Genomic DNA, 143,009 nt, shown 5'->3' on the forward strand with positions numbered 1-143,009 from the left:
CAACATATTTTATTCCTATTCGGTGGGATTCTACATATTGCATCAAACTCATGTTTCTTGCACAGGTATCCTAATAATGTCTCCCAACAATAGAATTCAGACTGATGCAAATAATGTACATGTACTTTATTTATTAATTAAACGAACTTTCATAGAGGAAGTAACAGATGCAATCAATGAAATAGGATTCAGAGTTTATATGCGGAGAAAGATCACAGAATAAATAAATATAATAAAGTTTGCTTATAGTGGATGAATAACAAAAGTCACTATGTTGATTTTGAAAAGTTTACAAAAATTCATGGGTTAACTAAAGTAATCTTAACTTTTCTTAAAACATCTAGTTTTTTTTTTCTATATTATAAACTTAAGTATTAAAATTGTAATACATTCATGGTTTGAATATAAAGGTATGATACATTCTTCAATATAACTACTTTTTCATGTATTATTTATTAATATTTTTTGTAATAATTATTAACTCATCTAAAATGACTTTTATATGGTTAACCATGTGAAAATACCTACTACACCAATAATATATATCAAAATTAAACTGTTAAAAAATAAAAGAAATAAAGTAACTGTCGATGTCTAGGGATTTCTTTAAGGTAATGCAAGAATATATCGTGACACTTTTAACTACAGTGAAAAGGACTCAAAATTTCTTAAATATGAAACTTTTAACATAATTAAGAGATTTAGTCATGTAAGAAAATGTTATAAAATTTTACATTTGCCTTTGGTATAGATGATACCTGAAGAACACAGAATAATGTGATTTCAGTGAAAACGAAGGTTGGTAAATAAACTTGCCAACGAAAAAGGGTTCACAAGCTAAGAGAAAATGAGCATAATTACGTGAGAAAGAGAAAGATGTGAAAATATTAAAGAATGAAAAAAGGTTAAATTAAAGTGGATATGAATAAGAAAGTTAGAATTTGTTCGAAATTTTTAACGTAAAATAGTATATAGAAAGATAACTAATGATCACACTTTTTAAAAAGAATAAAATTTAACTCACTATCATGTGTGTGTCTCCATTGTTTGAAGTAATAATGGACGACCTAGCCAGCTAGATCGAATAAACATCAATAGAGCTATCCTAATGCATTATGGCTTTTTCACTTGCCGCATGTATATACACCATTTTCCAATTTTGTTATACAATTGTATGTATTAATTTTTTTTTTAAATTGTTTAGACTGTTATTTTTAATTTTAATTATAAGCTTAAAATTACATTTTTTTTCATTCTTTCGTTCGTTTTTTCCTTGTCGAATTAATAAAATTTTAATGATTTTATACATTTATCATAAAATTAAGAGAGATGAAGAATAATAAATAACCGTGAAAATTGACTATAAAGTATAAAAGTTATATAATAAGAAATTAGATAATATATTAAAAAAATAGTAGTACATTAATTATATATAAATATGGTAAGCTATCCAAATAGTTATATTGTTGTATTGTGATTTTCTTTAAAAAAATATTATCATAATAAATCAGTTAGTAGTAAACCTTATTATGTTTTTTATTTCACTGGTGTGTTATACAGATAATACAGATCAAATTAAACTGGTATAACTTTTTTTTACATAATTAATAAACTTATATAAAAGTGAATTCCGATGATTTATTCGTTAAAAATTTTATGTTATTATTATGCATTTGTTTAAAATGACAACAGTCAGGTGATCAAACAATTATATATTTAAAAAATATACAATATATCAATTTTATATAAATTAGACAGTAATAGTTTTATAGTAATACAAAATTTATATCTATGATTTATGGTACAAAAATTCATTCTCTCAATTAGGTTAGAAAGAAAATACAATATGTGTGTGTGTGTGAGAGAGAAACTAAAAGATACAACATGGTCATCCCATTTTATATATCCACTAACTATGAAATATGATTTTTTATAGAAAAAAAAAGAAAAAAGGCCTCAAGGTTTTTTTTTTTTTTTATGGTTATGCCCAGAAATAATTTGAATTTTTCATGATACTTCTTTAGATTTTAAATATAAGAAAAAAATTCTCATACAGTAATTTTTAATTATTTTTGTCACATTTAGTGAATTAGCTAAAAGATTTTGTTTTCATGTTTTACTTCTACTTTTCGTATGAAAGTAATTCAATTAAATGTTAGTAAGACTGTTTAATAAGTGGATTGAATTGTTTATAGTCCGAAAGAGTTATGAAGGAATCTACATTAAAAAAAGAAGAAGAGTCTTGAATGAATCTATATTTTATTGATAACAATTGTAATAAATATTGAAATTAAAATGTGGCTTAAATTTGCAATAGAATAATTTGAATTAATTTAATACATAAAAAAACCGAAACACTGTTGCATTGCATATAAAATTTCTGCATTTCTTTCCTTATTTACATTGGGCAGAAGCACCAGGTTGACTAAGGTGATTCGTTGGGTCCAACAAATCTTTAGGTGGAGCCCACCACTTGCTTTATTACCCCACCAAGCTACTCAGCGGAGCATTCCGCATCTGCCAAGTGTATAGCCTCACACACATGCCACGTGCCATTACAACACCACATTCCAACCACTACTTATGTTCCCGCTTCAGCTACTCCATCTTCATTCACTCCACCCTTCACTTCCAAAATGAACCATTCCGAAAAGTTCCAACAACGGTGCGTGGCTTCCCTCAAAACCCTAACACCCCACATCACCTGTCTCGCGGTCCACCGTAACCTCCTCTACGCCGCCTCCCTAAATCTCATCAACGTCTTCGACCTCTCGCATTACACCCACATCGACGCCTTCAACCAAAGCCCTGCCTCAGGCTTTGTCAAGTCCATCGCCTTCACCAACTCAAGGGTTTTCACCGCTCACCAAGACCGCAAGATTCGCGTCTGGCTCATCACTCCCTCCAAACGACATCGTCTCCTCTCCTCCCTCCCCACCGTCACCGACCGTCTCCGTCGCTGCATCGTTCCGCGAAACTACGTCAGCGTGCGCCGCCACAAGTCCAGGCTCTGGATCCAGCATTGCGACACCGTCTCCGGTTTAGCCGTGAACCAGAGGCTCATGTATTCGGTTTCGTGGGATAAGAGCTTTAAGGTCTGGGACTTGTTCAGTTTCCGATGTTTGGAGTCCGTCAAAGCGCATGAGGACGCGATCAACGCTCTGGTTGTTAACCGAGATGGCACCGTATATACGGCATCCACGGATGGGAGCATCAAGGTTTGGAGAAGGGACTGCGAGGCGAAACGGCACGTGTTGGTGAGCACCATTGGGAGGCAGAAGTCGACGGTGAATGCGCTTGCGTTGGACGGCGGGGGCGCGGGCTTGTTTTCCGGCGGTTGCGACGGCGAAATATGCCGGTGGGAGTGGGGGTGTGAGGAAAACGGCGCGGTGAAGATGGAGACGTTGAGGGGTCACAGTGGAGCCATACTGTGTCTTATCCACGTGGCTGGTTTGTTGGCGAGTGCGTCCGCGGATCTAACGGTTAGGATCTGGCAACGGGAGAGAGGGAGGAGTGGGTATAGTTGCAGGGCGGTGTTGGAAGGGCACGAGAAACCGGTGAAGTCGTTGGTGGCCTTTCCGGGAGGTGACGATGACTCAAACGGCGTCGTTAGGCTATTCAGCGGAAGCCTAGACGGGGAGATTAAGGTGTGGGAGTTGTTTGGTTCGGCCCGATTCTGCGTGCCTAATTAACCGTTTGAGCACGCTCTTAGTTGGGTAGGTTAAAACCCTGAAACTAATTGTGAGTGTGCAATTACTACATATGTAGTTAAATCCAGAACTTAACCAGATTCTAAAGTCCATTTCGTGCTACATAAGGAAAGTCTCTGATAATATAGTTTACCTTTCAAACCCCTTTAAGTAAATTACATCAAAATAATTAGGAAAATTTGCAATTAGGTCGTCTGATATGATATGATGTTGTGCATGCTTATATTTCTTTCTAATTTCAAGTAGATATAGAACTTGTTGTAAAAGTTATATTCACATCGACAATGAACACGTTACATAAATAATCTGCAAATATTGTTACAAGATGGAATAAGAGGATTGGTTGCAGGGATCTAAAAGATAAAACAAAAATTGAAGAAAATGATCTGTGCAGCATAAAAAACATGCATGCAACAAACGTGATGTGGTGGTGGTTGTGGTTTCATAAACAATTGAAATCATGATATGACTATTTAAAACCATAAAACAATATTACAGTCTTAAAATTAAGCCACAGATTCTTGAATACTAACATTTTCTATTGTCCGAAAAAGATACGACCAAATATAGATAGCCTTTACCAATGCGATAAGAATTGTTTCTTAATATTTATTATGCATGTAATTAAATTTAAATAGTGATTAGATAGAAATAATAAAAAAAGCGGTTGGGTTTGTTGAAAGCATATCACTGTGTACAATCTCCCGCACCATAGATCACTACGTATCCCGAGGTCATGAGGAACAGCGTGCAATTCATGCTTCCATGGTAATCTTCCCATTTTCTTGGGAATCAGAAGCTTTTGATTCCTTTGCTGTCTTGCGCCACTGTACTGAATTCAGGACCTCTTGCACCAGACCATTTTCTCCAAATATTCTTCCAAAGATGATAGACTGTTTTGAATTTTAATTCAAAAAGTTCTTTTTTTTAAAGTTGTATGAGAAGATTAGTTTAAAAAGTTCGGTACGGATATGATATTAAGAGCAGTTCTGTAGACTACGTGAGTTACAGTTGAATAGAGACGGGAAAAGAAGAAAAAAAATTCATAACTTTCTATTTTTTCCTATAATTCTCTAGGCAGTGATTTAGTTCTTTAACATGTTACTTTGATTTATTTTAGTTGTCTTGTTATTTGTTTTTAAATTTAACTCTTCAATGTGTTAAAAATGTTCAATTTAACTTCTAATTAATTTTGATTCAATTTAATCATTTAAAAAAAATCTTTTTTATTCTTTTGTTTAAGGCCAAATTAATAATTAAGTTCAATTATAATTTGTATATACATATTAAAACATTTTTTTATAATTTATATATTAAATCACTTCATCTAAATACTCAAATTATTTAATTCTTTATCTCTCGTCTAAATACTCAAATTTGTTTACATTTAAATAGAGTGATTTGATGTATAAATTTTAAGAAATTATTTTAACACGTACGTATAAGTTGATATTAAACTTAATTATTAATTTAATCTCAAATTGAAAAAGACAAAATTAAATGTTTTAGTAAAACGGAAGACTAAATTGAATCTTTTTAAAAGATTAGAAGTGGAGATGGCAAATAAACTCGTCCCCGTGGATATTGCCCGAATCCGTCCTCGTTTTGACGGGAAATCCCCGCATTGACTGGGTATGGGTATGGGTATGGGGAATCCCCGACTTTTTACAACTGGGTATGAGGATAGTTATGGGGATATACATATCCTCGCCATAATACTTGTCCCCGCCATATCTCTCTCATCGTTTAAATTATTAAAATATTCACAATTAATTAAGTAATTATATATATATATATATATATATATATATATATATATATATATTCAATTTTTTATTTCTTCTAATTATTTGGTTTGTCATGAAACTCATTTGCATCTCCAAAATATTTTTCATCTTATCATTAACATTTATGTAATTATGTTAAAATGATATATGTCAATTAAATTTTTTTATGTCTCATATTTTAATATTTTTATTTATTCTATATTTTCCTTTCACATGAGTATGTTTATTACTCTTAATTTAAGTGTTTAATAGCATAAACCTTTCATTTACTAGGTAATATAAAAAAAATCTTTACTTATTTTTATTAACTTTTGTTTCATTTAAAGAACTCTTTTGTTTTGGTAAAATAATTATTTCTCTCAACCATTGAGTATATATATTGATATTTGAAAAGTGTTATTAGATGTTTAAGGTATTTTTCATTTTATCATAACCCTTAATTATACATTTATTTTCCTTTGTGCGGTCTCTTTCAATAGTTTCTCATTTTGTTTCTAAGGCACACATTTGTTAATTTTTTAATATTTTTATTTGTTGTTTATTTTCATCATGTAGAATATTATTTCAATATATTTTATCTAATTATTTTTTATTTTTTAACTCATTATATCAATCATACTGTAATTTTTTCACTATAATTGTATAAATAACTTTTATTTACTACAATATCAAAATTTAATGTAATTGTCATGAATATTTTTTTATCACCATCCAACATATATTAGAATTCAAAAGATACAATATCTATGTTAAAATTTTATTATTATGTTTATTATTTTTTATTTGCGTCATTTTGATTAAGTGATGTATTATCATTTTTATTACTGTATAAAAAAAGAGATACATTAGAATTTAAAAAATTGAAGTAAACAAACATTTAAAATATATTTTAATTTGAATATTTGTTTTCTTTTAAATTTAAAAAAAAAATAAAAATATATTCATTAATGTTTGCAATTTGCAAATTTAATAAATGTTTTGATTCTCATGAAATTTGTAAACAATTATGATTTATTTAAAAGTATTTGATATCGAAGAAACAACTATCCTCCTAATATTGAATATTTGATAATATTAAGTTTTTTTTACCGTAATTTTTTTTTATTTTATAAAAATTAATTAAAAGTTATATTGAAGTAATAGAAAAACGGGTACGGGTATGGGTACGAGATTATACCCGTTACTCAGTGGGGATGGGAATGAAATAAAAGTTTGATACCCGTTGAATTTAGGTATGGGGATGTGGATGAATTTTTTTTACGGAAATGGATATGAGATAGCAAAATCCGTCCCCGCCCCGCCTCGTTGTCATCCCTAATCAGAAGTTTAAATTGAATTCAAAAACAAGACTAAGTCAATAATTAAGTCTAAAAGAAATAATACTATTTATATGCCTTCCTTCCCTCTTTATTTATTTTGTTTCCTCTCGTCTACTGTGTTTGGTAAATATTGAATGAATTATTTGGTGGGGTGAAGCAGTTCAGAGTTGTAAGCAATTATTTTCCTATGGATCGACTTGACAAGGAAGAAATAAATAAATAAAGTAAGTAAAAAGAAAGACAAAAAAAAAGAAAAAAGATAGACAATTTAAAAAAAAATGTAAAAGTAACTACTAATTTTAAAAAATTTAATAAATAATTAAAAGATAAAATTAAAATTTTGAAATAGGAATAGAAAAGAAAACATTTCTTTATATATAGTTATAGGTATTTCATATTTTCTAATTATTAAAATTTTGTAAAAAATCTGGTTTATTGCAAATTTAAGTAGAAAATTTAAACAAAATATAAAAAAACTTTTAGCAGTTATGATAATTTATTTTTCATTAATGATTTTTTTTTCATTTTAATATTATTTTGTAATTATTTATTATTAAGTACAAATCATTATATAACCTATAATTATCATAGAGCTATATAATCAATTATCAATTATGAGTGGACAACAATTTTTGGAAGTCACGTATAAGGTTAAGTTAATATATATATATATATATATGGACAACAATTTTTGGAAGTCACGTATAAGGTTAAGTTAATATATATATATATATATATATATATATATATATATATATATAAAAGGCGGATGCAAACCTAATTTTAAAAGTCGATTTTGTAAGATCGAATTAAGCTTAAAATTCACTTGTTAATAATAATTATAAATATGTATAATTGATTATGTTTATATATTTGTGTGGGGGTGCTTCGATACCTTTTAAAAGAAAAAAGTTTTGATATTCAATGAAAACATTATATGTGATATCATTTTAACTCACATTATTTAATCATAGAAATCGAAGAGACTAGGTGTTATCACCTACCACCACCACTATCCAACAACTACGGTGTGTACCTCGCCATTCAACCCATCTCTCACGGCCACCCAGTCCTTACTAGTGGTGGTGCCTCACCTCCTCTCTACATGTCAAAAAAACTATTACTTGCGGGTATCCTCGTATGAAATATGTAATCGGTAGAAAATAGATATTGTAATGAATATTTGTGGGTAACGGGAACGAGTTTATACTCGCATGTTAATAGGATGGGTATTGATAGTATATGTACTCGTGGATAGTTGTATCTGCTACACTCTAATTTAAATTAAAAAAAAAAGAACATGATTAGAATATTAACACATTGATTTTGAATGAGTTACTTTTTATGAATTGGTTTTAAAAAAATTTCATTTCTTTATAAATTGTCATTCAACACTCTTTAAATGAATTATTTGGACTTTGTTTAAAATTTATAAATGTTATATATTATATTTTATTTGAATTTACAATTAAAATATGTTGTTAAATATTTTTTTTGGTTAATACCCGCGGGTACCTATCAATATTCGTGAATACTAAAATAATATGCAAATACTCATATAACGAATATTCGCACAAATATGGGGACTAATACGGAACAAATATTTATCCAATGGGTAGGGTATAAGAAGCTACTACTTGTACCTACTCGGCCTACCCCATTGACATCCCTACCCTTGTGCATCCCTTTCGCATTTTAACTTGAGAGTTAAACAATATTTAATTATAGAAGGGATAATGATATTTTGACTTAAGTGTTAACATCTCCACCACTATCCAACAACTAAAGTGTGTGGCCCTCCATTCAACCCACCTTGCATGGCCACCCAACCTTTTTGCTAACCATTCCTTGCCGAGGGTGGTGCCTCACCTCCACCACACCTCCACCATGCATCTTGCCTTTGCATGTCTTTGTGGCGCACATGTTTCTTTGGCGTACCTCTGTGCAGAGGCGGACCAACGAAGGGACAGGGGGGAGCCGTGCCCCCCCAACATTTTTTATTTATTTTTATTTATGTTATATGAATTTTTTTTTGTTTTTAATTTTTTAAATTATGTATAAGAAATTTAATGTTTTGGAATTTTTTAAATAATAAAAGTATATATTGGGAATTGATAAGAATTAAAATAGGTATCTTTTTTTATTTTATAAAATATAACATTTAATGCTAATAAATAATAAAGCATAAAATTAAATTTAATAAAAAATAAATAAATTTATTAAGATATTTTTTATTTTCTCTCTCACTGTTTTTTGAGTTTCTCACATATTGTATCCACTTTAGACTTTTACTTGTTTTGTTTTCTTTTGCTTATGAAGAAAAAAAGAAAGTTGAACACAAATTCATTATTTTGTGCTCTCATTTTTGAATGCTTTCTTCTATTATTGAAGAGAAAAGTAATTCTTTTTTTCTCAATTGATAGTGAAATATTAGTTTAATAATTAATATTATTTTTTATCTCACGAGCATTTGGTATATTCATTTTTATAAATATCGAAGAAAAAGCAATGCACTAAGTGTTTTTTAATAACTGATTTTTAATTGTGACTTGATTATCATATATTTTTCTTTTATTAATTACGTATCACAAATTTTATTTAGATTATGATAAATTATCTTTTAGTATTTTTTTTTAAAACATAAGTATATTGATGAAGAAATAAAAGAATAAGTTAATTATTTAAAAGTGATAAAATGGAAGCTATTGTGAGGAAGAAAATAGAAAAAATCAATCTTTGACAAAAATAGGAAGTCAATTATATCTACTTGATTGATTTTTTAAGCTGTCTCGTCTTATTTTAACTCTTCTTGTTTCTACAACTATATCATAAAGATAATTTTCTACAATGAAAATTATCAAAATAAGATTGCAAAATAAAACGGAAGATGAATTTTTTTGCTGACGATATGATTATTTACATTAAAAACAAAATATAACTAAAACTTTTAGTATTGATTCAATTATTATTAAGTTAAATAATCTTACGGATCCATAATTAAATATATAAATTTTAAGTATATTTTGGCAGCCCCATAAAAATGGAGCAAGTTCCGCCACTGCCTCTGTGCATCTGTGCTGCATCGAACAAAGCAAAGAATCATAAGTACTAGAGACAACTTAGAAGATCATAAAATAAAGTTTGGTTAGTATGTATAAACCATGAGAGAAGGAAGCTTGCGCACAAAAACACGTACAAAAATGTATAAGAAGTTTTTGGTGAAAAATCACTCAAAGAGAACTTGTTTAGTGATTTATTAGAACCTTTGTTCACTGTATAGATTATAATGTATCATCATATAAAGAAAAAAGTAAAACTTAATAAAACGGAATATTTAATAATAATAAAAGAGATAAAAGAATAATATATATATATATATATATATATATATATATATATATATATATATATATATATATCGATATAAATAAAAGGAGAAAATATACTGTGAAATGCATTTTGATTGGAACGAAGAAAACTTAGTGTTGTACACTAACGGTGCATCCAAAGAAAAAAAATAAATGATCAATTGAGTTTTAAAAATCACCCCAACTTTAAAGAGGGTGAAGCTAACGCCGACCTCCTAGGTCAAAATCCAGGAATGTCATATATCATATTTTCATTAAATTCATGTGAAAAACATTAAAATCCATTTTTTTTTCGAAAGAACACCAAAGCCAAATAACACTTAAAAAAAAATACCCATTTGATTGAAGATGTTGTATCTTCATCACAACGCAACTCGACTTTGCCTTCATTTGTCGTAGAATAAGGATTAGTTTGTGGGTCTCACTAAAACTTCCATTCAGATCACAGGGATTCAAGTGATGCAAACGCGAAGAATTAGTGTTTTGCGTTGTCGACAACAGTAAAACATTTGATGCAAAGTGATGCTGAAAAAAAGTACTAGTGATAGTGTCACCTCCTCAAGAGTATAGTAATGAGAATGAGCCACCTCCAAAGCAACATTAAGTAGCATGTGTTGAAGCAACATGGCTCCGAATAATGTGCTGATAGTGCAGATAACAACTTCAAACTGGTTGGATATATATTTTTTTTCTCTTAAGAAGAACTACCAATCCCATGAAATTCACTTTTTAGCGTACACATTCTTTAGATTGCATATCATTTTCACTTCCAGGTGATGACTACAATTCTTGCAATCTTTCATGTTGGGTTGAAAATAAGTTTATTGGCAAAATTGATGGGATAGGAAGGTCAAATGTAACATTAAATAAAAATTAAAATGTTGGTCTATGTTTACAAAAATAATGTGATTTAATATATATTTAATAGAAATAATTAAATTTATTACCAACTTATACTAATTATAAAATTTCACACATTTAAATTTATAGAAATAAACAAATAAGATAACAACAAAATAACAACATCACTTAATTAAGAGAACAAATAAACAACAAAAAATTAATTAAAAAAATATAATTTTTTTTAATATTTAATAAATTTTAAGAAAATTTAATAAAAACTTAATTAAAAATATTTAAATTTATCATAAATTTTAAACCTTAATTAAGTAGGAGTGAGCAATCGGTAAATAAGATCACATTCAGATTCAACCGAATCAATTTAGCATAACTCAAATTTATTATTTTAAAATTCATATTCGATTATTTAGTTTATGGGATAAGTTGGATTCAAATTGTTCAAGTTGCGGGTTAAAATGGTCAAGTTTTTCGGATTATGAATTTATATTTAATTAAAAAATTTTGATAAAAAGAATTGTTTGACATAAATACCGAGAACTTTTAAGTAAAAGTTGGGATGTATAATTTTAATAATGATTATTATTGTGGATTATAATTTTATATAATTTATTATTGATTTTTAATAAAATGCTATCATATTAAAAATTAGAATTAAAATATATTTACAAATTTAAAAATATTAGTGAAAAGAAAAATTATACATTATTTTTACATGGTATAGTGTAAATTATTGATTTTTGTTGTTAGTGTAAATTATTGATTTTTTTCAAACGAAAAGATAATATTATTTTAATTAATGATTCACGTTAAAACACGTAAAAAAAAAAGAATGAAAATAAAATTAAACTTAATAAGATTTAAACCCGTATCTGATTGAAATTATTAATTTTATTTATTCAATATGATCTGGTGATCAAACCCAATCTCAATCTCACTACTGCATCTTCAAATTTGTTTTTAATATTTTGGATTGGGTGGGATATAGTATTTCTTTCTATTTTTTTTATAATTAAGCGCTGTTCTTTTATTTTCTCATACACATCTCTTATTTATTTTGTCTCTATTTCTCCGCGGCGGCAAATTATGCGAAATGAAAAGGAGATTCCCATCCAAACAAACATGTGGCGAAAATAAGCGCACAGTAGCTAGTTTTCTGACTCTTGTGTGAGGAAAATTTGTTGAACTTTCCTACTCTAATTTTATTTCCCTCCAAATCCAAAGGCGTGTTTGGTGAAGGCTGTGGCTGTGCGATGGAGGAAGTCAGCTTGGAGTGTGTACAGCCCTAAAACCCTTTCCTTCCCTCTCTCTTTACAACGCAATTAATGTATTCATTTTCTGTATATCTCACTTCCTCCTTCAAATTGGTTAACAGGATCTCATTCATTCCATTTTGAAGCGCTTTTGGACACTGCGAGCCCTTGGTCCCACACTTCTTCTCTCTTACCCTGCTTTCCTTCCCACTTTATCCCCAATCACTAACTTCTTTTTCTTCTCTTCCCATTTTCAGAGCGGGAAAATGTTGAAGCTAACGACGCTCCGGATTCCGAGGTTCTCTGCAATTTCCTCACATTTCATTTCTAATTTTTTTCTATTCCTCGTAATCCTTTTGTTTGTGTTTGTATCTTCACAATGATATAATTTCTGAATTTCCCTTCTTATGCTGTGTGACTTCCAAAATTTGGGATTGTTTTTGCGCTGTTGTTTCCAATAATTACTTCGCTAACCTACCCGATTGTTACGATTACAAAAAAGTAGATCTGCTCATATATTAGGATTCTGTTAAGTTTACTGCGTTGGATTTTACTTTTGATACTACGTTTCTATAGCTTTTTAGAAACCTTGCCAATCACATTTATGTCCGTATTATTACAGTAGTGTGAAGTGACGTGAGGTCATTTTTTTGTTAGTGGTTTAGGTTTGGTCTCTTCTATTGTACCTATTAACATATGGTACAGTCCCATCATTTATTTTTCGTTCACGAGTGATCCACTTATTGTCAATGCAAACTTACCATTAGTTTCTTTCCTTCTGTCTTATCTCGTGCTTTGTTCATTTGTGTTTTGTAAGTCTTGTTCGTGAGGTCTTTCAATTTCAACCGCTTTATTAGCTACATGGTGCCTATATATCATATTTCAGAGTCTGGTGATTTGGTGCATACGAATACGCTTGTCACAAAATCTTATTCAATCTTTACTTTTGGTCGCATCCTTCAAGAAAATTATATTTGAAACTCTGATCATATAACCCTGAATGACAATGAACCCAAAAGTTTAATATAACCCTGATCATATAACCCTGAATGCTCTCTGGCTAAGAAATTAAGGCCCTTTTCTTTTATCAGCAAGAAATTTTGGCAGTTGATAAGCGTTTGAAGTTAGTTGTGAAGCTATTTATGTATGCAAGGAAACTTTTTGTTGGATTTTGTAATAGATGAGAGATCTATCAGAAGCCTGAAATACAAGGAGAGTGCGTAATTTTTTTAACATATCACATTGTAAAATACAACCTTCCCCAAATTTTTGGTAAGGGAATTGGCCCTGGTTGTTTCCCTTCCAATTTCTTGTATTCACTGTTTAGGTTTTGCTACATTTGTTTTGAGTTTAAGATGTCTATATATCTATTTGAACAAATACCTTGTTTTTCATAGTATATTTTGTAATTTAGCTGACTGGGTGCCATCAACAGCAATAACATCCTAACCTAAGTAGAATCTACATTCTCTAATATTTTAGTTATTCTCTTGAACTACATGATATCCCCTGCTTCACTGTTGCATTCGGTTTACTGCTACAGGTAGGAGTTGGAACATCCAAGAAGAATCGCACAACTTCTGGTATTTATTCCATGTCTCCATTTTTCATTCTATTGATGGATTTATTCTCTGGGGGTGTTCTGTGATCAGGTCACGCCATGGTTCTGTTTTTGCAAATTGAACATTTGCTTGTTTTACTCATTCCTTCATCGTTTCTGATCCAGCAAATGGCAATGCTCTGAAGCTTACCTGTGAACTTCTCCGGCTTTTTATCACAGGTTTATTCATGTTATAAGAGAAACGCGTTGTGCCTGCTTGGTCTTGACTATAAGTTTGCTCATAATCTTTTTAACTTTGACATAAACCTTTCTCTTGATGCAGAGGCTGTTCAACGTGCTGCTGCTGTTGCAGAAGCGGAGGGTGCTAATCAGATAGAACCAACTCATCTTGAGATTATTCTTCCTCAGTTACTATTAGATTTCTAATGCATTTAAATTACTTATATGTAACTTCTACTTCCCCGCATCGTCAATTTAGTAGAAAGGACATTTAGATTTGTTGGTTCGAAGATATGTCATATACAACTAATTCTTTCCAGGGACATTGAAAGGGATGAAAACTGTCTATTGAAGTTGTTCCTTCACTAATTTTATCTTAACTATTTTGAAGTTGAAGTCTACATTTTCATTTAGTTCATGTAAGAAGTGTAATTTCTTTTTGCTATACAGAAGAAAAAAGAGTAAAAACATTAATGAAAAATGATTAAAATAGCAAACAAGACAATAAAATTTTTAAAAATCAATTGGGAGAAAAGCTTTAGTCCAAGATATAAAGTTAGCTTTAGTTCTCAGGGTGTATCAGTGATTCAAGGATATGTATTTCCTCTTACAAAAAAAAAAATTGTTCGTTATTAACAAGCGTAAGAATCAACCATTAGAGAACCCTATACAGAGATCCACTACTAGTGAACTGCAGACAACTAAAAATTAAGACTAAAAGAATTGTAATTTTATTATTCTAATTGATTTTAAATTACCCTGGTAATTTGAGACATGACTCTTTTGCATAACTAAATTGCATTTTTACAAAGACATCTCTATTGCAAGAAATATAAATTTAAGACTTGAATCTTATAAAATTTTTCTTTTGAAATGTGACATAAAATTTAAGACTTAAAATATATATCTTGTAAATATTTTTTTTTGTCAATTACCAAATAAATCATTAAATTAAGTAGAGTGCCAGTCATGTAAAATTCTTCTATTTAAGTAAAAAAAATTTACTTAAATAATAAAAAAGCAACTGTTAATAAAATAAGAGGATACAAAAATTACATCTCAACTATTTTATAATAGTCTTAAAAGAGTGGTCGAAACACAATAAAAACAAAATATTTTCGAGTGATGTCCAATGACAATAAAACCTAAAATTAAATATTATAATTAATTCATAGTGCTTCAGAAGTGTTGCCTATTTCAAAAGAAGATGCAGAGATTTCTTGCTTTTTATTTCCTTCCCCCGTTTAATTCCAATGGGTCCTCATTTTACTTGAAGTTTGAGATTTCTCCTTCCTACATAAAAATAAACCAAAGAGTAGTATTATGAATTAGAGAAAGAAATAATGTAAATCGCTAAAAACAAATACATAAGTGCACTATGAATGGATAAAAAGTAAAAAATTATGACTAAATTGAGATGTATGAAAACCGAGAGCAACCAACACGGTTCATCATCGGCAGTTTCTTCCTGCAAATCCATAATTTTCTTACTGCACTTTCCTAATTTTTTTTGTCCATTTTATCCTTCTAGGTTAGCTAAAAATGATTTTCAAAATTATGTAACGGAAAACCATTTTTTCTCTCAAAAAATAATTCCAAATTATATAATTCAAAAGCTCAAAAGTAAATTATGTAATCTAAAAGCCAAGTGACTAATGTATTATATAATTCAAAAGTCAAATAACTTCTGAATTATATAATTTCAAAGTTAATTTTTTGAAAAAAAAAATTTAATTGCATAATTAAATTTTCTTTTTAAATTTTAAATTATATAATCCAAAAATCAAAATATAACTTGCATATTATACAATCCAAAAAACATAAAATGTTAAAAGAATATACAGAGGTCTAGGATGAAAGGAAAAAAAATATGAAGACGGAAGAAAAAATTCCTTCATCATCAAACAAGAGAAGTTAAACCCAACTTATGAAAATTAGGTTGCTTCTTTTTACACCTCCTTTCTTTCTTCCCGCAACCTATAATACTTGCAAACACCGACTTAATCCTCATTAGAATCATAATAAAGAAACAAAAATCCTTCTCCACCTCTTCTTTCTTTAATACATTTGGAATTATATAATTCGAAATATATTTTCAAATCTGAAAACATTGAACAGAAGTAAAGGGTTACTTAGAGAAACTCAAGCAAGACCATAGATGAGATGGTGTTTGAATTCTATGGGGTCTTTAAATGTGAAGGCAGACACCAATGGCTTTTCAATTTCTCTCTCCCTTCGCTTTATAAGGTTTGTGCATCCGGGACACAGAAAGAATAAGAGGAACCATTGGAGAAGAAGAGAATATTACAAAACACTTAATCTAAAATATATCTTTTTAAATGTATATGGATTGTCCAATCTAAAACATATTTAAAAGAAATATTTACAATTCAAAATACATTTCTAAATTCAAAAATATTTTTTAAATTGTATAATAGAAATATATTTTTTAAAATATATTCCGAGAAATTATTTCTAAATTTAAAAATACTTTCAGAATATTTAATATGAAATACATTAAAAAACAAAGAGATGTAAAGATATTTTTATCTTTTTATTATAATTTTAATGAAAAATAATTTGGGATTTATAAATGTTAAGTGGTGCAGGAAGAAATAAAAAGGAGGTGCTGCAGAAAGCAGCCCGAAAAATAAATTAAAAAAAGCCCACGTGCCCTTGGTGAAGAGGAATCGAACTGAACAACGACACGGAACTGCAGCACTACAACTGAACAAGACACCGAAAAATACCGACGTTGTTTAAACGCAAAGCAATAATCTAACCTTGTTCCATTTACTGCAGCAGTGTCGCTCTGTAACAGTAAATCCTTACTGATCCCTGAACCCTAATTTCGCTCCGGGGAACGCTATTTTCTATACGATGGAGGTAACCCCTTTCTCTTTCTTCCTCGTTTATCACTGCGATCGATCGTCGAACATAGTTCTTCTTCGACGGAAACAATTCCCTACCTCTTCTCTCATTTACATCGAATCCTTGTATTGTTCTCAACTTTTATTAAAACTTAGCTACTGAATTCATAACTTATGAATTTGTTCCATCGTTCAACTGCATTACTAGAGGAGCGGCTCCTTGAGTGGTGTGTAAACTTATTCTGTTTGAATTTTGTACATGCTCATGAATGGAATTTTATGGTAATTCTCGTGTAGAGTTTAACATCGTCTTCCGTATCTATAACTTACAGTGGCTATTGCGCTTCCTTTTAGTGTTGTTGATCAATGTTATGCATGCCCAATTACATTGTATTTGTATGAACTGTTTCTTTCATTTAGGGGCCGATGATGATTCTAGGTCCCTTCTGCTTTTATACCGTAAATTTGGCTTTTGATTCTCTCTGATTGCTCACCCCAGGGGTGCAGTTCAGATAAAAGGAATAACGGGACGCTACATGCTTGTGTTTCATTAGTTTATCATCTTATTTTCTGTAATATTTAAAACTAGAAGTAATCTAAAGTAAACATATTTTTCAAAAAAATACAGCAATACTGGTCTGGAAGTGCCCTCAACGAGAACAAAGGAATGGTAGATAATTTGCAGCGTTATGGAATTATTACTTCCAGAAAGGTGGGTGAAGTAATGGAAACCATTGATAGAGCTTTGTTTGTGCCTGGTGGACTTCAACCTTATGTTGACAGTCCTATGCCGATTGGCTACAATGCTACTATATCTGCACCACATATGCATGCAACGTGCCTTCAGTTGCTGGAGAAGAATTTGCAGCCTGGGATGCGTGCTCTGGACGTTGGCTCTGGTATAGTCTATGAACTATTTTCTTGATGATTATATTTTTTTCTAATTTATTAAAGAGAAATGAAAAAAAAATCTTATTATGAATAAATTTTTTCCACTACTATTCGTGTGGTGGATTTGTTGTTTACAAGTCATGGATAGACTACATAAAATGTTGATGGCGGCTGTACTGGCAAAGGTGTGCAGAAAATAGTGTATGCTTTATTTCCTTCTCTTAATGAGGTTATAGAAGGTAGATGTGGAGATTTTATATGTAAAGTCCTTGATTCTTCTTATTGATAACACCATTACTCTGAGATTTGCATAATCCCAATTCAATGTGAAAATGTTGTTCGTTCCTTATGTGCAATACAGAATTAAATGTTCTACATAACAGGAACGAACTTCTAGTGCCTTCGTTCTCTTTATTCTCTGCATTTGATGCAAACTATTCATACTTTGGACCCTTTGCAGGAACGGGATACCTCACTGGATGCTTTGCCTTGATGGTAGGACCTCAAGGCCGTGCTGTTGGCGTGGAACATATTCCTGAATTGGTTTCTTTTTCAATTGAGAATATTAAAAAAAGTGCTGCAGCTCTACCACTGAAAGATGGTTCCCTTTCTGTGCATTGTTGTGGTACGGTTTCTATGATTTCCTTTGATATAAAACTTTGAAACTCTTTTCCACAACAAAAATACAACTTTACTTGATGTAATCGACTATGACAATTTAATCTAGTTCATTTGTTAGATATGGCTGTCGAAGGCTTAAAGTGAGGTAAAGGATTGAATGTCTTTAACGAGTCGTTCAGTTAAACAGAAATCCATAACCTCATGACTGGATTTGACATTTGTTTGAAGTGATTGAAGTGATTGAATAAACTCAAGTAACCTGATTGTCAGTATTTGGGATTTGTTTAATGTGATTGAGTAAACTTCATCTGAAGGTAGAGTTTATTCATAAGCATTCATGTTATGACACTCCTAGATATTGTGGATTCTGAATGTCCATATTCACTCTCTTCAACTCTTTCCTCTGTTCTTCGGTGTTAACTGCATGGTTATTGATGCTTTTGAGCAGTTAAATAGTTTGCTATGTCAAATTGGCGGATCAATTATTTAAAATATTTTAGTGATTGTTGTGTTGACAGATGGGAGGCAAGGTTGGCCTGATTTTGCTCCTTATGAAGCCATTCATGTGGGAGCAGCGGCACCAGAAATTCCTCAACCACTTATTGATCAGTTGAAGCCGGGTGGTAGAATGGTTATTCCTGTTGGAAACATATTTCAAGATTTAAAGGTCGTGGATAAGAACTCTGATGGTTCTATCAGTATCCGGACTGAGACTTCTGTTCGGTATGTGCCTCTCACTAGCAGAGAAGCTCAGTTGCGTGGTTAGTGAAATGGATGTCTGTACCACGTGCTGTAAGAATTTGTATAGTTGAAGCTGCTGTTCTTTTCTTGCCCTAAAACAAATGATTCATGTTGATCCTTCAGAACAGTAGTAATAATAATTACACTAAACATGCTCATTCTTTGTCTGAAATCGAATCTATTTTCTGGCTTTGAATAATATATAAAACAATAATTTCTATGTAAGTAGTTGAGTCGAAAACTTGAACAATTGTCTTGTATTATGCACTTTCTGAGTAAAAGATTTCGAACAATTGACAGTATACAAAGTTTTTATAATGTCTTCCAATAAAAAAACTGTTATATATGGTAAGTTTGTTGTATCTTAAAAGTTATTACCACAATATTTCTGATTGCCTGACGTACAATTTAAACTTTAACTTACTGTGTTCATGTACTAGCATAGGTTAAAATCATATTTATTATTCATATTCACACATTTTCTGCCACATCGGTTGAGTTTGAATGATAACTTATCACTTGAGTAAATATATGGAACATGTTTAATGTTTATTAGTAGAAGGGTTTAAGATGCTTTTTGTGATTGTTAAAATTGGTAGGGATGTGGATGTATTGTAATGACACATCTCGTGTTATTCTTTACGCATTGATAATAATCAGTTGGCTTATAAAAAATCTAGACTTAATTATGAAGTAAGATATTGATCAGTCGCAAATTGTAGATATTACTAATGAATCTAATTATTGAAGTTATCAATTATTAATAGTTGATGTTAGTCTTAATCAATTTGATAATTAAATTTAGTGTTGTCATGGATCTATTTTAACAATTTTCTTCATAAATACTTCAAGAAAAGAAAAGAGTGTTTCTTCCTATATTGTCCAAAAACTAGAAATAAAAATTTAGAACAATAAAAATGAACTTTTACAAATTATTTTATACATGAACTAATTCTAATTTATGAAAAAATAATTTTAATTTGTGAAAAAACTAATTTTATTTTTCTTCTTCATGTTTTTCTTGTACAGAAGTTGTAAATAAGTTTGTTCTAAATTTCGAAACTTAAAACTTCTTTAATTGAAGGTTTAAAATGAATAAGGTAGAACTGATATTTGTGAGCTTATTGGCTAGAGAAACCATTTTAAAGGCTATAGTTTTGAGTTTCTTTTGTTTCTTTTAGAAAATTATGCACTTAGCAATGTTGTCAGATATCAGAATACTTTTGGCACCGGAGGCTCTATTAGTCAACCATACTTATCTTGTAATTTCAAAGATTAAATCATCATACCAGTGTAAATTCTTAGTGACTTCCGTTGATAAATCATGCACGTGTCCAGAATTTTTGTGCCAAGTTTGTACTCACGATCCTCCTTCATGAAAGCTAACACTGTAGGCCCCGGTACAGAATTTCATGATTTTTCTTACTTTCAGAAGTGGTGCTTAGAAATTAGACTAACCTTACGTAGTATTGACAAATAGATTTAAACACGTATTTAATCACTTCTAGTGTTGATTACTGTTACTAAATATCCATTCAAGACAAATAACTATGCACAAGTTCGAAAGGAGAGTCTTTTACACTATACACCATTGGTTAGTTATTATGCTGCAATGGAAGAAGAACCAGGTCCTTCAAATGAGAATTCCCTATGAAAGGGAAGTGAGAAGCCGATTTATCTGTGCTTGTAGTTTCTTTTACTCTATAGAAGGTGACATAACAGATGATACTCAACCATTTGAATAAGGAATCCAACAGTTGACATGACAGATGATCACGCCTTAAGCTTCTATTTACCAGAAGATTTAAAGGATCACTATATTTTCGAGCATCAATAGCAAACAAAATGGTTGAGAAAAAGAAAATGAGGAGGTTTTCCACCAAAATCCCTAGAGTTTGAATTGTAACTTTTAATCAATTTTCATCTAGACATCAAATTAATAACATTAAGATATGCAAATTCAATCTGAAACCAGCTGCCAAAGACGGTAAAAATTGACACTGTATACTAAACCATTGAAAGGGAACTCAATCAGTCGGACATGGAAGATTACTCTCATGTTACCACTCAATAGGAGCTGCGTCTAGGCCTTTCCTCTGCAACATTCACTCTGATTGGTCTCCCATCCAATTCCTGCAATAATTAATATCAGAACCACCATATCAGAAGTTTACTCCCAACAAAGAAACACACAAGCAGTCCTTGTAATGCTACCACCAATGATCAAGTAATAAAGTACTTGTGTTTTTACCTGACCATCAAGAGCAGCAATTGCATCATTCACATCAGCCTCACTGGCCATTGTGACAAAGCCAAAACCACGTGATCGACCAGTCTCCCTGTCAGAGACCACCCTAGCCTCCTCAACCTTACCATGTTCACTAAAAACTTGCTCTAGCCGTGCATTGTCAACAGTCCATGGCAAGTTCCCAACGTAGATTCTTGTAGCAGAACTAAAGGTTCGTGGTGGCCGTGATGAGCGGTCAGGCTGTGCTCCTTTTGGAGCAGCCTTATTAACGGTCAACACTCTTCCATTTAGTTCCTGTCACAGAAAAGATGGATAAGATCCAAAACAACTCAAGAAACCACAATAAAAGTAGATAGATAAGAAAATCAATAGGCATATGCTTATTCCAGCACCAAAAGACACATTTCAACATTTCAACATGGAAGAACCGCTTAATTGAAAGGCAGAAAAGTGTCCATACTCATACAAAATTTAATGAGAACAAAATTAAAATACTATTTTGAAGCAATAAGACAATAATATTTCAAATACTATTTCAAAAAACACAAGCATGGAGCTCCCAGTTTTACTATGTACGCAGACACTGAAGCAATAAGATATTCAGATGAAATAGGGTAAAATCTATTTATTACAGGTTTAGGTCTAAACATTTGTACCAATTCCTCGCCACAATTTAAATCTAGAAGACATTTATTACAATGAGAGCAAAGCATCATTGGAACAAGGCCAAACCTCATGGTGTCACAGGTTAACTATTTTGAAGACAATAAAAGAGAAGCAATGATACTAATAATACTTTCTACTTCTTGTCTACACAAGTTAATCACCACAGTTTCTCTCATCACCCCAAATTTTATTTCATTTGGGGGAAATAAAGGGGGAAGGAGGGAGATAGTAATGTACAACTATCATACAATTCAGGATATATGAGTAGCCAACCCTGGACACATTTGTTTACAATTTTACACTGGGATCTTAACATTGAGAATCAGAATAGTATCAACATGTCACATTTGAATGGAGTGGACTGATACTAGCCTCCTGTGCTCCATTGTTTGGATTGTTTAAAACTAGATGGAATGAAGTATAACACGTTGACACACACACATCCCATCCCATTCTATCCAATACCACTCTTTCTTCTTCTTCAATTGATTTTTGGTGAACCTAGATTATTTTCGGGCCAAGAGTCAGAAACTAATTACTAAAAGCACCGGGACTAGCATCTCTCAAAAGGTGTTTTTTTCATAGACATGGACCAAGAAATCAAACTTCTGACTACATAATTGGGCGTGACAATCTGGGAATATACCTACCACACAATGTTGATGCCCAATCTTTTTACTTTTCCATCACAAAATTACCCAAACAATAGAATACTTTGTTAAATTCCATAATTCTACACATCCACCATTAAACATCCAAATCCTAACACAGTTTTCCACTTGAACATTGGACCACAATTACAACCCTTCTAACTCAAAAACAAAATATAAAGCAACACAACAACTTACGTAACCACTGAACTTCTGGACAGCCTTCTCAACCTCTTCAAGCGTACTCATGGTGACAAATCCAAAGCCACGACTCCGGTCAGTGACCCTATTATAAATAACCTGAAACCACCGACACCCACATTGAAATCAAAAATTTGAAACTTCAAATTGAAGAAAACACCAACACAACCAAAGACTCACTCACCTCAGCAACCTCAACGGTGCCAGCCTCCTTAAAAAGCAAAGCCAATTGCTCGCTATCAACATCATAAGGCAAGTTCCCAACAAAGATCTTAACTTCCTCGGGTGGTTGAGCGAAACCCCCTCCGGTCACTTCCTCCACGCCGTCATCGCCACCTTCTTCAGTTCCCCACGCGGCGTCGACTTCGTTCTCCCATACGGCGTTCCCTTCCTCTTCTTGGGCCCAATCGGATGTCTGGGCGACGAATGTGAGGAGAGAGGGGAAGCGGGTGGTGTTGGTGGTGAGGGGAAAGAACGAAGAATTGGAGGATGGAAAGTGGAGGTTGAGGCGCTTGGAGGGAAGTGAAAGAGAAAGGGTTTTGTTATTGACGCGGAAGAGAGAAGGGAGAGAGAGAATGCAGGATTCCGCCATTGTGAGAGAGTTGAAGGAAGGCGTGGTTGTGAGAGAGAAAGGCATAGACATGGATAGAGTTTATGACATCACAGAAGAACCGAAGCGCCACACCGAGATTGAGGAGAACAGAGGATAAGGGGTATAATTGAACATGAGAAGTGGAGGGTTTTGGTTGCTCCTAGGAAGTAGAACAAAAAATAGCCCAATTTCTTTTTTTTTCTTTTTTTTTTTGTCTATCGGAGAAAGCTTACTTCGAATAACTTTTTTTAAGTAAATATTAAAATTGGTCCTTAAATATTATTGTCCAGGTTAATGAGTTTGTCAATAAATAATAAAAATTTCATGTGAATGAATCTTGGTGTTGAGTATTCCAAGTAAACATTAGTCTTTTAATTAACTAGGTATTATTGATTTACTCATAGAATGAGTTCATTTTTGTAGTATTTAAAATACAAATGATTCGTAGTATTTTGTCATGCTTTGTTGTGAATACCGATATATATAAAAACACAAATGTTACAAATCTTAACATTTTTAACACTCTTAACTCCTTCACTAAATTACTTATTTCAACCAAAAGTGTGTTACTTCATAAACCATTTATAGTAACAACAATATTTTTCTTAATCATTATCTTAATTATCTTAGTAATTATAATTAAGAATATAACTCATCAATAACAGCAGTAATTATAGTTATAATTTAGTTATTAGTTTATTAACAGTGTATTTTAAAATAGAGTTAAAATAACTCATAAGTACTCCAATATTTAAAAACTAAACGTTTAATACAGTTTTTAAAAAAAAATTAACACATATTCTCTAACTCATTTTATATTATTTCATTAATAGATAGTTTCAGCTTCATTACTAGTATGTCATTATTTCGTATATACACAATATACGATTATCGCAAGAATAAGAGAAACAAAAGATACAAAATACAAATGTGAGCTAAATATCACCAGAATAATATATAATTGAAAGATATTAAAAATTTTCATAAATATTAAAATAAAGTCAGTTAACTAAAGTCCAAGTATCAAACTACAGAGAAATTTCTAAATTCTAGACTCTACCTCCGGAAAACCAGTATATTGAATGGACTCATGTGACTCTGCACCTCTCATACTCACCCTCTTTTCTTCCTTCTATGCAACAATGTGAAATATCATATATCTTATTCAATCCTAACAGGGTTAACTTCACTAGTTTCTTAAGTATGATTCTCTTGCATATCATATTGTTTGCTATGTGAAGCCTCCTTCCACTCAGTGTCGGATCTTGACCAAGAGTTTTGGAGGGGTCAGAGTAATATAATTCTTTGATAATTTGATTGAATTATTAATATAACACTTTAATGACTTTTCTATGAAATAATTAGATCGTTAGATTGGATCATTAGTATAATATTTTAAATGCTTTAAAAGATGTGAAGAAATATAATTTATCTTGTTTTCATTTTCAAGCAAGTATAGCTTTCCCTTTATCACTTTTACAAATGAATATATTATTTTATTTGTCATCGATATATATTTTTTTTTAAATATATTAAAAAATAATTTATCATAATCTAATAAAAGATTGAGAGACATAATTATTAGAAGAAAAATATATTATAATCAAGTAACAATTAAAATTGGTTATAAAAAAACACATAATACATTATTTTTTTCTTCTATAATCATACAAAATGAGTATACAAAAGGCTCATGAGATAAAAAATAAAAAATAATGTTAATAACTATTAAACTAATACTTCATCATCAAGTGAGACAAGAAAGAGTTACATTTTTTTTTCTTCGAGAAATAAAGAAAACAAATGAGAGCAAAAATAATAAGTATGTGTCTAACTTCACTTTTTCTTAAAAAAAAACATATGAGAATGAGAGATGAGTACAATTTTGTAAAAAAATTAAAAAGGCAATAGTAGAAGAAAATAAAAAAATATCTTAATAAATGTTTGATTTAATTACTCTTTTGGTTACCGTTTCCAAAAATGTGAAGTTGGTTCTCAAATTCTTTTAGTCCTAATTTTTTAGTCGTAATTTGATATTTTTAGATGAAAACAGCGATCAAAAGAGTAATTAAGCCTGAATATTTTTATTTTTTATTATATTTGACTTTATGTTTTATTTTTTATTAACATTAAATGTTGTATTTTATAAAAGAAATAAAAAGATACAATTTAATTTCCATCAATTTTTAAAATATACTATCTATAATTTTAAAAATTTAAAACTTTTAAAATTTCAAAATATATATATATATATATATATATATATATATAATTTTGAAAAAAATAAAAAATAATTGGATGGGCCATGGCCCTTCCCCTCTCTAATGATGTTCCATAGTCCCACATCACAAGTTTCATTCAATACTAGTAGCATTTTCCCTCGAAAATAACTAATGTGACAATCATAGCACAATAAAATTTCCCAATCAATCTTGATATAGCTAAATTTTGTAATATAACTCTACAATAGATACTCTACCTATAATATAGTTGATGTGAAAGGAACCAATATAAAAATCATATGTAATATTGATTCTAGCCATAACTAATGTAGTATCTCTCACCGGGAGGGCATACTACATCGATTATATATAGAACCGATGTTACATGTGCAATGATGGATCTTTGACCATTAATATTGGAGGAGTCAAAATAATATACTTAAATTTTATATATTTTCTCATTATCACTTAAAAAAAGTTTTGCATGTATACCTTCCAGAACTTTTACTAGGTATGAGCTATGTACACTAGAGTGGGTTGCCCTATTTTTGGATGAAAAATCAAGAAACTATAGTACTTTTTGTATGGAGAAAGTGTTTTATGTTTTCATTACCTATTTTCACCAACACAACAAAAATATTATTTTACTTTCACTTTAATTATTGTTAGAGTATTTATATGTACATGAAATGGTGAAAATAATATCATGGCTTCACTGTTTGTCACACAAATCTCTGAAAAAGAAATCAAAGGACATTTTTTAAGTAAAAGAACCTTGCAGAGTTTAATTTTGTATTTATATATAGAACTATGTGTTTCACCAAGTGATAGTAACATGGTTTGAAGGGAGTTTGAAAATGGTGAAATTTTGAAACATGTTCTTGACCCTAGAGATGCTAATTGGTTGCACATTTTGTATCAGGTTGGCAATCTTTTCCTTCCTTGAATGTAATTATTTTTTTCGTTATAAATTAATAGTTATATTTTAATCCAATAGTTATGTTTTAATCTAAGACTATATGTGGTGTTTGTAGTTGTATTTTTTTGATATATTAAGAAGTGATTCCATTTTTTAAACCTTGTTATATCTCATAACAAGGATTAAATATGTTTTTGTCCCTCAAGTTTCAGTGAATTTTGGAATTAGTCCCTCTTCGAAACTTTATACCAATTTAGTCCTTCATCTTTAGAAATGCATGGATTTAGTCCTTCTTACGAAATTTTATTAAGTTTATTTGACATTTTAAACGCATTTTATGATAACATTTGAGTTGATATTGAAGCAAAAATGTGTCAAACCGTGTAAATAAGTCAAATACTATCATGAAATGTGTTTGAAACGTCAGATAAACTTAACAAAATTTGGTTAAAAGGACTAAATTCACACATTGTTAAAGATGAAGGATTAAATTGGTCAAAAGTTTTGATAAGGGACTAATTCCAAATTTCGTTGAAACTTGAGGGACCAAAAATATATTTAACCCCTCATAACAATAATGGAATGCAAATTAATGGAATACTACTTGTTGGTGTGAAACTGTTGGATCCCATGCGGCGCCATGCTTTAAACGAAAGGCTTGACAATTAGGAATTTATGCACTTACCTCTACCATCTCATAAAAACTCAAAAGTGATAATGATAAAATATTGAACAAAACCTAATAGTGTAATTTAAAAAGGTTAAAAAATTTTGAGGGACCAAGGCCCTCCTAGAGATCAACCAAGGTTCGCCACTATACATATGATATAGGTGAGTCTATAACATTTGTTACTTAGAAAATTGATATAATATATTCTCCTGATGAGGAATACTACATCACTTATGTTTAGAACTGATGTTTTATATCCTACCATACCACATATAACATCGATTCTAAATATAATTGATTTAGTTTTTTTCACTTAGAGGACATATTACATCAATTTCCTAAAAAAGTCGATATAATATGTGACTAATTTATATGTAAATTATTGTGATTTGACATCGATTTATAGTGTTAATTGATGCAATAAAGATATATTTTACTGTGTTATTGTTTTTTTATTAACTCTTAGGGTCTGTTCTTTTCAATGGTTTGTACTGTTTGCACCAATTCAAGCAGACGTATATGAGAGTTATAAAGTGTTCTCACTTAGGGTCTGTTCTTTTCAACGGTTTGTACTGTTTGTACTGATTCAAACAGACGGATATGAGAGTTATAATGCATTCTCATTTAAAGATTTGAAAAGAAACATGGGAGTTTATTTGCGACATCAACTCCATTGTGGTGAATCTCTTTATAGATGAGCAGATTTGTGAATATTTGAAACCTATTTACTAAATTGTCCTTGATAGTATTTTTGTATTTGATTATTAAGTGGACATGACAGGTTCCTTATTCAAAGTTTTGGGTTTGAGTATAATATATATATATATATATATATATATATATATATATATATATATATATTATAATAATTATAATAATGATAATATATTGTATAAAATATTAATAACAATATATTATATATAGTTATAATAATAATAATAATAATAAATATTATATATATATATATATATATATATATATATTAATAACAAATAATAATAATATATTAATTTTTACAAAAAGGGTAAAATAGTAATTTTATGTTTTAATTTATTAAAAAAATTATCTATCTTATCAATCAAATCACTTACAAACTCTTACAAATTTTATTTCTAAATCCACTAACTTTCACTTGTGATTCTCTTCAAAGGAACACAAAAAATTATTCACTCAAATTCACTCATATCTATTCAAATTTATCTTCACACTCTCTTCCAAATCCATCTCTACAAAAAATCATACCCTTAAAGATTTGAAAATTGCGAGAGCTGATTTGCGAGATGAACTCATTGTGAATCTCTTTATAGATAAGCAAATTTGTGAACATTTGGAACCCATTTACTAAACTATCCTTAACAGTATTTTTGTATTTGATTATTAAGTGGATATGACAGGTTCCTTATTTAAAGTTCTCTCTGCATTGAATATTAGGTTTGGGTATATAATATATATATATATATATATATATATATATATATATATATTAATAACAAATAATAATAATAATATATTAATTTTTACAATAAGGGTAAAATAGTAATTTTATGTTTTAATTTATTAAAAAAGAAAAATTTATCTATCCTATCAATCAAATCACTCACAAACTCTCACAAATTTCATCTCCAAATTCACTCACTTTCACTTCTAATTCTCTTTAAAGAAACAAAAAAAAAGAAATATTCACTCAAATTCACTCATATCCATTCAAATCAATCTTCACACTCTCTTCCAAATTCATCTCTACAAAGAAACACACCCTTAGGGTGTGTTCCTTTGGGGGTGTGGATGTGGGGGGAATGTGAAGATGAATTTGTATTGATTTGGGTGGATGAATTTGTGTGTTATTTTTTAGTGGATTTAGAAGGTAAAATGAGTGAATTTGAAGATAAGTTTTATGAAAGTTAGTGAAAGGTTTGATTGATGTAATAAATAAAATAAATTGTAAAAATAGATAAAATTAGAAAGTTACCAAAATACCCTTGATGAAAAAAGATAATGATTTTGTAATTTGATGTTATAAAAATAATTATAATTAATTAATACGAATTAAAAAATATTAAAATTTTAAAATAAAAATAAATAAATTTTTATGAATGTAAAAAAAAATGTATACAATTAAATTTTAAAAAAAAGTTATACAATTAAATTTTAAACAAAAGTTATACAAATAAAGTTAAAAAAAAAGTTTAAAAAAAAAGTTAAAAAAGCAAAACAACACACACGACACCGGTGTCAAACCTCTTTATGCCAAGGCACCGATTACATAACCGGTGTCATACACACACACTTGCACCGCACCGATGCACATATCCTATCCACCACGACTTCATCTCCACCACCACACACCACCACCTCCTTCACCTAAGTCCGCCACCACAATCCACCACCTCCATCCTCTTCCTCCCCCACCACATCCAAGCACCTCATTCTTCCCCATCCATGGATGCACTCAACATTCACACCACTGTTATGAATTCTCACACACCCACGCTATGTCCCAAAGTAACACCATCACTCACCTTACAAGGAATCTATGCATGCAACCTCAGGAATCTGGCAGGCATAGGGGAATCACGATATGACAGATTTTTTGCATGGGAAACGAGAAAAGAGAAAGGTATTTTCGCAATGTCCCTCATATAATACAAGTATCACCCCACTTTTGCGGGGATTGATTATACCATCCATCCCCAAATCCGCACTCTCATTTCACTTGAAATCATACCAAAGAACGGGTTCAACCAACGAAATCCGCTCTCCCAAATTACTTCGTAGAGTTTCAACCACTCAAAGGAATATAGGCTTAATCTCCTCCCAAAGTCTTTTTTTTTTTCAAATCACATGAAGAGTTCTATTAACAATCCAATATTTCTTATGATATCCTTCCATTCTCCTTTTATGCAACCTTCCCCAACAAGGATTGTGTCACATCAAAAACATCATTACCCCATAAGCACAATAGTCCTCCTACCAAGCTTTGTGATAAGGCTAATTTTCAAGTGACATCTTTATCCCGATAAGTCTTAGTATAGCTTTATATCATCTTTCTCTTTTTTTACTCTTGAATACAAAGTATCTGTGTTTTCTCTTATTGAATCACTTATGTAATGAATTTCTTTCTCGCTTACCTTAACCATCTAACATTGTATGACATCATTCTCATGGTTCTCTTTTCTCTTTATATTAACCTTTCCTTATTATTGTTAGTTTCTAATATCCTTATCTCTATGAAAGAAAGACGTGTGCAAGTTATACAAAGATATATTAATACGATTAGTTAAAAAAAGAAACTCAATTAATTTAACATAAACCAATCTATTTATAATCGATTGTTTGACAATAAAAGTACAAAAATGAATGCAACTTGTTTAGTTTTAATTGATTAAATAATAAAATGAACATTTATTATTAAAAAAAAAAAGAGAATGTCTGTAACCTTTTAATAATAAAAAAATACAGAAATTGATTTTTTTTTTCTAATCAGAGTATTATTTTTTACTTTTGAATTGTGTATTCGGTGTGTCCATCTTTAAAATACTTAGAGCTAATAAGTAATATATATATATATATATATATATATATATATATATATATATATATATATATATATATATATATATATATATATATATATATGTGGTAATAGACAATTAATGCGCTATTTATATTACTTTTCACCATAAAAAAATAAGGAATTTTCTTTAAAAAAAGTAAAAACAAGTTATATATTAGCAATAAATGATGAAGAAATATAAATACGACTATTTTCCTTTTAAGAATCATCGTATTATTGTAGTTTTGGAACGACTACGAAAAATAATAAACAGAATGTAGTAAAATGTCAATTTTTCTTTTTCTTTCCAATCCTTGCCATCAGGTCCAAATGTATCTATATATCTATATATCTATATATATATATATATATATATATATATATATATGAATGATCAAAAAATATATTATGCGACTGCAAATTTATTTTAATTTATAAGTATGGACAGATATAAAAGACAATAAGACGTGACAGAAAATCCATAGATAATAAGGATATTTGTTTTTTAGTTGAATAATTTAGTTTACTCATAATATTAATTTGTTAATAGTACCTGGTGGTTTAAGCGTGCAAAGGTTTTCCTAAAAAAAAGTGAGCCAAGGATTACGCCATAAAAAATCGTGCTAAGAATATTGACTGTTCAATAAGATTTCGAGTACATGAAAAAAATAAAAAACTATTAGTGTGTTGTTAAGATTTCAATCATCTAATAAATAATAATAGTCATAATAATAAAATTTATATGAAATAAAAAAATACAAAAAAATATTTCAAGCAAGATAAATAATAATAATAATAATAAAGTTAATACATACACAATTACTTACATACAAATTTACCTCTAGGAAATACTACAAACAAATCAAAATCTGGGTAATTAACATTTTCATAAGAGTAAATTGTTTAAATCAAGTAATTTTAGAACACCATCGAGATTCAGATACCCAGTCAAACTCTATAAAGAATAAAATCACTTTTGTTAAACTTCAATGTTTCCATACCACACTCTATTGAGTAGAGTACCTTTTACTATTAGTTGGATTTATCGGAAATGAAAAATTTGTAAGTATGTAAAAGAATGTGTTTCTAATAAAGTGTTTACTAAAATCAAACTTTTGAGTTTTGTGGATATAAAAGTTAAATTTTAAAATCTTATGATTCCCAAAATATATTTTAGTAAGTGAAGGAGGTTGAGTGAATCTACAGTATAAAATAAAATATTTTGACTACATTAGAAGTTTAAAATAATAATTTACATTTATTTAGATAATAGCGTCTACCCAACGGAAGTAGATAGTTAATTGAAATACAATTGACTTGGGTGTGCAATAATTGTGGCATTGCCCAATCTTTCAAACTTTTTCTACGACACCTTCTAGATTCTTAATGATGTTTAGTCTCCATGAAAACGGTTCTGATCCATTTAGGTTTAGATAGTCAAAGTTGAACTCAGCTCAGCTCTCTCACATTATCTCATCATATTCATTTCTAATATTTTCTTCTTCGCACTCTTTTATCTATTAAGTTAAATAAAAATAGTTTTAATGCGGAGACATGATCATCTAAAAAGAAATAGGGTATTTCATAAAAAACGATGTTGTCATTTAATCTTAAATTAATCATAAGCTCACAATATATAACAATTACCTTGAACACGTACTAAAACTGATTTTTTGTTAAAAAAGTGTCAAAATAATATATGTCCAGTCAACCATTTATAAAAGTAAACAAAAGCAAAGCTTAATATATACTTTAATTTCGAAAAATTCATGGTTTTTTATTTAAATATTTGCAAACACTTTTTTTTTTTTTTTACTTTCGATGATTCAAAATGTTAGAACCAGCGTCGTTTGCCATGGTTGTTAAGACACTTTGCTAACCGTTATATATATCAAAAGGTAAATAAATAAGCATGGTAGGTTAGATTTAGGATGTAAAAAAAAAAGATTGTAATTGTAAATATATACAAATAAAACCTAGAAAATAAATATTTACATGTGATGGATATGTGTATTTTGTATACCGCATGTTAATGGGATGAGTACTGATATTATATTATTTGTACATGTGATATCGTACCTGTTATACTCTAATTTAAATTAAAAAAAATGATTAAAATATTAACACATTAATTTTGTATGAGTTATTTTTTATCCATTAGTTTACAAAAAAAAACATTTATTTATAATACTATTTAAATGTGTTATTTGAACTTTTTTGAAATTTATGAATATTATGTATTGCATTTTATTTGAATTTATAGTTAAAATATATTGTTAAATATTTAAAAAAATTGTAAATACTCACACATATCTGTGAATATTAAAAAGTATGCAAATATCCACATAATGGATATATACAAATATGAAAACAAATACGAGACAAATATTTATCTAATAAGTAGAATAGAGTACGAAGAAAGTAATACCTATACTCTACTGTCTCATCCCTAGTTGCACTTACTCGTTAGTAATCATATTAGTATTTAATATTTTACCTTTTCTATAAATAATCAAAAGAAACATTGTTTATTTGCATTAAAAAAATAGATGAATTAATTGTAACTTTAATTGTATTTGTTCTACATTTTTAAAGATAATTTAATTTAGATTAATTTTGTTAATAAATGAATTATCGAGTTATAATATAAATATTAACTAGTGCCAAAATATATGCTATATAATAAAAATTGAACTAAACTCTAACAAAACTCTATAAGGCAAAAGGGATTAAAATCAATTTAATTACAAAAAACAGAATTAATTTACCAAATATATAAATATAATATATAGAAAAGGCTTCTTTTTCCAAGAAGGGATCTTCCTTACCATTCATAAAAAAAAAAAAAAAAATTGTTCGGCTGTTTGCTAATAGAATAATTCCATTCCATTGAAAGAAATGTCAAAACGGTCAATTTATAGAAGAAAAAAAAGTATTTCATTCCACTTCTATAAATTTTAATACCAAGTTGTAATCTTTTAACGAGCTAAATCTTCTTTCCTTTTCAGAATCAAGAAGTGGCCATGGATGTAGAAGGAAGGGGCACTCTGAACATGGAACAAGGTCAAGAAAAGGGTACCCAGAAGGATGATTCTGGGCTCGCAACTGCTCATACTATTGATAGCGGTAATTATATCTAGTGAATTAATTAACTTCTTCTTGGGGCGTTTTAACTTTCTGAAACTATATCCAGTGCCTACATGAGACTGTGTTTTGTTTTGTTTGCAGATTCGTGGAAACAAGTGGGGTTGATGCTGGTATCAGCCTTCAACTGTGGGTGGATATTGAGTTTTTCCAATCTCATCATGTGGCCACTGGGTTGGACTTGGGGTATCATATGCCTTCTTCTTGTCGGTATCTACACCGCCTATGCAAACTGGCTCTTGGCAGCATTTCATTTCGTTGATAATCGCAGATTCATTAGATACAGAGACCTTATGGGATACGTTTACGGTATAATCTTTTTTTCATTTTCTCTGCATCATATATTTACACTCTAACTCAACCATTCCTTCTTTTCTCAAGGTAAGGGTATGTACCACATCACCTGGGTTTTCCAGTTTTTAACCCTTCTTCTTGGAAATATGGGTTTCATCCTCCTTGGCGGCAAGGCACTTAAGGTACCCAAATTGTTTGACTTTTACTCTTACTAAAATCTCTTCTTTTTGTTTTCTAGGTTGAAGTTTTGATTTTTTTTTTTTTTTGTTTGGTTTCTATTGAAAGCTGTCCTTGTTATAGGTAAAGATATTTTTTGTAGTGTCATTATCAAATATTTTTCGGAGAAACTAATTCAAGATATTAAAATTAAAAAAAAAAAAAAAAACTGTTATTGTGTGCAGGAAATAAACTCGGAATTTAGCGATTCTCCCTTGAGGCTGCAATACTACATAGTGATAACAGGAGCAGCTTACTTCTTTTATTCCTTCTCCATCCCAACAATGTCTGCCATGAAAAACTGGTTGGGAATTTCTGCGGTGCTCACCTTCACATATATAATATTTCTTCTCTTTGTTTTGGTAAAAGATGGTACGGTAACTAATAAGCATCATGACTTTCGCATTTAAAATGTATTGTTCTCTTCAAAAACCATACGTTAAATTGTGCTCGCCCCACCAATCTTTTTGGTTGGTAGGGAAATCAAATTCGGACAGGGATTTCGATATCAGTGGAAGTCAAGTGAGTAAGGTGTTTAATTCCTTTGGTGCCATTTCTGCCATCGTTGTCTCCAACACCAGTGGCTTGCTCCCAGAGATACAGGTCATATTCATCTTAATCATTTATTGCCATTTCTACTTCAAAATATTATTCCCTATTTTTTATATACCTTTTATGATTTATTTAATAATTAAGAAATATACTAAGTTTTCTTTGTTCTAAATACTCTTTTACTAGATTAGATGTTTTGTGAATATATAATTAATAACCATTTATATTTTCAATAACATATTCAGTTTTCTATTTTAATCTTTGTTAAATGCACGTCAGCCCGCTAACTCCACGGAGAATGTGGAATAACGTGAACTTACTAATAAAGTTATCTAGAATTTTTTACGGCGAGTTTCACGGATTGCAGGTTGTTGGGAGTTTCACAAGCAAACTTCTATTATGTCTGCACACTTCTATTAACATGTGATCTTACGAAATATATATATTTTATTGTACTACTTGTTTTGACTGTAAGAAGAAAATAAGATTTGAGTTCCGTAAGATGATGGATCAACACATTAGATTTAGTAATGAAACAATTTCATATACATTCATTCAATCATTGTTAGTATTGCTTTTAGAAAACAACAAAGCCCATGACATGTATCATCTAGAATATGAGTAATTGTTAAAAAATTATAAATTTTTTTAACTACCATAAATTCTGTTGTGAATAGAAAAATGGGGTTTGGTATTTGTAAGTGTGATATTATAAAGGACAGGATCCTATGATTTTCATTTTGGCAATAATATTTTCACTACTAAATTTTGAATTTTATTATAATATGATGTGTATTTTTTAAGTGATTTTAAAATATTAAAAGTAAGAAAAATGGAAAATCATTTAGAAAATAACACCTATGATTGTAAAAGAAAGTTGTCAAAATTTAATAATAAAAAAATCATTTTTCTTTCATTTGTTAACTTTCATCTTCTATTCTCTCACGTAGTTTAGTGTGAATTATTAATCGTAGGGAGTAAAAAATGACAGTCGAAATCGAAGTATAATTTTTCTATTATAAATTAGTAGTTTGGTTAGAAGTTGTTTTTATTTTTCCACAATGTGTATGCAGTCGACTCTACGTAAGCCAGCAGTGAAGAACATGAGGAAGGCCCTGTATTTACAATATACAGTGGGAGTGGTGTTCTATTATGGTGTTACCGTAATGGGATATTGGGCTTATGGATCAGCGGTGTCGGCATACCTTCCAGAAAACCTAAGTGGTCCCAGATGGATTAATGTTCTCATCAATGCCATCGTATTTTTGCAGTCCATCGTCTCCCAACATGTACGTGTACATGTTTTAGCATATGTGGTTTTAGATGGTTGCTTAATCGAGTTTGAGTAGTTTAAGAAAAGTCAAATACGTGACAAATGGAAGGATGTCATGTTTTAAAAAAATGCAGATGTTTGTGGCTCCAATTCTGGAGGCGTTGGACACAAAGTTCCTAGAAATCGACAAGGCCATGCATTCAGGGGAGAACTTAAAGCGCTTATTTCTCCTACGTGCGTTTTTCTTTACTGGGAACACCTTCGTTGCTGCAGCATTTCCTTTTATGGGTGACTTTGTAAACTTTCTTGGCTCATTTTCTCTCATTCCTCTCACATTCATGTTCCCCAGCATGGTCTTCATCAAGGTTATTTATTACATATACAATGCACATAACTTTTATCTATCCGAATAGAGTTATAGTCAAACTTTGCTTCACTCTTATGGGGCTTAACTTTGCTTCAATTTTAGGTGAAGGGAAGAACAGCTAGCATACAGAAGAAGGCGTGGCACTGGTTCAACGTTGTTTTTTCTTTTCTGCTCACAATAGCAACCACCATTTCAGCAATTCGGTTGATAGTTGACAACATCCAAAAGTATCATTTCTTTGCCGATGCATGATGATGCCTCATCTCAATCTCACCTATGCCTTCATTTCACGTCAAATTAGCTCTGCGAGAAATAAATATAAAATATCGGTGACCTTCAGTAGTTAAAAAAAAAAAATCAAGGAATAAAATAATTATATCATTATTTCCCAACCAACCCTCGGTTTCCTCACTTGTAGAAAGTGCTATATATACTCAATGATTCAAGAGAGCGAGAAATGGGTTAATGACCCTCATTGGGCTCAAAATTGAGGGAACAAAACCTTTTGTTTTGAACAATGTCTAAAGAAATATAGTGATGAAAATACCAGACAGAAACATATACAAAAACGTGGTAAAAGAGGTTAATTAGTTTTTTATTTTTTTTTAAATAGAATGAAATAATATTTTAAGATGGTTTCATTTAGAAAAAAAAAAAAAGAGAAAGAGAAATTAGATCGTATGTATAGATACTATTTTAGCCTCATGTTAACATTTGAGTCATTATTTAATCTATTGGAATCTCTCAAATCCGTTTAGTTTCCAAAGATAACAATGCACACACTACAGATTTTGTTGAGGCTATGATCAATTATATTGGACATATCTATTTGACTTTCCGGCACAATAATGATTATAGAAGTAATTACGTCAAGTAATTGTTCACCTTATTAGTTTCACACATTTCTCATCTCTATTTTCTAATGTCAACAAAACCATTTTTTTTCCTCTGTCCAATTTCTAGCCTACTAAACTGCCAAATAATGATTAATGATGGTCATTAGTGCGGTTCCTATTAAAGAGTTTATGTTCTTAAAGTAAAACACGTTTATTGGTTTATGTTAAATATGTTAAGTTTCCTGTTAACTGATTGGATGACAGTGATTCTCTATGGTATTAGGTATGTTATGTTAGACTTTTTATTTTTATTTTAATTTAATATCAATAGTTCCAGACTTTGCTAGATTCCATTTGAGAGTGAACTTACAGCAAAATACAAACCAAATCTTCATCAATTGTTCATCGGATCTGCTTGGAATCTGGACCAACTCAACACCCAAATGGTATGTTCATATTCTCAGGAGAGATGATAACAAATCAAGATAATTACGGTAGCATCTATCTTCAATGAATCCACCATTATCTACCAAATAAACGTTTAAAAATTATTTAATAATTATTTTAAGTGTCTGGGTATGTTCATGGATATTTATTATCGTTTTCTGAAATTTATGTAAAACTTTTCAAAATATAAACTTAAACAAATATTTTATTTTAAAATATAATCTAAATACTTTAAAATATTTAAATAAATTACATTCAAACTATAGATTTAAATAAAAAAAATCTGAAAAATACTTTAACTTTATAAATCTAAATAGAAAATATAAATTTATTTAAAAATATTTGAAAAAAATCTATGTTTATTGATATTTTCTTCATCGAACAACTTACTTTCACTGCATTAAAAATTGTGTACTACCAACAAACACAATTCATAAGTAATAGCTAAAACTTTTCAGTAATTTTAGTTTATCTATACATTATTGATAGTAAAAAAAATTCGTCTCCAATAGTTATTGGTGAACTTTATTGACAAATCACAAAATCCGTCAATTAATACGATAAATATAAATTTTATCAACATAACAAAAATTTCGTTGGTAATTACCGACAAAAAAATTTGTCAATAAAATTCATTTCTTCTGTAAATTCATCGATAATTATCAAAGGAAAAATTTATCCGTAAATAGCACAAACTAGTTCATCTTATTCATTCTTCTTCCTTGTTTTTTCTCTTTTTTTTTCTTCTTTTAAAACCTCCTCCACCACACTTCTAGCTTCATCATTGTTGTCACCGCCACCATTCTCCTTCCCTTCCTCTTTCTCTCTGTCTTTCTTTTTCCTTCCTACATTTCTCTTTCCCTTCAACCATTTCCGTTGAGTCACCACCGTGTCTCTGTTGTACCATCGTCGCGTCTTTGTCATGAAAACTATCATAGCATCGCCTTGTCACTGCTAAGCCTCTGGCATCTCCTCCTCCTCCTTCTATTTCGCTTCCTCTTCTCCTCCTCCTACTTGTTTTTCTTCTTCTTCTCTTCTAATTTTGAAGCACCCTATTAATTTTTGAGACACTAAATACAAGATTTTTTTAGGAATTTTTTTGCTCTTTTTACCGACGACAATAATAAAAATTTTAAGTTACCAATATATTTTAAGTTATATAATTATTGACAGATTTTACTGATAAATTTTTTCATCAGTAATTAAAATTTGTATTAATGACGAATTTTATTGGTGTTTTTTCTTAGTAATTAAAATTTCTATTATCAAGGATTACCGACAAAAATAAATTTATTGGTAATTGAAATATTAAAATCTATCGATAGTTCAAATTTATCGAATGAATAAATTTGTCGACAAATTTCTATTGATAATTTCAAAAACTTTTGTAATGTTCTTCCTTCCATTTCTCTTCTTTTTCATTTTTTTTCTTTCTCATTTTCCTTCTCTTCTGTTCTCCTCGTCCTCTCCTTCCACCATCATTTACATGTTTATCATTATCGATTTTGGTTCCTTCTCCTCTTTGCCTCTTTTTTCTTATTTTTGGTTTCCTGTTCCTCCTCTTTTTGTAACTTAATTAAAACTAAATGAAAATTAGTGATAATTATATTGGTGTAAATATAAAATTGTTGTAAATAAATTATATATAACCATATTATATTTTATTAACAACGAAGGAATATTACTGGTTTTATACTAATTACAATTTTTACTCGTAAATATTTGACAATAGGATTTTTATAATTTCTTACAGGGTCATATTTTTGTTAATTATTTACATTGTATTTAATATTCAAAATAAATTTTTAAACTATTTTCTTGTTTTGCCTTTCTAACTAATTTTCTATATATATTAGTTATTTTATTGGTCTTGGAAAGGTCAATATCGAAGTTTGGTTTAAAGCGAGGGAATTATGGTGTCCCTTTAATTTTTATTTTCACATATATAAAATAATATATGAATAAACGTTTTTTTTTTTAATAAATTTATATATATAGTTGTTTCAAATTTTTTGTAAATCTGTTTTGACACTCACATCTTTTTTCTCAAAATCCACCACTGAACACAAACAAAAAAATATATAGTAACATGCAGATTAAATTATAAATTAATAATAATAATAATATTAAACTTTAGTATATAAAATAATAAAAAAAACATTGATAAGATTAAATTTTATAATTAATAATAATAATATATTAAATAATATGCACATGAATTAATTTTCTTACAAATTTTTATAAATTTTCTTTTTATATTTCTTTTATTTTTCTTCTTCATCTAAACAACTTTATTTCCATCTATTTTTTTCTTTAAATTCATTCATTTCCATTCTTCAAATTCATCCTCAAATCAATACACACCCTTAATGATTTTCTTTCTTTTCCCTCTACTTGACTTTTTGTTTTCTAACTTCAACTTCAAATTAGCACTTGCCTGCTTTCCTTCTCTGAAACAAACAAGGGCTAAAATGGAAAGTAACAAAAGAATTTTCTTTTATAGTAGAGATTTGGTTTACATAATTGGAGTCTTACTCGAATAATTAAGGGTAACAACGTAGAGTTGATCAGGTGGACCAGTTGCAAGTTTGGTTTACATCTTTATTAATTTGGTAATCAATTCACGAAAAGATGAAATAGGAGTAACTTTAAATAGTAAAATTAGCCAAATTATAAATGTAAGTAAGTTATATAAAATTATAAACATTTAGTAAAAATAATATGTAACTAAAATATTTCATCTTACAAGTATAAAGTTAGCCTAAATTTATGTTAGAATGAGACAGCATAATTTTTTTTTTAATTTAAAATATAATGTGACAAAATATACATTGTTTAGGTAAAAAAAATTAAAAAAAATGAAATTATAAATTTTATTAGAATAATTAGATTACTTAAAATCAAATAATTTTAAATTATATTCTAAAAAAAGTAAAAATTTAAAATTTTTCTTACTCTTAAATTTCCTAGTAGCTAAGTCGCTTCAATGTATGAATATATATATATATATATATATATATATATATATATATATATATATATATATATATATATATATAAAGTTTATCTATCGAAACATATCCACAACACTCATTTTAACAAATATACACTTAAAAAGTTTTATTTGATTGAAAATATGAAGTTGAAGATAGAAAATATATGTTTAGATATCTTTGAAGTAATACTTGCATAAAAAATTACTTTTAGGAAATATATTTTAGTCAACTTTTACGTAAAAAATATTCTTGTGAAAGTGTAAGAAATTGTTTTTTTATAAATTAAAAAAGAAAAATTACGCCAAAAAATATGAAATTAAAATTATCAAATAAATCAATATGTAATGAATTTGTAATTTTAGTAAAAAATAATATACTACTCTTTAGCCTTTGAAAAGCTTATGTTAATATTTCTATCAATAAATTTGATCTACAAAACAAAATTTATTCAATTTTATATTCATATTGTATCTTTAGTTATATTTTAAAATTGAAAAAATGGAAAGAAAATTATCCAAATATTAAAAAGTAATTGGAGACATTTCATCACCAACAGAGTACAAAATTACTCACATTTTTCGATAAGCATAAACCACCATGTACTTTTTATTAATTTTTTTTAATGAAACTATGAGTTTCTAATTTTATATTATAAGCTTTATAGTTAATTTGGCTAATAGGTCATAGGTCAGTTCTAGTTTGTTCTTTACTAAGTTTCTCTTTGAGAGAGTTCTAAGGAAACAAAATTAAGACAAATATAAAAAAGAACTGATTTAAGATTTTTTTATAAAGATGGAACTAGTAGAATGATTTAATTTTAAAAAATAATATACTTTTGTATGTTTAGAAAAGAAACTTATGGATCGATTTGATCCACAGAACTTTTGTGAATTTTTTTAATTGAGAGTTTTTATCTTGTACGTCCTTTTTATTTTTGAATATATTTTTAGTGTGTGTTTTATTGTAGAGATGAATTTGAATGAGAGTATGAAGATGGATTTGAATGGATATAAGTGAATTTGAGTGTATAATTTTTTGTATTTTTTTGAAGAAAATTAGAAGTCAAAGTGAGTGGATTTGAAGATAAGATTTGTGAAAGTTTGTAAGTAATTTGATTGATATGATAGATATTTTTTTTAATAAATTAAAACATAAAATTATTATTTTACCCTTATTGTAGAAACTAATATATTATTATTATTTGTTATTTATATATATATATATATATATATAAAATACACTTATTAATATTATTATTTATTATTATTATAACTATATATAGATAATGTATTGTTATTAATATTTTATACAATATATTATTGTTATTATAATTATTATAATATATATATATATATATATATATATATATATATTATACTCAAACCTAATATTCTCCCAACTCAATATTCAATAAAGAGAGAACTTTAATCAAATACAAAAATACAATGAAGGATATTTTAGTAAATAGGTTTCAAAAATTTATAAATCTGCTCATCTACCAAAAGATTCATAATGGAGTTGATGTTCCAAATCAACTTCTGCATTTCTTTTCACATCTTTAAATGAGAACGCATTATCATTCAAAAGAATAAACCCTCAGCGAAACAAATTGTCAGTTTTAAAGTGAGTTATTCTTACTGTTGTGTTGTCCACGTAAGCAACAACACGAAAAAAATGGCATATAACTCATCTACCCCAAGAGAAAACGATAGTTATCATTTATAGAATTATTTTTACATAGTTATCATTTATAGAATTATTTTTACATAGTTGCATTTGTGCCCGTATTACATCACTATTATTTATTTTTGTTATCTTTGTTCGTTGCAGAAATAGCCATGGGAGAGAGTAACAGAAATATAAATTTTCCTATACCATGAAAACTAAAATTCTTAGAGGATTGTCCTGGGTGATGGTTGAAGGACATGAGCCATGTAAGGTTTCTTACCGCAATCGAAAGGAGCAAGATTTCCCTGCATCAGCAACAAATTTCCTCCAAACAGATCATTCATGTGACTCTGTCCATTCCTCAATCTCTTCAAGGCCTTGCGCCACGAAACCCTGAATTTGGACAGAAACTTGGTTCTTTTTCTAAGAAATCTTCTCAGTGCTGCAACACGAAGCCTTGGCCTTCTTCTACCCGCTAGAGCCCGAAACTTAAGCCACGCCCTTGCCTTTTTCACTTCTCTCTTTACTATCTCTTCTTCCAATTCTTCTTCATTTTTCAGTCTTATGTAAGATTGCTTGCCTACTGAAGCCATTGCGGAGCTACCATGGTTCAGATTGCCTTTATTGGTTGTTAATAATCACGGAAATAGATATGTTTCTTGGATAATTTTGGCCACTAAAAGCAATTGCATGTGCAAATTAGTTGGAGGCAATTAATGGGACTAATGGTGCTGGAATTTATTGGTAAAACCCATTTAATGGAATCATTGCACCCATCTCACCTCCTCTTAATCAAATTATCAGCCAGAAGACCGATTTACTTTTTCAAAAGGTTCAATTTTTGTTTTCAACTTTTCCAGTTTGTTCTTTCTTCACATTTGCATGGCAATCACATCTCAACCACTTCCCTTAAATGACCACTTTTCCTTTTCTATAATTGGTATTAAAGAAAGGTGCACTTAACACTTTTGCTCTGCACCTTTTGGCATCATCTATTCACTTTCCCATACCAATTATGAGGGCATTATTGTTTTTCAAATATCATGTATAACCTACACAACATTATTGTATAACCAACCAAAACTTGGTCAGATCATAAGAACGATGAAAATCAAATTCAGCCTCAACTAACCATAAATCTCTGTACTAGACAGAAGCTGTTTTAACACACATATGTTTACACCAGTATGATCAAGAGAGACACATTGAAATTATAAGATGAACATGAAACCATTTTGAAAGCTGAAATTTGAAACAAAAAGAAGAAAAGCGCTACTGGTGAAAGGGGGTGGCTCTCAGCCAAAGATGGTCTCTCTTGTGCATGGTTATGCCAATTGCTTCTTCCATGTTCAAGTCTTGTATTCCAAGTCCAAGAGGCAGTTCCCAGTTAAAACGAAGCAGAAGATTTGCAAGTACTAACTCAACAAGAGGCATGGCAAAGTTCACTCCAGGGCAACTCCTTCGCCCTACCCCAAATGGCAACATCTCAAAGTGTTGTCCTTTATAATCTATGGAGCTGTTCAAGAACCTCTCTGGTAAGAACTCATTTGGATTCTCCCAACAAGTTGGATCCATTGCTATTGATTTTGCATTCACAAGCACCCTCGTTTTGGCAGGGATTTGAAACCCTCTGATCATGCAAGCCTCTGTTGTCTCTCTTGGCACAAGCAATGGCGCAGGTGGATGGAGTCTCAGTGCCTCCTTCACAACTAACTTAAGGTACAAGAGGTTTGGGAGGTCAATCTCTTGTACCATTTCCTTTCCCTTCATGATTTCTCTTACTTCTTCTTGTGCTTTTTTCATTGCTTTCGGGTTCCTAATCAACTCAGACATTATCCATATCATTGTTGCTGCAGCAGTATCAGTTCCTGCTACAAAGATGTCCTACATACATTTCCAATCACAACAATTATCATTTACATCAGATTACTGACTAATAAGCATTGTATCAAAACATTCTGTTAAACGTTGTATCAAAACATTTGTATCAACAGGAGTTGTTGTTTTTTTGTTAATTCTAATGAAATTTAAGTCAACTTAACTTTGTGGCTGGAATGTAAGGGCGCACTTAGTGGTTGAAATTGTTTTATAGAAAAAGTGTCCACGGTACGGAATTGAAAATGGATGAACCACAAAAGAGTGGAATCAAATCCTTCTACAGCGTCCTTTTGAAAGATAAGGAACACAGAAATCAACGCCGACACTTTGTATTTTTCTTTCAGATGAGGCAAATATGTTATCAGAAAATAAATAAGTAAAATAAAAACATATAAATCATAAAATCAGAAGTGTGATAGACTGAAGAAATAAATAAATAATACAATGATGCTATTTTTTTTTAATTATTTCCCTCTTACCTCTCTTCCATGGATTACATTATTGATTCTATCTCCCCCGGTACAGATGGAGAAAATAAAGTTGATGCTGTACTATGAAATAAAGATTTAATGTACTTTAATTCTATTTTTAGAAACTTTGTTAAGTTTGTTAAAATAGTTTTTGTCAAAAGATAAATATTTTACATATATATGATATCATTTTTATTTGTTTTTATTAATATTTTACATATATATTATATCATTTTTGCAGTACAAAGAAAATATATTTTATTTTTGCATCATTCCATAACACTTCATTTGATTTCTATTTTTTATTTCTTTGTTTAATCAAACATCCCATTTGTTCCACGTGCTTTGTGGTACCCACCAATAATTTCAGAAATGACAAGTGAAGATAAACTATTTATTTCGCACCTAATAACAAAATAAAGTGATAAAAAATATATAAGTGGATCGTTAATTTTAGTCCAAGAGTTTTAAGTTTAATAATTAAATTTTAAGAAATTATTGATATCAGATAATTTTAAATAAAATATAGAATATAAAAATAAAAAATTGCTTTTATTTTCTAAAAATTCATATTATATTGAAGTATGAGTGAAAACTATAAAAGTACAAGTCTTGTAAGTTTTATACATTGAAACAAAACTAGAAAGAAAGTCTTAGAAAATTATAATAAATTAAAATAAGGCCTCTTAACTTCAGATACAGAAGTCATCAAGTTTTTTACTCTTTAAATAAGACTTTGGGTTATAAAAATAATATATATAAGTAATCTAATTAAAAACTAATTAAAATATTAATATAATAGTGACTAACTTGCTGCTTTTCAAGTCATGATGGAGAAGATTGATTAATAAACGTACCACTAGAACACCCTTAATTTGGTGGTGACTGATGGCAATGGGTTGACTCGGATCCTTCTGAACTTGAAGCAGCACATCCACAACATCTTCATGCTCTGTTTCTGCGCTCTCACGAGACTTATCAACATGCTCCTTGATCACTTCGTCGTAAAACCGATCCATGTCTCTGAAATTCTTCTCTAGTCTGCTTTCAAGGCCACTGAACTTGTTCAGCCACCCCAACTGTGGAAAGAAGTCATCCACAAAGAACCCTCCCAACATTTCCTGTGTTTCTTTAAGCATTCTGTAAACCTTATTTGCATCACCCGTACCCCTGTCCCTTTTGCCGAGAGCAACCCGACAAACAACGTTGTTGGTGAGCGAGAGAGTGAGTTCACTCAGGTCGACAGGACCAGGAGACAGAGAAACAGCCTGAAGCATGCGTTTGACCTCGTCAAATCTCACAGCTTCAAACGATTGAACCCTCTTCGGACTCAGTAACTCTGAGACCATGATTTTCCTCATCTCCCTCCAGTACTCACCGTACGGTGCAAAACTCACGCTTGAACCGTATCCTAAGCGGTTTGCGGCGTGCAGTAGAGGCTTCCCAGAGAAAACTGAGTCATAGTTTTTGAAGATCTCTTTGGCCATGTCAGCAGAAGAGACAACCAAGGTTGGTATCGAACCCAGCTGCAAGAACATGAGAGGTCCATGCTTACGTGAAAGGTGTTGAAGGGATCGATGGGGCAACGTTCCAAGCTGGTGGAGGTTGCCAATGAAGGGTAGTTTCTTTGGCCCTGGAGGTAGCCTTCTCTTTTCTGCAGAAGCCTTTCTCCACTGTGTGAGCAATGAGAAGGTGAAAAGGACCGTGAGGAACCCAAACACCACGAAAGAGATCATTGCTTTTGGTATTGCTGCGTTACCAGAAAAGCTTCATTATATAATATCATAAGCCAAGACTCACTGTAGGGACATTAATTTATTAGAAAAATTATGGATGTGCAGAAAAACAAGTTTTTCAACGTTTTATATAGACATTAAAGAATAAAAATGATACATTTATAAATTATATGATGCAAACTTTACATTAGATACACGTAAAATGTATAGACGGCTACCATGTAAACTTGACACATCCCAGCACAAAAGTACGACCCGTTCATTTTTCTTAAGAAAATAGTCTGCCCCTCCTGTTCAGTTCTTAACATTGGAACTGGATTATTTTAATCCAAACGATATTTGTTTTCTTCAACAACGTACAACTCAGTGATGTTTACATGGAATCATAAAAGTCGAGAAATATATAATATGGTGATGTACTTTGAATAGGGACGAGACGAGGCAAGTTGATCTGTATAATCCATATACAATATTTTATATTATATTTTAGTTTATAAATTTCACAAAACACTTTTATTTTAATTTATTTTGTTACTTTTATAAAGTTTGAATTTCTAAAACGAATATTTTTATTTGTATTTAGTATTGATTAATTATTATAGTCTTTTCTACTTTAAACGGTAACTTATTTTTATGTATCCTTGTTATTTAAACATTTAACTTTGACGTGTGATGTATTTATTTGGAGCAGATCTTGATCTTATATTTATTTAATTTATTTTAATATTATTATAAACAATAAATTAATGGGTACAACAAAAACTTAGTTTGACTTTCTTGGGTGTTTTTCTTTTTTGTAAATTTGGAGTTTTTTTATTGTCACTGATGTCCACGTGTCATTACATTATGATGGGATTGATTAGCCCTCCAAAATGCGTCCAAGCTTTGCATCTTCTTTCATCTCCAAAATGCTTTCACACTCAAAGGTTCCTATTATTTTTTTTTTATCATTTACTTATGATTTTATGCTTCGATTTTCTAGAATTAGGCCTAAGATTGAAGTTTATGACCCGGTTGATAATTCAAGTAAAAAAATCACCTCTTTTTACCTACCTAGATATGACTTAGTTGTTGAATCGATGTATAATAGACAAAACAATTAATATCAAAACCTTTTTATGTATTAGTAGATGTGAAACATTAAAACAAGATAATTGTTACAACATTTGCATAATTTTTCTTTTTAAATTTTGTTTATGTGAGTCGACTCACAAACTTGTAGACTAATTGTTATCCTAGATTAAACATATTTCTATAATAGTTTTTAAATATTTTTTTCAAAAGTTGACTTTATCTCTTCACATGTATTTATTAGTTTTAAACCATATTTGTAAAAGTCAAAATTTTGTATTTAAAGACAATGAGTTGAAGTAAATAAAAGTGAAAATGCTAAAATATATTTAATTATGTAAAATTTAATATGAACTATTTAATTATTCATTTTATAAATTTCATAATTTCGGAATAAAAGTTTCTCTACATTCTTTTTATCTGCTTAGCTCTCAAAACTTATTATAATGTATTTTCTTGATAAGATCCTAATAGTTAGACAATAGTTGAATGAAGATCATGATCGATTAAAATTTCTTTTAAAATAATAATATTTTTCTTTTTATTATATGTGAATAATTTAAGGTTTTCACATGTTAAAGCAAATAAGAAAGATAATTTTTTTAAGTAGTTTTACTTTTTATTGTCATCTTTTGGTGATTTAGATGATTTTTTCTTTCTTTTAAGTTATCGATCTCTATACGTGTGTTTCAATTCCTTTAATATCATTCAATTGTTTTTGTTTAGCGAATAATAAACTTTCAAGTAAGAAAATTATGTTTTAAACATAAAAAATTGTGTGTGTCTATGTTTTAAAATGTTATTTTTATTTACTAAAGTGTTGGATGAACGTATATTAAGTAAATATGTAAATTTGTGAAATTTGGTCTAAAATTACGAGTTACATCACATAGCATTATCTACTGTTTTTTTTTTTTCATAAGTAATTTACTTATGAACATTACATACTTATTAATTTGTATGTGACTTACTTACAGATGATTCTGTATTTAACTTACTCAACATTACATATAAAATAATCCTATGTAATTTTTTACAAATAATTACGTATATAATATTGTCTACGAATTTTTTATATGTAAAATTACTTATACCTGGTTTATCTACAATTTTTTTATGTCATATGTAGCTAATATTCAATTACCTACAAATTTTATGCATTACATAAATATTTTGTCGTAAAAAAAAATCAATTTTTTTTTAGTGTTAGTTGAATGTTTAAATATAATAGGATAATATTATGATGTATTATTGGCATCTTGATGATGAGGTTAAGACTCTCATTAATGAATGAAATTGTATTTGAACTATTCAATTTGTTAGGATTCATAATTCAATTTGAAAATTTTACTTTTGGTTAATTATGTAATATTCTATTTTTACATAATTCTTTAACCAACCTTTTAATTTAGAGCATCATATATTATTGTGTAACAAGTACAATTCACGCATACACACATTAAAAGCTAATTCTTAGAATAATATATATATATATATATATATATATATATATATATATATATATATATATATATATATATATATATATATATATATATTATTCACACTATACTCCTAAAATATCATACACAATAAATTATAATTTTCAAATCCATCTCAATAATATAATCTAATTTTTTACATTTCAAAAAAATACTTAATAAACATGTCTCAAAATAACTCAAATTGAAATAATTACTTACATCTCGTATAGAAAATCTTAATAAAAAAATCTCATTTAATTTCTCGCTATCCAAAATCTTCATTATATCATTAGATTCATAAATAAAGTGTAAACTATTTTTTAAACAAATTTTATGCTTAATGCTTCAATTTTTTAAACCAAAATATCTTTTAAATACACGCATTTTATCATCACTAATAATCTTACCCATATGTCACATTTCCATCGTTTGCAATCATGTCAACCTATATGAACCATTTCATTATCAATTATGACCCGACACTATAATTATTTTTCTCAAAGTTCTTCAATAATTTTAAAATCTGTCAGACAACCTTTTTCTTTAACCATCCAATGAAAACTTTTGTAACAGCAATTGCTAGATGGTCAAATCATACCTTGGTACATAGAAAACGGAGTTTCTTTGAATTCAATTAATTTTGATACCATTTACTAAAATAATAACAATAATTTAATTTTATCTCAAATGTATATGTTTAAGAGAGCATAAAGAAGGAGAACGATAACAATAATAATAAAATGATTTAATTATTCGATTGGTTCGTATTTTGATGAAAAAGTTTTAAGTTGGTTCATTTTAAAATTCGTTAAAACGTTTTGATCAAGTCTTTTTTGTTAGTTTTTTGATAGCAATGTTACTTATGACGGTGGGATGTGACAATATATAACAGATATGTGTTAAAAAATTTAAAATTGTCATAGAAATGGAGTTGTTTATGTTGGATCCATTAAAATATTATGTTTTGAAAAGTTTCACATTATTTAAGATAATTTAAAAATAGGAATTAGTAATTATATAATGTAAAAGTTTATGATGTTCATTATTCTAGTTAAAAATAATTTAATTTTGTATTTGACTCTTTTTTTTTATTGATAAATTATTTATAGGGTTCTTTATGTAACAATCCAATTTTAACTTCTTAAAACTAATAAAGTGAAATATTTTATAATAGTGTTTAAAATAGATAATTCATTGCATAAAATATACTAATAAAGTGAACATAGAGTATATACATATATTTTTATTTTTACTTTCTACCTTATTTCAACTTTAATTTTCTTTTTATTTTCTATTTCTATACGTATTCATATTTTTATCTTTTATCTTTTATTTATTTTTTATTATTTTTTTTAATTTTATTGTTTTTATTTTATTTTATATATTCATTTTATTTTATTTTTATTTAAATTTTTATCTTATCTTATTCCCCTTTTATTATTTCCGTTTTGCTTTTAAAAAAAGAAAAAAATAATATTAAAAAAAATTAGATGAAGTGAAAATGTGGAAATTGGAAGTACTCTGCTGACAGTTCCCTCTCCATACAAGGGAAAGGTTCAAACCTTAGATTTTACTCCATCTCTGTGTCACAAAAATAGAAATGTTGGATATCTGTTGTGTATGTGTATTACTGTGGCACCATGGCAGTCGTAGAGCAGAGGTATAGGGTGGCTGGAAGCAGAGCTATTGAAAAGGGGGCACCACTTCAAAGCAGAGGCGAGGATTTTATGGTTTCAAAAGGAAGATACAGACAAAAGGATTTTAGAAAACGGAGAGAAGAGAGAACAAAGAGGAACAATGAGAACAAAGGAGAGGTGCGACACCTCTAATACTTGAGTGAGCATGTTGCAGGTGCGTTAGGGACATCAAAACATGTTGCATTCTCATGCATAACCACCGAGACAATCGAGAGCAAAACTCACGCAGACAAACACTCTTTCACAACAAAGTATATTCTTCTCCACCTACACACAACTTCCAAGCATAAAAAAAGAGCAGACATGGTGGGAAGCACTCAAGTTAGAGAGAATGCACCAGCCAAAGCAGAAGGGGTGAGGATAAGCAACTGCAAGAGGTATGCACCCAGTCTTGAATAAATCCGATCTTGAATAAATGAATGTTGGAGGGAGCATGATGGATTCCTGTGTTAGGCTTGATGTGTTGGTGTGTTACCTTTGGATTATAGTCAAATATTGTTGTTGTTTGAGTCTAAAAATGGAATATGCTACACCAAAACCAAGCATCACCGTGCACTCATGCTCTCATGCTCTCGTACCATCATCGTGGCCATCGTAATCTTCTTCATCTACCCTTCAGCTATCCCAAATCATAATCTCCACTCACCCAAAAACCCATTCTCCATTCTTCTTCCCCGATAAAACCATCCAAGCATTGAATCATCAGCTCCATTTTCACCTCCGCCACTGGATTGTATAATCCCCTATACCTTGCATCTGCATCTGAAAAAAGGAAGATACAAAGAAATAGAATCCAGACACTACAACCTTCATCACCCAATCACGCACCATTCCACCACCTCACCCTCAATCTCTCTCACCACCACCGAACCGATACACGCCACTACCTGCAACTTCGATTTCTTCATTCAACCACAACATCTCTCGTTCTTCCATCAATCTCCAACCTGTTAGTGGATTTATGTTTATTTGCATATTTACGTTTGTGAGTTATTTTATTTAAATAAACGGTCTTATGCTGACCGATTCTTTAGGGATTGAGGGAGCTATATATTAGCTACCCGATTTTTCAGAAAAGCTTCCCATGAGTTGCGGCAGAGTGGGGAAGCAGTTTTTTTATTTTATCTTCTGCAAAACTATTTAAATACTGTAATCCTCTGAAATAAACAACACAGACTTGAGATTACAAATTCAGAAAGCATTCTTACCTATATTCTGTGTTCACAATTTGGTATCAGAGCTCCTTCACAGGGGCCTGAACCAAGAAAGCTACCGTGAGAGATCATGAGAGGGAGAGAGAGAAACACTAGAGAGTTCTGCTTTCTGAATTGGGGTTGGGAAGAGTGATACACTGTGAGTTTTGGGTATACCTGAAATGGCTGAACCAAGCAAATACGTTCAACCCGCCATTCCAAAGTTTGATGGTCACTATGACCATTGGGCAAAATTAATGGAGAATTTCCTGCGCTCTAAGGAGTATTGGAGTTTGGTGGAACACGGTATTGATGTTGTCCCAGACAAGGCAAGAGCATCAGAAGCAGAACTCCAACGGCTGGAAGAACAAAAACTCAAAGATTTGAAGGTGAAAAATTATCTCTATCAAGCAATTGATAGAGAAATTTTGGATACAATTCTAAATGATGAAACGTCCAAAAATATATGGGATTCCATGAAACAGAAATTTCAAGGGTCCACAAGGGTGAAACGTGCGCAATTGCAAGCCTTAAGCAAGGAATTTGAGACACTGCAAATGAAGGAGAACGAAACAGTAAATTCCTACTTTGGCCGCACTTTAAAGATAGCCAAAAGTATGAAAGCAGTAGGAGAGAATATGCAAGAAAGTGTCATAACCGCTAAAATTTTATGGTCTATGACAACAAAATTCAACTATGTAGTATGCTCAATTGAAGAATCCAATAACTTGGACACCATGACTATAGATGAATTGCAAAGTAGTCTATTAGTTCATGAACAGAGAATGACACACTCAGTGGAAGTCGAGCAGGTTATGCAAACTGTGTTTGATGGAAGAGGAAGAGGAAGAGGGAGAGCAAGAGGAGCCTTCCGAGGTAGAGGAAGGGGGAGGCAAACATTCAACAAGAATGAAGTTGAATGTTTCAAATGTCATAAACTTGGACATTTTCAATATGAATGTCCTATGTGGGAGAAGAAAGCAAATTATGCAGAAATGGAGGAAGAACACGAGGAAGAAATTTTACTAATGACTATCGCAGAAAGCAAAGAAGTAAAGAAGAATGAGTGGTTCTTAGACTCAGGGTGCAGCAACCATATGAGTGGCAACAAGGGGTGGTTTTCAGAATTAGATGAGAATTTTAGAGGCAAAGTAAAGCTGGGAAATGATACCCATATAGCTGTAATGGGGAAAGGAAGTATTCGGATGAAGGTGAATGGATTGATGCATATTGTCACACATGTGTACTATGTTCCTGAATTGAAAAATAACCTATTGAGTATAGGACAACTTCAGGAAAAAGGGCTGAGTATTAAAATTCAGAACAATACTTGCACTATTACACACCCTGAGAAAGGAGAAATATGTGAAGTTCAAATGAATGCTAGCAGGATGTTTGTGCTGATAGCAGCCATGGGAATAGATACGTGTCTCCAGATGAATGCAGAAAACAACTCTCAATTGTGGCACAACAGGCTCGGACACCTAAGCTATGATGGCTTAAACACCCTTGCCTCTAAACAAATGGTGACAGGTTTGCCTCGAATTACAATCCCTAAAAATATTTGCACACAATGTCTGGCAGGAAAACAACACAGGAACACTATGTCCAAGAAAGGAGTATGGAGAGCATCAAAAAAACTGTAACTAATTCATGCAGATTTATGCGGGCCAATCAAACCAACATCAAGCAGCAATAAGAGATATTTTCTAAGTTTTATTGATGATTTATCAAGAAAAACTTGGATATATTTCTTAAGTGAGAAGTCTGAAACATTTTCTTTGTTCAAAAGCTTCAAAGCATTAGTTGAAAATGAAGTTGGAGAAAGTATTATCTGTTTAAGAACAGATAGAGGAGGAGAATTTTCTTCAAAAGAATTTGACGATTTCTGCAGAAATCACGGAATAAGAAGGCAATTGACTGCTGAGAGAAAGAATAGAACCATCATGAATATGGTTCTTTCTATGCTAATTGGAAGACAGGTTCCAAAAATCTTTTGGCCAGAAGCAACAAAATGGTGTGCACACATTCTGAATAGAAGCCCTACATCAGCCATCCAGGATAAGACCCCAGAGGAAGCATGGAGTGGAATAAAACCATCTATTGATTATTTTCGTGTGTTTGGGTGTCTAGCTCATGTCCACACACCAGATCAGCAGCGGGTTAAACTTGATGACAAAAGCAAACCATGTGTTCTGTTTGGAGTCAGTGATGAATCCAAGGCATACAGACTCTTTGATCCAGTCAACAAGAAAATAATAATCAACAAGGATGTTATATTTGAAGAAAATAAAAGTTGGAGGTGGGAGCAGAGTGGAGCAGAAAAACAGCAAGAAATTGCTGAAAGAGAAGATGACATTGATACACAATCTGAATCCAACAACGAGGAGCAGCAGCCAGAACCAAAAACTGTAGGAGCAACTATCAGAAACGAACCTCACACTCAAACATGTGAGGTCCCAACTGAAGGGAGGGCGAGAAGAAATAGAAGAAAACATGTATGGATGGCAGACTATGAAGAAGGGGGAAGCATATATGATGACATCAATACTAATGCTATGCTAGTAGCAGAAACTGATCTAGTAACCTTTGAAGAGGCTGTTAAGAGCAAGAAGTGGCGAGAAGCAATGGTGAAAGAGATGGAGGCTATAGAGAAAAACCAAACTTGGGAATTAACTCATGCTCCCAAAGAAGTGAAGCCAATTGGAGTGAAGTGGATTTACAAAACCAAGCTCAAGGAGAACGGTGAGGTTGACAAATTTAAAGCAAGGTTAGTTGCAAAAGGCTATGCACAACACTATGGAGTGGATTACACATAAGTGTTTGCACTAGTTGCCAAATTAGACACTATTCGCATAATTCTATCTATGGCTGCACAAAATAGCTGGCTTATTTTTCAACTTGATGTGAAAAGCGCATTCCTCCATGGAGAACTAAAGGAGGAGATATATGTTCAACAACCAGCTGGATTCATAGAAAAGGGACAGGAAGAAAAGGTGTACAAATTAAAGAAGGCACTTTATGGGCTCAAACAAGCACCCAGAGCATGGTACAACAAAATAGAAGCATACTTCTTACATAATGGCTTTGAAAGATGTTTTTGCGAACATACACTGTTCACAAAGTCAGCAAAGGAAGGTAAAATTCTTATTGTAAGTCTATATGTGGATGATTTAATTTACACTGGCAATGATAGAGGCATGTGTAATGAGTTTAAGAATTCTATGATGTCGATGTTTGACATGACTGACTTGGGGAAGATGAGGTATTTTCTGGGAATTGAAGTTTTGCAGAGTACACATGGTATCTTCATATGTCAACGAAAATATGCCCAAGAAGTATTGGCTCGATTTAATATGATGGAGTGCAATGCAGTAAAGAATCCAATAGTTCCAGGAACCAAGTTATCCAAAATGGATACAGAAACTAAGGCAAATGCCACGCTCTTCAAACAAGCAGTTGGAAGTCTTATGTATCTGACTGCAACCAGACCTGATTTGATGTATGCGGTCAGTCTAATTAGCAAATTCATGGCTAATCCTTCAGAGACTCATTGGAATGCTATCAAACGAATCCTACGATATCTAAAGGGAACTACTGAGCTTGGAATATTCTACAAGAAAGGAGAAGATATAAAACTAGTGGCTTATAAAGATAGTGATTATGCAGGTGATATAGACGATAGGAAGAGCACATCAGGATTCGTATTCTCCTTAGGAACAGGTGCAATTTCATGGTCATCCAAAAAGCAGCCAATAGTGACGTTATCTACTACAGAGTCAGAATACATAGCTGCAACTTCATGTGCATGTCAATGCATCTGGATCATGAGAATTTTGGAGACCATTGGTTTTAAAGAACAGAAACTCATTCTAATTCTGTGTGACAGTAATTCAGCTATTAAGTTATCTGAAAATCCAGTATTTCATGGCAGAAGCAAACATATTGATGTTAGATTTCATTTCTTAAGAGATCTTGTCAGAGAAGGAAAAATCAAGTTGAGCCACTGCAGCACCCAAAATCAAATAGCTGACATAATGACTAAGCCACTCAAGCTGGAGCAATTTGTGAAGATCAGAAGTATGTTGGGCATGATTGAAGCATCAGAAATAAACTAAAGCTTAAAAGCTTAAAGCTTTAGTTTAAGGGAGGGATTGTTAGTGGATTTATGTTTATTTGCATATTTACGTTTGTGAGTTATTTTATTTAAATAAACGGTCTTATGCTGACCGATTCTTTAGGGATTGAGGGAGCTATATATTAGTTACCCGATTTTTCAGAAAAGCTTCCCATGAGTTGCGGCAGAGTGGGGAAGCAGTTTTTTTTTTATTTTATCTTCTGCAAAACTATTTAAATACTGTAATCCTCTGAAATAAACAACACAGACTTGAGATTACAAATTCAGAAAGCATTCTTACCTATATTCTGTGTTCACACAACCTTCACAAAAATAACCAAAACCAGGGAACCTCTATTCATCATCCTCGACCCACCGATACAATGAGACACCCAAATCCATTCATCCAACCTAGCAAAAATCAGAAACAGAGAACAGTGAGGTGAGTGAAGTCGAAACGGCGACACGAGCACCGGCAGCTCCGTCGACAATGGCCGCGTCGCCGGCGTTTAAGGTCGTGCAGACGCGCGTCCCAGGGCCTGCAGTTGTGTTGGTGGTGTCGAGAGGAAGAGGCTGCGGGGTTAGGGTTTTTGTTTTTTTGAGAGAATAAAGGAAAGTGGTCTGGCTTTTCTTTTTCTTTCTACACCTCCACTGTTGTTAACCCACGCTCTATGTCTCATGTTAGTTTTGGGCCTGTTTTATGTTGTGTGCATTCCCATCATTAGGATCCCGTACCCCATGTTTCATTACTCACGCCACTAGTGACTACTTCCTGCACCACCAGTTTTCCTGATCACACAATCCATTGGGCTTGTTTGTTATCTTACTCACTGCAGCCCATGTCTTGCTGTACACACCACAATTACTGACTGCACCCACTGTTTAGAGCATGCACTTTCCTATGCATCTTGTTTCTTTTCTCACCTAGTTTTTTTTTCTTTATTTATTTATTTAATTTCATTTTCATTTTATACACTTTTTCTCTAAAAAAACCCAAAAATATTTAAAAATCATAAAAATTCACAAAAATAGAAAAATAGGGAAAATAAAATACCAAAGATAATTTTTCTTTTCTTCATTGTGTTCATTGTGTCTATCCAGTCGCTCGCATCGCGTGACACTATTTTTTCAAAGATACCAAAAATAGTCTTATTTCTCTTTTAGTGTATGTCCGACCGCCCGCGTCGTGTGACACGTATTTTCAAGTAATTCAAAAATACCAAAAAAATATAAAATTTCAAAATATAAAAAACATCAACATTTTCAAACAAACAAGCTCTTAAGAACTACGTGATCCTTGATTCTCCCTGTGAGATACGTAGGAGTAAGGCCAGTCCTTGTCAGGTTCACCTCCAAAAAAATCAAATCATTTTCTCAAATTGTTTTCCAATTTTTTTTTAAAGAACTACGTAACCCTGAGTTCTCATTTTTAATGAGAATACGTAGGACCAAGGTCAATCTTTGTCGGGCCCACAAACTTAAAAAAAAATATTTTTGTTTCTTTTTAATATTATTGTCTTATTAATTTTGGGAAAAATTAACATTTTGAAAATCACATAGACTTTGCATTTTTAATTAAAGGGCGGGCGTTGTAGGGTGCTAACACCTTCCCTACGCATAACCGACTCCTGGATCCTATATCTGGTTTTTCGCAGACTTGTCTTATCTTTATCGTTTTCCATAGTTTTCCAGAATAACTATGGTGGCGACTCCAAATCTCTTTTTCAAACCCGTTTTCTTTTTTGGTTCGTCGTCCTGTCGCGATTCCGGTTGCGACACTTCTCAAAACCTTCTGCTCAAACCGAAAAGGTGATCATCGCAAAAGCAAGACAAATAACATGAGACAGAAACACAAAAGAAGTGTAAACTAATTGAATAAAATGATACATATGTGTTATAAAATAGATCATATACATATAAATGTACAAATTCAAAGTATATAAATCAATCACACAACATGTCATATTATAAATTGAACTCTTTTAGACTGAATATTATTCGGATACGTGCACTTGTGTCAAAATAGTGAAGTCATGCACTTGTGGTGATATAACCTGCTCTACTGAGTTACCCTACATATGATTGATCCCTTTTACAATCATAAGAATAATGGAACCATCCTTATGACATGATCTCCTGCTATTCTTACTACTTAATCATTCTCCTCTACATGAGTATGAATAGCTAATAAAGTTCAGGATAACCTCACAAAATGAAACTGAGGTTGTCAATGCACACTGTAATGAAACACATTACCAATAGGATTTTCTCCGAAGAAAATACCCTACAACAACATCAAAATATACATTTGTTTCATGATACAAATCAATCATTTCATAAGTAGCAATTCACATTTGTCATAACACACCAAAATTTAGCTTAGAAAACAATTACTATATTCTAATGTATTTGCTTAACGAGATCATCCATTCGCTCAACGAGTAGTGCCAGTGACCATAATGGCTTGCTCAACGAATGAATTACTAGAAATCACATAGGTAAATTCCTCTAAATTTCGTCTAGCGATTGTATTCTCGGTCAAAAACTACAAAGTCAATAAGCTCCCTGACTTTGAATTCGCTCAACGACTACAAATTCAGTAAGCTCTATAAATATGGAATCGCTCAACGAGTTTGCATAATTCTGCAAACCCTAATTCTGCATAATTATGTTATCCTAAACTAGTCTAAGCATTCCAATAACCATTACAGATGCCAAAACCTACCAATTACAATTTCACAACATTTATCAACTCAATTTATCACATTTGCAATACTAATCATGCAACATTTTAAATTCTCATTATGCAACCCCAATCATGTAAATTTGAGGATTTATCCCCTAACTCAACTGGTAAAACTCATCACACAACTCAATCATGCCGACAAATCATAGTACACTAATGCAATTATTAATTCAAACATGTGTATAACTTAAAAACAATGCAGTTAGCTTGCCTTAGCTATTATCCAGACATCTTAATGTCAAACACAACAGGATGTTCTATCTACACATAGAAACATCACAAGAACGATCAAAGAACGATAAGGACATACCGTTATAATCACTAATCAATGTAACAATCCTAATTTCTTAAATTTTCTCTTGGTAATTATAATTAAGATTATAACTCATTAATAATATTTGTAATTATAGTTAAACTGAGTTACAATCTATTTATTAACTCAGTAACAAAGTATTTTGAAATATAGTTAACATAGCTCGTAAGTACTCTAAAATAGGAACTAAAAGCTTAATAGAGTACTCCAAATTAGGAACTAAAAAAAACTAACACATATTCTCTAATTCATTCCCATACTACTTCGGTAGATAGCTCCATCTCCATTGCCATTATTCCCATTCGCTCCTAAGTCTACTTTCGTAATCATCGCAAGAATAGAAAACAAAATATACAAAATGCAATATAACAAAAATAATCTATAATTGAAAGATATCATAATTTTCACCAAAGTTTTAAATTAAAGTCAATTAATTAAAAAGTCCAAGAATCACCCTACAGAGAAATTTCTAAACTTAAGACTTTTGCTTCTGGAATACTAATATATTGAATGGACTCGTGAGACTCTGCACCTATCATATTGACCATCCTCTCCTCATTCTATACAATAATAACTCAAGTGGTATCTCATCTAGTACCTAGTACTGACAGGGTTAACTTCACTAGCTCCTTAAGTATGATCTTCTTTCATATCATACCCGTCAGCTATGTGAAGTCTCTTGTGACTCTCATCACCTAGTTATTCTATTGTTTATTATTTAAGGATCTGGATCCAAAAGACCTAGTAGATTTTGTACTTCTTTTTTCTTTGATAGAAAAAAAGAAATTTGTAAATGTAGAAACAAAATTCATCAAAGAAAATACTTTACTCTATCCATAGAGGAAAAAATGAATTGCACAGGTACAAAAACCATATGCATCAATACGCAGAAAATGCTTGTATGGTTATTGAATATACTTTTTGCCCTTTATCTTATTTGTCTTTGTCCCTCTTTTGTTACCTTTATTTTGGGAATAAAGACAATCTTTAGCAATCTACCGATATAGTAAAAATAATTCTAAAAAGATTTATCAAGATAAGGGAAATACCACTTAAGTGATATAATTAGGGTAATGATCCACCAACCTGCTAGTTCTTTTTATGAGGCACAAGCGGGAGATTTTGTCCTGGAAGCAGAAGAACTACTGAAAATGCGTGAAACTATCACAAGGATTTATGTATAAAGAACGGACAAACCTTTATGGGTTATATTGGAAGACATGTGGAAAGGGATGTTTTTATGTCAGCAACAGAAGCCCAAGCTCATGGAATTGTAGATCTTGTAGCAGTTGAATAAAAAAATTGGTGGCAAAGGTTATTCTAATTAAATACAGGATTGAAAATTTAATTTTTTACTTTATCTTACTTTACATTTTAAAATAAAATCATCTCTATGTGAGTTTGATACTAGTAGAGTTAAGATAGTCTCATAAAGTCTCCTTCAATACACTTGACCTCATCCTATATTAGCATTTCCTCTTAGAAGTAACCAATGTAACAATCATAGCACACTCAACTTTTAGAAGAAATATTATATTTATAAAATATTCATTTTTTTCTCATCTTCACAAGTTATATACCCTTTAAAATATTACATTTATAAAATATTCATTTTATACATACAAATAAGCTAGTCGATATAAATTTAAGAACTCACTCAGAGGATCAATCCTACATATATTTACCCTTTAAAATATAATTATTTATTAAATTTTTGAAAATTGACCGTTATTTTTACAAGTTTTTTATAAAATTGTCTATCTCTACTTCTTCTCTTCTTCTTTATTTATCAACGATTATTCTCTCATATTTTCTTATATATTTCACCTTATTTTTAGTAAATATAATTTTATTTTATATATTAACTTAATAACATTACAATATATCATCTATTAATATAATATCATACATATTTAAAAAATACGTACATACAGATGCGATAACACTTGTGTTTATAGTAATTAGTGTTAAAAAGTTAGATCAATTCTAGAAAATAGAACAAAAAGTTTTCTGCTTTGGTTTTATTTTTTTGGCAAAAATTGGGAGGCCCAGGGCGTTTTTTATGAGCATCGTTTACTGCTTTAGCCTATCACTATTATACTAATGATAAATTTATGGGTTAATTATGTTTTTCGTCCCTAAAGTATTATGCGATTTTGTTTTTAGTCCCCCAATTAGTGTTTGCTCCAATTTGGTCCCTCATGTTTTGAAACGATTGGAAATTATCCTCTTTTTTGGACGCCGTTAGTTTTGTTTGACACCTGGCAAACGGAGTGCCACATATGGATCCCGTTTTAAGCTGTGTAAATGGAGTGTGTTTCTCCGGCGACGCTGTTCTTAAACTGCTGTTGTTCGCCGGCTAGAAGGATGGAGGCTCGAATAGATTGGAGATGATGCGTTCTCCATTGACGGCTTAATGCAGGAGGTGGTTTAGCAAATCTGTGGTTGCTCATACCTGCATAACAGTGGTGCTCGAATCTGAAGGTGTTCGCTGCTGCGTCGCAATGGTTGTGGTTTCCGCTACTGTTATGGCTCGTTCTCGCTCACGGCTGTGCGGAGAAGATGGAGGTGGCGTTGCTCGCGAAATCTAGATTTGCGGATGGTTGTAGGTGCGTCACAGGGAAGCTTCGTTGGCTCGTGTTTGCCAGAGTTTCAGATCTACGATGAAGAATGGAGGTGTTGTTGCTGTATGCGCTGCTGCAGATCTGTGGAGGTTTTTTGCGTTTTGATGAGGGCAGCGTGAAAATGGAGCGACAGAGGTTCTGCTAATTGCATCAATTGTTAAACTATGTTGTGGTGGCCGTGTGCAACCTGCAGGCGCTATGATGACGGTGGAAGGGCGGCTCACGGTGGTGATGGTGGCAGCCGCAAGGTTCAAGGCTGCTGTTGGATGAAGGTGCCTAGGGTTTGAGGGAAGAAGATGATGATGATGTGGCACTACTTCATTGGCTGAATTTTGAGTTGCTAGCTCATACGTGGCACTCCGTTTGCTAGGTGTCAAACAAAACTAACGGCGTCCAAAAAGGAGGATTATTTCCAATCGTTTCAAAACATGAGAAACCAAATTGGAGCAAATGTTAGTTGGAGGACCAAAACAAAATCGCATAATAATTGAGGGACGAAAAACATAATTAACCCTAAATTTATATTATAAATTCATATAATAACACCTTAAGCTTTAAATATTCAAACTTCTTCAACTTCGTTACTCCCTACTTACATTTTCTCTAAATTATTCTTTAATAATTACTTTATATTTGTAACTTTCATAAAAATATAAAAAATTACTCTATTTGATAATTTTATCATTTTTATTAAAAATTTATTTGTCAAAAAATTATTTTTCGAAATTCAAATACCAAAAAAGCATACAATTACTCACATGTTCTCTAAATTATTCTTTAACAATTACTTTATATTTGTAACTTTTGTAAAAAGATAAAAAATTACTCTATTCGATAACTTCAAATTTATCAAAAAAATTATATTAATGAAGAAAATGAACATATATAATTCTTATGCGGAACAAGTTAGAATTGTTTATGTTAAAGTTAAGTTATCGGTAAAAATAATTATTTATTTATACTATTCACATGTACTATGTTACTGTCGTATATGTATTTTTTTTATGATAATTAAAATTAATAAAATTATTATTACAGTTATAAAAATAAATATAAATAATTTTTACAATTTTTTTTAAATATTTTTTTTATTTTATACATTAATTTAATAAATATTAAATAAATAAATAATTAAATTTAAAAAGTTATTGATAAGATAATTATATTAATTTAAAAACCTTTTACTTAAATAGTAAAATAGGAAAAACAATTATCTGAACAACAACAACAAAAAAATCTTATATATACAGAGGTATAGGTTATTTTAAGATAAAGTTTTGGAAAGTGATGAATAGTTGGAAAAGAGAATCCACCTTTCCATAGTAAACCATGGTTAAAAGGCTATACCTATTTAACTGTAGTGTATAGCTGGCAGCACAATCCTCCTATAACCAAGTCGTTCAATGCCGTTGGACACGTGGAAGGTGAGATTTCATCCCAACCTCCTCCATCGACGTTATTTTTAGGCTAACATCAAGATTAGGGTTCCTGAAGATGAGGCTCTGTGTCTACACCGAAAACATTTATTTCTCCTTCACCTTAATTTCCCCATTCTTTTGAAAAGTTTTCATAGTCATCTGAATCATGGAGATGGAACGAGTTTTTGAATTTCCTCACACTCACATGGATCGACGCCCGAGAAAGAGAGCACGGTTGGGCTGGGACATCCCTGAGGCTTCTAAGGTACCTTTTTCTTTCTAAAATCTGAGATCTGATAACTCTTTTCTTGTTATCGCGCTTCCATTTTTGGTTTTACTGTAGATCTAGTTGAATATCTGTAGATTAGGTATGTGGGTCGGTAACGTTTTCTTTTGTCTCAGGGTTTCTGTGAGGATTTGTTCTGTTTTACCTACCCCTTTAATTAACGTAATGAAACGGTGTGCCGGTACAAAATTTGATGTGGGTGTTTTTTTTTCCCCAATTTTTCTTGCTCTGTGAATTTTTTTGACGTGAATCATTGTTCGTATGTACGTATGCATCTAGAATTTGTCATCGATTTTCATTTTTTTTATTTGTATAATCGGATCGTTCATTTTCTTTATAATTTAATAAACATTTTGTAGTTATTATTTACAAATAGGGAATTCTTTATGTAAGTTCCAATCCTTGAAACCAAATGTAAATGGAATTTGGAAAACGAGGTGCTTGTGTTATTTTGTTTCGATACTAAACTGATTGTATTTTTTTGTAATATTCTGAGGTGGTTGTGAGAGGTCTTGCTTGGGTTGATAACAGCGGGATGAAGTTTTTTTTAACTATTAAGTGGTACATGAATGGATGACTGTGTGTAGGCTCAGGTAGGATTGTTTTGTGGACAAGATGTTGGGACTATTTCCAGCTATGCTCCTTCAAGTGGTCCCTCAGAACATGGCACTAGTTCTCTATTTGTTAAGGCAGTTGCTCAAAATGGTTCTCCCTCTTGGCGAGACGATGACAAAGATGGACATTACGTGTTTGCGCTTGGAGAAAATTTAACTTCTCGCTGTAATTACACTTTTACCATCATTAAGAAATTTACGTTCATATATATCATGGTCAAATAATAGTTTACGTGTTTAGTAGCTGTAATAATTTGCTTGAATAACTTAGCATTATAATATATATATATATATATATATATATATATGCATCTTCACATCTTTAACTTTTAAGTGTGGAGTTAACTTATTTTTTTTATCTAATACCTTAACTAATCAAGTTCATATAAGATTTTTATCATTAAGAAATTTACATTCATATATATCTTGTTCAAATAATAGTTTACGTATTTTGTAGCTGTAGTAATTTCCTTGAAGAACTTGGCATTCTTATATATTTGCATCCTCACATCTTTAACTTTTAAATGTTGAGTTAATTTATTTTATATCTAATACCTTAACTAATCAAGTTCCTGTAAGATTTTTATATCTTGGTGCACCAAGGTGGGAAAACAATTTGGAATTATATGTTAAAACTGACGAAGGAACATTTTATGTCACAAATATTTTGGAAAAACTATTCCGTGTCCTAATGCTTCCACTGTTGATACTTCTATATTATGTTTGCAGATAGGATTCATAGCAAAATGGGTGAAGGGACTTTTGGGAAAGTCTTAGAATGTTGGGACAGAGAAAGGAAAGACATGGTTGCAATAAAAATTATTCGAGGGATAAAGAAGTATCGAGAAGCAGCCATGATAGAAATTCAGGTGTTGGAACAGCTTGGTAAACATGACAAAGGAGGTAATCGGTAAGTAGATTTAATCTAATCTATCTTCTATGTTTGTACAAGCAAACTATAATAAAAAGTCCTTGAATCCATTGCGCTGGTTAAATGCGTTTATTCCTTGCAGTTGTGTGCAAATACGGAACTGGTTTGACTATCGTAATCATATCTGTATTGTAAGTATTTAATTTGTGATGGAATGATTTCCCCAATTTACAAATACTTTGGGGGTTAAGACAGTGGTGAATTTAAATGGTTTTAACAGGTGTTTGAGAAACTTGGACCAAGCTTATACGATTTTCTTCGGAAAAACAATTATCGCTCCTTTCCCATTGATCTTGTCCGTGAGATTGCCAGACAACTATTGGAGTGTATAGCATGTGTGTAGTATTTACTTGAACTAGCTTCCTTTTAAGCTATTTCTTCCACATCTTTCACTTTCTACATACTATTATTGTTATATATTTAACTGGTAATGCAATACATATTGTAGATTTAGTGTACTCGTGGAATGTGTTGTTTGTGTGTCGATTGGATAATTTTCTAATAGAATTATTTTATGAATTTGCAGTCATGCATGACTTGCGGATGATTCATACTGACCTCAAGCCGGAAAACATACTACTAGTGTCACCAGAGTATGTCAAAGTTCCTGACTACAAGGTACTTTTCTTTTCCATACACGTGATTCGTTTTTGTTTTAGACTAGGTGCACATTTTGTTTCTGGAACTGTTTGCACTATTAGAGTGCATTTTATGCATGAATATGTAACTTGGAAGTTTTTGATTTTTACAACATCGAGTCTTTAGTTTCAGTCTGGAACGAGTTGGACCTTGAGAACATAAAATGAAATAGTTTTTCTTGTTTAGATTGGTTGACGACAGATGATTGACATCCGTTGTTTTATTAACAGAACACATCCAGATCTCCTGGTTCCTATTTCAAAAGGGTTCCAAAATCAAGTGCTATAAAGGTTATTGATTTTGGCAGCACCACTTGTGAGAGAGAAGATCAGAATTACATTGTATCAACTCGTCATTATAGAGCTCCTGAAGTTATCCTTGGTATAATATATACTTTCCTAAATGGCATGTTTGCATGTTGTCCTTTGACAACTGTCTGCTAAATAGTTGACTTTTGCAATTGATTGATTTAGGACTTGGCTGGAGCTATCCGTGTGATATTTGGAGTGCGGGATGTATATTGGTTGAGTTATGTACGGTATGTTTGTCTCTTTCAAAACGTTTACACTTGTATTTATCCATCTTATGGTTTCTATTTTATAAAATGCGACTTTCTATCACAGGGCGAAGCTTTATTTCAGACTCATGAAAATTTAGAACATCTTGCAATGATGGAAAGGGTACTTGGATCATTACCACTGCACATGTTGAAGAGAGTCGAGTAAGTGACTTATCCTGTGAAACTTTGAATTGGTTAATACTTAAAGTTTGATTATTGAGTTTCTATATTGTTTTACACATGATTAGCCGACATGCTGAGAAGTATGTTAGGAGGGGTAGATTGCACTGGCCTGATGGTGCGACTTCAAGGGAGAGTATCAAAGCTGTAATGAAGCTTCCAAGGCTACAGGTCTGTTTAATTTTTCACTTTTTGATTTAACTGTATAGAGCAATTTGAATTATTTATATTAATAATGAACCATTTTTCTCTGCAAATATATGCAGAACCTTATAATGCACCACGTGGACCATTCAGCAGGCGATCTCATACATCTCTTGCAGGGGTTACTTAGATTCGACCCTTCTGAAAGGCTTACAGCCAAAGAAGCTCTTAGACATTCCTTCTTTATGAGAGATCACTTTAGGAGATAATTCACTTTCTATGACACACTGCATCACTGACCTTATCAAGGATGTGCACAAAGGAACTCACGTCTGTGTGATGGCTTATTTTTCTGCAGCGTTCCTCACTCCGAGGCGCCGAAAAATCCTTATTTACGGAATTTCGAATCAATCTGAATTCAATGTACAGAAGAAAAATATGCAAATTATGGGGGGTAAAATTAGATTATGGGCATGAGTCGTTGCATCCTGACCTCTTTGCGGGAATTGAAGTTTCTATACGAGGGGAATTAAATGACTCGATTCTTTTCCCGCGTCACCCTGGTTGTGAAGTTTGGCTGACTTTGAAACACCGAAACAAGCTGTGATTTTCGAGTCTAAATTAAAGAGGGAGTAAGCTTTAATTGCAAGAGCAGAAGACTGAGTTGGTTATCGTAAACTGAGTTCGTGATGCACTGATGGTGTTTGTAGATATCGTTCATTAGTAAAGATGTTGGGTAGTTATAAATTATTAGCTGAATGATTTAACTAAAAATAAAAGTTCAATTATGAGGAAATCTTCTGTATACGTTTAGAAGTGTGAAATACAATGTCTGGCTTATTAAAAATAATGTAACTTCTGTAGTAACATATTTCATTGAAAAAGACAATATAATAGATATGCTTAAAAGTTTAGTGTATAAGAATAAATAAATAGAGACTAGCATGTTTAAGTAATTATAATTATGTGTATATGAGTACATAATTATGATTTCAAAATTATAAAGACAACTGGATAACCCTTTTATTGAATTCAACAACTGATCACAATGGAAAGGAAAATTTCAGAATATTGTCATCTGCCAAACTAATTGCTAGAGAAAGAAACTATCCATTCATCTAAAAGATACTAACACCACTAAAATAACACATCACACACAAAATGCAATAAAATATTAAATATTCTGATAAAGCAAAACAAATAGTTAAGCCTTGTAAAATATTAATACAGTTATCTAGAAATATTATATACGATTACATGAATCTTCTAAGAATTTTTAAAAAGAAAAATATCCATAAACATCATTAACTCTATTCAGTAGTTTCCCTAATGTAAGCAACAGGTAAGTTAGCCAAACAACAGACAGCGAGGTAAAGTAGAAAATTATAAAGAAGAAAATAAGTTATGTCACTTTAACATCAATATAAACACAATACATATTATTGTAAAATCCATACTTTTAAATAATTATATTATTTATTTTATCCTTATCTCAAAAAATAAGAGTTAAAAAGATTTGTGCTTTATCTAATATTGTATTATATTTAGATATAATTTAAACATTTAAAAATAAATAAAGTAATTTTAAGAAATATTATAACCAAGTAAAACGAAAATAATATTAAAGTAAATGATAATATATATATATATATATATATATATATTAAAGAATTATTTAATTAAAAAAATAAAGAAAGAAACTTATAATAGTTGAGAGCATAAATAGACAAGGAGATAAGAAAACGAAAAACAAAAGAAAAAGAGAGAAGATAAGGATATTAAAAGGAATAAACATGCATTTAATGTATATGTGATCACTCCTTGTAAATGTGTATGAATTTATCACGAAGGTATAAAACAAAGAACGGAAAGCAAGTTACCTAGTTAACAAAGATATGGATAAGGCTTAAGGCTTATATCTTTGTTAATAAGAAAATCTTTGTATTAATAAGATGTTATCATGATTTGGAAAAAATGTGCACTCGGTTTGAGGATGAAATGAAAGAGAAAATGTAAAAGGAGTAAAGGTGAGTTAATTGACAAAAAAAATAAGAAGAGAGAGAAAATGACAAAGAAAGAGAGAGAAAGTTTGAGCAAAAATATTTGAAAAATATCTTAGTCTTCTAAAAATATTGTTAGAGTATCTCTTCAACTAAAAAGGTAAGGGGGTATCTCCTCAACTAACAAGATAAGGGAGAGTGAGGTTAAGATCTTTTTTATATTAATCTTGATTAACTCGTATGTTATATTAATCTTTTATTTATTTTGAAATATATTTACTTCTACTTAACTTATTTTCATTTGTTATCATTTTATTTATTTATATTTATATTATTTAATTTATCTCGAGTTATGTATTGGTTCTATTTATTTATATTATTTTATTTTATCTCAAGTTATGCATGAGTTCTATTTATTTATTTCATTGAATTTATCTTCTGTTATGCATTAATCCTAATTATTTATTTCATTTAATTATCTCTAATTACGCATTTATCATGTTTATTTATTTCATTTCATTTATCTTAAGATATACACTAGTTCTTTATATTAATATATATTTTTTGTTATTATATTTGTTTATAACATTCTAATCCATATTTTATTTATTTAAAGTTCTTGTTTTGATTTTTATTTTATTATTATTTTATGATTCAATAAATATAAAAAGAAATAAAGTAAAAGTAAATATTATTTTCTTCAGTGAGCATGGATAAAAGAAAATTGCATGTATATTTTATTGATTTGTATTCTTTGTGTATGGTTTACATAATGACATAATTCGATAGTCATCACATTTTATGATCTTTGAAAATGTCGAAGAGTATAGTTAAGAAAGAGTCATGAGTTTTATGGGTGATCGTGGATTGGATTTTTAATGATCCAATCCACATCCATTTTGGATCCAAATAATTGGATTAGATTTTCGATCCAAATCCATTTTTTCAAAAAAAGTAGATTGGATTTTTTAAAAATCTAGATCCAAATATTTAGATCAAGTTTAAATCCATATCTAAATATTGGATCAAGTTCAAAATCCAAAATCCATTTTTCATAAAATAAATTCAAATTAAATTTTTTAAAACTTGTGTCTATAGGGCTGACACCATAGAATTTTGCAGATTTTTTGTCGGGGCCAACGAGACCAAATTTCAGCATGGGATGAACTTGGATGACTTTCGAACGAATTTCGGTCGGGGACGACGTAACCAAATTTGGGCCAAGGTCGACTTGACAAAATTTCAGTCGAGATTGACTTGACTGGATTCGACTGAATTTCGACCAAGGTCGATTTTGCCTAATACGACCAAATTTTGGCCAAAGCCGACTTGGCCAAATATGGCCACATTTGGGCCAAGACTTGATCAGTCAAATTTCAATTAGGGTTGACTCCATTAAATTCGTCGTTCGGGACCGACTTGACTGAATATGATCAATTTTCGATCACAGCCGACTAAGTTGAATATAGTCAAATTTTGTTCGGGACTTACTCGATCGAATACGGTTAAATTTGGGCTAGTGCTGACTCCACCAATTTCGATCATGACCAACTCGACTAAATTTGGCCAAATTTATGTCAGGATCGACTCGCCTAAATATAACCAAAATTCGGTCACGATCGACTTTGACGAATACAACCAAATTCAGGTTAGGACCAACTTAGTCAAATTTTGGTTGAGCCCAACACGACCGAATTTTGACCGGAGCTAACTCGACTAAATTCGGCTGAATTTCGGTCATGGCCGACTCAGTTGAATACGGCCAAATTTCTATCGTGACCGACTCATTTGAATACGGCCAAATTTCATGCTAGATTGTCTCAGTCGAATACGACCAAATTTAGGCTAGGACTGACTCGGCCAAATCTCAATTGGGGCCAACTCGATTGAATTCGACCGAATTTTGACTAGAGCCAACTAGGCTAAATACAGCTAAATTTTGGTCGCGGTTGTCTCGGCCGAATATGGTCAAATTTTGTCTAGGTCGAATAAGCCCAATGAAGTCAAATTTGGATCGGGGTGAACTCAACCGAATACTTCCTAATTTTGTCCAGGACCAGCTGGGCCAAATTTCGATCGGGACCGACTTGACAGAATTTGGCCTAATTCAGCCAAATTTTGTATAGGGTCACGTCAACTCTATCAAATACGACTAAATTTGGGCTAGTTCGTCTCAATCTTTAGCCTAACCTAACCAAAAATATAAACTAAAAATTTGGTTTGGATATTTTGGATTATCCATTTTGAAAATCTAGATTTAGAGTATGGATATACAATCCATAAAATATATAAAATGTAGATTATATTGATATCCAAATCCAATCAAATGGATTGGATTTTTAATAAAATGAATATTAAATGGATTGAATCATAACAAAAATGGATTAGATCATGAAAATTAGATATTTTGCCCATCCTTAGTTTAACTTTTCAGATCATCCTCTACTTCCTTCTGTTCATTTAAGAGTTCAATAAATATAAATTATTGTTGTTATCCTCATATTTTTTTTATTTTTAGGTGTTAAATAAACATTAATTATTACTTTTAACCTCATATTTTTATTCTTTAACTTTTATATGTATTTAATATCTTTTTATTAATACATTTTTTTACAAGAGTATAATTTAAATTTGTTGGTACAAATTTATAGATACATTAATAATTCTTTTATTAGACTTCTAAAATTTTTAATTTAATTGTAAGGTTTAAAGTTTATGAATATAAATTTCAAGGTTTAGTATTTACGAACGTCTCACGTTTCACGTCACACATCGCATGTCGCACGTCTCACGTTGTACGTCGCACGTCGCACATTGTACATCGTACGTTTCACGTTCTACGTCACACGTCGTATGTTGCACGTCTCACGTATCTCGTCTCACGTCTGACGTCACACGTCGCACGTGTCTCACGTTTCACGTATCTCACGTCTTTCACGTCCCACGTCCTACGTATCACGTCTCACGTCTCACGTTCCACATTCCACGTCTCATGTCTCGCGTCTCACGTCCCACGTTTCACGTCCCACGTCTCATGTCCCGCGTCTCACGTCCCACGTCCAACGTCCAACGTCTAACGTCTCACGTCCTACGTCTCATGTCCAACGTCTCACGTCCTGCGCTTCACGTCTCACGTCGCACGTCTCTCACGTTCCATGTTTCACGTCACACATCTTACGTCCAACGTCTCACGTCTAATGTCTCACGTCGCATGTTTCACGTCTCACGTCCAACGTCTCACATCACACGTCCAACGTCCAACGTTTCACGTCCAACGTCCCACATCTCACGTTTCATGTCTCACGTCTCACGTGCAACGTGCAACGTTCCACGTCCCATGTCTCACGTCACACGTCTCACGTCTCACATTTTACGTTCTACATCTCACGTCTCACGTCTCACGTCTCACGTCCTACGTTTCACGTCTCACGTTCTATGTTTCACGTCTCATGTCTCACGTCCTACGTCTCACGTTCTACGTCTCACATCCTACGTCTCACGTCTTACGTCCCACGTCTTACGTCTCACGTTCAACGTCCAACGTCTCACGTTCCATGTCTCACATCACACATCTCACGTCTCACGTCTCACGTCCCATATCCCACGTCCCATATCCCACATCTCACGTCTCATGTTTTACATCTCACGTCCCATGTCTCACGTCTCACGTCCTATGTCTCATGTCTCACGTCTTACGTCTCACGTGACACATCTCACGTTTCACGTTCTATGTCTCACGTCCCACATCCTTCGTCTCACGTCTCACGTCCTACATCTCACGACCGAAATTTGGTCATATTTAGGCGAGTCGATCCTATCGTAAATTTGGCCAAATTCAGTCGAGTCGGTCATGACCATATATATATATATATATATATATATATATATATATATATATATGGGGATGAGAAGTTGTGTTGTTTATGTTCTCTTAAGGACAATTTTATTGTATAAAAGAAAAAAATTATTCAATCTTTTATCAAAAAATAGTTATTATATAATAGTTAAGGCGTTACAATTATACACAAATAATTGTTCACACTAAACTCAATTATCTAGATACATGCCCTTGATATATGATTCACTGGAGTTCTGCACCTGTGATGGTTTCTAGACTCCGCAAAGTTCAAAACCACAATAGTTTATCACCCAACCACACAAGGTTAATCCCCTTCACGACTAAGACCAAAGAACATGTCCAAAGGCTATAATTTCCTGCTACTCTCACCATATAACTCATTGTTTGAGTGTGAATGATTATTAGAGTTCAAAATACCTCCTTTCAGACATCTCTTATATCAAGACATACAATAATAATAAAATCACTAATAATTTATCTTAAAATTCTTCAAACTTCATCATCCATGTTCATCATAAGAGATTCTATTCGATTCATCATAATGAAATCCATAAACACGCTTCATGTAAACAAAAGAACATCAAAAAATAACGAACAATGAAAAACAAACAAAACAAAACATCTTGTGAAAATGGGTGCTCAGCGCCAGCATAGAAACACTCAGCGTTGTAAAGCTAAAATGGTCCTAGTCCAACGCTCGACGCCAATCAACTCGTAAAAACTAGTGCTCAGCACTATTTAAAAAAACATAAATTTTGTGTTGTGATTAAGGGAATTTTATCTGTCCAATTGATCAATTTGGTAATTCTCTTTTAGTACTTTGAGTCATATCAATTCTACATAAATTAGAGCTTGTACCAACTTTCTCAAATTTCAAACTATCTCATTCACACACCAATTCAATCATAACCATTCAATATGCAATTTATCATCCAAACTATACCAGATCACAACAATCATACAATCAAACCAGATTCATCAAAACCATCCATATTTCATCCCCAAACGCAAAAGAGCATCAACATGTAAACCCTCAATTTTATAAAAACTCACACAACATAAATAAAGACTAATTTCTCTTACCAAATGAATAGCTTGAATGGCTATAACAACACCAAAACCTTCTCCAAGCCACATGGTACTCTATTTATACATAAAAATACTACAAAGGTGATCTGATCATACCTTCATGACCATTGATCAATAGAGAACCAAATAGAATACTAAAGGAACACATGTGACCTCGAGGAGAGACATGTGTAAGGATGATCAAAAATACAAAAAAAAAAAACGGTTGAAAATCAACTCACTCAAACAGAGAAATTAATCAATTAATCAAATAGATTTGAAAATCTTGCCACTACAATGATTACATTGACAGTTTTTTATTTTCAAACAAATGATCACACGATGAGATAATTTAAAAAGAGATGAGAGAGCTTTTAGAAAAAAAAATAAAGAGATAAAATAATTTTAAGTAATCAAATCCCTTAATAAAAATTTTATTTATAATTTATTTGTTAATATTTTTGGGTCATGCATATATATGATACATAATTAAATATGTTAGTGCCATTATTTATAAAGTCAAATAATAAAGTGATATGACTAAATTAAAGATTTGACTAAAGGCATATGTCATGAGAATAAATATTGTGTAGAGACCATTTAGTAATTTCTAATTTGATGAGGGACCAAATTAGAAATACTAAAACTTAAGTAATCCAGTTTATATATGGTCGTGGTCCTCTTCTGAGAGTACACATAATCATAACGTATTTTTCAAGTTCCTGTTCCTTTCTCTACAGAAAAATAAAGATTCTCTACAGAAGAAAAATCACTGATCAATTACTCTAAAGAACATCGTTATGGCTAATTCAGATACACTTCCGTTTATTATTTACAATATGATTATCGGTATGAATATTGTTTATAAATTTATGAATAATTATTATAATAAATATTATGATCATATTCTGTTTATTCTAACATTATATTTTATTATTAAAATAATATGGTATTAATATTATTTTAAAACACTCTCGCATTTAAAATACTTATTTTATAGGATCATGATTACGCAATCAAACATTTTTTTAATGAGTCTTGATTAGGATACTTATTTAGATTTTTATTTATATGTATTACATGTATTTGTGCGACGATTTTGTTTATCGTATGTAATCGAAATATGGGAACATATGACATAGAGTTAATTATAACACCACGGTGTCATGATTTTAAAATACACTAAAGGTAATATAAACATGATTTTAAAGAAGAGTTACAAAAAGTATACTCTTTATTAATCTTTATAAATTAACAGTGTTATTTTTAAATGATTCAGATGAACTCACCCATAAAATTTTAGTGAGTTTTTTTTTTTCTTCTTTTCGGGCTTACAACTTTATGCAATAACATTTACAGTATGAAACCAAGAAAAAAGAAAGAAGAAAATAAATATAAAATATACCTAACAACACAAAATTCAGAGATGTTCTTTTAATTAACTATTTCAGTAAAACTTAAATACAATTTTTTAAATTGTTAAAATACATACTTTATTAAATTAGTAATCTTATTATTTCAATTTAATTCACTTTGACAATGAATATTGTTTTATTCCTATAAATTACATTTAAAAAATAATATTGACGAATTAAAGAAAAGCATAAATTATTTTCACTTTATAGTCTTATTTTTAAATATGATATATTATATAACCATTTTTAGTAACATTTTTATCATTAATTTTATATTTACTACCAATAATTAAATTAATCTAAAAACATGTATAAAGTTAATATAATAATTTTAATAATTTTTCCTTTTAATATAAAACTAAATTTGTTATTAATACTTTACAGTTATTAATTATATATTAACAAAATTTACATTAATAAGAGAATAATTTAATATATTTTTTCAATTATCAATTATTAATGGTAATAATAATTTCATAAGTTAGTAAACTTCATATAATAATTATTTATTAATATATTTGAAATATTTTTTTCTTGTGATTTTTATCATAAAAAAAGAAAAATGTGGTCAAAATCTAGTCCTTGTAAATTCGAATTTCAACTAATTTCTGAGGAGGTATGCAAAATCAAAGTTTAGAATTCGACAATCCCAGAGTCGAATCTATTACATATTAAGAAAAGAAGATATCACCAAAATTACTATAATACCCATTTTTTTTTATTGACACGTGTCATAGAAATTAGTTTTTTCGTCATTTTAAAACTATGATACAAAAGGACCCGAGTTCAAATCCTACAAAAGTCAATTTGTTTTTATTTTTTTCATTTATTTATGATTTCAACTATAATATTAATTATAAATATATTATTATTTGTATTATTTTTATAAGTATTAGTATTTCTAATTATTAATAAAATATTATTATAATATTATTTATAGTGATAGTAGTAAAATTATAACAAATATTAGTATTATTATTATTACATGTTACTATTATATATTATTATTATTAGTATTATTAACATTATTAGTAGTAAAGTTATTATTTTTATTTGTAATATATGATATTATTATTATTATTATTATTATATATTTTTGTTAGTAATTACATATCAATTTTTATTAGATTATGATAAATTATTTTTTTTGTCTTAAACTTAAAAAAAAAAGGTATATTGATAAATATATGATTAGTTTAAAATTATATAGTAAAAATTGGAATAAGATAAAAGATGAATTTCTTGAATGCAATATGGTTATTTACATTCAAAAAAGAATAACCGGAGATTTTTATTCCGAATAAATTATTGATGAGTTCAAAGTTTTTTACTATATAATTTTAACTATAATATTAATTATAAATATATTATTATTTGAATTATTTTTATAAGTATTAATATTTCTAATTATTAATAATATATTATTATAAATATTATTTATAGTGATAGTAGTAAAATTATAACAAATATTAGTATAATAATAATAATAATAGTTATTATTATTATTATTATTATTATATGTTACTATTATATATTATTACTATTAGTATTATTAACATTATTAGTAGTAAAGTTGTTACTCTTATTTGTAATATGTTACATCTCAATTTTTATTAGATCATGATAAATTATTTTTTTGTCTTAAACTTAAAAAAAATAGGTATATTGATAAATATATGATTAGTTTAAAATTTCACTTCAATATTTCAATGTTGATATTCATACCCATTCAAATTTGAAGGATTTGTCGACCATTATTGAATTATGTCAATTTTTGACAAAAACAAACAAATTAAAGATATTTTACTTGATTGATTGTCTAATTCATTTTATTTAACTCTTAATGTTTCATTTTCTACAACAAGATTATCAAAACAAAATTTGGAGTAAGATGAAAGATGAATTTCTTGAACGCAATATGGTTATTTACATTCAAAAAGGAATAACTGGATATTTTTATTCCGAATAAATTATTTGGGTTCAAAATTTTTTACTGTATGATTTCAACTATAATATTAATTATAAATAATATTATCATTTGTATTATTTTTATAAGTATTAGTATTTCTAATTATTAATAACATATTATTATAAATCTTATTTATAGTGATAGTAGTAAAATTATAACAAATATTGGTATTATAATAATAATAATAATAATTGTTGTTATTATTATTATATGTTACTATTATATATTATTACTATTAGTATTATTAACATTATTATTAGTAGTAAAGTTATTACTCTTATTTGTAATATATAATATTATTACTATTATATATTTTTGTTAGTAATTACATCTCAATTTTTATTAGATCATGATAAATTATTTTTTTGTCTTAAACTTAAAAAAAATGTATATTGATAAATATATGATTAGTTTAAAATTTCACTTCAATATTTCATTGTTGATGTTCATACTCATTCAAATTTGAAGAATTTGTCTACCATTATTGAATTATGTCAATCTTTGACAAAAACAAACAAATTAAAGATAGTTTACTTGATTGATTTTCTAATTCATTTTATTTAACTCTTAATGTTTCATTTTCTACAACGAAGATTATCAAAACAAAATTTAGAATAAGATGAAAGAGGAATTTCTTGAATGTAATATGGTTATTTACATTAAAAAAGGAATAACTGGAGATTTTTATTCCGAATAAATTATTGATGAGTTCAAAATTTTTTACTATAAATTATTTTGGCTCCTCCAAAATTATTGGTCAAGATCCGTCACGGGTTATTATTATCAACTATAATTTATAATCATTATTACTATCAACTATAAATATTATTATCATTATTATTAATTATAATTATTTCTATCATTATAGTACTAATATTATTATATTATTATTATTATTGTTTTTATTATTATTGTTAGATACACATTTTTAGAGATGTCAACAAGGCGAGTAGGGTACGAGTAGTAGTTTCCCCATACTCTACCTGCTGGATAAATATTTGTCCCGTATCCGTACCCATATTCATCGGGTACCCGCCTATTTTTTCATATCCGCACGTATCCACGGGTACCCGCAGATATTTACAAAATTATTTAAGAAACAAATATTTAATCATAAATTCAAATAAAATAAAATAAAATACATCACTGTCATAAATTTTGAATAATGTTCAAATAAACTCAAGTTCATACAAGTCCAAATAGTTATAAAAATAAATATAAAATGACGTTGAATACAATGAAAATTTTTTAATTAGTGCTTTGATCAATAAACTCACTTTCTCAAATAAATAAAATAAACAAATAATAAAACTCAACTGCCACGTGTTAAGTATTCTTATTTTGATTTCATCATTTGACAACAAACATACCATACCATAAATGTCACTGTCTATATAGGGTTTGATGTATATGTCCAATTTCAAAGAAAGGAAAGACAATAATGTCAAGGGGTGTACCTAAAAGAAGACAATATACCAATACTTGAAGTTGGAAGAATGAAGACAGAAGAGAAGACAAGATGTGCAGCTTAGAAGAAATTAGGTCAGAATTTTTTTTATGAATTAAAGTTTAGTGAGTACGGGTATCCACGGTACGGATACTATGATATTTGTACCCGCCCTGTTAACATGCGAGTATAAAAAATATTCGTACCCGTGGATATCTATTTTTAACATTCGTTTCCTACCGTTGCAGATACCTGTGGGTACTTATCATTTTTATTTGTTTTGTTGTTCATTTATCTTTCCATTTGAACAATTATTTCAATTTAAAAAAATAGTTACTAAAATTAGTAAAATAATAAAACTGATTTTTTTATTATAAATAATTATTTAAATTTAAAATACAATAATTAAGAGGATAAAATTGATAAAATAAAAAGGACACCAAAAATGTTTATCTCTTTATATATGTAGTTGTATTAATATTAATATTATTATTATTAGTAGTAGTATTAAAAAAAATTTATCACTACGCGATATTATCATAGTGGTATTATTATTATTATTATTATTATTATTATTATTATTATTATTATTATTATACTTAGCCACATATTTTACTTTTATTTACTACGAGATCATATTACAATTATTTGCTCTTTGTATTTGTTTTGTTATTCATTTTATCTTTATGTCTTGGTATTTTTTGAATTGAAAAAAAATAGTTACTAAAATTAGTAGAATAATAAAACTGACAAATAATTTTTTATTATGAATAATTATTTAAATTGAATAAATAATAATTAAGAGGATAAAAATGTAAAAACAAAAAAAGACATAAAAAATGTGTATCTCTTTACATATTTAGTTAGTGTATTATTATTATTATTATTATTATTATTATTATTATTATTATTATTATTATCACTATGGGATATTATTATTATTATTATTATTATTATTATTATTATAATAGTTAGACACACATATTAATTTAATTTACTACGAGATCATATCTCAATTAGTTGTCCTTCTTGATTGTTTGGTTGTTGTTGTATTTATCTTTATATGTAATTATAGATTATTAGTATGTTAACATTAACCTTGCTATTTTTGACATTAATATTTATAACATAAACATTATCATTATTATTATCATTTGTTTGTTATTATTAGTATCATTATTATTTTTATTATTAATATTATTAATATTCATAGTGATGTTATTAGTATAAGTGTTTTTTTTTAATTATAAAAAATGTTATTATACTAAATACTTTTGCTAAATAGATTTTTAATCTTTTAAAATTTTTATAATTTATAATTCATATTTATATTATAATTATTTTAATGGTTAAATAAATATAATAACAAATATATTATTACTCTAAACATATTTGCAATAAATAAAAAAATATGCATACATGCACGCACGGGTCATATATTATTATAATTATTTTGTAAAATCAATTAACTACAACATATTGTGATATTAATTTTATTTATTATATTTAAAATTGAATTTACAAATTCATTTCATTGATAATAATATTTAAAACAATATAACCTAATTTTCATGATATTTATTATTTTATTTTTATATTATTGTTATTATTATCAATTATAACTCTAATTATAGTTATTATTATTATTATTATCAGCTCTAATTTTAATAATAATTAATTATTATTATTATTAACTATAATTATTATGATTAGTATTACTACCAACTATAATTATTATTATTATTATTATTATTATTATTAACTACAATTATTTCTATTATCATGATTAGTAAAATAATAAAACTGACAAATAATTTTTTATTATGTATAATTATTTAAATTGAATAAATAATAATTAAGAGGATAAAAATGTAAAAACAAAAAAGGACATAAAAAATGTGTATCTCTTTACATATTTAGTTAGTGTATTATTATTATTATTACTATTATTATTATTTTTTTTTTATCACTACGAGATATTATTATAATGATATTATTGTTGTTATTATTATTATTATTGTTGTTGTTGTTGTTATTACTACTATATTATTATTATAGTTAGACACACATCTTAAATTAATTTACTACGGATCGTATTTCAATTACTTGTCATTTTTATTTGTTTTGTTGTTAATGTATATTTTTGTATATAATTATAAATTATTATAGTTGACATTAGCCTTAGTGTTAGCATTAATATTAATATTAATATTTATAACATAAATATTATTATTATTATTGGTTTATTATTATTTTTATTATTATTATTACTATTCATAATGGTGTTATTATTATAAGTGTGCTTTTTTCAATTATAAAAAATGTTGTTATACTAAATATTTTTGTTAAATAGAGTTTTAATTTTTTAAATTTTTATAATTTATAATTTATATTAATATTAATATTAGTATTTTTAATGGTTAAATAAATATAATAGTAATTATATTATTATTCTAAAAAATTTTAAAATAAAAAAAGTAAAAAATTTTTGCTCAATTAACTATATTATATTGTGATATCAATTCTATTTATTATATTTAAAACTGAAATTATTATTGCATCACTTAGATTTACTATTTTATTACTTGAATAACAACATTTATAATAATATAACTTAATTTTCATAATATTTCATTACATCATAATTTCACTATTTTACTATTTAATATACAAAATAAAACAAATACGTCCCGTGCATACGCACGGCTCGATATACTTGTTTAGAACTGAAAACAAAAGTAGTTCTACTTTGGCATATATTTCCCAAAGGGTTTGAGTTTTTGTAAATTTGTATGGAAAAGGTTTCTTTTAGAAAAAAATTCATACCTAAATGTTTGCAATTATTTATATTTATATTTATTCCATTCCGCAGGTCCACCAAACCTGATCAAATCATGGTTAAAAGGCTTACCCTACTTCAACCATAGTTTACTCTGATAACGCGATCCAACGGTTTATGATCAAGATGCTCCACTCGTGGACACGTGGACGGTAAGATTTCATCTGAACCGCCTCCACGGTCGTTATTATTGGGCTAACATCGAGATTAGGGTTTCAGAAGCTGAGGCTCTATCTTCACACAAGCATATTTTCTCTTTCATCTTAATCTGTCTCTTCTTTGAAGTTTTCGTAGATCTTCGAATCATGGAGATGGAACGCGTTTTCGAATTTCCCCACTCTCACATGGATCGGCGACCGAGAAAGAGAGCGAGGTTGGGCTGGGACATTCCTGAGGTCCCTAAGGTAGCTTATTCATCCTAAAATATCAGATCTGATGATTTCTTTTCTTTTCTTGTTCTATTATCGTTTCTGCCTGTAGATCTGGTGGAATATGTGTAGATTAGGTTTTGTTTGGATCAGGTAACGTTTCCTTTTGTCTCACAGGGTTTGTATGACGATATTTTCTGTTTTATTGATGGGATCTGTAACTTTTTGCCCTTTTACTCAATATTGCGTGACTTTGTATCGGTAGAACAATTGATCTTCGGTATTTTAATACTTTTACTTTATTTTTGTTTGTATAATTAATTTTATGTTGTCTCTGTGGTAAAATTGGTTTCATGTCTGATTTATTTGTGCATAGATCTGGTTTTTGATCTCTATAGATTTTCGTTATCGTTTTTAAGAATGGAGTTTCATATGCTTCTTACAGTTTCTGTTCTTGCTGAATAACTTTTATTGACGCGATTCTCTGTTTATGTTCACATATTTATAAATATATTTCAAACTTTAGATGTGTGATTTACATCATCAGATCATTTGTTTTCATGTAGTGCAAAATAGTTTTGGAAACAATCATTCGTAAATAGGGCTGTTATTCAAGATCTAATCTTTGAAACCTTACACAAGGTGAATTTGTTTAATTTATTTGTTGTTAATTTATTCTAAAGTGAATTATTGAAATTTCTTTCAACACCTGTCCTTTCTTTTGTCTTGCCCTGGATAATTAATTTTTCTACTGGAGCTCCCTTGCCTATTTGATTGATTTCTTATTTTTTGGTTATATTCTGAGTTGGTGGTGAGAGCGTAGGTTGCGTTAATTACACTGGGATGAAGTTTTATTTTTTAACTATTGAGTGGTGCATGAATGGATGGTTGTGTGTAGGCTCAGGTAGGATTGTTTTGTGGACAAGATGTTGGGGCTATTTCAAGCTATGCTCCTTCGAGGGGTCCCTCAGAACATACCACTTGTTCCCTATTTGTTAAGGCTGTTGCTCAAAATGGTTCTCCCCCTTGGCGAGATGATGACAAAGATGGACATTACATGTTTGCGCTTGGAGATAATTTAACTTCTCGCTGTAATTACACTTACCATCATTAAGAAATTTACATTCATAGTTAATATTTTTAGACCTGTAATAGTTGTTTGCGAAACTCAGCATTCACATGCATATGCATACTCGCATCCTGAACTTTTTAATTGTGGACACATGTCATGTTATTTAATACCTTAAACCACTTATTCCTGTTTCAACTGTAGATTTTTTTATCTTGCTGAGTTTTTATTTCCTAGTGTGGACAAACATTTGGACAGTATATGTTAAATGGATGTTGCAATTCACCGCATTACCTAGGGTTGTATTGTTTATATTTTTGTGTAATATGTTTGCAGATAAGATCCATAGCAAAATGGGTGAAGGAACTTTTGGGCAGGTCTTAGAATGCTGGGACCGAGAAAGGAAGGAAATGGTTGCGATTAAAATTGTCCGTGGGATAAAGAAGTATCGAGAAGCAGCCATGATAGAAATTGAGGTGTTGCAACAGCTTGGTAAACATGACAAAGGAGGCAATCGGTAAGTAGTTTAAATCTGATTTGAGTTCTATGCCTAAAAGCAAAGTACAGTGTAAAATCTTTGATTCCTTTGCATTGGTTAAATGAGCTTATTCCTTGCAGTTGTGTGCAAATACGGAACTGGTTTGACTATCGTAATCATATCTGTATTGTAAGTATTTAATTTGTGATGGAATGATTTCCCCAATTTACAAATAATTTGGGGGTTAAGACAACGATGAATTTAAATGGTTTTAACAGGTGTTTGAGAAACTTGGACCAAGCTTATACGATTTTCTTCGGAAAAACAATTATCGCTCATTTCCCATTGATCTTGTCCGCGAGATTGGCAGACAACTATTGGAATGTATAGCATGTGTGTAGTTTACTTGAACTAGCTTCCTTTTGAGCTAATTTTTTCCCATGTTTCGCACTGTATTCTTTATTGATATATATAATTAATTGCAAATGACCTTCATTATTTTATATAGTTAACTCCTAATGGCAAGTCTTAGACTGTGTTGGTTGTGTCACTGTTAACTTTCTAATGAAATAATTTTATTTGCAGTCATGCATGATTTGCGGATGATTCATACTGACCTGAAACCTGAAAACATATTACTAGTTTCGCCGGAATATGTCAAAGTGCCCGACTACAAGGTACTTTCCTTTTTCAGCACGTGGTTCTTAATTGTCTTTAAAGCTTGTATATGTGTAACTTTGTAATCGTTAATTTTTATGTTATATTGGATTCAATCTTTTAAAAATTACCTTCAAAATGCGCTTCGTAACCATACTTTACGCAGTTTGTGGTTGATATGGGTAAGTATAAGTATTCAAGATAGTTGGTGATTTGTTGTTTTGTTTAATGGTTAAAATATTGTAGTGCCTTATTTCATTGCATAGATTGGTTGATATCGCCTTATTTCAATGTATTTTTTTTCAGAGTTCGTCTAGATCACCAAGTACCTATTTCAAGAGAGTTCCCAAATCTAGCGCCATAAAGGTTATTGATTTTGGAAGCACCACTTACGAGCGAGATGATCAGACTTACATTGTATCAACTCGTCATTATAGAGCGCCTGAAGTTATCCTTGGTATGGAAAGCTGTGGAAGGAATGCATGCCTTAACTTGTTTGTTTGCACGTATTATCTTTTACAAATAGTTAATTTTAACATTTGTGTATTAGGACTTGGCTGGAGCTATCCATGTGATATATGGAGTGTAGGATGTATATTGGTGGAGTTATGCACGGTATGTTTGCATCATTCATAACCTTTTGTTCATAGAACGACTATCCATTTTTTATTTTGATTGCTATAACTTGCAAATTTCTTTTACAGGATCCAAAACCTTCTATTCATGAACGATTATCCATTTTTTCTTTTGTATGCTATAACTTGTTAATTTCATTTACAGGGCGAAGCATTATTTCAGACTCATGAAAATTTAGAACATCTTGCTATGATGGAAAGGGTACTTGGTCCTTTACCACAGCACATGTTGAAGAGAGTCGAGTAAGTGTGACTTACCATGGTAACTTTCAATTGATCCATGTTTAACTTAATTATTAATGTGTATCTTGTTGTGCCAATGTGCAGTCGAAATGCTGAGAAGTATGTTAGGAGGGGTAGATTAGACTGGCCTGAGGGTGCAACCTCGAGGGAGAGTATCAAAGCTGTAATGAAGCTTCCTAGGTTACAGGTTTGTTTAATTTTTAACTTTCTCACTATACTACAGAAAAAGCAAAATGAATTATTTATTACTGATATTGGTCCGCACTTTTTTCTTCACAAATATTTGCAGAACCTTATAATGCAGCATGTAGATCATTCAGCAGGCGATCTCATACATCTGTTACAGGGATTACTTAGATTTGATCCCTCTGAAAGACTTACAGCCAAGGAAGCCCTTAGATATCCCTTCTTTATGAGAGATCACTTTAGGAGATAATACTTAAGATATTGTTTCAATGACCTTCCTAAGGATGTGTACATTTGTGTGATGTTTGGTTATTCTGCAGCTTTCCTCCTTATTTAGGGGATTTTGGAATCAATCTGAATTCAATGTACAGAAGAAAAAATATGTTCTAAGGTTATGGTGAAAAGTTGGAGATGTATTTTTACCTTGAGCTTTGTGTTCTTGGATTTAATTTGTCCTTTCTAGGGTTCTTTGTTACTTTAAATTTTATCGGTCCCCGCGTTGTATTATAGTCCGTATGTTGTTTTTGGTCATGGAGCGGTTTGGTTGTCCAGAAACTTTGAATATGAAGCTTAGGTAATGACAAGGTGACTGAAGGTGAGGTTGTTCGATTATCGTGATCTTGGTTCGTGGTTTTCTAAAATTTTCATAATCTGAGCTATATCTAACCTTTTTAGGTCTGTTTCTTTCTGAAAATTCATCCATTAAAAATTTAAATATTAGACTTTATCGATCAAGTTCCTTTATATTTTGTATTTAAAAAATCCAAACGATCACTATCAAAACTAGCTCAATTCGTTCGTCCTTTGATTATTTATGTAGTCTTCGAAAGGGGGTTTTACTCTGTATTTTCGGTAGTTTGCATTGTGCTTTAGTTTTCGAAGGTTGCAATGTTACAAAAAGTTTGGAGATGTTGCACATAGGAGGCCGAGAACAAGTTACAGACATGTTTACAAAGTCATTGCCAGCTGTTATTCAATAATTCTTGCTGAAACATTCCCATTATGCCATCTCCATTCTTCGTTTTTGGAGCTTCCAATCTTGGATTTGTTAAGCTCTAATCCATTCAATTTATATTTTAAAATATACTTTTTATATAAAACTTTGAACATAGTTAAAAGAAGGAATTTGTCAAGTGATAACTACGACATATTTACTCATTATTTTTTTAATGAAGCTTGAAGAGTTTATGAATTGTGATTTTTAAAGTACATGTCTACTCAATCCACTGTAGTTTTTACCACTATCATATGGTGTAGTCATTATTTTAATTGTTATCTTTAAAGTATATTGAATTTGGAAAAAGAGGACCATGATAACAGAGGGTCAAATATCATCCGTTAAGATAAAATAATAATCTTATATTATCTTATTATCCTTATTATGTTAATATAATATAAATAATATTATTTCGTTATTTATTGTACTTTAGTGTATTTGTTATCCTGAGTCAGGTTTAACATGATTCGATGGTAGAAAAATTCTGTTATTCCTTCTTTGTATATAATCTTCTTAAATTTAATTTAATAATAATAATAATTTTTTTTATTATTCTAAAACTATTTACATTATAATATTAGCTTGAAAAAACATATATAACCATTTTAAAATTAAAAAAAAGCAATTCTATAAATGAAATAACTTAAATGCACCATTTCATTAACATTAATTTTTATGATAATACATCATAATTTCTATTTAACAATTCGTATTTGTATTTATAATTATCATAACACAAAAAATTAAATTATACTATTAATTTGAATATAAACTTAAATAATAGAATTTATATTACTTTTGATTTCAATATTTATCTAAATTATTGAATGTTGTTCCTTAATTTTTTTTCTCGATATAAATATACGAATGAATTTCATGACAAACTAAATAACTACAACAAATAAAAAATAGAGTATACTTAATTAATTAATATTTTAATAATTTAAATAGGGAGGAAGATGTGACAGGGATGAATATTATGACAGAGATATATACATTCTCATATCTATATCCATTTTCAGTTAATGCGGGAATTTTTCATCAAAACGGAAATAAATTTGGATAATACCCACGAAATTTGTTATCTCTACATGTACTTCATACACGAGAGCTTTATACAATATATTATATTAAATGGATTAAGAGATAAAATTATATAAATATTTTAGTTGAAAGTTGATTGTGAACATATCTATAGTTAAATATATGTATTTCCAATCTAGTTCTTACACAATAGCCTTATATAATATACAATGTTGTATCACATACATCAAGAAACAAGATCATCAATATATTTTAGTATAATTATATGTGTTAGGAATGCAAGTGTGAGTCTAAGTCTCACATGGACAAAAAATAAGAAAGTAGAGCACTATATAAGAATAAAGACTTATAAACCCATTGTCTTAAGGTTTTGGGTTGAAAGTGGTATCAGTGCCTTATATGGTTGGACTCAGGTCTCATTGGTGTTCTATCTCCCCAGTGAAACCCCCATTAAGTGATTATTTATTTATTCTATATTTAAATTCTAAATCATTAAAAAGTTTGTAATGATCATTTAATGCTTACAATCATGCGTGCTTTTTTTTTTTTAAATAAGATAAAATATAACAATTCAAAGCAATAAAGTAAAATTACACGGACTTATTAAAATAAGTTCGAGAGAGATGTAGGGTATTCTAAATTATAAAAAAGAAGGATGCAGATGCTTTTCGTAACAGAACACATTAGGTGTTGAGTCACGCAAATAAATAAACAGCTTTACGCACAAATATATGTTTAAAAAATAAGTGTTAGAGCTAACACAGTTGACATTCAAACGAAAATATAGTTGACACTCTAAAATCTTAATAAATCACAATATGCACGCCATATATTTTAATGAAAAACTAACCATGTGATGATAAGATTTAAAGAATAAACAAGAATGATAAAAGGACACAATAATAAATATTGTTTTCACACATACACCAGAGCAATATTAAATATGTAGTTTGTGAAGCGAAAAACACCGATTATTGAAATAGAATTCAGACTAACATATTTAAGTTCTGTCTTGATTCATGCTCACGAGTGGGAAGTTTAAACAAACTAAAGCTTTTGTCTACAATAAGGTTCGGCCTTGCTATTATAAAATAATTTCATTATAAAATTATTTTAAAATATTATTAGCATAACAATAATAATAATAATAATAATAATAATAATAATAATAATAATAATAAATACTAATAATAATGATGATGACCGGTAAATAAGGTAGAGAAAACAAAATATAGTTGATGAAAGCGATTTAGATAAAGGTATAAATAAAGCTTGACAATGAAGTAAACATGGAATTTATTTTGGACATAATTAAGACCAAGTCCAAAAAAGGGGCAACTTCAAAAAACTAGTTTTCTACAAAAAGTCTCATTTTCAAATAAAATTTGGTTTTTGAAAATAACTACAATCCCATTTCCATAAGCTTACACTTCCCTCCCTAAATGTTTGAAAAGGTCTTAATACATGTTTATATATAGAAACTTCAAAACAGTCAAAATCAACACAATGGATGATTAAAACCTTTTAAAATACTTTAAATAATTTCAAAAGAACCTTTTTAAAACATCACACGAACTTCTTGACATATGCAATGAGGATAAAATGTTTAAGAGACCCACATCTAACAAATATATAAGCTTAAAAATTATATATTTTTTTTCAAAATAATCTAAAAGCACAAAATAAAATGTATTAAATATCTTTTAAAAGATTCAAAAGTTATAATAAAAGTTAGTAATACGGTAACCATTGTTTTTCATAAAAAAATATTAATTATATTCCAATGATCAAATTAAATTAAATATATTATGTTATTTAATTTTAAGCCAATAATATTCAAAAATTAAAGAAAAATAAACTTTCCTAGAAACGGAAAACAGAACAAAATGTTCTTATCGCTAAAGCATTAAGAATTTTCATTGAAGCTAAAATTCCTAAAAGAAAAATTAAAAAATTTGAAAAGATGTTTTATTTTAATTAAATAAATATGGTTCTTATATATATATATATATATATATATATTTTTTTTTTTTTCACAAAAAAGTAGAATATATTTTTAATTGATTTTTTTCTTAAAATTTTGTTATATACAAAATTTAATTGTAAAGGGTAAATTGATGTGATTTGATGGTAAAGATGTAATGTGGACACACTATTTATGAAGTGGTAACATATGTTGTGGTATGTGTTTGTTGTATTGAATTTAGGAATGTTTGAAAATGAATTATATTGATTCTATTTTTTACTAGACTCATATAGAGGAAAAATTAAATGGTAAGAGTAAAATAAAATGCTTTTAAGACTTAGTTTGGTATGAATGAAAAATCTTGTAATTTTTAAAAATTTATCCTATCACATAAGCGAATATTGTTGTTTGTTTCTCGATGAATATCAAAGATGATAGTGTGACAAATATAAAATCTCTGAGATCCAAATTCGATGAACTTATGTCTTCTAAAAGTTGTCAACTATATAATATAATGAACTTGAGGAGAATGGACTTTATTGTGATACATATGAAATGAGGTAAATGAAGTCTTTAGGTTTTGTTACGAGATGAATAAATAATTGCATTGGATATATGTAATTAATTTGTGTTAGGTTTAGAGAGGAGGTTTCATTGGAGAGACACAATACTAATGAGACTTGATCCCAACTACATAAGACATTGACACCACTCTCAACCAAAAACCTTAAGACGATGGGTTTACTAGCCTTGATTTTTATATGGTGCTCAATGTGGGACTTATACTCACACTTGAATTTCCAAAATCTCTCCCTCAAGTGTAAGTCCCTTCACATTGATACTTTTCTCTCGAGCTAACTACTGAGTACCCCTTTGTTTGTATCGTCGTTTTTCTTAACTGGACTTGCTTACCTGACCACTATCAGGAAGACTTTAGCTACAGGACCTCGTATGAGTCGGTCACCACACGAACCCAAACTCTGATACCACTTGTTAGGTTTATAGAGGGGATTTATTGGGGAGACACAACACCAATGAGACATAAGCCTAATCACATAAGACATTGACACCACTCTCAACCAAAAACCTTAAGACGATGAGTTTATGGACCTTGAATTTGTGTTTAGCATAGATATCATAAGTGATGTTAAATGTGTACATAATATAATTTAAACTTTTTTTTTAAATTAACTTACTCTTTTGTATGGTTTGTGGGGGTGATATGATTATTATGACCATATTCTTACATGATAGTAAAATAACGTGGTAAATAACTTTAATAAAAATAAATTAATACATGATAGTAATATATTTTATGTCATATTTTTATTAACCTTTTGGTGTGTATGACTTTTGTAAAGAAAAATATTTGGTAATGATCAAAGGATATATATATATATATATATATATATATATATATATATATATATATATATATATATATATATATATATATATATATATATATTCTAGGTTTCATAATTTTTTTCTAATACTAATATATCTATTGTTAAAATTTAGAATAATTTTAAAAAACATTTTCTTTCAAATCTGACTAAAGTAACTCAATGATTCCGATATAGGGTTAGAGTAGATTTTTTTTTTACTAATTTAAAATATAAAACCAAATTATAACACACAATTTGTTTAGTTCACCTGTAAGCTCCATTTTTCAGTCTTATGTGTGTTTGGGCCTGGCTTCTTCGTAGGCCCAGGACCAGCCCTTCTGAAGGACCCCAATACCCTGTCAGCCCCCTCACATTCTCACTTACCTCTGTTTCAGAAAAACAGTTTGCTCTCATCTCTCTCTCTCTCTACGAAAGCAAGAGGGCTCTGTTAGGGCATAAGTCCCCCTCCTTACCAGCTAGCTCCAATCTGCTTCGTACTCTCGGGTAAGTTGAACCTCAACTTCGTTTCCCCTTTCTCCAGTATAGGAGCTATAGTTCTGTTTTGGGTTCCTCTGATTCCCTTTTTCTCAACTCCGTGTATCTTGGTTTTCAGCTCCGTAGCTTGCTCCAGTGCCCTATTGTCTTAGTGAGTTACCATTCCTTGTGCTAGTGTCTAAAAAGGTAAGGGAAGCTAGATTCTTCTGTATTTTGAAGTATGTGGTGTGTTTAAGTTCTGTTAAATGCTTGAAATGATTTAAAGGATGCTTGTACTCATGTATGAATGAACTGCGTGGTTTGGATTGACTGTTCTTGGTACTGCATGTGGGAAACAGTAGCGGGAGCTGATATTCTCGCCCAAGCGAGCTCGTCTCGCCTAGGCGAGGATAGCAGAAACTCACCCAGGTTCTGCTGGAACGACTCACCCAGGCGAGAGGCTCTTGTCTTGAGCGATGCATTGTCTCGCTCAGGCGAGAGTGACTCGCCCAAGCGAGTTCTCGAGGAAAACCTGGTGCACTCTGCTCGCATCCTCGTCTAAGCGGGGAGTTTTATTTTTGGGCGAAAGGCGATCTCGCCCAAGCGAGCTGGTCTCGCCTAGGCGAGGGTCAGCAGAGGGCCACTGTTCCAAGTCTCGCCTAGGCGAGAAGGCCTAGCTTAAGCGAGACAGTCGCTGCAGCTTAGGCGAGGGCTTCTAGCCCAAGCGAGAATAATGTAGATTTATGTTTTTGGATTCCTGTTTACCTTGGGTGTGGTTATTTATCTCGAACATGCAAGATTATGGTGTGATTTCATGAGTTGTATGAGTTGTATGCACTGAAATCTGTATGTTAGCATGAGTAATATATGAAATTTTGTTTGGTTTGTTGAGAATGTGCATGAGAAATAAATGCCGGGATAACAAGTGGTGGTTATGAGATACGAAATATGAGCTTGGTGTGAAATAGACGTAATTTCATGAGTCTCGTGGGAAAACTTTATGGTGGCGTGTAGTGTGTATATTGGGATATGGATTCAAGTAAGGACCGCATCCCGAAACTCTAAAGGGTCAGTGAGTCTCATGTAGAGCAAACTGACCCAAGTGGTGAGAGTAGCGGGAGGCCCTAGTCTATGGCAGGATAATGGCCTTAGACGCTTAAAGGCTAACCTTGTGTGTGGTAGGGTGAAATCCATTGGCAATGGCTCTGCAGAGCAGTAGAGGCCACCACAAGTGCAAGCGTCCAGTGAATCCGATCTTAGTATATTTATCCGGATAATTGAGTCATAGTGTCCTGCTTGTTTGCTATAACATGATGCCCTGTGCTTGTTGTGTTGCATGTTAAGGAATGTTTAAGTACTTGTCCGTTGTATCATGATAAGATTAAATTGCACTAGCTTACCCTTGCATTTCTGTTTATGTTCCTGTTGTGTTCTTTCTCTTTTGCAATGATCACCCTATTGGTGGGAACAGATGGGAAGAATGTGGGAGGTAGGCCTGATGGTGGTAGGGATGTGTATGTGACTCTCAGGAGTGGTTCTGTGGCCTTAGTGCCTATTGTAATCCCTTGCTCTGGGAGCATCTCTTTTGCAAAACTGTTAAACGTTTAGTTTCTGTTATGTCCAAGACATTGTAGTGTGCCTGAGTTTCCTTTTAACGTACTCTTTTGGGTTATTGTAATAGTGGACTTCTTTCGCATACTGTCCTTTCAGATTGCTTCTGTGTTTCTATGATTATGAGATATTTTTATTGAGTAGATTTAATCTATTTAAATGGGATGTCACATCACCCGTTGCATTTTCTGCTTTTGTGACCGAGAAACTTCCCAATTTATCCTATACCTCTAATATCATTTCAAGTTCTAGCATAGATATTTTTCTACGACACTTGCGGTCTATTTCACCGTTCCACTATTTTTAAACAACCTATTAAGAAAATTGTGGCGTGAATTTTTCATAAGGAAATATTTTAGTATAAATCTTGCGATGGGTCCAGAATCATCTACCGATCTCAATATAAGTGCAAACATTTGCCACACAGACAACCTTATCACTAAACCTCGACCTTCACCCCTGCCATACATAAATATTTGAAAATAAATAAAAAACTATAATTTTTCATAAATTTGATTACACATAAATTCAAAATTATTTTTTGGAAAAGTTAACGTATTTTTCTTACGTTATACTTTATTTACAAACTTTTTGTCTATAAGAATTGATTTTATTTATCATTTTTGTTTTCTATTATCATTTATGATCTTTTTCATAAAACATTTAAATAATTTGTTTTATATATCATCCTCTTCTGATTCAAAGATGTCTATGTACACAAATGAAAAAATATATATAAATATGACAGTGACGGAATACAATAACAAGATACAAATAATAATAGGCAATAAATGTTAATAAAATATTTAAAATTTGCACTAATACATGTAGAAAGAGAGTCATATCGAAAGTGTTAAAAGATAAAAATAATTTAGAGTATATTCTTGAATGTAAATCTTGTTTTAGAAGTGAAGTCGAATTAAATATAAAGTTTATTTTTTAACATGTAGAACACGTTCTAATGAGATTTGATGCTTATTAGATCTATTATTTTATTTGTTATTAGATTATTTATCAATGTTTATTTTTGTGCACGACATGTATAAGCTTTGAAACCATACCATGGAGTGGAAATCTTACTAATTGGTTGTCCGAGGTTAGAATTAGGTTTAAGGATTTTCTTAACCTCTCATGTTACATGTATGCTTATAAATGTAGTATGACAAGTGAAGAGGGTCGAACAAAATAAATGGCTCTCAAACAATGGCCTTTTGAGCAAATGGAAGGAGTATTCTCTTCTACCTTCTATCTTTCTCTTTCCTTTTTCATCAGTATTCTGTTATTCTTTAAGCTCGCAAGAAGATCCAAACCCAAAACCATTCTGAATCTGCCACCATCTCCCCCAAAGCTGCCATTCATAGGCAATCTGCATCAGTTTGGCGCACTGCCACATCGAGCTCTTCGAGATCTGTGTCTGAAATATGGAGATATAATGATGTTGCAGTTGGGACAGATGCAAACTCCAACCCTCGTGGTTTCATCTGTAGATTTGGTGACGGAAATAATCAAAACACATGACCTAGCCTTTTCAGACCGACCCCAAAATTCTTCATGTAAAATCTTACTCTATGGATGCACAGACGTTGGGTTCTCACTCTATGGAGAAAACTGGAGACTAAAAAGAAAAATATGTGTGCTTGAACTTTTGACCTCCAAAAGGGTGCAATCATTTCGGGTCATCAGAGAAGAAGAAGCTGGGGAGTTGGTGAAAAAGCTACGTGAAGCAAGCTCGAATGATGCAAGTTACGTGAATCTAAGTGAGTTGATTATGGCAACATCAAATAATATCGTGTGCAAATGTGCTCTTGGAAGGAGGTTTGCAGGAGATGGTTACAGCAGAGTGAAAGAGTTGGCGAGGGAAGCCATGATTCATATTACAGGTTTCACAGTGAGAGATTACTTCCCTTGGTTGGGTTGGGTTGATGTTGTTACTGGAAAAATTCAGAAATACAAGGCCACTGCTGCAGCAATGGATGCTGTATTTGAGGAAGCAATTGCAGAACGTTTGAGGGTGAGAAGAGAAGGTGAACACTCCAAAATGAAAGATTTCTTGGATATTCTCCTCGATCATCACCAGGATAACACGCTGGGATACCAGTTCACCAAAAATGACATCAAATCACTAATAACGGTATCTTTTTTTCCCCATCTTATATCGCTGTTAAATTTATTTCCTTAGCTCTAGCTCACGATGGCACCATGATATATATAAAATAATATATCAAAATTAAAATAACCCTCTGAAAATATATATCTATATAGATTGGATAGTTTTATATTCATGTAATAACAGGTGACCAACGGTATTTATTTTTCGTGGACTCCATCGCTTCTAGCAGTTAATATGCAGTTACGGAGCTGGTTGCAACTTTAGCGGTGCATCTTCTGTCGTTTTATTAGTGTTTGGATGATGTAATCTGAGAGACTAATTAACTTATTTAGAAAATTTAAATTTTTTTGAGGAAAAATGATATGTTTTGATGAAAAAATTAAAAGAAAATTGAAATTAAGAAAATTTAAGGTATTTCAAATAAGTAAAATAATAAAATTTGAAATTCACTAAATGAAAATTGAAATTGAGATTCGTCAAATTGTGAAATTGTTCATTAATTAAGAAAAAAAAAATTCTATAATAGTCCAAAAAGTCGAGTCAAGTTAGGCTCATGGTCAAGTTGAACTGGGTCAGACCAAACTAGGTTGAAAGTTGAGTTGGGTCAGCCTAAACCAAAGATCGAGCCCGGGTTAAATCAAAGGTTGAGACGGATCGGACCTGGCTGAAGGTTGAGCTAGGTCAGCCTTGACCGAAGGTCGAGTTGAGCCAAAATTAGAGTTAGAACGATCCAGAACGAAGGTCTACTTGAACCAAAAGTCAAGATGAGTGGTACCGAATGGAATGTTAAACTAAATTAAGTTAGTCTCACGGTTAAGTTGAGTTCATCGTAAAATAAAAATTAAATTACTTTATTGAAACAAGAAAATTAAAATTTAAAATATTTCAATTACTTCATCCAAATAAACTATTTAAGAAATGAAGAAAATTTGATCGAAAGTAATTCAATTAATATAAATTTTAACTTTTTTTGCAAAGATTGAAATATCTTTTCCAAATACAACGTTATTGTCTTTGTCAACTTTTATTGTCTTTGTCATATTCAAGCATTCAACTTTTGTTGATTATGACATATCTTGGATCATTGTTCATCAAACGAATACGTTCGTTTTTCTTTCAATAAAAAGTTAGTCATAGTTTTAGTCTTTTAAATTTAAAGTTAATTCAAATTGGTTTTCAAATCTAAAAATTATTTTTAGTTCTTTGAATTTTAAGAAAATACGATTTACATTTTTAAACGTTAGATTGAACGATCATAAGCGGTTAAGCATCATTTTAAGTTTAATCGTTCTATTGTTGGAAGACAAAACTTATAGTAATTTTGAAGTTGATAGATATAGAAGGCTTTTCGTTTATATTTTTTATGATTGTTACAAGTTGGATGAAAATTTTATTTGTTAATTTTTCAGGACATGTTTCTGGGAGGTACCGACACAACTGCAGCCGCATTAGAATGGTGTATGTCAGAACTTATGAGGAATCCAACCGTAATGCAACGAGTGCAAGAAGAAGTGAGGAGAGTTGTAGGTCATAAGTCAAAGGTGGAAGAGAATGATGTGAATGAAATGCGATATCTAAAATGTGTAGTGAAAGAAACTATAAGGTTGCATCCTCCAACTCCTCTTTTGGCTCCTCGAGTAACAATGTCTGATGTAAAACTAAATGGATACGACATTCCTGCGAAAACAACGGTATATATCAATGCATGGGCAATGCAAATGGATCCTAAACTCTGGGATCGTCCTGAACAGTTTCTGCCAGAGAGATCTGAAAACAGTGAAGTTGATTTCAAAAACCAAGAAAACTTTCACTTTATTCCATTTGGTTTTGGAAGAAGAGGATGTCCTGGAATGGGTTTTGCAATTAGTTCAATTGAGTATTTGCTTGCTAATCTTCTTTATTGGTTCGACTGGAAGTTGCCTGAAACTGCTGCTGCTACATTGGATATAGACATGAGCGAGGTATTTGGACTTGTTGTCTCAAAGAAACTACCACTTCTCCTTAAACCAAAAACCTTTTCATCTTAAGTCAAGTTCTACACTATGTTTTCGTTTTCTTAGAATGATTGATATATATTGTAAAATACTTGTTGTACTCTTTGGATACGTATCCCAAAATATTATCAAAAATATCTCTAAAATATTTATGGTTAATATTTTATGATATAATATTTTATTTTTAAATTCTATTATATTTCTAAAATATTTTGATATCTAGAACAGGAGAATAACAATTTTCATTAATAATCACAGATCTTAACTAATAATTTTGAGAAAAATATATAAGTATTAAAAGAGGAAACTATATGATAAATAAGTTACACTTAAATGTTATTTATAGGAAAATACACAACATATCATATTTCATTTTATGTTCCTAAAAAATAATTTTTATACACAAATATTTTGATGAAAAAGAATACTTAAGATATAGTGCAATAACTTGAAAAAGAAAACAACACATAACTATTCAAATTCTTATATTTCAAAAGTTTTTCAGATAAAAAAAAGAAGATAATTCTTTCTTTTTCACGACAAATACCATACTGTGAAACTAATATTCTATTGTTGAACGGGATGAGAGAGAGTTAAATTTTATTTCAGAAAAAGAACAAAACATGGAAAAAAAAAATAGTAAAAAGAAATGAGTATGCGTTTTACTTCATTTTTCTCTTCAGAAATGGAATACAGTGAAAATAATTGATGAATTTGAATGTTTATTTTACTATTGAAAAAAATGATAAATAGGCAAATAAGAGAGAATATACAAAAATATCTCAATATTTTTCTAGTTATTTCATTTTTTATTATATTTAATTTTACATTTTAATATTTATTAAAATTGAATGGCGTGTATCATAAAAATGGAAATCTTTTTAATTTAATTTCCATAAAATTCTCATTATATCATGTGAAATATTCTGAAAAATTTGGAGGTCCATTTCATTACCTTGACTCCTTGTCAAACCCAAAAATTGGTCATCTTCATTTACACAAAAAATCAGACCATAAGCATTTGAAAAAATGTTGATAAAAAGGATAAAACCAAGAAATGCATTTGTATGATAACCAAAAACAAAGCACGAGAATGGTATCTGAAGAAAACAAAGACAAAACATGATGTTGATAGATGAAACCAAGATAAAATATAGAGGTAGTCCAAAGATGAACCAAAACCAAAACCCTAAGTCAAAATATAGCAAAACCAAAATGTGAAAATCCAAAATATTAACCTTTTTATTTCCCACAAGTATTGCCTCATTTTCTCGCAATTTACCATACACGTTATAACAACTCAACTGGATAATAACAAACAAAACCATAAACCTAAAAATTGACATTTTTATTAATTAGCCCTAACTTTGATCACATAATATTTTCTTTATCTCTTATCGACAAAGTCCTAAGTTGAAAAATGTAAACAGAAAGTAGTAGAAACTTTTGTGAAAAGGAATAACACACAACAACCTTTACTATATTATTTAGGACAATCCATGGATGTCAATCATCTACCGAACTCGCACCAAGAAAAAAAAGAAAAAAGAAACAGAAAAAAACTTATACAAAAGAAACAGAGATTTTTTTTTTTTTTATAAAAACAACAAAACCACAAGTACAAAAATACACGATGGTCAAATACACAATGGTCAATTTAAAAAATTTCCTTGCTGCAAAGGAAGACAAAGTTTAAAACAATCCAAAATGACAAAAAAAACGAAGAAATTGAACACATGTCAACAAAATAACTATGAGCAATTCAATAATTTAGCTAGTACATTATTTTATTATTTTGTAGAAGTCAGAGTATACGTGTGTAAGAATCATTTTAAAAGAATTTATATTAGCTGGATCCAGAATCATCTAGAGATCTGAATATGATTTATGAAATTTTTTTATTTAACATATAAATAACTTTTTCTATGTAGCTTCGTTCTGACGAACTGATGATAGACAAATGATAGAAAAGTATATAAATATAAGAGTAATAAAATATAATAAAAAAGATATAAATAACAATAGATAATAAATATTAAAAATTATTTAAATTTTACATTAGTTGATGTAGAAGAGTCATGATAGCATGACACTTCAACTTTTCTCTTACACTCAAATTTATACATAGATTATTGTTTTATTTATATTTACTTTCTATTATTTTAATATAACACGTTATTATTAGATAAGAATGTTTGTGTCGAAAGAATATTATAAAAGTCTATGACGGCTCCCCCATTAGTTTGGTCAGTCCTTCCAAATTTGGTCAGGCTGAGTTTAAGTTTTCAACTTCTCATTTGGTCTCATATTAGCCTAACCTGTTAAATTGAACCAAAGATGAATGGAGCGAATTGGGCTGCTAACCATTTATTTAATAAAAAGTTAAAACTATAATAATTTAAAAACTTAAATTTTTATAATATATAATAGTGTTTAAATTACTAACATTTATAAATTATAAGTTCCATTAATTAATCATAATAAAATAATTTAATATATAAAATGTAATCATTATTTTAGTCGTCCAAATAAAAATATTAATTATTTAATTAAAATTTTAAAAATATATATATTATTGAATATATTTTTAATATTTATTTATTATAAATAAATTTTAAAAACAAAAAGTAAAAAGAAAAATTGATGTGTCATAAATTCTAATCTATTTTATTGTGACACTTGAATCGGGATTTGACTAACAAATAACGAGCCTACCTAAAAGGGTTGACTCGTTTTGCAATCAGTATGTATTACGGTGTATATAGGAATACCAAAAAGACTTATTTTTAATAGATATTTGTGAATAATGAGCTAAAAATAATTTAGTATAATTTTATTTGTAATTATACGAGCATCATTATCAATACAAAATTAAAATTAAAATTTTATTTTATTATATTTAATAAAAATAAAAATTTAATATATATTTTATTAAATTAAATTAAATTTAAATTTAATGTACATTACATTTTATATTTTTTTTAATTTTATTTAAATTTCATTTTAAAAATTTAAAATTTTTTTATTTTAAATATTTTTTAGTATATGTGAAAATTCACAAATACTTTTTAAATTAGTATTTGACATGTAATACACTATGTATAACCGATCGGATTTTCTATTTCCAATGAGAAATCGAGTAGCACTGTTCCACGACATCCATCTATGTATGCTTATAAATGTAGTATGACAAAGGGACATGTCTGTTGAAAAAATAAATGGCTCTCAAACAATGGCCTTTGGAGCTAATGGAGGGAGTGTTCTCTTCTACCTTCTATCTTTCTCTTTCCTTTTTCGTCAGTGTTCTGTTATTCTTTAAGCTCGCAAGAAGATCCAAACCCAAAACCATTCTGAATCTGCCACCATCTCCCCCAAAGCTGCCATTCATAGGCAATCTGCATCAGTTTGGCACACTGCCACATCGAGCTCTTCGAGATCTCTCTCTCAAATACGGTGATATAATGATGTTGCAGTTGGGACAGATGCAAACTCCAACCCTCGTGGTTTCATCTGTAGATTTGGTGACGGAAATAATCAAAACACATGACCTAGCCTTTTCGGACCGACCCCAAAACACTTCATGTAAAATCTTACTCTATGGATGCACAGACGTTGGGTTCTCACTCTATGGAGAAAACTGGAGACTGAAAAAAAAAATGTGTGTGCTTGAACTTCTGAGCGCCAAAAGGGTGGAATCATTTCGGGTCATCAGAGAAGAAGAAGCTGGAGAGTTGGTGAAAAAGCTACGTGAAGCAAGCTCGAATGATGCAAGTTACGTGAATCTAAGTGAGATGTTCATGGCAACATCAAATAATATCGTGTGTAAATGTGCTTTTGGAAGGAAGTTTGCAGGAGATGGTTACAGCAGAGTGAAAGAGTTAGCAAGGGAAGTGATGATTCATATAACAGCTTTCACTGTGAGAGATTACTTCCCTTGGCTGGGTTGGGTTGATGTTGTTACTGGAAAAATTCAGAAATACAAGGCCACTGCTGCAGCATTGGATGCTTTATTTGAAGAGTTAATTGCAGAACGTTTGAGGCAGAGAAGCGAAGGTGAACACTCCAAAATGAAAGACTTATTGGATATTCTCCTCCAACATCACCAGGATAACACGCTGGGATATGAGTTTACCAAAAATGACATCAAATCACTTATTACGGTATCTTTCTTTCCCATTTTGTATAACTGTTAACAAATTTATTTCCTTATCTCTAGCACACATATTATAATAATATACTATATATTTAAATAGAATATTCTGCTCCATTATTTTATAGAGATTGAAGAGTTTTGTTTTTATCACAGGCCAGGTGACCAAAAACGATATTTATTTTTTGTGGACTGCATCGTTTCTAGCAGTTAAAATCTAGTTTCAGAGCTACCTGCAGCTGTATCAGTCCATTTTCTGTCATTTTCATTGTCTTGCCACGGATTATAAAGTTGGTTTGATTTGATGTTAAACTTTACTAAAAAAGACTGTAGTTCAACTTTACAAAAAAAGACTTTTATTGTATATAGTTTTAAGTTTAATCGTTCTATAGTCGGAAGACAAAACTTATATAAATTTTGAAGTTGATAGATATAGAAGGCTTTTCGTTAATATTTGTTGTGATTGTTACAAGTATGATGAAAATTTCATTTGTTATTTTTAGGACATGTTTCTGGGAGGTACCGACACAACTGCGATCATATTGGACTGGACCATATCAGAACTTATGAGAAACCCAACCACAATGAAAAAAGTGCAAGAAGAAGTGAAGAGAATTGTAGGTCATAAATCAAAGGTGGAAGAGAATGATGTGAATGAGATGCGATATCTAAAATGTGTAGTGAAAGAAACTATAAGGTTACACCCTCCAGCTCCTCTTTTGGCTCCTCGAGTAACAATGTCTGATGTAAAACTAAATGGATACGACATTCCTGCAAAAACAATGGTATATATCAATGCATGGGCAATGCAAATGGATCCTAAACTCTGGGAACGTCCTGAACAATTTCTGCCAGAGAGATTTGAAAACAGTGAAGTTGATTTCAAAAACCAAGAAAACTTTCACTTTATTCCATTTGGTTTTGGAAGAAGAGGATGTCCTGGAATGAGTTTTGGAATTAGTTCAGTTGAGTATTTGCTTGCTAATCTTCTTTATTGGTTCGATTGGACGTTGCCTGAAACTGCTACTGCTACACCCAATATAGACATGAGCGAGAAATTTGGACTTGTTGTCTCAAAGAAAGTTCCACTTCTCCTTAAGCCAAAAGTCTTTTCATCTTAAGTCAAGTTCTATTATATGTTTTCGTTTTCTTAGACTTAACACCCTATCTATGCTTCTTATACTAGTTGGATAACTATATGTTGTTATATAAATATTATACTTGAGATTGGTATTTTTATTCTAATATGTCTGGAATTAAATTTAGTGTGATTTTTTAATTTTTTTTATTCTTAATTCAGTGTTTATTTTGTTTAAAAGAACTAGATGTTTTTTTTTTAATTGATATAAAAAAAGTTTGACACATTTTCTATTATTTAAATGCCATGTTTGACTTTTTTTTTATACTCTTTAATGACAAATAGTGTTTTAAACTTTAGCTACTATTAACAATTGTCATAATATCTTAAGAGGGGATCTTTTGTTCCTTTTTTTCACCACTTTTGCACCATTTTTCTTTTTTAAGAATCATGACGACCCGCACGTGAAACAAGTATATATTCTTTCATGAACTAATCTAATGCGATTCTCAATTTTGTAATTGAAGGTGTTACCCTACCCTTTTAGGAAAGCTTTTTCCACAGTTCATTAGTATATATGAATGAAGTCTTTTATCTAAAAAAATTTGATAGCATTTTGAATGCATTTTGTATTGATATTCAAAGGACATGAAATAAAAGTTGTTACAGAGAATGCTTCATAATTAAGTATATGCACCCGAAGAATGACTAAGCGATTTGAACAAAAATTACACTAAATTTTAGGCTAGACTTAATATGCACATGCAACAAATTAACCACAAAACAGGGGCGGTCCTTTCAATGTTCTTTTAAAATGTTTTTTATATATTATTTTATTATTCATATTAATTCTTGTTCTCTTTTATTTGTTTTCTGTCTCTTTCATACCTCTTTTTCTCTCACATCTTCTTTCTATGTTAATTTTCATCTTTAATCTCTCATTATTTTTAAAATCAAATTGTACCAAAGCGAAATATTAAAGAGTTAAGAAATATTTTGAACCAAAAAATCTTTTTTTTCTGAGTAAGTTGATTTTCTATCCCTTTTTTCGAAGCAATTTGTTTTTCATATGTATGTGGCTTTTCTACATTATAGGCAGATCTCGATCTGTTAGAGAATAAAATTATGATCTAATTATTGATCAAACTTTTCTTTGTGTAAATAGAGTTATTTTAAGCTTTAAAGTTGTGTAAGGGAATAACAATATTATAAATCTACTCTAAGGTAAGGAAAACTAATCACTTAGAAGTTGTTATTTTTCTTAAAATATTGAGTCTTGATTTTGAGATTTAATTTGGGGTATTCATAATTTTATTTTTTCGTAAATATGTGAGAGGTAACAAATTTATATTAGAAAAATTATGATAAAGAGTGAAAAAATTAATTTTTTTTTCAAAAGAAAGACTTGAGATAAAGATGAAAAAAGTGTATCTACGTCAACTAAACTCGTGAAACTTCACGAGAATCCAAAAATTGAAGAAAATGAAAAAAAATTATCTAAAGTTCCTAGAGTTACATACAATGAATTTGAAAATTCTTTATAATATGATTTGGGGAAGCGTCGCCAAATTTGACAATACCCACTAAATCAAATTGATGAGGTGCAAATGACTTATGTAAAATGGGGTACATATCATGACTATTCCAGTTTCTATAGCTACAATTGAAAGATTTTTTTTTGTAATAAAAATAATCAATAATAGGTTGAGAAATAAGACGGAGGCTGAATTTTTGGCTAGCAGTGTGATAATAATCTATATTGAAAGGATGTTGTAACAAACTTTAGTTCTAATTCAATTATTTAAGATTTTAAGTAATTAAAATAGAGTAGAGCAGTACTCTTACCAGATGTAGTTTTTACTTTTTTTTAATATATTTTTGTTGACGATAAACTTTATGTTTTACTTTCATATATATTATTATTATTATACTTTTTTGGATTCTATTATTATCTGTGTATTTTTTAGTAGAGAAAATAATGAGAGAAAATAAAGAAAATGTTTTTAATTAAAAATAATAATTTATAAATAAAAAATAACTTTTTTCAAACTATCTCATCAAACAATTTAAATTCTAATAAATGATTAATGTTTAATTATTTTGACTAAATCTCAAATAAAAACTAAGATTGACTTAATGTGTATATATATATACAATATTAAATTTAAACAAAATTAGTAAAATAAATACAAATTACTAAGATATGCTTATATTTTGAAGTCATCAAGTCCGGTCTGAAGAAAGATTTGTATTACATTAAAAATACCCTAAAGATGAGTAAGAGATAATTTAAGATAATTTAGTCCCTATAAATAAAATACTTAAATTTAATTAATTTTTAAAATTATATAAATAAATATTATCATGGAAATAACCAGCTTTTTAAATTTATATAAATTCTGGTGCTCATTTATAAATAAAACGGACAATGGGTTGGAATTATATATATTTTTATCTTAAATCCCATCTACCAGGGGCAGATTTTATAAGAGAAGGGTAGGGGACATGGCCTCCAATATTTTTTATTTTTTTAAATTATATATATTTTTGAAAATTTGAATATTTTTAAAATTTCTTAAATTATTGATAATATATTTTAAAAATTGATGAAAATTGAATTGCGTATTCTTTATTAGGGATGACAATTCGGGGCGGATCAGGAGGGCTAGCCCGCGAGCCCACATAAAAAACGCGGGGCGAATTGGAATTTTGAACCCGTTAACTCGTAATGGCCCGTTCCACATAGGTCTGTAACCCGCACGAGCTAAAAGTCGAGCGGGTTGGCCCACTAACCCTCTTACAAAATTATATATTCTCATTTCTTTAATTCTCACATTATTCATCATGTTGTTTTTATAAGTTTATTTTATTATTATTATTATTATTTCTATTATTATTATTATTATGTTTATGTATAATCATTATATATAAGATAATGATTTTAGTTCTTGAATATGGAATATCTTTTTATGCACTTTTAAGTACATGTCTTGCAAGGTGACATGTTACTATTGTATTTTAGCTATAATCTTTGATAAGATAAACTAATTGAAATTATTCGATAGAAAATGATATCAATTATTATGAAAAAAATAAAAAAAGTTTTTATTTTGCCCAATACAAAAAAAAAATTGTTCATCATAAATGCGGGCCAACCCGCAGGGCGGGCCAAAAAAGTGAACCCGATATTAAATTGCGGAGCGGGCCAAAACGGGTCGGACTGACCCGCTTTGTCATCCTTACTTTTTATTTCTTTCTAAAGCATAACATTTAATGTTAATAAATAATAAAACATAAAATTAAATATAATAAAGAATAAAAATATTTAGGTTTAATTAATTTTTTTGTATCTAGTTTCATCAAAAAATGTCAAATTGCGACTAAAAGATCGATACCAAATTGAGACTAAAAAATCAATACCAAATTGAGACTAAAAAGACTTGAGGTCGAACTTGACATTTTTGGAATCAGGAACTAGAAGAATAATTAAACCAAATATTTATTAAGATATTTTTTATTTTCTTTTTCATTGTCTTTTTATTTTTTACAAAATTCTACTCATCTCTCATTCTTATATGTTTTTTTGTTGTTGAAGAAATAAAGGGAGTTAGACACAAACTCATTACTTTTGCTCTCATTTGTCATTTGTTCTCTTATTTTCTTAAAAAATGAAATGTAACTCTCTTTTGTCTCACTTAATAATTAAATATTAGTTTATTAGTTATTAACATTGTTTTTTATCTCTTGAGTCTGGATATTTGTTTTTATGAATATAGAAAAAAAAGTATTATGTGTGTTTTTCATAAGTGATTTTTAATTGTAAGTTGACTATAATATATTTTCTTTTAATAATTACGTTTTTCAATTTTTTATTAGATTATGATAAATTATTTTTTAATATTAGTTTTTAAAAGATAAGTACACTGATAAAGAATAAAATAATATATTCATTTTTTACATTGATAAGAAGAAACCTACAAGTGAAGATGAAAACAAATTAAATTTTACTTCTTCAGATATTTTTTTGAAGTATTATAATAATGATTCAATCTAATGATTCAATTGTTCATTTTAGAGGAGTCATTTTTTGAAGCATTTTACTAATAATCCAATCTAATAATCAAAGAATTATATTATTTGGTCCTTCAAAATATTTTATCATGATCCGTCACTATCATCCACTATTGAACAGGTTTGATTGGGTTGAGTCTATTGGATTAACATTTTGGAGAACTTTATTTTAAAAAAATATATAATTTTCAAGTACCAATCTAATTGAAAAATAACACAATCTTTACTAAAAAAATAATCTAAGATCGTAAATTAGTCGATAAGTAAAGTCATAATTCCTCCGATGTGATCCAAAACATATAAAAATATATATAACATAATTATCTACAACAGGTAGAATAGTGAATCTAAAGTTGAATCTCGAGTTATCCATCTAAACCATTTATTCAACTTACATAAAAATGATTTAGTTTGATTTGGGTGAATCTGATCCTATTATAAATTAAACTCAATCCAATATAATTTGGATTAGATTGAATCGAATTAGATTATTGAATAATTCGACCCAATAAACATCTTTAGTTCTAGTAACCTAATATATCATACCTTTTAATAACTTAAAAAAGAAGAAAAAAAAAACGGAAATTTCTTAATATAGGAAAAACACAAAAATACAATCACCTTAAATGAGTATTTATCTTGTTATCCACTTTGAGTTTATATTCTTTTAGTATAATAATACCTGATTGTACTTCTATTCTAAAGAGAATTTAATGAGAAAAAATTATAAAAAGTAAAATTTTAATAAAAAAAAATGAACGTTTTATTCTCTATAATATATTTATAAATTTTGTACATGTTATATATTAAAAAAAAATTGTGCTAAAATTTTAGGTGTTGTTGTAAATTATCTTCACTGAGAATGATGTTTTCTTTAGAAAGGGGCCTTGTGTGATGTTATTTGTTAATTAAAAAAATTATTAAAGGTGTGTTTACTTAACCGGATAGGTTTGAGAAAGAAGGAGTGGGTGAATTTAAGTGAATTTAAGGGTGAATTGTGTGTTGTTTATTTAAAGAGATTTAGATGATAGTGAATGAATTTGAAAGTAAAATTTGTAAAAATTTGTGAATAATTTAATCAATGTGATAGATTAAAAATAAAGTTTTAATAGATTAAAATATAATATTATAATTTTGCCATTATAATTAAAATTAAAATTATTATTTTACTATTATTATTTATTATATATATATATATATTATTACTTATTATTTATCAAAAGCAAAAAATATTATTCATTATGTTTTAAAATTTTAATTAATTAAAGAAACTTTTTAGAAATCTAATCCTATGCGTTTGTGCATAAATTACTACCTTCTTAAAAGAAGGAAAATGAATGAATGTAACTTTTCGACTCTCACAATGCATATTAATTGGAAACAAGGAAACGTTGTTAATGTGAATAATTAATGTCATTGATTTCCAATAATTAATTTGGAACACAAAATCATCAATGAAGTGGAACCGGTTCCACATATTATCATACCTGATTCTAAGGTTTGCTGGGATTGATTCTAGTGTTATAGGAATCAATCTCCTTCACAATTTCACTCATCGAAATCAGTTCCTTGCTTAATGGAATCGGTTCATTAACTTTTGCATTTCATGATGAAATTAATTTTAGTTCAACGGGAATTATTTTCGTTCTTCTTTATCTTTAACCACAAACTCCATCTTTCATTATAGCCTCCATCCTTCACCATTATGCAACTTCATCTGAAGAAAGAAAGAGTTATTGAATGAGGGTAAAAATGTATTTTCATACATATCACTCTCAAATCTCTTGAGTTGAAGCGAGATTCGAAAATCTCTATATCCTGTTAATCCCTTCGTTCCTTGCTCTCAAATGTGTGATGTGAACCCCCATCTCACTTGTAAATCATTTATTGCTTATCACTCATAAGAGGACCACACCCGTAAACGAACACGGTCTAAATAAGTTTTTAATCTCTAAATTTTCACACGAAATTATAATTCGTTGTTATCCCAAACTTTGATATAATTTAGTTTCTAAACCTTAATAACAAATAAATATAGTTTTCTTAATCTAATTATGTTAAATTTTTTTGACGTATCAAATGACATTTTGACTAACGTTTGAATTGTTTATAACATTTGATACATTTAAGTTCAAATAACGATCTAAAATGTCATTTAACATGTAAATAATAATATTATATTAAAATGATTATATGTCCATTTATTTTTAAAGTTTAAAAAAAATGATATGTTAAAATTTGAGAAAAAAATAAATTTATATTTCATATATAAGTTTTGACACTAAAAATATTTAACATATTAAAAAAATATTTTGATGATAATTATAAAAAAAGATAGTAATCCAATAATTGTTTTAGGTAAGACTTGTTTGCTTGCAATAACATTTTGGTGGTGCAACTTGTTTTCCAGCCGCACATCCTCACTTTCGGATTTCTCCAATCCAGACCTAGGGAGCTACTAAACACACACACTGCCACCGCCCATAGTCTCTATCCGAAAAAAAGTCTTCTTTCCAATGTTATTGACACAAAACATTAATCACGATGTCGTGTTTTGTTGTGCAGTCAATGGTCACTTACGCAAAGGGGAAACCATTGGAAGACTAGTAATATGTTATTCATTTGATGTGAAATAGATCTTAAATTCAAACCCTATAAAAGTGGAAACCCTTAAAGTCCATGAACTCATTCTAAAAGTTAAAACTCTAAGAACTGATCTTATCCCATTATTGTGAGAGTATTGTTTAAAAGATATTCATTCAAAAAGTTAAAAAAGTTTTCTGTCATTTATCATGTGAGAATATATTGCAAGTCTGAATTACAAGAATCTTAATTTAGATTTTACAAGGATAACATGTGATGTGATCCATCACTCTCTTTTCCTTTCTTCTTATGTATGACGTCAATAAATTGAATATAATAACGGTTTTGATTTCTAATCAAAGATAAGAGAAAAAAAATCTAAATATTACTACACCTATTTACATATTCCGACGCAATTTGGGAAGTTGATTAGTATTCAGTCATGGTAGGGCATTTGAAAAATAGATTTCGTACCCCTTCAAACAGGTGGTTGAAGGAGGTGATAATTTTCTTACTATATATTCAAAACTACTAGTAACTTTTATTTTACTTTTAATAAAATACAGAATATAAAATTAAAAAATGATATAAGACTCATGAATTATAAATTATATATTTATAATAACAAATTATATTATATTAAAATTAAAATACAGTACAAAATGAGGTGGTTGATAAACTTATCCTTGATTTTTTTAAAGAAGAGTGTTAAGAATGGAAACGATCATAATTGACCTTATTGCTATTTTTTTCATTTTATTCAACAATTTTGTTTTAATATAAATCATGTTAATACAAGCTAACAACAAACCATTTCAAACTTTGATATATAAACTGCCCCCAAACGCTGAACAAGAACCAGCATGTTTTTACCTTATGTGAACATAGACTACAACTTGGTGGGCAACTATTTTGGATTTCGATTAAGTCCAAAATAATTAGTTAAACTAAATCATTTGTGGTTTAGACTTAATGATTGTAGCAAATAATCTTCTTATTTCTAGCGATATTTCTCTTTATCTTTATAAATAATCTTCTTATCTCTAAAGTAACATAAAAAAATCACTACATTCAACACGATAAAGCTAAATAGGTTATAAATACTTTATTTTATTTTATATAAATTATAATGTATCGATACTTCAATTTAAGTTATATATCCAATTTTAAGTGCATTACAAGAAAATTTTTGAACAATAACCAATTTTAATGTCAAAAATAATTAGTCACTATATAATGACTAATTTAAGTATCAATTTAAAAACAAAAAATTATTAGCAACTAAAATAGTTTTAAAAAATTATATTGGTCTCTTAAATTGATAATTAAAATAATTTATAATATTAATTGGTTTGTTAATAGATCATTAACATTATTTACTAAAGTTTTGACTACGAAAATAATAATTTGTAAATATATTATTAACATTAACTACCAATGTGTTGGCTACCAAAATAATTGGTTTCTAATTAGGATATTGGTCTATAACATATGTTTAGTTACTATAATTGGTCATTTTTAATAGTTTTCTTTAGTGATACTTTTATGATGATAATAATTTATATTTTTTATGTTGAAAAACATATGATTTTAATTTGGATTCACACATTATATTTTTAAGAATTATTGTACACTTTTTAATATTTATATATAACGTATTTATCACATATCGTATTCATTTATTTTTAAAATAAACACATCGATTATCAAATATGTATCGTATCAAATACACATATTGTATTTGTGCATCATAGCATACAATTACATTTACAAGATATAGAATTCTGTAATTTTAATTTTTCGTTCTGATTATCATGAATGTTAGAATCCTTATAAATAATATTCTTTTGTAAATAACATGAACATGAACAGAACCACAAAGTATGGAATTGATAATCTGAAACAAAATAATTTTATGCATGGATAACAACCAGCACCCTGTATTATCCATCTGAAATGGTTAGCATGTAGCATAATTTGAATAATCAAAATAATAGACACAAGTCAAGTTTTGGCTACCCACTTTTTTGACAAAATGCGGAACAACTTTTATCTTCTTCTTCTTTGGATTATCCATGTCATATTAACCGGGCAAACATAGAATTAGATACCCAAACGTATAAAACACTGTAAATTTAATATTTGAAAAACGGAAATTTCAAACGTCAACAAGATAAGGATTGATCTTTTTATTATATAATTTAATAACAAAATGTTCTTTGATTTGATATCAAATTCACTCTTGAAATTACAACTAAACAATAAAATAATCTCATAAATAATAATAATAATAATAATAAATAATGTAATTACATCACTTTTTTCAAATTTATAAATTAAATTAGATTTTTTCATTTTTAAAAAAGATAAGTTAACAAGGTCTCACATATTCCAAAACTTTATTGGCTACTTACCTATTTAATATAATATGCCATATACTTTTTAACATTTTGTATATTTATGTTTTAAATACTTTTTTTTTTTTTAAAAGGGGGCACAACATCTGGTCCAGTGAAAATAATAATTCTTTATTTCTCTCTTTTACTACATGTGATTTATGATTTCTTTTTTATACTTCTCAGGTCTCTTTCATCCTCTTTATTTCTTTTGAATTTTTTCCTCTCAAGTCTTTTCATCCTATTTAGTTCAAATCTTGACAAAGTAGGAAATATCATAATACAAAAGAAATTATTGAAAAATTGCCTATACAGACAAAATTCTGACTTGGTCACTACAAATCAAATTAATGACGATGATATATAATAAAATAGTGAAATGACAGCTACACAGTTCTACAACTTTCTTGATACTTCCAGGTGTTCGTTCACCATTGCTTCAGAATCATTTTTCTAACATGAGAAGTTACAAAAATAGAAAGAAATAAAGAAGGTAGCTATCGCACTAGTTGTATTATTTTACTTCTTATTTTTAATTAAATAATATTTTTAAATGATTTCTTCAGTTTTACGCAGTGTTATTTTGTGTGGATGATATTGTTTGATCATTTCCATATTTCATCTTTGCTGATATATCATGATATATCATGATTGAGAATGTGATTTGAGAGTGTGTTATCATTAATTTTACCAAATTAATTTTGTAGTTAGATTTTTTCACCAAACATGTGAGTGTATCAGCTGCTGCTACTAGTGGTGTTGGTGGTATTATTTAATGGTAACATGCAATGGTGTGGGTGAAGTGAACCAGTGGCGGTGGTGTTATTTAATAGCAATATACACTGGTGTGAGTGAAGTGAATCAGTGTTGGTGTGGGTGTGAGTGAAGGAAGATGGGGTGGTGTGTGAGTGGTTGGGTTACATAACCAGTGCGAAGATGTGTGTGTCTGACACCGATTACGTAACCGATGGTGATACAGTGTGAAGAATGATACCAGTTACGTAATTGATGTTGTGTGTTGGGGTGGTGATTTTTTTGAGTGTTTTCACTTCTTGCAAGGTTGTGTGTGATGGTTTGTCCAATGCCTTTTTCATTTTAACCAACAAATTAGGTACAAATTTTAATTTTAATTTTATAAATTTTTTCTCGTTCATACAAATTCATACTTATTTATTTTAACATTATATATATATATATATATATATATATATATTTTAAGTTCGTATTATTTATTTTTAATTATTTTTATAACATCAAATTACAAAATCATTCTTTTTTTCTATCAAGGGTATTTTGGTAACTTTTAAATTATATCTATTTTCGCAAATTTTTTATCTATCACATCAATCCAATCTTTCACTAACTTTCACAAAATTTATTTCCAAATTCACTCACTTTACCCTCTAAATCCACTACAAAAACACATTCATCCACTCAAATTTATACAAATTCATCTTCACACTCTCCCTCAAATTCATCCACACAAAGGAACATAACCTTAAACTTTGTTCCTATTAAAAGATTTAAAGACTTAAGGTTGTGTTCACTTAAATAGATGGATTTGAGGGAAAAGGAGTGGATTGATTTAAATAGATTTGAGAGTAAATTTTGTGTTGTTTTTTTTAAGGTATTTAGAGGTGATAGTGAGTAGATTTGGAAGTAAAGTTTGTGAATGATTTAATTGATGTGATAAATTAAAAGGAATGTTTTAATAGAAGTAATAAATAAATTACTATATTGCCCTTTATATAATAAGTAATATAAATTGATATTTGTATAAGTTATAATTATTTTGTTATTTTTTTACTACTAAAATTGAAAAAATTAATTATAAAAATTAATAAAATAATATTTTTTGATAATATATTTTAATAATGTTTCAAAACAACGAGAACCGAATCTGCATAAAAATGGGATCGAATCCCTCTTTACTTTACACACAGGGATCAATCCAACAAATATGGGATTAGATCCCTTCTAATGGTATGTACCCCATGGATTATCAGCTTTGCAATACACCATAGTACTCTTCAAACATTCCCCCTCTGGATTCCGCAATCTTTTGTGTTGCCAATACATAATAAAGCAAGGAATATAAAAAAAAGAAGAGTAAAGGTTAATTTAGTAACTGCAAGATGTTTATCTTCAAATCTGTTCAATTAGGAGGGATGAAAAATTGAGTCTCTTCTCCAAATCCATCGCAGCATATCAAATTAATCTGTAGAAACGAACATGAGTATCACTCACTCTCCCATCCGTGTCTATAGTAAATATGTAAAAGCGAACATAACGTAAAATTTGTTGATTTTGAGGGATAAAGTAGTCAAAATAAAAAGATTTAAAATATCATAGATGATCATTTAAGAGATTAGTGTCATGACCTCTTAAATTATTTTAAATTTTTATAAACTATATGTATATATAAGAATATTTTAATTTTCTTTTGAATTATATGTAATATATATATTAAGAATCAAAGAAAATTAAATTAGATATTTTTTATGTTAAAAATAATGAAATATAAAATTAAATATAATAAAAAATATTTTTTTTTCTATTGGCTTTTAAATTTTTTACAAATTGTATCCTACTCTTACATGTTTTTTTTTTTATTTCTAAAGAAAAAATAAAGTTAGACACTAACTCAATAATTTTTATTTTAATCTCGATAATTCTCTTTCATAATTGAAAAAAGAAAAAGATAAAGTCTCACTTGATATTGAAATATTAATTTAAGATTAGTATTATTTTTTATCTGATGATCTTTTGTATTTCATTTTGTATAAATATACAAGAACAAATAATATACAATGTGTTTTGTCTTAATCGATTTTTAATTGTGCCTTGATTATCATAAAAAAACAGGTATATTGATAATGAATAAAATAATAAATTCATTTGTTAAAAGTAATAAAAGGGAAGCTACCCCATGAAGATGAAAATGAGATGGATTTAACTTCTTCATCACATATTCTGAAATATGATACAAATAATCAAATTGTTAAATTAGATGAACCTTCTCTTAAGGTTTGAAGAGTTTCATATTAATTATTTGGAACCTGGTCCAACGAAATATTATACTAATGATATTAATTCGTCTTAGTTTAACACTTCCTATTTTCACATCCAGAAATAAAGATCATTTTATGCACCGAAGATTATCAAAACAAGAGTGTGAAATAAAATGGAAGATAATTTTTTTGCTGACAATATGATTATTTACATAAAAATAATAACTGAAAATTTTAGTTCTAATTTAATTATTGATGAGTTCAAGAATATGAATGAACAAATGACCATCATTCAAATATGTGCGTTTTCTTCTGTAGTTACAGTTATACTAAATTATGTATTAATCTTTATTATATTAGGGACTAGTTGAATATATAAATTTTAACTGTATATTATTTTGACTCTTATGAAATTATTGGTGGAGATATGTCACGGTTAAAGATAAGATTTATGAAGAATTATAATGAGTTGATAGATGTGATAGATAAAAAAATACTTTAATAGATAAAATCTTTAGATTATAATTTTACTTTTATTGTTATTATTATTATTATTATTATTATTATTTTTAATAGTATTGTAAATTTTATTATTATAATTATCATCAATATTATTATTATTATCGTTATTGTTACTTATAATTATTAATATTGATATTAGTATTATTATTATTATTATTAATTTAATTGAAAGCGAAGGTCATGCATGTAAAACAACTGAAAACTTTTGACCACAAAATTAAAATTAAAATAAAAAGAAAAAGAATTCAATTAAAAGCAAATGTCGTTTGTGTAAAATAATCTATGTTGAACCGTTTTTCTTCTTTAATCCCTTCGCCCATATTCCATTTTCCTAAGTGAGTACAGATTACTAGAAGCAAATGCCTAAAGTACTATCTCCTCCGTTCGCTGTAACACTATATTCATAAGTGTGTGTTTGATTGTCATTTTGGAAATTTAAATCTAAGTTTATTTTACATCGAAAGTTACAACACAAATTCTAGTTTTGTTTCATTGAAGTCTAAACATGAATTACTTTTAAAGTAAAATTATAAAATTTTTCCCGAGATTTTTAATTTTATTCGATTAAATTTAAATTTTCTAAAAATCTAAAGACACTCTACAAGCAAACACAACGTTCGAAAATTTGCAGTCATTCACAAATATACGCAGTGGTGGATTCAGTTGTGCATGGAACGGAGATTATTTAAAATATTAATAACAGTTAACGTGAATTAAAATAAAATATGAGATGGAATAAAACATTCAGCTAAATAAAATATAACAAATATCCAATACAATGAACTGAAAATAAGAGCATTTGAGGATTTAACTAATAAAGATAAAGATTGACATTTTTTTTTATCAGCGATAAAGATTGACACTTATATTTTACTCTCCAAAAGGGCATGTGCACACACCGCTCAGAGAAGTCTGCAACTGCGTGTATGTAATTCATGTAAAGTGCAGATATTTTAAGCATATAAAACTAAATCTTAAAATTTATGTAAGAACAAAGAACTTGATTTATATATACCGTTAATATAAATATCTTTTATAACCCATTTTCAATAAATTTAATTATTTTATCACATAATACATATTTTTCTTTTACAATTAACTTCTTTTGTTGAAATTTTTTATTGCTATAAATCAGAAAAAATGTCCATTTATAATATACGAGTTGTCTATATAATGGACACTATTTTCAATATAAAATATTAAGGTTTAATGTCAATAATTTTTATATTTCTTATTTATCATTAATTTTTCATTTTTATTGAAAATTTTAATTTGATACGAGATTTTTAACTTATATTTGAATTTCTAGTTGTCTCCTGTACAAATGTAAGTTGAGTTTTACTTATGAATTTTTACCATAATATTATATATTTGTCTCACTCATTTATCTCAACACATTGGTTGTAATTGTGATTGGATCGGACATCAAAGCAAACAATCAACTTTGAGATCACTATTGAAAATTTTTATGAGAAAATACTGAATGGTAATACATTATTGAAAGTATGAGAATAAGAGTTTATATACTGATTTATTACAAACTTGTAAAATCTATAGAGTACAATATCAAATGATATAAGGGGAAAAAGTAAGACATAATATGTATCATCATAAAACAAGATATATTTCTTAAATAGAATTAAAATCAGATGATATATGATATCATTATCACCCTTCTCAAGGTGGACAGATTATGAAGGTTCAATTTGGAAGTAAAACTTTTGGAAAACAGTAGGATGAAGAAGAGAATCTTGAGATCTTGAAAATTTCTTTTCCATTGCTGATAATTGTTATCAACAAGAAAGAGATATACAAGAACAAGTCTATAGAGGGAGGAGGTTCACTAGGGAGATACAACACCAATGAGACTTGAACCTAACCACGTAAGGCATTAACATCGCTCTCAACCCAAAACTTAAGGTAATGGGTTTATGACTCTACTTTATCATTTCTAGCCAATGTGGGACTTAGACTTAAACTTGGATTCCTAACAATCTCCTCACTCCCCCTCCGGTGGAAGGGTTCCCAACCACGAGTACTCCTTTTTCTGTATAGTCGGATAATTGTTATCAACAAGAAAGAGATATACAAGAACAAGTTTGTAGAGGGAGGAGGTTCACTAGGGAGATACAACACCAATGAGACTTGACCCCAACCACATAAAGCATTAATATCACTCTCAACCCAAAACTTGAGGCAATGGGTTTATGACTTCACTTTCTCATTTCTAGCCAATGTGAGATTTAGACTCATCTGATACCTCTTGTTAGGTCTATAAAGGGGAGGAAGTTCACTGGAGAGATACAATACCAATGAGACCTGAGTCCAATCACATAAGACATTGACACACTCTCAATCCAAAACCTTAAGGCAATGAATTTATGGGTTTTCATCCTTATATAACGTTTTACTTTTTCATCTCTAGCCAATGTGGGATTTAGACGCACACTTGGATTCCTAATAGTTTTCTCCAAGATGAAGAAATAAATGGTGAAAAAAAGCAAAACTCGTCATGAGTGAAACGTCGAAGGGAAACTAACAAAGACAATGTTTGTCATATGATATCATATTAGTATTAGTATTTGATAAAACACAAGTGAGAGAAAGTTAGAAGAAAAAATACTTTAAGTATGAGAATAAGAGTTTGCATACTGATTTATTATAAACGTCTCCCATATATAGAGTACAATATCCCATTATATAAGGAGAAAAGTAAAACCTAATAATATGTATCATCACAAAATAGAATATCTGATATTAAATAAAAGAAAATATACAATATGTGTATTAATCAAATTAAAATCAAAAGATATATGATATCTTTATCTCAACTTTTTCTTTTACTCAAAGTAAGACTTCCAATTCATACTTGTATTTATAACTTTCTTTTTATCATAAAAAAGGTTTTAAAAATATTTTTGTTAAACTTTGAAAATAAAGATGAATAAGCAAACTTTTATATAAATTCAAAAAGCTAGTCTTTTAAAAATAAAAAATATAATCCTATATATAATTATTTAATTACATTTAATTCTTTTTGATTATTAACGTAATCCGGCAATGGATTCTTATATTGAATATAGTGTAAATTTTACTGAGACTAATATAAAAGAACTTTCAAATAATATTTAAAGGAACTCTCTTCTCATGAGGAATTCTCTGAAATCATCACCAACATTTATCGAAGTAAAGAGGTGCCAATAGACACAAACTTGGGTCTCGGACCTTACCAAAGGCTGAGTGTTAGACTCAACCCATTGTGAACCTTTTATACAGTAAATAAAGTAAGTGTACACACATTATACGACAAAAACATAACATGTTGGATTATCTACAAATATAATATATATATATATATATATATATATATATATATATATATTAACACAATTTATTATTATTAAAAAATAAATTAAAAATTGAAGATAGAGAACATAAAAAATATTTTCAATATATAATAATTGAAAATTAGTTTAATTGTGTTTTAAGTTTATCATAAATTTGAAATTTTTTAATTGAATTTCTAATAAATTTTAATAATTTATTGATTTATTGAATACTCAATAACTATAAAACTAAAAACTTATAAAATTATAAAATTATAAACTATAAAACTATAAAATTAGAAAATTAATAACAAAAAAAGTAAAATTACATGTGACGAATTGAGTAATGTGAACTGAGCAATGTGGCATGACAAGACAATAAGTCGGTAAGATAACAACCACACCACTAAAATAACATAAAAAAGTTAACAGTGAAAATTCAATGAAAAAAATTTAAATTTTTTAGTACTTAAGGTAGACAGTAAGGGAATGTTGGTGCTCTCCATTGGATTTGGAAGAGTTGGAGAAAGCAGTTATTTGTCTTTTTTTTAGGAACGGAGCATGCAAAAGAGTGTTGTTCTTGTTTATGCAGAGAGTTAAACAATAAGAGCGTATTGTTCTTCATGCTTGTAGGGACTATGGGCAGCAGAACATTCATAATGGAAATACCAAAGTTAGGATCTATATTATGAACGCAATTTGTTACGCTGTAGCAGAAAAGACACTAACCCATCTCAACATAGACATATCTTGAATGAGTATTCTATTATTCTTGTATATGGTTGGTGTAGGGTATTTAGTTTCACCCATACTTACATATAAATGTGTTTTTGTGCGATTATTTAACTTATTTTCTTTTGAATTTTAGTTAAATTGTCATTCGTACAGTAATATATATATATATATATATAAAACTATATTTATAAAAGGATTATAGTATTCCAAATGCTCTGTTAGTATATTTATTAATTGCTGATAAAAATAAAACTTGGAATTAGACTGTTATCGGAAAAATATTTTATAACTTGCTTAAATCAAATTAATCTGGATACAATATAATATGTATGTAATCATGTTACATTAACGGCTAACGAGAACTTTTCTATTTATGAAAATATCACCATATTTAATATATTTAATAATCAATATTGCTTATATACATAATACTCATTTTTTTTTATTATATCATAATCAATCATTCATCATCGATCGTTTTTCTCTCTCTCAATATACATTCCGAGAGCGTACAATAATCATTTTCCTTACTAATATATATAGGGTTGTATGAATGCATAAGAAGAGAATTTAATAAGAGTAAAACAGCAATAATTGAATAAAAATAAGTTAACGAAAAAGAGTAAAACAACGAGGAAGCAACTACGTATGCTTGCTTATAAATCTTTGGTGGACTTACCAGATGTGGCAAAAAAAGGAAATGGCTCTTAACCTCTGTCTCTCTCTGTCCTTTCTCATCAGTGTTCTCTTTCTGTTTAAGCTGGCAAGAAGGTCCAAATCCAAACCCAAAACGAATCTGAATCTGCCTCCATTTCCCCCAAAGCTACCGTTCATAGGAAATCTGCATCAGTTTGGCACACTGCCACATCGAGCTCTTCGAGATCTCTCTCTCAAATACGGTGATATAATGATGTTGCAGTTGGGACAGATGCAAACTCCAACCCTTGTGGTTTCGTCTGCAGATGTGGCCATGGAAATAACGAAAAGTCACGACCTAGCCTTTTCGGACCGACCCCAAAACACTGCTGCAAATATCCTATTCTATGGATGCACAGACTTTGCCTTTGAACTCTATGGAGAAAACTGGAGACAGAAAAGAAAAATATCCGTGGTTGAATTTCTGAGCTCGAAAAGGGTGCAATCATTTAAAGCTATCAGGGAAGAAGAAGTTGCGCAGTTGGTGAAGAAGCTACGTGAAGCTAGCAGGAGCGATGAAAAGGTTGTGAATCTAAGTGAGATGATTGTGTCAACATCGAATAATATTGCGTGTAAATGTGCTCTTGGGAGGAAGTTTGCAGGAGATGGTTACAGCAGAGTGAAAGAGTTAGCAAGGGAAGTTATGATTCATCTCACAGCTTTTACTGTCAGAGATTACTTCCCTTGGCTGGGTTGGGTTGATGTTGTTACTGGAAAAATTCAGAAATACAAGGCCACTGCTGAAGCATTGGATGGTTTATTTGATGAGGTAATTGCAGAAAATTTGAGAGAGAAAAGGGAAGGTCAACAACACTTCAAAAACAAAGTCTTCTTGGACGTCCTCCTCCAACTTCAAGAAGATAACACGCACAGCTTCCACCTCACCAAAAAGGACATCAAGGCAATTTTAACGGTATCGTTTAATGCTGATATTTCACGCTCACAAATCATTTTCTAAAACTATCATTTTTTAATTCAAAAAATAATTTATGGCAACTTTTCTTTATTTAAAATCCATTTTCATGCATTTTTTTTGTTATTGAAAAACCATCAAATGATTCCCGGTTATCAAATATATATATATATATATATATATATATATATATATATATATATGAGTACCTTCGTTTGGGCAATTCCTTTTAAAAATAGAGTACGTAAGATTTGAATTCCTTTTAAAAGATATGTTTCTTGTTTTATTCCTTTTTAGTTGAGATTTTTGTTTTTAGTTCTTGTTGAGATTTTTGTTTTTAGCTCTTAAAGGTAAATTTGAATTGTCAAAATCTAACAATAAATTACGAAATGATAAGGACAGAAAACAAACTACTATATTTTATTTCATTTGGTGTTGGAGAGTGACATATCATTATAAAAAAAATTCTCAATTAAAAATAAAAAAAAAGTTATTTTAGTGACTAATTTAGATACTAATTTATAAAATTAAGATTGTTTTAATAAAATAGTGGTTATTATAAATGGTCACCAAATTCGTTACTAATTAATTAGAGACCAATTCTGAAACTAAATCATTTTGGTAGCTAAAACCTATGTAGTTAATTTTTAGTGATCAATTTTCTTTGGTAGTCAAAACCAAGATAACTAATTTTAAATATCAATTTAGTGACCAATTATAATTTTTTATTCATAATAGTGACTATTTTATTAATCAATAATTTTTAATTTTGTAAATTAGTATCTAAATTTGTTATTATAATTAATAATTATTACTGGTCACTAAAATTGATCACCATTTAGAAGTTTTTTTGTGTGTATGATCTTATTCTACTATTTTGACTTTCATTCTTTTGAATTTTTTAATTTAAATTATTATTATTTTTATGCTAAATTTCTTTTTTACAACGTGTGATTTTCATATAGCATCATGTAACAAATATTTATTATTTCAATTTTTAATTTATAATGTTAAGTCTCTTTTAAAATGAATTGCGTAAAAATTAAATAATATTCTAACAAATACTTAACATAATGCAATAACTACTTGTGTACATATGATTGAAATATTAATTAGTAAACAAAAATAAGAATGATAAAAAAAGTGTATTAAAATATAAGGAATTATAACTAAAGAAATTGAATAATAAGGGATAGAAATTAGATGAAGAAACTTATAATTTATGAAATAGAAGATAAATTACTTTGATATACTTATTGAATATTTTTGTTTAATCAAATACACTTTAAATAATATAATAACATATATTAGTATTTTAAATCCAAAAAGTAAAGGATTAAGATAACTGGTTGTTAAATAATGGTGTATATTTTATTGTTTTTTTTAAAGATCTAATATTTCTTCTTGTAATAGGAATTGAGATGCCTACTGATCCGTGGAGCTTATATTATAAGGTTCAATAATTTCATTAAGTAAATTAGTTTTTCTTAAGAAAAGATGAAAATAATTCAATTCTTTTTTACCGTTGATATTTTTTTTCTAACACAGTCCTAGAGGAACATTTGGTAGAATACTGTTATATATTATCTTTAAATTTGTCATTCTAATCGCTGAGAAATAGAATGTAAAGTATGTTTCTGAAGTTATTACAATATTAAAAGGTTTTACTTTACAGTTGACAACATTTTATTCTTCCTTGAGAAATGAAAGATCTCACGAAAATTTAACTTGTATTTATTAGGACATGTTTGTGGGAGGCACCGACACAACTTCATCGGCGATACAATGGACTATGTCTGAGCTTGTAAGAAATCCAAACGTAATGAAAAAAGTACAAGAAGAAGTGAGAAAAGTTGTAGGTCATAAATTGAATGTAGAAGAAAGTGATATTAAGAAAATGAATTACTTAAAGTGCGTGATCAAAGAATCTCTGAGAATACACCCTCCAACTCCTCTTCTGGCTCCTCGAGTAACAGTCTCTGCTGTAAAACTGAAAGGATATGATATTCCGGCAAAAACAACGGTTTATATAAATTCCTGGGCAATGCAAAGAGATCCTAAATTCTGGGAAAGTCCTGAAGAGTTCATGCCAGAGAGATTTGAAAATATCGAAGTTGATTTTAAAGGTCAAGAAGACTTTCAGTTTCTTCCGTTTGGTTTTGGGAGAAGAGGATGTCCTGGAATTCACTTTGCCAATGCTTCTATGGAGTATATGCTTGCAAATCTTCTTTATTGGTTTGATTGGAAGTTGCCACAAAATCAAACACAAGACATAGATATGACCGAAATGTTTGGACTTGTTGTCTCAAAGAAAGTACCACTTCATGTTATACCAACAACCTTTTCATTTTAACCAAGTTATGAATGTTTCTCTTCACTTTCTGTGGTGTTGCTCCAAAAAATGTTAGCAAAAGTGTTGTCAAATTTATGAAGATAAGTGTATGGATTTCCATTGTCAAATTCAAGTGTAGTATTGGATAAATTTTATATATATATATATATATATATATATATATATATATATATATATATATGATATCGAGAAATACTCTCTCTTTCTCTATTTTTATAACTATTTGTGCCTAATATTCTCATTCAGTTGGCCAAAATAAATAAAAACTCTTTAAAATTATAATGTTCTAACTTTTTTCTTAAAATGATAAATCCCGGGTAAAGATCGTCATAGTTGAATAATATCGTTAGGATTAATCACCATGCATCTAAGGTATTGTTTGTTTTAAAACTTCAATTCCGTGACAATTTTGTTCTTAAAAAGCACTTCACAGAGTGAAAGGAAAGAGAACTATTTAAACTGTCTTAAACCTCAACTTCTAATTGATGTGAGACTATAGAGTACAATAAAAACATGTAACATATACTATAAAGTTAGTTAGAAAAGGAATGATAGGCAATATTCACTTTTAAAATTTGCCAACATATTTTTTCTTAGAATGCTTTATAATTGGTGTGTACACACGTTATTCTTGCTGTTAAAAATAAATGTAAAAATGGTCTTTTTCATTAGGTATGTTTGTTGTCTAGATAAAGATGAATTGATACGGTTACTTTTATTAATGTATGGTACGTCAAATTCCATTAAATATGATGAGAAGAAGTGTATCTATTATAGCAACAAGTGACAGCACTAATGGTCAACTATGGCAAACAGAAAAAACAGAAGTATATAATATTTTATGCTTGTTTGGTGTGATATAGATCTAAATTTCTTTAAACTTCAAAATAGACGTTTTTAATAAGAAAAAGAGATCTATCTATAAACAACTCCTGAGAATTTGACGTAAACAAAGAAAATTAGGGAAGTTTTAGATGAAGAAGTCAATAACCTTCTTTTATCCAAGCCAAATCTAGAAGAAGAAACATTCAAGATGTTTCAAGTAATTCAATTTTATAAAGGATCCAACATAAAATTCAATCATATATATTTAATTATGCATCTTTCTTCTCAGTTTGATCGTTTTAGTCGTATGCTGCGATAATTGATAAAGAATGGAGTGTTAATCTTCTTGGGATTTTATTCTTTAGAGTGATATCTTTGTGTACTAGTTTTGTTTTTTAAAAAAAAAGTTGTTTTCTTTTATTTTATTTTCTTTCTAAAATAATTTGAAATTGTGCCTGTTGTTTTGGGTTGAAGTATGTACATAGAGAATCTAAGGTAAGGCGATCCATCCTTATTGGGTTTGGGTCGTAATAGTTTGGGAGCAACCTTAGTTGCTTGATATAGATAATTTCATTTTGTACCTCCATAATTTCAACCTGCACCTCTATTTATTCATTAGATTTTATTTATAAATTTATAATTATTTTATTTTGCTACTACTGCACTGTTATTTTTCTCCCGCTGTTACTAATATTATGCATAAATATAATACCTGACTCACAGTACCACTTTAATGTCTAAATATATTTTATTATTTACAATTTTATTTGTTTTTAATTATTGTAAATAATTGTTATTTTAATTTTTTAATATTTTTAAATTTATATTAATTATAGTTATAGTTCGTTTCATACGAAAATTATTAATTAAGGTAAGAAAGTTAATAAAAATAATTTAAATTGAAATAAGTACATGTATCTAATTCATTTAATTTAATATTTTATTTTTAATAAGAATAATAAAATTATATATATCGACATATAATTTAATTTTTAATGTTGTATTTTATTAAAAAAAAAATTATGACAAAAATATGCATAAATATATACAGATAATACCAGAAATACAGAAAAGTGAATGACCTCAAGAGTATAGTCATTGTATGTCATTTTATCAAAATACTTGGAACTTAAATTTCTAAATCATTTATACTTAAGGTAAATATTTAATTTTGTTCAGGTGAATAAATTTATTTATGTAAAAAAAAGGTGAAATAATTTTTTTAATAATTTTTAAATTTTAATTTTAACAAAACAAAAAGAAAAAAAAAAGAGATGAAAAATGAAAAAAAAGAAAAAAAGAAAAAGTAAGAGGCTAATTTATTTCTAATTATCACACTTTCTCGTGAGCTCAACAACAAAATATATTTTCGTAATGAGAGAATGATGATATGATTTTAATAATTATAAAAAATATTTCTTTTAATTATTAGATTCAATATTACTAACATGATTGATATTGTGTATTGTGTTCTAATTTGCTTTTGTGATATCCCAATTTAGTATAATTCTAATAAATGAAGCATTACAGACTTATAATGTGATGTTAAACAATGCAAGACCCTCTAACACAGTTATTCAGATACATATAATGAGATCAGATTCATTAGATGCTTGCACTTGTGGTGGCCTCTACTGCTCTGCAGAGCCATTGCCAATGAGTTTCACCTTACTACGCACAAGGTTAGTCCATGATCATCTAGGGTCATTATCTTGGCAAAGACGACTAGGACCTCTTGCTAGTCTCACCACTTGAACCAGTCTGCTCTATGTGAGCCTGACTGATTCTTTAGAGTTTCAAGATGTAACCTTGCTTGAATCCTTATCTGATTATATACACTACAACACCACCATGAAACCTTGCCAAGAGTTTCATGGACTAACTCATACCATATCCATGTTTCTCATACCAAATCCACATGTTATCTCAAAACATCATAATCACATGCCAATACTCAATCAACCAGCCAATTCATGATTTATTTCATACCAAGCACATTAATTATAGTTCATAAAATCTCATAAGACACGCATAGTTATATACTTAATGTATTCTCAAGATATACAACCAATCACAGATTAAATAGGGGAATTAAAAACAAGTTTACAATTCTCGCTTAAGCGACAGAGGCTCCCTCGCTTAAGCTAGGCATTCTCGTCTGAGCGAGAACTTCAATAGTGGCACAATGAGCTTTCTACAAGTTCTCGCCTAAGCGGGACTTTCTTGCCTGAGTGAGATTGCTTTTCGCTCAAAATTGAAGTTCCTCGCCTAAGTGACAACTCGAGTAGAGGCAGAGGTGGGTTTCTGCTACTCTCTCTTAGGCAAGAGCTGCTCGCTTCGGTGAGAATAGCAGGTCCTTCACCTACTCACGCATGCAAGGCAGAAAAACAATACAAAGCAACATCCAGTTCATTCTCAAACAAGCACAAACATTTCAAACATGAAACAAAAGCAAATACAAATAATATACTTCAAAAAACGGGAAAATCCTAGCTTCCCTTATCTCGAAACTGAAAGCTAACTTAAAAACTCCTTAGTGAAAGAGCATCAGGACTTGGAGCAACTTAAGGAGCTGAAAAAAACAGAACCATGGAAGACGAAAATGAGACCATAATTGAGACTCACGTGGATCCAGAGCTACCAAATAACAATGAAACGAAAGGATAAGATTTGGAGCTCTACTTATGTGGAGGGGGAGCTTTCATTTGTTAGCTTGAAGGAGAATGTTCAATAAGTTCAGAGGAGAACTTGCAAGTGCCCTAGCTCAGCTTTTGAAAGGAGAGAAAAAAGGTGAGATGTTTTAGTTTTGGGAGACAGAGGGGAAGTAAGGGCAACTGGACAGGTTCCAGTGAACAAAAGGCTGGTTATGGGCCCTTACTCACTAGAGTTGGGCCCATTAACTTAAAACACAAAAAGTAGGCCTCACAGTTATGATTTAATTCTCGTGATGTGTTGCTATCATGACTAATTCCTTCCATATCTACAATTACGATTAGGATTACAAGATTACATTGGTATTGCAATTTGATGTGTGTATATGAATACACATTCTGTCATCTTAAAAGGGATCAAAAAATGAAATATTCTCTACACTTCTTTTTTTTTCCACTTATAACCACTCACACAGGCACGCATGCTTCTTAACTCTTTTGGGAGAAAAACAAAAATATAAGCAACCGAAGCAAAAAAAAAAAAAGAGAGCAAAGGTGGTGGAAATGTAGAGAACGAGGGAGTGAGATTGATAGAGAAGAAGAGACATTCAAAAATTTTAAAGGTAGGTCACTACCAATTTATTTTTTATTTGATTTTTTTTTTCAATTTTCATTATATTTTGTTTTAATCATAAAAAAATATTTTCCCCATTTCTTTCACTTCTTTCGCTCATGTCATGTCGCATGTCACATGACACCCATCTTGAAATTTCGTTTTTTCTAAACAATATATAAAGATCTAAAAATAAAAAATAGTTTTCTTTTTTTATTGTTTGATGTTTATCTGGATGCTAAGGTCTCAAATCAATTTTGAAAAAATATGAAATATTTATAAAAGATTAAAAAAAATTAAGAAAAAGAATTTATTTTCCATGTTTAGCCGACCGTTCGCGTTGCATGATATCAATTTTTAAATAATTCAAAGACTAAAAAATTTAAATAATTTTTTTTTTTAAAATTATCAAAGGATTTAAATCATTTTTTCCAAATAGTTTTCTGGACGGTGTTTTCATTAGAAACTATGCGACCCCAAATTTTTCACTATAAATAAAAATACATACAAGCAAGATTAATCTTTGTTAGAGAATTTATCAAATAAGAATTAAATAATCTCTTAAATAGTTTTTTTATAACAAATTACGAAATTTTATTCTCCATTGTCATTATTGAAGATATGTAGAGAAAAATTAATTCTTGTTGAATAAAAAAACTAAAAAAATTATTTTTATTTATATATACATTCTTTTATTATGATACATTTTTTTATTATTATTTTAAAAAAATATCTTGAAAATCACAACGGTAGTTGTTTGTCATAGATATTTTTTTTACCTCCATAATTTCAACATGCACCTCTATTTGTTAATTAGATTTTATTTATAAATTTATAATTATTTTATTTTGCTACTACTGCACCATTATTTTTCTCTCACTGTTACTAATATTATACATATCTATAATATCTGACTCGCAGTACAACTTTAATGTCTAAATATATTTTACTTTTTACAATTTTGTTTGTTTTTAATTATTGTAAATAATTGTTATTTTAATTTTTTAATATTTTTTTAAAATTTATAATTAATTATATTCATAGTTCGTTTCATACGAAAATTATTAATTAAGGTAAGAAAGTTAACAAAAATAATTTAAATTGAAATAAGTATAGGTATCTAATTCATTTAATTTAATATTTGCTTTGTAATAAGAATAATAGAATTATATATATCTATATATATACAATTTAATTTTTAATGTTGTGTTTTATTAAAAAATATTTTTTATGGAAAAAAGTATGCATAAATTTATACAGAAAATACTAGAAATACTCGAACCTATATACAGAAAAATGAATGAGCACTTCGTATACTCAAGAGTATATTTTTCTATCAAAATACTTGCAATTTAAATCTCAAGTGATTTTTAGATGGTGTAAGACACTCAACTTTTTTATGTTAAAATACTTCATTGATCCTCGTTTTTGTAGCAAAATCTTAATTTGGTCCTCGTATTTTTATTAGTTTCAATTAGGTCCTCATTTTTGTAAATTAGTATCAATTAGGTCTTTTCCGTTAGTAGAGAACTAACACCGTTAAGTAGGTGCCACGTGTCAGCTTCTCATTTTTTGAATTTTTTTGAATTTTTTTGAAACTTTTTTTGAATTTTTAATCTTTTTGGAGTGCTTGAAATTGAATTTTTTTTTAAAAAAAATTGGGACTCAAATCAAATCAATTTAACAAATATGAAGACCAAATTGAGATTCATACAGTAATTTGACACCTGTCACCATATTAGATTGACACGTGGCACACTATAGAAGTGACACGTGACATAAATATTTAAAAAAATTTTAAAAATTTTAAAATAAATTTAAAGATTTTAAAAAAAAATCAAAAAAACGAGGAGCTGACACGTGACACTTACTTAACGGTGTTAGTTCTTTATTAACAGAAAGGACCTAATTGATACTAATTTACAAAAATGAGGACCTAATTGAGACTAATAGAAATACGAGGACCAAATTGAGATTCTACTACAAAGACGAAGACTAACGGAGTATTTTAACCATTTTTTTACCAGTGAATAAATTTATTTGCGAAAAAAAAGTTTTTTTCAAAGATTTCAAACTTCAGTTTTAACGAAAAAAAAAGAGATAAAATATGAAAAAAAAGAGAGATAAAATATGAAAAAAAAGAAGAAAAGAAGATGAAAGAGTTCAGTTTGTTTTTAATGATCATATCTCAACATATTTTCGCCTCACTCTTCGTATTTCTGACCTTTGTTTATGATAGAGGAAACAATGATATGATTATAATAATTACAAGTAATATCTCTTCTAAGGAATAAAATCAATATTATTAATGATGATTGGTATTGTCCTTTGATTCATTATGATTTAATTATCTTAATGTGATGTTATCATGACCTTTTTTTATGGTGTTCATTACACTTATGGTTAGGATTACATTGGTATTGCAATGTGTATATAAGTCTGTCATATGCAAAAAATAAAATAAAATAAAATACATTTCTTTATTACTTATCATCACTCACACGTACATAGATGCTCCTTACCTCTTTTGGGAGAAAAATAAAAAATCTTAGAAAAGGAGGCAAGAAAATGAAAGAAAAAAAGAGAGAAGAGGTAGTTGTAATATAAAGAACGAGAGAATGAGATTGATAGACAAAAAGAGACAGAGAAAATTTTTTGAAGGTACGTCACTATTAGTTTCCTTTTTCTTTCAATTTTTATTATATTTTGTTTTAATCATAAAAAGAATATTGTTTTCCCCATTTCTTTAGTATTTGTTTGGTTGCTCATGTTGTGTGACATCCATTTTAAAATTTCATTTTTTTCTAAGAAATATATAAAGATCTAAAAAGAAAAAATAATTTTCTTTGTTTACTCTTATATGTATATGCGGTTGCTCGCGTCGCAGTGACATCCACATTCACTTTCAAATAAATTTTAACAAAATATGAAAAATTATAAAAGATTAAAAAATGAGAAAAAAATAAATGACTAAAAAAAGAATTTATTTTTAGTATACCGCTTACGCGTGACACCAATTTTCAAACATTTCAAAATACTAAAAAATTTAAATAAAAAGATTTTCAAAATTATCAAAAAAAATTAAATCATTTTTCCAAATAGTTTTCTAAAAAAATTTTTCATTAAGAATTATGTGATCCCTTATTCTTTCATTATTTATGGATGGAAATAAGTAGGAGCAAAATCCAATCTTGCCAGGTTTACTAAATAAAAATTAAATAATTTATCAACTAGTTTTTTCATAAAGAAGGACATAAACTATATTCTTCATTATGAACCAAGATATGTATTAGTGATGATTAATCCTTGTAGGGTCCAAAAAACCAATTTTTTTTTCTTTTTTGTACATTCTTTTATTATTATTTTTGGGAAAAATAAATATCTTGAAAAAAATACATCCTTTTGCAAATTTAATTAAATGTATAGTCTTATGACGAACGTTGTGGGGGTGTTAATACCTTTCCCATGCGTAACCGAATTCTGAATCCAAAATCTGGGTGACAGAGGACTATTTTTTGAACATAAACGAGAAGAACTCAAAGGAGGATCTTTTAGTATTAAAAGAACATGAAAATTTAGGGTTAAATATGTTTTTGGTCCCTTAAATTTTACTGAAAATTGGAATTCATCTCTCTTTGAAATTTTGGACCAATTTAGTCCTTTATCTTTAAAAAATGCGTGAATTTAGTACTTTAACCAAATTTTGTTAAGTTTATTTTACATTTCAAAATTGTTTCTTAGTTAACATTGAAATGAAAACGTGTCAAATGACGTAAACAACTCAAATATTATCATGAAACATGTTTGAAATATCAAATAAACTTAACAATATTTGATTAAAAAAAATAAATCCAAACACTTCTAAAGTTTAGGGACTAAATTTGACTAATGTTTCAAAGATAGACTTATTCTTATTTTTATTGAAAGTTAAAGAACCAAAACACATATTTAACCCTTAAATTTATTAATTGTTTAATTATGTAAATGATCGAACTTTTGGATATCTTTTGATTTCTTTTTATATTTTAGATATCTTTTAATATTTTTTTAGTTTTTATCTTTTATCTTTTAATATTTTATATCATTATTAAAAGATATAATATATATATATATATATATATATATATATATATGAAGGCCCAATTCATAAACCCGTAACTCATTTTCTCTTCCTATGATAACAGTTAAACCATTACATAATCATATTTTTGCGAAGGTCAGTATAATCTCAACACACATCAATCACCTACTGCGATCTTAAAAAAATAGAAACAAAGACAAACTAGAAACCTGTATAAAGTTAAGCGACTACTCTCCAAAAAGAATGAACACAATAAAAAGGACCGAAAAAAACACAACTAAAGAAAAAAAACATCTCTTTATAAAAACATCTGACAAAAAAGAGGGATTGTGATTATTATGTACTTCAAATTCCCTTTGCGAGAACAGTTCATTTGACGCTATGTCTATACCAGATTTTCAAATCAAGAAAATCATACGTGAGAATTGAAGGAAACCTACCACACATGACTGGATAAATCCAAATACATATTATAGTAAAACGAATACAATTTAAACTTAAGTCAATTTTATATTTAATCTAAATTGTTATGTCTCTAATCTTTGATGAAGATTTGTACAACACAAACATCTTCTGATTTAAATGGTGAACGTGTACCCGTGTCCTTCTGACATTCAAACGTAATAGTGGTTGTGGAATTTATCAATGTGAAGACAGTGGGAAGAGTTTTATTGAAACCCCAAGTGCCAAAATGTTTACTCACACTCAAAAGTAAATAAAGAGAATAATATGTGGTTGTTGATAAGATAAAATAGAAATTGTATTAAATATACGTATGATCTCATTAGAAGAAAATATTGTTTCCGTCAGGTGTTATCGTTATCGTGGACCATTATGGAAGATATTTGCTGTTAATTCGGAGATTTTTGTGTTGAAGACTTATCTGGTTTGTTTAGTGCAGGGCATAGACGTGCGTTAATTAACCTGAAATTTGCAAAGCCCATCATATCCTATATCTATTTAATGGTTTACGGGAATGACATATCGAACGATAACAGTTGAAAATGAGGTTTTTTTTTTATATTGGGATCCCTTTTTACTCGAATTTATAAAAAAGGGTACTTCAATTTTTTCTTTGCGAAAGTGGGTTATGTCACCAGGAGGGAGGACGACTTTGAGGCTGAAGTCGTCCTTCATGGTAACGGTTTATTTTATTTTTTTTTAAAAAAAACAAAGTCGTCAGGTAGGGTAACGGTTTCTGTTTGGCGCATTGTAAAGTCGTCTTTGGAGATGACGACTTCATTTTGAGTTTTTTTTTCACAATAAATATAATAAATAAAAATAAACATTAATATATTTTTAAATTGATTAAAAATTAAAATACAATAATTTAGTTACTAGAAAATAATAAAACAGTCATCTATGTCCTCCAGTTCCACATGTTGGTCTTCTTCTGGGTCTGTTGGGACGTGTTGGAGGTTGTTGTGGTGGTTCATCATCATCATCATCATCATCATCATCATCTTCATCTTGATGACTTTGGACAGTTTACAGAATTTGTGGTGATTGGGAAGACATTGGCGGAGGATAAAATGGCATTGATGATGAAGATCCTGGATAATAGGCAGATGGTGGTGTCATGGTTGTGGTGCCAAACATATGTGATGGACCAACACCATAACTTGACTGATGCGGGAAGAAACCATATGGAGAAGGGACGTGTTGGAATGAGGTGTTTGATGGGTTGCCAAATTGAGGATGTGAATGTCCAAACATTTGACCCTGACCCATAGGCGACTGTCCGAAAAAGGGTTGGGGATGATGTATGAAATCTGGAGAAGACCCAACATGGCCAGTGTAGGGTTGTGAAGCAGGCTGGGAAGGTTCTTGTGACATATCGTACTATAAAATAAATAACATGGTTATTGTTATGAATAAGTATGTATGATAAATAGATGTACAACATTGTAGTATAAATAACCTCATCGTCGGAAGATTCTGTCGACGGAGATATATAGCGGATAGTGTGGTTTATTGACCACTGCATATACGGTGTTTCATCACGCAAATGGCCATTTCCGCTGAAAGGTGTACCTTGAGCGATCCGATTTTCTCGATCATTCCAAATTGCAATCCACTGGTGATGATGTCCTACCCAATCTCTGTCGTTTCTCCCCCTCAAGTCATCCTTATGAACTTGATCCAGGTTAACCGGTTCAGGCGGAATGTTTTGTCTTAAACCAAACTGACGCATCACCCTATCCGCCTGATGGATTTCTACTGTGGCGAAGCAAATTATTGGGACTGTTGCTCTGGATACCGGAGGGATGTCAACCACAATCAATCGACTAACTTCTTGTCGAGTGTAAGGCCTCCACAAGAACTGAAACAAAATTGTAGACATTAGTTCGAAATGTTAAAAAAAAGAGCTTTGATTTACCTTAAGTATTACCTGTCTTGTACGTAGTTGATCAAATCTCAACCGAAATTCAGTAACTGAAATTGAAGCTGGATTTATCCGATGTGTTACATTCATCCACCTAAAAAAATGTAGCAATTTCAAGTTAGTTAAATGACAAAAAAAAATAATTTAAAAGTTAGCTTTTTACCTTCTACAGACAAGGAAACCATCCCCATCAGCCACCTCCTGATCACTTAAAGGTTGAAGTTGTGGGGCTATAGTAGTAATCCTCTCCCAAGCCCAACATTCTAACAAGATCATGGATCCACCAATATTTTCTTGGCGTAGGTGAATGCCATGATCTAGGCAACGATATAGGCAAGCCAAAACTGCAGACCCCCAACTATAATTCCTGAAGTGGCATCTTGGATTGACAGGATACCACTACAAAAATGTACTCAGACCTACGATGGAGGTAGTAGATTCGGACACATGACAACAAACCTGGCAGAATGTATGAATTATGTTTTAAAAAGAGCTCGTTCATTACCAATTTGTGCTCTAATTAAGGCAACATTTGAAAGGACCGCAACATGGTTTGTTGAGAGAGGGGTTAAGGCAGACTCCATGTTACGAGCAGGCTACCAATATACAGAGGAAATTAATGCTATCATTAAAAAAAATCAACAACAAGCGGGAATGTGTCAAGTTCGTCGATACTCAAGAGAAAATAATGAATTTCAAGTTCAAAAGATATTTCTCCACATGATCACCGGCTACCAATGTCTTTTACAGTTAGATTAAATGATTGGTGGTGTGATTGTGGTCATTTTCAAGCTCTTCGACTGCCTTGTCATCACGTAATAGTTGTTTGCTCTTTCTCGCATATAGACCTAACCTCATACATCCATCCAGTTTATAGTCTCTACAACATCAATAAAGCATATGAAATACAATTTCATCCGGTTAGGAATAAAGAATATTGGTCACCATATACCGGACCAAATTTCATTCCAGACCCAAACATGCGCCGTAGGGTAAGGGGAAGACCACCAACTAATAGAATCCATAATGAGATGGATGAACCAAATCTAAATAGACGAAGCAAATGTTCATATTGTAGAAATAAAGGATATCATAAGGGCAACTGTCCCTATCGTCAGTAATTTTATTATGTAATTTTCATTGTGTTATTTTTATTATGTAATTTTTATTATGTTATTTTTATTATGTAATTTTTATTTTGTTACTTTTATTATGTAATTTTTATTCTGTTATTTTTATTACGTATCATTTAGGTTGCGCATTTAAATTATGTTATTTGTGTATTTTTTTAAAATTACTTTATTTTACCAATAACAAAATTAATTAAATGTAATAACTACTCTTAAGAAAATTGTGTAAAATAAGGTTAAAAAAACTGAAAATTTTTAAAAAATAAAATAAAATGCAACGTTAAAAAAAAACTGAAACCAGTCTTCTGCCTGACGACTTCAGGGTCTCCCGCTTAGCGACTTAAAAAAAAAAAAAAGGAAACCGGCCTTTGGGAGGACGACTTCTTCTTGAATGTCGTCCTCCCCCTGACGACATGACCCAGATTTACAAAAAAAAATTCAAAGGACCCATATTTACAAATTATTGGTCAAAATGACCCAAATTTACAAAAAAGCCTGAAAATGATGTGAGTCTTGAAATCCACTTTCAGAGACGGATGACAAGTCGAGAGATGCCATGGTTTCTCAATTTAAAAAAAAAATAATTTTATGGATTATATATTGGAAATACAAGAAATTAAATTAGATAGATTTTTATTTTTTTATAAAATATAATGTTTAATATTAATAAATAACAAAATATGAAATAAAATATAATAAATAAAAAGAAATTTATTGTGATAATTTTTTTTTATTTTTTCTTCTATTATTTTTTTGAGTTATTTGTTTGTATATTATATTTACTTTTTATTCTCACATTTTTTGTTTTTGTTTTTCTTAAGAGAAAAAAACATTTAGTACTTTTTAGTCTCATTCTTCGTTTGTTCTTATCAATTCTTAAAGAAAAAAAGTAATTCATTTTTGTCTTCTTAAAAAGACTCAACTTCTTCGAATATTCTAAAGTATGATATTAATTATTTAATGATTCAAATTTAAAGGAAAGAACTAAAGAAAAAGAATTACAATCGAGGACTTTTATATTAATTTTTTTAGAACAAGATCTAAGAAACATTATCAAATATATGAGAATATTTAATACATCAAATTGATGAAATTAGTTTATTTAGTATAGAAATATCCAATGAGTCAATAAGATAATAATTTAATTACTTTTATTTTAACTTTTCTTGTTTTTTTTAATGAAATAAAATTGTGAAATAAAATGAAAAATATATTTCTTTATCAATAATATAATTATTTACATTAAAAAAATAGTTAAAAATTTTAATTATAATTTAACTATTGATGAGTTAAATAATTTGAATGAGATAATTTTATTTATATGTGATTTGTTTTATAGTTACAATTATACTAAATTTGTACTCATTTTATTGTATTAATAACAATAACTTTAAATATATATAAATTTTAGAAGTATTATTTTATTTCTCAAATTTATCGGTCAAAATTAAACATTGTCCACTCTTGTATATGTTACCGCACGTTACTTTATTATTGCATATGGATAGAAATATTTGAATTTCAAGGATGTGATTTTTTACAATAAAAAAAAAACAAAACCAAAACCAAAGTAATACAAGTATGTTTATATGGTTAGCAGTTGCTAAAATATTGCTTTTGTTTTATATATTTTTTGTTTTTATTTATTTTATTATTGTAAAAAATTTGTACTCATGGATATTCGCGGGTAATGGATATGGGTATTTTTTTATACTCGCATGTTAGTAGGACAGATACAAGTATCATAGTATTTGTATCTGTGGATATCCGTATCCGTTATACTCTCATCTAAATTACAAAAAGACGTAATTAAAACAATTAACACATCCATTTCAAATGGATTATTTTTATCAATTGGTTTTCAAAAATCTTCATTTCTTTGTAACTGTCATTCAACACCATTTAAATGGATTATTTGCACTTTGTATGAGATTTATGAATGTTATGCATTATATTTTTATTTAAATTTATGATTAAAATATATTAAATATTAAAATTTTTTTTAGATATCCACAGATATCCGTAAATATTTGTGGATATTAAAAATAAATGCAGGTATCCAGATAATAAATATCTGTACGGATACAGATACGAGTACAGTTGTGATTATTTGTTTCCAAACATCGTTACTGTATTTATGATATAATTCATTTCCTCTTTACGGGAGTATTCCTCTTTTTTATGTATGGGAACTGGTACATTTGTACCATCTTTTATGTTACACCAACATGAATATAGAATTGGTGGGGATGATTAGAATACCTGAAGAGTCTCAATCTCATTAGAAACGGTGAGGGGTGGGAGTGGATATATCGATGGGAATATCTACATGCATGTTTAGATATAGAAATATCTATATATAAACAAATTCTTCTTCTTCTTTTTTAAATTTTTTTCTATTTTGATAATCAATTCATTCTTAAAAATAAAACAAATGTGTTAATCGAGACAAATTAAAAGGATAAAAAAGACACTACAAAAAGTTATTATTTAGTGGAGTTATTTCATGTTGATTTTAAAAATCCTCCACAGAAAGATTACTTCTTTGAATAGTCTAAAAACTAAAAATAATGAAGTTTTAATTGTTGCTGGAAGAAGTCACTCCCAGCAAATTATAATACATTTTTAAAATTTAAAACATCAATCGTATTAATTATCTTACTACTTATAAAGTTTAAAACCAACTGTATAAAAATAAAAAATATTTTAAAAAGCCAATATATTAACATTTTTAAAATTGTAATTCGGGTCAAAATGCTTAAATTTACAATATATATATATATATATATATATATATATATATAGACTTATATAATTTTTATTATTTATATTATTAATAAAGGGAATTTTCATTTGATGTACATAATTCTTTTCAATTTTATTTTTTAAGTAGTTTTAATTTTTAATTAAAATACTTATTTTACTATTTTTATTCTTTAACTGATTATTTATTTTAATCAACCATTTTTTTAACTAAAACAATTATCATCTTTAAATTTAATCCTGTTTTTAAACTAAATGAATTATTTGTAATAAAAAAATAGACACACATAAATAAATAAATAAAGGTAGTGCCTCTGTTTCCGTTGGTCTCAAATAGAGAAAATGTATTTTTTTTTTACTAATCCTATAAGGATAACTTATATTTTTCTTATGTAATTTTCTTTCCTAAGAAAAATTATTTCTTAACAATTTTTTTTACAAACTTAATAAAATTTTCATAAATAAAATTAAAATAGATTAATTTTTTATTTTTTAGTTAAAATAAAGTAATGAAATAATATTTTTTTTTTACCTAAATAAGAAGTTTGTGAAACTTTGTAAAAGAAAGTTTTGTTAACCTTTCATTTTCCATTTCGTAGACAAACGTTAAATTAATTCAGGATATTTGTATATATATTTCCTCCCCCATGATGTTTTTTATATAAAGGTTGGGGAAATGCCGTGAGATTTCATTGTAAACAAGCTGTATGAGCAAATGAAGGAAATGTTGTTCTCCACCTTTTATCTGTCTCTTCCCTTCTTCATCAGCGTCCTATTCTTGTTTAAGCTCGCAAGAAAAACCAAATCCAAACCCAATCTGAATCTGCCTCCATCACCACCAAAACTACCATTCATAGGCAATCTTCATCAGTTAGGCACGCTGCCACATCTCTCTCTTCGAGATCTCTCACTCAAATATGGTGACATCATGTTGTTGCAGCTGGGGCAGATGCAGAATCCAACTGTGGTGGTTTCATCGGTCGATGCGGCCATGGAAATCATGAAAAAACATGACATGGCCTTTTCCAACCGAGCCCAAAACACTGCTGCAAAAATCTTTCTCTATGGATGCATTGATATTGCATTTGGAAACTATGGGGAAACCTGGAGTCAGAAGAAGAAAATATGGGCTCATGAACTTCTGAGCCCGAAAATGGTTCAATCATTTCATGAAATCAGGGAGGAAGAAGTGGCCAAAGTGGTGAAAAAGGTACGTGAAGTGAGTTCTAGAGAAGAGTGCTACGTGAATCTAGGGGAGATGCTTATGTCGACATCGAACAACATCGTGTGTAAATGTGCTCTCGGAAGGAAATACACTGGAGATGGTTACAGCAGAGTGAAAGAGTTAGCAAGGGAAGTTATGATTCATCTCACAGCTTTTACTGTCAGAGATTACTTCCCTTGGCTGGGTTGGGTTGATGTTGTTACTGGAAAAATTCAGAAATATAAGGCCATTTTTCAATCTTTGGATGTTTTATTTGATCAAGCAATTGCGGAGCATTTGACTCTGAAGAAGGAAAGTAACCACTCCAGAAAGAAAGACCTTTTGGATATCCTTCTCCATTTTCAAGAGAATAACATGCTTAATTTCGAGCTCACAAAAAATGACCTCAAAGCACTTCTAATGGTAAATATCTTCTCTCTCTCGTAAACATATTCACTACACTCTAAAATATATGAACAGCAGGATATTACAGGTTGAAAAAAAATCAGAAAATAACATGCATTCAGTGCTATGATGATGATATTTTTCATTAGATACTATTATGTAATTTAGATTCAGATATTTTAACTACTTTTTCACACCTTAATTTCAACTCAACTTTAACATTTATCATTTACTCTCATCCGATAAGGTAACTTTTAACTATTAAATTTTGATAATTTTTTTTAATAACACGTATTTTTTAAATAATTTTAAAATATTAAAATTAAAAAAATAAAAAATAACTTAAAAAATACCAATTAAGATTATAAAAAAAAATTATCAAAATTTAGTATTAAAAAATTATTTTCCACGTACTTATGCGTACAAAGTGTATCTTATACCGGATTCAAACACTCATTATTCTCATTTTAATATTACTTAGTTTATGGGAAAAGTCGTATTACAGTGAGTTGATCAAAAGTCTTTCTTACCAGGCCACGTTAGGATGTGAAAAAAATACAGTACAAAATATTTTTTAATTGCATTCCCATATCTTGCTAGGCATGCGGGGTCGGATATGCATACCATGTGCCATTTTCATGCTTCAACTTTACTTAATTGTTTTAATGGGAAATATTATTTCCTTACTCTGATCCGCGCACTCTTGTATTTAAAATGTATACTTACATTACATCTCTCATCTTTCAAATAAAATATAAAATAACACTAGGATCATTCTAATTTTTAATTAGATTTGCATAAGAAATGAAATTTACATAATATAATCGAGGTAAGTACTATTTATTAAAAACTCGAATGAGCAATAGTTTATTAAAGAAGGCAATTTGTTAACATAACTGATTCCATCATATTTTGTTATAATTTTAGGATATGTTCGTTGGAGGAACTGATCCAGCTGCGGTAACATTAAACTGGGCTATTTCAGAGCTTGCGAGAAACCCAGCCATAATGAAGAAAGTACAAGAAGAAGTGAGAAGAGTTGTAGGGCATAAATCATGTGTAGAAGAAGATGACATCAATGAAATGCATTACCTGAAGTGCACAGTGAAAGAAACTCTAAGGTTGCATCCACCTGCTCCACTTTTGGCTCCTCGAGTAACAATATCTGGTGTAAAATTGAAAGGATATGATATTCCTGCAGAATCAACGGTATATATTAATGCATGGGCAATTCAAAGGGATCCTTCGTTCTGGGAAAGTCCTGAAGAATTCCAGCCAGAGAGGTTCGAAAAGAGTGAGGTTGATTTTAAAGGTCATCATTCTCAGTTTATTCCATTTGGGTTTGGAAGAAGAGGATGTCCTGGAATGCATTTCGGAGTTGCTAATGTTGAGTATGTTCTTGCCAACCTTCTTTATTGGTTCGATTGGAAGTTGTCGGAATCTGATGAACTTAAGCAAGACATAGACATGAACGAGGTATCTGGACTCGTTGTCTCAAAGAAAACACCACTTTATCTTAAACCAATAGCTTACTCATTTTCATCCAAGTCCTAAACTTTGTTGGTTGATTATTGATCATGTGTGATGTGCTACATAATAAAACTATTAAGTTGATGAGTGTGTGATGTGTGTACAATGACTACTATTTAGAAGTGGTCAGTGAGGTTTATTTCTGTTTTTGGATAAAATTATATTTTGAATCAAATATAAAAATCATGTGATTTAGTTTGAACATAATGAAAATATTAATTAAATTAAACTAAATTTACGGTCTGATTTAAATTGGTTGGGTGTTGTATAATTTTTTATTTAGTAAACTATCTCAGTTACAAGATGGTCTTATGTGTGTATATTGAACAATTTGTTTACATGTATTAATAATTTTCTTTCTTTCTTCATCAACAAAGAAACTAGCTAGAATGATATAAAAACCTAACACAAAAGAAAAACAAAGAATAAAGGTGGTTATGTTAGTCATAAGTTGTAGCTTAAATACTAAATAACTCGAAGGAATTCGAAGGATCTACCTCTCATGAGTGTGATAAAACCCTTTCACATGTGTACAGTGTTACGTAAATTTAAAACAGTTGCCATCAAAATCATTTCTATGAATTCTTTTGTATTGTTTCTTCCCAATAATATCTTATTTTGCTTTAGCATTTTTCTCTATATCCAGGACTAATAATGTAACGTTGACATCGTCGACAACTCTTTGTCTACCTCATTTATATGTTGAACATTATGTGTTACTCATGTCCCACAAGTTTGTAAAGCATGAACAAAGTTAGATAGGTTAGGTTTTTCTCTCGCAACACATCTCTTGTGTATGAGTAATAGGTAAATAATAATATTTAAATAATTAATTTTGATTGGATTTGGGTCAGTTCTTAAGTGTCAAACTGTAAATTGAACCGGGCTGTTCAATTATGTAAAGAAATCCATATCGATAAAAAAAATTATAATCAATTATCAATTTTGGATCGGTTTTCGATTTTTTTTTTCGGATACCCATTTTATTAATATTAGTTATGATTTTTAGTCTAATGATAAGTACACAATCTAATAATTGATATGAATAGTTGATTCTTGAAAATTAATCCATTTCCTCACATTTTTTGATATGGCCAAGATAGTTTACCATTTATTAAAGGTGGTTCAACACATCACCTATGTTATTAAGGTGACTTATAAAATTTGAAAAGTAAGGATGAAAATTCATCAACTTTAAAAGATGAGGTATTTGGGATGTCATCTTTGCTGATCCTTATCTTCTTAAGTGTTTGAAAAATAAAATTGAAATCGTGACAGAATGACGAACCAAATATAAAATTTGAAAAAAAATAATTTGAATTGCCACCATAGTTTTATTCTTGAAAAATATGGAAGGATGTGTAATCTTCTCTAGTCCAGTGTCCATAATTGAATGATTTTCATACAATTTCTCTATTTTTCCACTTTAACTCGATGTTTATTTTTAAAAACTGTAAAACCAACTAAATATAATTGAACTAAGCATAATTTAAAAAAATTTAAAACAAGAACAAATTCAAAACAAGATAAGTGTTAAAATTATAATAAAATTTACTTAATTTGGATAATGTCCAAACTAATGTTACCAAATTGGTAAAACCAACATACTTAAGTTGTTTAGTTGGCTTTAAGTGTTTAGTAGAATTAATGTTTTGAATATGACAAAGGGTTGTAAATAATTAGTAATATGAATAATTATGGGTAAGGATCGAGATGCTAGTGTGTAATGTTTTGAATAAGTAATAAATATAGGTTAAATTGAGTGAAGTAATAAGATTAAGAAAATGTTAGATAAATGAAGAGGAAACATGAGATGGTGAAGAGGTGCTAGTATGTAGTAGGTAAGAAATGTGAAGTAGTTAAATTTTAGCAACACAGTCTTCGAGAATTTTTTGAGAAATGAAAAATATGGATTTAAATAAACTTAATTTTGTTAAAAATATTAATTATAATAAAAATATTATTGTAAAATTTATATAAATTAAATTTAATATATGAATGAAATTGATTTTGTTTTAAAAAATTTGAGATCAAATTAAAACAAAATAGCAAATACAGAGATTACATTTAGACTTTTAACATCTAGTAGTAACACGTGACACTGTCACTTGTCACATCACATATATCAGATTAACACGTGACAATTTTATTTTTTCAAAATTATAAAAAATTTAAAAAAAAATCAAAAAATCACGTGCTGCTTAACACCGTTAATATATTACTAACAGAAAAAACTTAATTGCAACGATTTTTTCAAAATAAAAATTCAATAAAATAAAATAAAAATGAAAAAATTTATTTAAAATTTTGCTAAAAAATAGAGAGATCTGAAATAATTTAATCTCAGTAGTACAAGGCATAAAGGTGTGTTAATTGACCCGCAATTTGCAGGACGTTCTATCCCTATCTGCACTGTGTGAACCACATGAATGGATACTCCAGCCTAGCACCTGCACAACGTGACCTAGAGAACAGTAACAATTGAGAACCTCGGGAATCTTCAACTCCATTTCCATGATAGACCTCACCTTGCCTTGAAAACCACGTGGCTTAAATAGTCTCTATTTTTGTTGTCAACAATAAATATATGATTTATAAAATTATTAACAAATTATTAACAACAATAAATATTATTTTTAAACCTTTAATTAAATTATTAACAAATATTTAAAAATAAAGAATGTATAAAAAATATATATATGACCTATTAAATTTTAAGAAAACATAAATTTATTGAAAAATGTATTAAAAAAATAGTTTAAGATTAAAAGATTGACTAAATTAGATAAAATTTTAAAAAATATAAAACTATAAACTTTAAAAAATAAATGAGCTATAAAATATAAAAAATAAGAAAACTATAAACTTAAAAAAACAAATTATAAAATATAAAAAAAAATTGTGTTCTGTAAAGCTATAAATCAAAATAAAAAAAATGCATAAAAATATATCTTTAGA

At 29.4% G+C, this 143,009-nt stretch overlaps 12 protein-coding genes and 1 long non-coding RNA gene across 21 annotated transcripts; 10 read left to right on the forward strand and 3 right to left on the reverse strand.

The window, feature by feature from the left end:
* Positions 1–2,628: 2,628 nt before the first annotated feature.
* On the forward strand, positions 2,629–3,987 carry LOC114179614 (protein JINGUBANG-like). The gene has a single exon (XM_028066024.1). It carries the CDS (start codon positions 2,637–2,639, stop codon positions 3,690–3,692), a length of 1,056 nt encoding a protein of 351 aa, XP_027921825.1. The 5' UTR covers positions 2,629–2,636; the 3' UTR covers positions 3,693–3,987.
* An 8,123-nt stretch (positions 3,988–12,110) lies between these two features.
* LOC114177039 (protein MHF2 homolog) lies at positions 12,111–14,471 on the forward strand. Its single transcript, XM_028062267.1, has 6 exons — positions 12,111–12,319; positions 12,418–12,466; positions 12,553–12,593; positions 13,839–13,878; positions 14,022–14,075; positions 14,179–14,471. Exons 1-6 carry the CDS (start codon positions 12,296–12,298, stop codon positions 14,280–14,282), a joined length of 312 nt encoding a protein of 103 aa, XP_027918068.1. The 5' UTR covers positions 12,111–12,295; the 3' UTR covers positions 14,283–14,471.
* Positions 14,472–16,777: 2,306 nt separating this feature from the next.
* Positions 16,778–19,423, forward strand: LOC114176020 (protein-L-isoaspartate O-methyltransferase 1-like). 2 transcript variants are annotated; one of them, XM_028060915.1, is made up of 4 exons: positions 16,778–16,961; positions 17,574–17,844; positions 18,297–18,461; positions 18,976–19,423. In XM_028060915.1, the coding sequence occupies exons 1-4, from the start codon at positions 16,956–16,958 to the stop codon at positions 19,221–19,223; spliced, it is 690 nt and encodes a 229-aa protein (XP_027916716.1). In that variant the 5' UTR covers positions 16,778–16,955; the 3' UTR covers positions 19,224–19,423. The 2 variants fall into 2 exon arrangements, with proteins under 2 accessions (XP_027916716.1, XP_027916715.1); XM_028060914.1 differs by having other exon boundaries at positions 18,958–19,370.
* A 1,511-nt stretch (positions 19,424–20,934) lies between these two features.
* LOC114179428 (28 kDa ribonucleoprotein, chloroplastic) lies at positions 20,935–23,702 on the reverse strand. The gene is made up of 4 exons (XM_028065771.1): positions 23,148–23,702; positions 22,961–23,062; positions 21,450–21,740; positions 20,935–21,331 (listed from the first exon to the last, which is right to left on the reverse strand). Exons 1-4 carry the CDS (start codon positions 23,604–23,606, stop codon positions 21,266–21,268), a joined length of 918 nt encoding a protein of 305 aa, XP_027921572.1. The 5' UTR covers positions 23,607–23,702; the 3' UTR covers positions 20,935–21,265.
* A 10,173-nt stretch (positions 23,703–33,875) lies between these two features.
* LOC114176001 (proline transporter 2-like) lies at positions 33,876–37,334 on the forward strand. The gene is made up of 8 exons (XM_028060877.1): positions 33,876–34,045; positions 34,148–34,372; positions 34,445–34,539; positions 34,759–34,945; positions 35,052–35,176; positions 36,199–36,414; positions 36,533–36,763; positions 36,868–37,334. Exons 1-8 carry the CDS (start codon positions 33,943–33,945, stop codon positions 37,015–37,017), a joined length of 1,332 nt encoding a protein of 443 aa, XP_027916678.1. The 5' UTR covers positions 33,876–33,942; the 3' UTR covers positions 37,018–37,334.
* A 5,407-nt stretch (positions 37,335–42,741) lies between these two features.
* Positions 42,742–43,708, reverse strand: LOC114179105. Its single transcript, XM_028065324.1, has one exon. It carries the CDS (start codon positions 43,303–43,305, stop codon positions 42,937–42,939), a length of 369 nt encoding a protein of 122 aa, XP_027921125.1. The 5' UTR covers positions 43,306–43,708; the 3' UTR covers positions 42,742–42,936.
* A 95-nt stretch (positions 43,709–43,803) lies between these two features.
* Positions 43,804–46,810, reverse strand: LOC114179104 (cytochrome P450 71A9-like). The gene is made up of 2 exons (XM_028065323.1): positions 45,918–46,810; positions 43,804–44,596 (listed from the first exon to the last, which is right to left on the reverse strand). The coding sequence occupies exons 1-2, from the start codon at positions 46,794–46,796 to the stop codon at positions 43,985–43,987; spliced, it is 1,491 nt and encodes a 496-aa protein (XP_027921124.1). The 5' UTR covers positions 46,797–46,810; the 3' UTR covers positions 43,804–43,984.
* A 16,626-nt stretch (positions 46,811–63,436) lies between these two features.
* Positions 63,437–67,662, forward strand: LOC114178362 (serine/threonine-protein kinase AFC2-like). 4 transcript variants are annotated; one of them, XM_028064207.1, is made up of 11 exons: positions 63,437–63,724; positions 64,333–64,525; positions 65,089–65,269; positions 65,373–65,421; positions 65,511–65,625; positions 65,817–65,908; positions 66,160–66,310; positions 66,403–66,467; positions 66,553–66,650; positions 66,737–66,839; positions 66,935–67,662. In XM_028064207.1, the coding sequence occupies exons 1-11, from the start codon at positions 63,626–63,628 to the stop codon at positions 67,079–67,081; spliced, it is 1,293 nt and encodes a 430-aa protein (XP_027920008.1). In that variant the 5' UTR covers positions 63,437–63,625; the 3' UTR covers positions 67,082–67,662. The 4 variants fall into 4 exon arrangements, with proteins under 4 accessions (XP_027920008.1, XP_027920009.1, XP_027920011.1 ...); XM_028064208.1 differs by lacking the exon at positions 64,333–64,525 and having other exon boundaries at positions 63,446–63,724; positions 66,935–67,298; XM_028064210.1 differs by lacking the exons at positions 64,333–64,525; positions 65,373–65,421; positions 65,511–65,625 and having other exon boundaries at positions 63,446–63,724; positions 66,935–67,298.
* A 13,946-nt stretch (positions 67,663–81,608) lies between these two features.
* LOC114177973 (serine/threonine-protein kinase AFC2) lies at positions 81,609–85,489 on the forward strand. 4 transcript variants are annotated; one of them, XM_028063599.1, is made up of 11 exons: positions 81,609–81,813; positions 82,676–82,868; positions 83,183–83,363; positions 83,465–83,513; positions 83,603–83,717; positions 83,910–84,001; positions 84,288–84,438; positions 84,532–84,596; positions 84,762–84,859; positions 84,944–85,046; positions 85,149–85,489. In XM_028063599.1, the coding sequence occupies exons 1-11, from the start codon at positions 81,715–81,717 to the stop codon at positions 85,293–85,295; spliced, it is 1,293 nt and encodes a 430-aa protein (XP_027919400.1). In that variant the 5' UTR covers positions 81,609–81,714; the 3' UTR covers positions 85,296–85,489. The 4 variants fall into 4 exon arrangements, with proteins under 4 accessions (XP_027919400.1, XP_027919401.1, XP_027919404.1 ...); XM_028063600.1 differs by lacking the exon at positions 82,676–82,868 and having other exon boundaries at positions 81,623–81,813; XM_028063601.1 differs by lacking the exons at positions 83,465–83,513; positions 83,603–83,717 and having other exon boundaries at positions 81,626–81,813.
* Positions 85,490–90,840: 5,351 nt separating this feature from the next.
* Positions 90,841–92,616, forward strand: LOC114176220. The gene is made up of 3 exons (XR_003602980.1): positions 90,841–90,944; positions 91,054–91,121; positions 92,386–92,616. It is a non-coding gene; the product is annotated as an uncharacterized LOC114176220 (long non-coding RNA).
* A 979-nt stretch (positions 92,617–93,595) lies between these two features.
* LOC114176076 (cytochrome P450 71A1-like) lies at positions 93,596–96,757 on the forward strand. Its single transcript, XM_028060986.1, has 2 exons — positions 93,596–94,656; positions 96,045–96,757. The coding sequence occupies exons 1-2, from the start codon at positions 93,715–93,717 to the stop codon at positions 96,660–96,662; spliced, it is 1,560 nt and encodes a 519-aa protein (XP_027916787.1). The 5' UTR covers positions 93,596–93,714; the 3' UTR covers positions 96,663–96,757.
* Positions 96,758–99,814: 3,057 nt separating this feature from the next.
* On the forward strand, positions 99,815–102,026 carry LOC114176669 (cytochrome P450 71A1-like). Its single transcript, XM_028061778.1, has 2 exons — positions 99,815–100,789; positions 101,283–102,026. The coding sequence occupies exons 1-2, from the start codon at positions 99,848–99,850 to the stop codon at positions 101,898–101,900; spliced, it is 1,560 nt and encodes a 519-aa protein (XP_027917579.1). The 5' UTR covers positions 99,815–99,847; the 3' UTR covers positions 101,901–102,026.
* A 16,970-nt stretch (positions 102,027–118,996) lies between these two features.
* LOC114178211 (cytochrome P450 71A1-like) lies at positions 118,997–140,206 on the forward strand. Of its 2 annotated transcripts, XM_028063985.1 has the most exons (3): positions 118,997–119,805; positions 138,238–138,539; positions 139,449–140,206. In XM_028063985.1, the coding sequence occupies exons 1-3, from the start codon at positions 119,184–119,186 to the stop codon at positions 140,073–140,075; spliced, it is 1,551 nt and encodes a 516-aa protein (XP_027919786.1). In that variant the 5' UTR covers positions 118,997–119,183; the 3' UTR covers positions 140,076–140,206. The 2 variants fall into 2 exon arrangements, with proteins under 2 accessions (XP_027919786.1, XP_027919788.1); XM_028063987.1 differs by lacking the exons at positions 138,238–138,539; positions 139,449–140,206 and adding an exon at positions 121,852–122,592 and having other exon boundaries at positions 119,052–120,110.
* The last annotated feature ends 2,803 nt before the right edge of the window (positions 140,207–143,009 follow it).

This window comes from Vigna unguiculata, chromosome 3, assembly GCF_004118075.2.
Source record: "Vigna unguiculata cultivar IT97K-499-35 chromosome 3, ASM411807v1, whole genome shotgun sequence".
Taxonomy (NCBI): Eukaryota; Viridiplantae; Streptophyta; class Magnoliopsida; order Fabales; family Fabaceae; genus Vigna; species Vigna unguiculata.

What these genes read in the sequence shown, in the direction of transcription:
- LOC114179105 (XM_028065324.1), bottom strand. Translation starts at nt 43,305, where the DNA reads ATGGCTTCAGTAGGCAAGCAATCTTACATAAGACTGAAAAATGAAGAA.
- LOC114179428 (XM_028065771.1), bottom strand. Translation starts at nt 23,606, where the DNA reads ATGTCTATGCCTTTCTCTCTCACAACCACGCCTTCCTTCAACTCTCTC. An exon ending in TCCAGAAGTTCAGTGGTTAC is followed by an intron (nt 21,741 to 22,960) that starts GTAAGTTGTTGT and finishes TTTCTGTGACAG; the next exon opens with GAACTAAATGGAAGAGTGTT. An exon ending in TTGCTGCTCTTGATGGTCAG is followed by an intron (nt 21,332 to 21,449) that starts GTAAAAACACAA and finishes TAATTATTGCAG; the next exon opens with GAATTGGATGGGAGACCAAT.
- LOC114177973 (XM_028063599.1), top strand. Translation starts at nt 81,715, where the DNA reads ATGGAGATGGAACGCGTTTTCGAATTTCCCCACTCTCACATGGATCGG. An exon ending in AGATAATTTAACTTCTCGCT is followed by an intron (nt 82,869 to 83,182) that starts GTAATTACACTT and finishes ATATGTTTGCAG; the next exon opens with ATAAGATCCATAGCAAAATG. An exon ending in TGAAGCTTCCTAGGTTACAG is followed by an intron (nt 85,047 to 85,148) that starts GTTTGTTTAATT and finishes AAATATTTGCAG; the next exon opens with AACCTTATAATGCAGCATGT.
- LOC114176001 (XM_028060877.1), top strand. Translation starts at nt 33,943, where the DNA reads ATGGATGTAGAAGGAAGGGGCACTCTGAACATGGAACAAGGTCAAGAA. An exon ending in TGCTCATACTATTGATAGCG is followed by an intron (nt 34,046 to 34,147) that starts GTAATTATATCT and finishes TTTTGTTTGCAG; the next exon opens with ATTCGTGGAAACAAGTGGGG. An exon ending in CCTTATGGGATACGTTTACG is followed by an intron (nt 34,373 to 34,444) that starts GTATAATCTTTT and finishes TCTTTTCTCAAG; the next exon opens with GTAAGGGTATGTACCACATC.
- LOC114176669 (XM_028061778.1), top strand. Translation starts at nt 99,848, where the DNA reads ATGGCTCTCAAACAATGGCCTTTGGAGCTAATGGAGGGAGTGTTCTCT. An exon ending in ACATCAAATCACTTATTACG is followed by an intron (nt 100,790 to 101,282) that starts GTATCTTTCTTT and finishes TGTTATTTTTAG; the next exon opens with GACATGTTTCTGGGAGGTAC.
- LOC114179104 (XM_028065323.1), bottom strand. Translation starts at nt 46,796, where the DNA reads ATGATCTCTTTCGTGGTGTTTGGGTTCCTCACGGTCCTTTTCACCTTC. An exon ending in AAATTAAGGGTGTTCTAGTG is followed by an intron (nt 44,597 to 45,917) that starts GTACGTTTATTA and finishes AAATGTATGTAG; the next exon opens with GACATCTTTGTAGCAGGAAC.
- LOC114177039 (XM_028062267.1), top strand. Translation starts at nt 12,296, where the DNA reads ATGGAGGAAGTCAGCTTGGAGTGT. An exon ending in AGGAAGTCAGCTTGGAGTGT is followed by an intron (nt 12,320 to 12,417) that starts GTACAGCCCTAA and finishes ATTGGTTAACAG; the next exon opens with GATCTCATTCATTCCATTTT. An exon ending in GAAGAATCGCACAACTTCTG is followed by an intron (nt 13,879 to 14,021) that starts GTATTTATTCCA and finishes TTTCTGATCCAG; the next exon opens with CAAATGGCAATGCTCTGAAG.
- LOC114179614 (XM_028066024.1), top strand. Translation starts at nt 2,637, where the DNA reads ATGAACCATTCCGAAAAGTTCCAACAACGGTGCGTGGCTTCCCTCAAA.
- LOC114176020 (XM_028060914.1), top strand. An exon ending in TGCTCTGGACGTTGGCTCTG is followed by an intron (nt 17,845 to 18,296) that starts GTATAGTCTATG and finishes GACCCTTTGCAG; the next exon opens with GAACGGGATACCTCACTGGA. An exon ending in CCTTTCTGTGCATTGTTGTG is followed by an intron (nt 18,462 to 18,957) that starts GTACGGTTTCTA and finishes AAAATATTTTAG; the next exon opens with TGATTGTTGTGTTGACAGAT.
- LOC114176076 (XM_028060986.1), top strand. Translation starts at nt 93,715, where the DNA reads ATGGCTCTCAAACAATGGCCTTTTGAGCAAATGGAAGGAGTATTCTCT. An exon ending in ACATCAAATCACTAATAACG is followed by an intron (nt 94,657 to 96,044) that starts GTATCTTTTTTT and finishes TTAATTTTTCAG; the next exon opens with GACATGTTTCTGGGAGGTAC.
- LOC114178211 (XM_028063985.1), top strand. Translation starts at nt 119,184, where the DNA reads ATGTGGCAAAAAAAGGAAATGGCTCTTAACCTCTGTCTCTCTCTGTCC. An exon ending in GAGGAAGTTTGCAGGAGATG is followed by an intron (nt 119,806 to 138,237) that starts GTTACAGCAGAG and finishes ACACTGGAGATG; the next exon opens with GTTACAGCAGAGTGAAAGAG. An exon ending in ACCTCAAAGCACTTCTAATG is followed by an intron (nt 138,540 to 139,448) that starts GTAAATATCTTC and finishes TTATAATTTTAG; the next exon opens with GATATGTTCGTTGGAGGAAC.
- LOC114178362 (XM_028064207.1), top strand. Translation starts at nt 63,626, where the DNA reads ATGGAGATGGAACGAGTTTTTGAATTTCCTCACACTCACATGGATCGA. An exon ending in ATCGTAATCATATCTGTATT is followed by an intron (nt 65,422 to 65,510) that starts GTAAGTATTTAA and finishes TGGTTTTAACAG; the next exon opens with GTGTTTGAGAAACTTGGACC. An exon ending in CACATGTTGAAGAGAGTCGA is followed by an intron (nt 66,651 to 66,736) that starts GTAAGTGACTTA and finishes ACACATGATTAG; the next exon opens with CCGACATGCTGAGAAGTATG.